This window comes from Scyliorhinus canicula, chromosome 1, assembly GCF_902713615.1.
Source record: "Scyliorhinus canicula chromosome 1, sScyCan1.1, whole genome shotgun sequence".
NCBI classification, from domain to species: domain Eukaryota; kingdom Metazoa; phylum Chordata; class Chondrichthyes; order Carcharhiniformes; family Scyliorhinidae; genus Scyliorhinus; species Scyliorhinus canicula.
Window position 1 is genome coordinate 136397506 of NC_052146.1, and position 144179 is coordinate 136541684.

At 49.2% G+C, this 144179-nt stretch overlaps 2 protein-coding genes across 7 annotated transcripts in view; both read left to right on the top strand.

The window, feature by feature from the left end:
• Window positions 1-9055: 9055 nt before the first annotated feature.
• rhbdl2 (rhomboid, veinlet-like 2 (Drosophila)) lies at window positions 9056-100084 on the top strand. 3 transcript variants are annotated; one of them, XM_038800822.1, is made up of 11 exons: window positions 9056-9281; window positions 13005-13066; window positions 34609-34655; window positions 35571-35824; window positions 57309-57457; window positions 73683-73795; window positions 82696-82796; window positions 90551-90611; window positions 91170-91228; window positions 95878-95890; window positions 99586-100084. In XM_038800822.1, the coding sequence occupies exons 4-11, from the start codon at window positions 35621-35623 to the stop codon at window positions 99657-99659; spliced, it is 774 nt and encodes a 257-aa protein (XP_038656750.1). In that variant the 5' UTR covers window positions 9056-9281; window positions 13005-13066; window positions 34609-34655; window positions 35571-35620; the 3' UTR covers window positions 99660-100084. The 3 variants fall into 3 exon arrangements, with proteins under 3 accessions (XP_038656750.1, XP_038656737.1, XP_038656742.1); XM_038800809.1 differs by lacking the exon at window positions 95878-95890 and having other exon boundaries at window positions 9058-9281; XM_038800814.1 differs by lacking the exons at window positions 13005-13066; window positions 95878-95890 and having other exon boundaries at window positions 9058-9281.
• Window positions 100085-140982: 40898 nt separating this feature from the next.
• The window catches only part of gja9a (gap junction protein alpha 9a), a 17199-nt gene continuing 14002 nt past the window's right edge, over window positions 140983-144179 (top strand). For 2 of the 4 annotated variants that reach the window (XM_038800833.1, XM_038800855.1), the window contains exon 1: window positions 140983-141191. The gene's annotated coding sequence lies outside the window, so the exon portion shown is untranslated. The remainder of the gene's footprint in view (window positions 141192-144179) is intronic. The other 2 variants (XR_005461078.1, XM_038800847.1) reach the window with 1 other exon arrangement.

Genomic DNA, 144179 nt, shown 5'->3' on the forward strand with positions numbered 1-144179 from the left:
CCCACCCCTTTCCCCTTGGCAGTGCCAATGGTGCACTGCCCCTTGGTACCGACATTGCGACAGTGACACCCTAGTCCGGCACATTGGACCCTGGGGGGAGGGGGAGGGGGATTGAGGAGATAAGTCCATTGCATCTGAAATAACCCCCATGGATCCTAACCGCAATGTTTAGAAACACTGGCTTAGAATTGGGAAGCCTGTTTTGACCGGTGAGGCAGGACCGGAGACTTGTAATGGATCTGCTGCCCGGCGCTGATCCCGATTTTGGGCCACACAGGATTCTCTGCGCAATCAGGATTCATGATTTTAGCGGGGGGGGGAGTGAGAATCTCGACACATGGGCGCAATTCTCCATTTCAGAGTCTAATGCTCCCGCTAGTGGAGAATCCGAATTGGTCACCGGTGACACTAGTAGCGGCACCCAGGTGCAAGTCACAGTCTTTTGGCATGCAGAGCAACAAGTTTGACAGATTCCCATCACTCTCTGGCTCAGGCCGCCATTTGGAACCGGCGGCCCAATCCTAAAGTCAAGCGGCAAACTCCCCTACATGCCTGTAGTACAGATTTCAACCCCCCCCCCCCCCCACTGACCAGGTGAGCACCCCCAACTCTCATTAAGGAGGGGCATCCTCACCCACCATGGCAATAATGGGTAACCCCCCCCCACACCATGTATGCATGAGGGTGACCTGACACCCCCCAGCTCTCCCTTCAGTCACTCACCCTTTCATCCACCACAGTCCAGCCCCCGACCCCTTGCATTGCCAATGGTGTACTGCCCACAGCAATGACACCCTAACCTGACATGATGGATCCCAAATGCTCTTATTATAATTGACATTTCCTGACCACTTCAAGAATGCTGAGTGCTTTCTGCAGTTAAAAATCTGGAAGGGAAACCACTGAGCTCTTTTTCACAGCAGAAAGCACTTAGCTGAATTTGATGTGGTGAGGATAGAAAGAGTCTTTATAAACATTGTGCTGAGCATCAAAGTAGTGCAATTAAGATTAATTCTCGGACTTCCGGTGATGGTGATGTGCTGAGCGGATGCACATCGGCTGGCTCTCCTCGAAACCAGAACCAAAAAGGACACTATTAGTTGAATTTTGTTCAGACTTTGAAGACCAAAGTACCTCAACAACGAGAAGAAAACATCAATTCGAGTATGCAGGCAAACGGGAGCTCAAGGGTCCAGAAAGACGGCAGAAGTGGTGGAAAAAGTCATGAGCAGCAGGCGGGTGAGGCGGCGGCACCACAAGGCGAAGGAGCCTTGCCACCCAGGAGAGAGCGAGGCCAACGACCGAGCATCAGTCTCTCCACGCACCCCCACCCCCAACCACCTGGAGACATATAGAAGAACTTCTTCATGAAGGAGCTGACCGCCATGAAGGAGTGGCCCGACCTCATGGTGAGACCGGTGACTACGGCCATTTTGGATGGCCTTGAACAAAGAGAGACCCCAAAGAGATGGCCCAAATGCTGGGCGACTTAGTCGGGAGAAACAACCCCCTAGAGCTCGACAGTATCGCACAGGTTGCTTAGGCCGAAACCCAAAACCACGGAACAGCCAAGGGCAATCATTGCAAAGCTCCACCGATACCAGAACTGTGAAGGGATCTTGCGGTGGGTGCAACAGACGAAAGGGAGCACCTGGGAAGGACATAAAATCCATATCTCGCAGGACATTGGGGCAGACCTAGCAAAGCAAAGTGCTGAGTTCAACCAGGCTAAGTCGGCCCTATACAAGAAAGGGATATGTTTCGGTATGCTGTTTCCGCCCAGGCTCTGGACCACGTACCAGAAGAAAGAACATTACTTTAGCAGATGAATTTGTAAAAAACAACGTCCTGGACAAGGGACAGGTAAAGCAGCCATGAGGGTTACGCAGAGAAAGACTGTGAGAGGGAAAATCAAAGACTCGTTGGACTGTAAGTATGGTTGCGCGGGACTGTGCTGCCTCGCTCAGAAAGGGGAAGACTGGGTCGCAGAAGGAAGCAGGGACCAGGATAGGCAGGTGAGAGGTTAGGCAGGAAAATGGGCAGTCAGCGGGCATAAGGTAGGGGTTAGACCAGCCCCGGGTGGGGAACCACCAACCAGCAGAAATAGCTAGCACAGGAAGATAGAAAGCAAGGGGGACTGCGACGCATCTCCCGGCAAAGAGAGAGCGAGCGCTTGGTCTGGAGGGGGAGGGATGCACAGGGACGGGGAATGGGAAAGCACAGGGGGGGACAGGGAAATGGTGACACAGTAAGAGGGGAGGATGGGGATGCGGGAAAAGAAATAGAACAGGAAGTATGAGTTGGTTTTAGCTTGGGCTTTGGTGGGTGAGGAACGGCTGAGGAAACAAGATGGCGCTGCAAGCAGCAGCATTGGAGGGTCCCTGGGCAAAGAGAAACCCCGGAGTGCAGGGACGCACCCACGGGGAATACACACAGTGCGCGGCCATGTTAGGTGCCCCCTAGACAAAGGGAAACCCTGGAGTGCAGTGGCCTGACCTCATGGTGAGACCGGTGACTATTGACATTTTGGATGGTTCTGAACAAAGAGAGACCCCAGGGTGCAGGGGCGTGTCCACAAGGTAAGTATGGTTGAACCTGCAGGAGCAGGGGGATAGAAACTCCCCACCAGGATTATCACCTAGATAATCCAGAGTCTTTGCCCACCTAAGAAGCTGAAAGCCGACATAGTCTTCCTGCAAGAGACACACCTGAGGGAGAAGGACTGAGTGCAGATAAGAAAGGGCTGGGTCGGACAGATGTACCATTCTTGCTATGGGACGAGGGCCAGGCGGTAGCCATACTGATTAGGAAGAGGACAAGATTCACGGCGGCAAGGGTAGTTATGGACAAGGGGTACGGTACGTCATGGTCAGCGGTGTTGGACAGGGCACCGGTAGTCCTGGTTAATGTATATGTGCCCAACTGGGACGACACAGATTTCATTAAAAAGAACATGGCAGAAATCCCCAATGCTGATACCCACCAACTGATCATGGGGGGGGGGGGTGACTTTAACTGTGTACAAGACCTGCTGACGGACAGATCGAACCCCAGATCGGGGAAAAGGATGGGAATAGCTAGGGAGCTGGTAACATTCATGGAGCAGATGGGGGTTCTTACACCCCGGTGAGAAGGAATTCTCATTCTTTTCACCGGTACACATGAGAATACTTAAGAATAGACTTCTTTGCAGTGGGGAAAGTGATGCTTCCAGGAATAGTAAGAGCGGAATATTCTGCGATAATTATTGCCCACCATGCTCCACACAACATGGACGTGAGGTTGGAGACAGGTCGTGCCCAAAGCTCCATGTGGAGGCTGGACATGGACCTACTGGTCAATAAGGGCTTCTGCCAGAAAATATCACAAGCCATAGGCGCGTACATCACAAATAACCAGAGTGGCGAGGTCTCACCTTCCAATCTCTGGGAGGCAGTGAATTATAGCCTACAAGGCACAAAGAGATAGGGAAGAGAGGGTAGCCAAGCAACAACGGATCAACTCCATTGAGGCCCCGACCGTGGAGCTTCTGACGGAGAGGATTGTACCCTGAAGGTGGCAACGCAGGTTGATAGAGTGGTCAAGAAGGCATACAGCATGCTTGCCTTCATCGGACAGGGTATTGAGTACAAGAGTCGGCAGGTCATGTTACAGTTGTATAGGACTTTGGTTAGGCCACATTTGGAATACTGAGTGCAGTTTTGGTCGCCACATTACCAGAAGGATGTGGATGCTTTGGAGAGGGTACAGAGGAGGTTCACCAGGATGTTGCCTGGTATGGAGGGTGCTAGCTATGAAGAAAGGTTGAGTAGATTAGGATTGTTTTCATTGGAAAGACGGAGGTTGAGGGGGGGACCTGATTGAGGTCTACAAAATTATGAGAGGTATGGACAGGGTGGATAGCAACAAGTTTTTCCCAAGAGTGGGGGTGTCATTTACAAGGGGTCACGATTTCAAGGTGAGAGGGGAAAAGTTTAAGGGAGATGTGCGTGGAACGTTTTTTACGCAGAGGGTGGTGGGTGCCTGGAATGCTTTACCAGCGGAGGTGGTAGAGGCGGGCACGATAGCATCATTTAATAGGCATCTAGACAGGTATATGAATGGGCGGGAACAGAGGGAAGTAGACCTTGGAAAATAGAAGACAGGTTTAGATAAAGGATCTGGATCGGCGCAGGCTGGGAGGGCTGAAGGGCCTGTTCCTGTACGTAATTTTCTTTGTTCTTTGTTCTTTCAAATACCTACAGATGGACTTTAACCTGTTATCCACCAGGAAAGCAGTACACCACCTCTGACAGACACGGGGGGCCTTCTACAAACACGGGGAAAAGACTGGCTGCCTACTGGTTCACCAGCTGAGAACACAGGCAGCCATGAGAGAGGTAGCTCAGGTGAGGAACAGCTGAGGGAGACTGGTAACTGAGCAAAAAGAGAACAAGCGAGCATTCGAGACCTTTTACATAGGGCTGTACACCTTCGATGGGGACACGGGGATTAAATGGTTCCTCGATGGACTGGACATGCCAGTTGTGGGGGATGATAGGCAGGGGGAGCTGGAGATAGTACTGGGAGAGATCATGGAGAGCATCAGCTCCATGCAGACGGGGCGGCACTGGGACCCGGCGGCTTCCCGGCAGACTTCCATATCAATTTTGCACCAGCTCAGGTCCGACACCGATGAGACATGCTCGCAGACTCTCTAGCAAGGGAACCCTGCCTCCTATGCTAACACAGGCCAGAATATCGCTGATACCCAAAAAAGACAAGACCGGTCGGAATGCGGTTCACACAGACCCATTTCTCTGTTCAATGTAGACGCAAAGATACTTGCGAACGTCCTTGCCAAGAGATTGGAGAACTCCGTACCAGAGATGGTCAAAGAAGACCAGGCAGGCTTTGTCAGAGGTAGGCAGCTAGCTGCGAATATCAGGTGACTGCTGAATGAAATAATGACCTAATTCAGGGAGAGAACACCAGAGGTGATCGTCTCCCTGGACACAAAAAAGGCCTTCGACAGAGTCGAATGGGAGTATCTCATAGAGCTACTGGAGGGGTTTTGGTGAGGGACTGGGTTCTCCTCATGGGTGAAACTCCTGTACAACACCCCCAAGGTGAGCATTTGGACCAACACCACCAGCTCTGAATATTCCCAGCTGCACAGAGGTACAAAGCAGGGATGCCCACTATCCCCACTTCTGTTCACTCTGGCAATTGAGCCCCTGGCAATCGTCCTGCGAGATGCGAAAAGCTGGAAGGGCCTCCAAAGAGGGGGTAGAAAGCTTAAGAATATCACTCTATATGGATAACCTGCTCCTCTGTGTCTTTGACCCACAGAATGGCCTGAAAGCAATCATGCAACTGCTGGAAGAGTTTGGAGCCTTTTCAAGTTCCGCTCCCTGGGGATACAGATAGCCCATGACTGGACACGGATTCACAAGTGGAATCTGGTCAGCCTGGCACAGGAAGTTAAAGAGGACCAACAGAGATGGGATGCACTCCCGCTTTCCCTGGCGGGGAGGGTGCAGACAATCAAGGTGAACGTTGTGCCGAAGTTCCCCTTCCTGTTTAGATCCATGCCGACCTTCAACCCCAAGGCCTTTTTCCACGAGGTAGACAAAATGATCATGGCGTTTGTGTGTGTGGGGGTGGGTGGGTAAGAACCCAAGAATCCCTAAGTCAACACTGCAAAGGAGGAAAATATATGGGTGGTCTGGCCCTGCCGAATCTATAATACTACCACTGGGCAGCCACAACCGAGAGGGTTAGGGGGTGGATACGAGAGTCAAACACAGAATGGGTAAGGCTGGAGGCGTCCTCCTGCAAGGGAATGATTCTCCGAGCCTTCACCATGGCAGCGCACCCCCCTCCCCAATAAAGTACACATCCTGCCCAGTGGTGGCGGCCACACTGAAAAAATGGAACTAAATGAGGCAGCATTTTGGATTAACCGGGATGTCCCCCATAGCTCCCATCTGCAGCAACCACAGATTCCCACCAGCCATGCTTAACGCCACATTTCAAAAATGGAGACAGAATGGGGGGATAGTAGCGGTCAGAAACTTTTACATAGGAGACAGACTAGCAACCTTGGGCGAACTGACAGAGAACCTGGACCTGCCGACAGGACATCTCCAAATTAAACACTTTCTCCGCAAGGAGACAGCAAGATAGCCAGGGCCCCAAGAGACACACTACTGGAGGAACTAATAAACACGGACAGTAAGGAGGGGGGAAGCTGCGGGAACATAAACGGACGGTTACTGGATAGAGCAAGACTACCACTGAACGGAGCCAGATGGAATTGCGAGGACAAATTGGTGATGTAAGTGGGTTGGGGACTCCGTGCGAAGCACTGTGTAGGGCCAACTCCACCTCCTCCAGCGCAAGGCTAAGCCTCATGAAGTTAAAAGTGGTGCACAGAGCCCAATTGACTAGAACTCAAATGAACAGGTTCTTCCCAGAGGGGGAGGACAAATGTGAATGGTGCCAGGGAGGCTCGGCCAACCACGCTTTCTGGCCTGCCCCGACCTGTCAGGTTCTGGACAGCTTTCTTCAAGGCGATGTCCAAGGTTGTGTGGGTGAGGATGAAGCTGTGCCTGAGAGCGGCTGTCTTCAGGGTATCAGACCAGCCAGAACTACATATGGGGATGAGGGTGATCCCTCGCTTTTGCTTCCCTAATCACACGCTGGAGAATCCTGCTCGGCTGGCGATCAGCAGCACCTATTCCAAAATCTGCTCAAGGCCAACAGCGACTAGGAAAGAGAGGTGGGGGGGGGGGGGGTGGAGAGAGGGAGGGAGGAAGACAAGGGAAGACACACAAGAGAAAGAGGCGGAGGAGGGGAAAGGGAGAAGGGAACCCAAGGGGGCCACAGAGTGGAACACAGGGGGTAAAAGGAGACGAGGGAGGGACCACACCCCCCCCCCCCCCACCAACGACAAAAAATACTAATGACCCCAACAGAAAGAAATGGAACACAGTGTGTGACGCCAAAGGCAGAAGGCATCACTAAGAGAGAAACTAGGCGACCAACAAAGGATGGGGAGGGGCATGGGGAGAAGAGGGGGGAAACCACATGTAAAAAGCTGTGTAAATAAGAAACAACCTTATTTGTAAGTCTCAGACACACTTGAGCCGTCATTCTGTAATAACTGGAAAATACCAATAAAAACTTATTAAAAAAGATTAATTCAAGCGTGAACGGAAGAATACACAAACAAACTTGGTAAGCAGCTGTATTTGGAGCAATAGAACTGTCAATCGCTGACTAAGGCAATGTATTGCTGTGTGAAACAAATGGAAGATTTGCATTTCAAATGCTGTCAAAAGATTTGAAGCCCTTTGAAGTGTACTTAGCTTCCCAGGAAGCCTCTGACACTTGTGACAGCTGCTGCTTTAAATACTTTGCCTGAAGCAGCGAATATAATAGAATCATTGCAGTGCAGAAGGAGGCCATTTGGCCCATTGAGTCTGCACTAACCCATTGAAAGAGAACCTTACTCCACTCCCCCACCCTATCTCTGCAACATGGTAACCCCACCTAACCTGCACATTCCTCAACACTAAGGGGCAATTTTATCCTAACCTGCACATCTTTGTATTGTGGGAGGAAATTGGAGCACCCAGAGGAAGCCCAGACAGACGCGAGGAGAAAGAGCAAACTGCACATAGTCACCCAAGGCTGGAATTGAATCCGGGTCCCTGGTGCTGTGAGGCAGCAGTGCTAACCACTGTGCCACCCATGGTGCCACCAGATGTTAGGGTAAGTGAAAATGCAGTGATTTTTCACTCTACTGCCTGGACAGCTCTTCAGCTTTCAGACAGGGATGACTGAGGTCTCTGATAGGTGGGTGGGGTGCAATCGGGGTATCGGTGGGCTGGTCTGATGGGGAGATTGGGTCAGGGCCAAATGTGTGAGTGCTTTGGGGGGGGTGACCTGTTATTCCCGTAGGGGAGTGGATGCCCCTACTTGTCAGTGGGAGGGGAGGCATGATTTGTGTTGTGGGGGGAGGGGGGCTTTCCAATGGACATTGGGGACACCCCAGTGATGCACTGACCCCATGACCCCACCTAGGGGTCCGCCGTGTCAGGGCCACGCTTTGGCAAACTTGCACCAAATCGCACCTGGTGGATTTCCCGCTGTGGGAGTTAGTGGGAGGGGGGGGGGGGGGGGCTTCCAGCCTGTCAATCGGATGGAACCGATTTGCATCCTCCCGCGTCGGGGAATTCACACCCACACCTCACTTTGCACTTTGCCCAGGAACTGAGGAAAACTTGGAAAATAATAAGCCCATGATCCCGAGTGGTAATAAAAGCTCCCTTTTCGATCTGCCCTTGTTGGGAGTGTCGAGACAGAACACTGTGAGATTGAAGAGTCTGCTGACGATTATTATCCAGTTTAATTAAGGAAATGCTCATTCGAGTGCAGTGCCAAAGAGCCTCCAGCAACTGTGAAACAGTGGGAGGGAGGGTAAAAGAGGAAACAGTGTTCGGGGGGGTCAAAAAGAGCATGATCTCCTGTTGCTGTTTCCCATTACGTCTGGTATACAGTATCAGATAAATAAAATAAATAAAAGACTTTATATCACTTTTTTCCCGACCTGAGGACAAACCAGTGCACTCTGCAATAAAGCGTCGTCACTGCTGTCATGGAGGAAATTAGTTTCGAACTGATTATGAACACTTAAAAAAACATTTAAAAGTGTATTAAAACAATTGGCAGGAACCTTTCACGGGTCTTCAGTCTCCTAAAGCGGAAACTTCGCTCAGCATATATTTGAAAACATTTGTTGCTTTTAGTATCACTTTGTTTACCAAGCCATGCGAGTTGCCCTGCTAATGACCCACAATTATTCTATACTTCAGTGACAGAGCATCACAAGTGTGTTGTCTTTGGCACTGTATTGTCCTGTGTCCCCTTCTTGTTGAGCAACATTTTGACATCCTTTTCTTGCCCATTTGTGTTCTTTACCAAGTTATTTGTGTTGCAAGCTACTTCCTCTGATGGATCCTAGGCATGAGGCGCTGGGATAATTGACAGCTCAGCCGGCCTCTCCAAGCCCTCCCTGGCTCCCGCCTGCACCAATCAGTTTGGCCGCGGCGGCTGGAAAATTGATCGAAACTTTTCCGAACAAGCTCGGAAAGATTACAAAGGAGTTTGCGGGGCCAGGCACGCAGCAAGCATTCAGTTACCAGATGCCGGGTTCAAAAACACAACGCCAACTCGTTTGAGAGCGTCTGACCCTTAAAGAAAAAACCTTGAAAGGCACCAAGTACCTGAACCAGGTAAACATGTCCTCCACCTGTTTCCTTTCGGGGGTAAACACTTCATGAATTATTCTTCCTCTGGATCATTTATTGTAAATACTGAGCAAAAAAATCTTTTGTGGATCGCGATAATCTTGTTACTTTATTTCGATCAAAAACTCACCTGAAGCCCAAAGTTTAACAAACATTACGGTTGGGAGGCGGTTTACTCAAATGTGCTTCATGTAATTGAATATATTCATCTATACGTTGAAAGGTTATGGATTTTATTTGCAGTTCTAATCGACGGCTCGTTTCCCCTGCCGATTCTGTTACATTGATGATAAGAAAAATTAAAAATAGCAACCTAAGCGTTCACCCCCAGGAAGTGAAGCCAGGGCGAATGCTCGCAAGTTACAGGGGCAGACAAAACACGGTTACATTTCTTGTTTGCGTGTCTGGATTTGAATGGGCTACATGATAACTTGCAGACTAATCACAAGCTACAGTGCCTCAGTCGGTGCTTTTAATTAAGCTGTCCTAAAACATAAATAGAATTAAGTCTTCTTACCTCGTCACCAATTAATAGATCTAAAGCCAATTAGAGGTGTATCATTTTAGTCCAAACGTGGAATAGATAATGACATATTTTAATATCAAAAGCCAATAATAATTGGAGTTATTATTTTTTAAACCCTCTCTCCCATTTTCTTCTTCTCACTAATGTACGGCCTTTCCTCTCCCTTCTTTGATTATTGACCCCTCCCTCTGACGGCGCTGTTTACCTAAATGTCTGTATAGGAGTTGAGGAAGGTTTTAAAGATATCGTGAGAGAGATTCAGAAACAGACAGGTACAAAGAGAGTTCCAGAAAAGACCACCAAAGCAGCTGAAGACATTGTTATCAATGGTGAATTGAAGACTTGGGATGCGGAGGAGGGCGGCGTCAGAAGAATTAAGGAGGGGATATGTAGGGCCGGGGCAGATTAGAGATGGAAGCAAAGTGACGAAGGGATATGTAGACAAGGAACAGTAATTTGAAGTTGTCTGTTTTGGGAATTTGAAGATTGTGTGGGTCAGGAGGACCAGGATTATGGTTGAGCTGGACCTGCTGTGGAATGGGATGCACATCGGAGTCAAGTTCACGTTTCTAGGGGATAAAGGGTGAGATAGTCAAACCTAGAAGTGACAAGACATGCAGGAGGTTTCTTCATTCAGGATTTGAAGCAGAGCCAAAAGTAGACAAGATTGTAGGTGAGGAAGCAAATGGTCTTGGCGTTGGATAATGCTCCATGTGATGTGTAAAATGGCTACACCCATCATCGTTATTTACATAAAATCAGAAGTTACATGAATATGACAAGCCACAGATAACAAAGCTATTTATCCAAACATCTCTTTCTTTAAAAATAAAAATGCACGTGCCATCACTTGCAAGCTACTCAACATATATAGTCCTTGAATAAAATGATCATACATGGACAAAAACTTTGATCTTTCAAGTCTGTTCCAAATTCATCTACACATGCATTGTATGGGACCTGTAAAGCATTCAAATCTGGGGCTGGTTTAGCACAGGGCTGGCTTTGAAAGCAGACCAAGGCAGGCCAGCAGCACAGTTCAATTCCCGTACCAGCCTCCCCAAACAGGCGCTGGAATGTGGTGACTAGGGGCTTTTCAGAGTAACTTAATTTGAAGCCTACTTGTGACAATAAGCGATTTTCATTTCATTTCATTTCAAATCTTCGAGTAATAAAGGTCTACAGCACATAAAAGGCCCTTTGTGTCTGTGCCAGTCAAAAACAACCACCTAACCATTCAAATCCTATTTTCCAACTGTTGGCCTTGTATGTTTTAGCATTGCAAGTGCTAATCATAGATCATAGAATTTACAGTGCAGAAGGAGGCCATTCGGCCCATCAAGTCTGCACTGGCTCTTGGAAAGAGCACCCTACCCAAGGTCAACACCTCCACCTTATCCCCATAACCCAGTAACCCCACCCAACATTAAGGGCAATTTTGGACACTAAGGGCAATTTATCATGGCCAATCCACCTAACCTGCACATCTTTGGACTGTGGGAGGAAACCAGAACACCCGGAGGAAACCCACGCACACACAGGGAGTATGTGCAGACTCCACACAGACAGTGACCCAAGCCGGAATCGAACCTGGGACCCTGGAGCTGTGAAGCAAGTGTGCTATCCACAATGCTACCGTGCTGCCCCAAATCTAAATACTTAAATGTAATGAGGGTCTCTGCCTCCACCACCCATTCAGGCAGTGAGTTCCTCCACCCTCTGAGTGAAAAGGTTTCCCCTCACATCCCCTCTAAAGTTCCTGCCCCTTACCTTAAATCTATGCCCGCTGGTTCATTCCTTCGCCAAGGGGAAACATTTCTTCCTGCCGACTCTATCAATGCCCTTGGTAATATTATACATCTCAATCATGTCCCCCCTCAGTCTCCTCAACTCCAAGGAAAATAACTCCAAACTATCCAATCTCTCTTCATAACTAAAACTCTCCAGCCCAGGCAACATTGTGATGAATCTCCTCTGCACCCTCTCCAGTGCTACAACACCCCTCCTATAATGTGGATACCAGAGCTGCACACAATACTCCAGCTGTAGCATTACCACAGTTTCAGCATAACCTCCCTGCCCTTAATCTCTTTGCCTCAGCTAATAAAGGCAAGTATACCATGTGCTTCCTTGACCAGCTTATTTACCTTCTAATGATACATGTGTAAGTTGTTGTCTGTTTGTGTGGTGTGCACTGGTTCCTGGGATGACATTGCAGCTTTGGAGAATGTTGTTGTCCCGGTGAGAGATGCTGCTCTTATTGTTGCCACAGGCCTGTTGCATTTGTTGGGGAATGGTTTATCTCTGAAACTGATGGTTCAATTCTTTGTTCAGTTAATGAATCAAATCTGCCTCAGATGCCTGGAGCATCATAACCAGCCACTTCCTAACCCTTCCTCAATGGCCATGTAATCAAATATAAGAGGCATAAAAAATATATAAAAGGAATCAGAGTCAGTAAGGGAAAAGTAAATGTTGAAAATTGCTCACTGACTCTCTCAGGCAAGTGAAACTAGTCTAGTATTAAGATTAACCCTGTGTATATTAACTTCACTTCACTTTTGTCTGATGCAAACCCTGCCCCCAAAAAGGAAATGTCTAACTTCTCTTTGAGAGGAAGAGTTAGCATACACTGAGCAAATTGACAACCCATTCTAGAAGCTTGTGACTCTCTGGGAGAAGAAACTGTCTATGATCTTGCCCAATACAACAACAACTGCATTTAAATGGTACCTTCAATATAATAAACATTCCAAAGCGCTTTTCAGGTGCTATCAAGTAAAATTTGTTGCCGGGCTATATAAGGGGATATTAAGCTGAACAACCAAACGTTTGGTCAAATAAATATGCTTTAAGGAGTGTCTTAAAAGAGGAGGGAGAAGTCGAAAGGTGGACCTATTTAGGGAAAGAATTCCAGAGATTAGGGCCTAGGCAGCTGAAAACAAAGCAAAGGGTAGAATGAGGCAGGTAACCAGAAGCGTTGCGATATTCAAATGTAGACGTAGAAAATGGATAAGGGTTTCAGAAGCTATAGGCTGAGGCAAGAGTTCAGGTGGGCAATGTTATGGAATTGGAAATAGATAGTCTGAGTGATGTTGTAGATAGTTGCTACTTCTGTGTAATTTGAATGCATCAATAGGCACAAAACTCAACTCTTTCATTATTTTATATACATTTACCAGGTTGCCTCCAAATCTACACTGCTTTAAAGTATATAGATCCAGCTCCTTAAGCCTGTCTGCAGGTAAGACGGATTCTTTAGCTGAGAATAATTTTCATAGTTATCCTTTGAACCTTTCCAAGCCCAAAAGAAAATATCAGTGGAGAGAAACAAAATTAGGTGTGGTGCTGCAGAACGTTCCAACCACTAATAGTTGTTATTGATTGACTTGCTGTAATCATTCTTGACAAACGAGTTTTGTATCCAGCATGTATAGCCAGTATTTACTTTGTTATGATTTTGTGACTAAGCTCATTACAGGACACAAATTGTAAAGGTTTTACTTGGCATGGACACAATACTTTAAAATAGTATTTCGGACTTTGGCAAAGATAGGGAACTAAAGGTGAATTTTAGTGCGTAGCAAGTTTCATCTGAATTTTTTTCTACATAGTTTGCATATATGCTTTAGACTGTAATTTACTCGTTCAGAGAGAATAGCAGTCTGCACGCATTGGAAACTTGATTCCCATATCTATTGTAATTGCTATGCAGCACAGGAACCCAACTCCAAATACATTTCTATTAAATGAGTTAACTACAGTACTTAAAAAGATACCAAACTCTGTAATTTATCCTGTGGCCTTTAAAACAGAGTAGTAGTTTTGTGTTGATGCATTTTCTTAGAGAATATCAGGGTGGCCCTTTTCTTGCAACGTGGGATTGGCTGGAGGTCCTGACTGAGACTTGGAGTCATTGAATGGTAACTGCAAAATCAAAGAAATGAGGAAAGAAAGAAACATGACAAATAATTGGTTATTTTTAAAGAAGTATAAAGCCATTTCTTGCAAGACTACAGTGACTTGTGACATAACATCCTCAGAGTGACAATCAGGGGCGGATTGGCACTCTGTATCGACTTACCTGCGTTTGAATGAAAAGCAGTTCTCTCACCCAAGCTTCCTGACTCAAGTTGGGTGAGACTGAAGAAGCAAAGTGCGTCCCCGGCTCCAGTGGTGAAGTGCAAAAGGAGCAGAGCGAAGGAGGACATGGCATGTTTTATGGCACTAACAATTGAGTCTAAAGGTCCCATTGAAAGGGAGCAGGTAGGTTTCTCAGATGAGTGAATGGGATGTGGGGATGGGGGTTCAGACATCAACGGGGAGCAGGGTGTGGCCGTTGGCCGGTGACAGAATCCTCTGGGCCCGCCACTGTCAAAAGGGATTTCCCATTGAATCCACCCCCTGCTGTGCTGGCGGGAGCGGAAGATCTCGCTGGCGAGAACGGCCAGAAAATCCTCCCAGAGGTAACACTACTAGTGAGACAAGTTTTTGTCAGATTTGATGTCCATGCAACCATCCATATTGAATCAGCGGATGGCAGGATCCTTATTCATTAGTCAGTGGGCATTGTGGAGTGAAATGCAGAGGGGACAATGATAGCTGGCAGAGTCTGAGTGGACCGTGGTAGATGGAGCAGGTAGGATCCCCACCATTTCCCGACAGGCATGCTTCAATGGGAAAATCAGCAGGAGAAAAGGATAGGGCATTTGAGATTGCAGTTCGTAGGATGGCAGTCACGATAATCTGCATGGACATTTTAAGGTCACAAGAACATATGACATAGAGCAGAATTAGGCCACTCGGCACATCAAATCTGCTGCGCCATTCAATCATGGCTGATATTTTTCTTATCCCCATTCTCCTGCCTTTTCCCCAGAATCCCTGATCCCCATATTAATCAAGAACCTAGCTATCTCTGTCTTAAAGACACTCAGTGATTTGGCCTCCACAGCCTTCTGCGGCAAAGAGTTCCACAGATTCACCACCCTCTGGCTGCAGAAATTCCTCCTCATCTCTGTTTTCAAGGATCATCTGAGATTGTGTCCTCTGGTTCTAGTTTTTCCTACAAGTGGAAACATCCTCTCCATGTGTGTGCGTGGGTTTCCTCCGGGTGCTCCGGTTTCCTCCCACAGTCCAAAGATGTGCGGGTTAGGTGGATTGGCCATGCTAAATTGCCCGTAGTGTCCTTAAAAGTAAGGTTAAGGGGGGGGGGGGGTTGTTGGGTTACGGGTATAGGGTGGATACGTGGGTTTGAGTAGGGTGATCATTGCTCGGCACAACATCGAGGGCCGAAGGGCCTGTTCTGTGCTGTACTGTTCTATGTTCTATGTTCTATGTCCACTCTATCCAGGTTTTGCAGTATTCTGTAAGTTTCAATAAGATCCCCCCTTATCCTTCTAAACTCCAATGAATACAGACCCAGAGTCCTCAACCGTTCCTCATATGACAAGCTCTTCATTCCAGGGATCATTCTTGTGAACCTTGTCTGGACCCTTTCCAAGGCCATTCTGAAAGAGACCCCATTGTCCCCACTCTTTGCCTTCTGCCAGTCAGCCAATCCTCTATCCATGCCAGGATTGTACCTTTAACACCATGGGCTCTTAACTTATTGTCAAAGGCCTTCTGGAAATCTAAATAAATCATGTCCACTGGTTTTTCTTTGTCTAACTTCTTTATTACCTCCTCACAAGAATTCTAACAGATTTGCCAGATATGACCTTTCCGACAAAGCCGTGCTGACTCAGTCCTATTTTATCATGCACTTCCAAATACTCTGTGAAATCATCTTTAATAATGGACTCGAAAATCTTGCAAATTACCAAAGTCAGGCTAATCGGCCTATCATTTGCCATCTTCTGCCTCCCTCCCTTCTTAAACAGTGGTGTTACATTAGCTACTTTCCAGTCCTCTGGGACCCTTCCTGCCTTCAGTGATTCCTGAAAGATCATCACCAATGCCTCCACAATTTCCTTAGCTATCTCCTTTAGAACCCTGGGGTTTCATCCATCCAGTCCAGGTGATTTATCCACCTTCAGATCTTTCAGTTCCCCAGAATCTTCTCCTTAGTGATGGCCACTACACTCACCTGTGCCCCCTGATTCTCCTGGAGCTCTGACATCCCACTGGTGTCTTCCACCATGAAGGCTGATGCTAAGTAACTATTCAGTTCCTCGGTCATTTTTTTGTTTCCTATTATTACTTCCCCAGCCTCATTTTCCAGTGGTCCAATGTCTATTTTTGCCTCTCTCAAATTTTTGTATATCGAAAATGACTCTTCCTTTCTTTTATATTACTAGCTAGCTCATACTCATAGTTCATCTTCTCCCCCCTTATTGTTTTTTTAGTTCTCATCTGCTCGCTTCTAAAGGCTTCCCTATCCTGTGGCTTCCCACTAATCCTCGCCACTTTGTATGCTTTTTCGTTTGCTTTTATGCTGTCCTTGATTTTCCTCATCATCCACGGATGCCTTGTCCTCCCCTCAAAATGTTTCCCCCTCCTTGGGATGAATTTCTGTTGTGCCTCCCGAATAACTCCCCAAAACACCTGCCATTGCTGTCCCATTGTCTTCCCTGCTAGGCTCCCTTTCCAATTAGCTCTGGCCAGCTCTTCCTCATGTCTTTGTAGTTATTTAATTGCAATACCATTACACTGATTCCAGCTTCTCCCTCTCAAACTGCAGGTTAAATTCTATCATATTATGGTCACTGCTCCCGAAGGGTTCCTTCACCTTAAGTTCCCTAATCAAGTCTGCCTCATTACACATCACCAAATCCAGAATTGCCTGTTCCCTAGTCGGCTCTGTGACAAGCTACTCCAAAAAACATCTCTTAGACATTCTACAAATTCCTTTTCTTGGGATCCATTACCGACCTGATTTTCCCAGCCCACCTGCGCATTGAAGTCCCCCATGATTATTGTAATATTGCCCTTTTAAAATGCCTTCTCTATCTCCTCATTTATTTTATGCCCCACATCCTGACTAATGCTAGGGGGCCTGTACAGAACTCCCATCAGGATCTTTTTACCTTTGTGAATACTCAACTCTACCCGCAGAGATTTTATACCTTCTGATCCTATATCGCTCCTGCTATCGATTTAACTTCATTCCTTACTAACAATGCAATCCCGTCTCCTTTGCCCATCTGCCTGTCCTTTCGATAGGACACATATCCTTGTACATTTAGATCCCAGGCCTGATCCCCTTGCAGCCACGTCTCTGTGACACCCACATCGTACCGACTAATTTCAATGTGCGCAACAACCTCATTTACCTTGTTCCATATGGCGTGCATTTAGGTACAACACCCTCAGTCCTACATTGCCACCTCCCTTCTCATACTTGTCACCTTTTTTGCTCTGCCTGAGATTAGATTCCTACCCCTTCTATACTCTCTGTTCATATTACGTGGTCTGGAATCTTTACTGACCTTTTGTGAGTCCTCGGCTCCTTTTACTAGTTGAAAGTTCTCATCATTAACCTGCACTTCTCCTCCTTTAACTTTGATTATCTAATTCTCCATACAACTGAACCCTTCCCCCACTATTTAATTTGAAGCCCTATCTGCAGCCCTAGTTATACAATTTAATAAATTACAAGAGGCATAAAAGGAGCTGTAGGTTTATTCAAGTGGGTTTCAAGCTTAGGATCACATGGAGGAGTAGGAAGGCAGAGAAATAATGATGGATTTAGGCAGCAATTAACTGGAGTAAATTGTTTAAAAGCAGAGAAATGAATGATGGCTTGCCTGTAGGACAGGAATGCCAAGAAGAGAAAGGACTGAGAGGAAACAGGACAAAAATGGGGAGATGGAAGCAATAGGCTTGGCAGCTAAACTGCTCAAGTGGTTGCGAGGGAATTCAGGTCACATAGGTATGGTGAGGATTTGGAGAAATATTTCCTGGTTGTAATTAGTGGACATGGAAGAGATGCTCTGAGAGCATTCAAAGAGCAGGATGGGAACCAACAGGAATAGATAAATCCCAATCAGTGTGGAGTGAACAAATTCCAACAGAGGAACAGAAAATGAGTCCGTAGAAAAAAACCAAGTATTGGAACACATTGGGACAGAGACAGTCTGGCTAAGAATGCAGTAGAAAGGTTCATTTGCAAAAACAATTCAGTTAAGGCAACAATATATTTCTATATGAGCGGCACAGTGGCGCAGTGGTTGGTGCTGCTGCCTCATGGCACTGAGGACCTGGGTTCGATCCCGCCTCCGGATCACTGTCTGTGTGGAGTTTGCACATTCTCCCCCCCCCCCAAAAAAAAATGTGCAGGTTAGGTGGATTGGCCGTGCCGTGTTAAATTTCCCCTTAATTGGAAAAAATAATTGGGTACTTGAAATTTATTTCAAAAAAACAATATATTTCTATGGCATATTTTGATGGACCTGCTCCCTATGGTGCTGTTACTTGGGCAGCAAGTTTCATATTTTCACCAAAGTTACCACAGCAGAGCTGGAATAGCTTCAATAACATTCCTCCCCATTGTCATTTAAAAATGTCACCCTAAATTGTAAATGGAAACTGGTTCTGAGTCGGAGAGAATAATTGAAAGGTGGTTGCATGGCAACGATTTTTTTAACCTTGAAGAGTAGTTAATAAAAACTGTGAGGATGTGCATTGGAGCCCAGACTCCAATTTCGTGGAATTATGAGATGCAAGTACTGCCACTTAGCAAGCCTGTTTATTGTCATGATACCCGGGCTTGTGCGCGGTCAATTCCAGCCCACTTGACCCGGAGTTGCAACGCAAGTGAAATTAGATTTTTTTTAAAAATACCCAAATTCCTTGGTTGAGCCCAATCAACTAGTCACCAGGTCTGTAACTTTAAAACACGAGTAACCTTTTTATTATGTACAGTATTATTATTAAACAGCCAGAAAATGTAATTGACTATCTGCTACCCTTTTCCAATCCCCCACTTCCGAACTCGCCCCACTCACTCTACACACACAGACAACAGCACAGAGAGGAAAGGGTCCTGGAAAGGGAAATAAAATATTAATTAAACTACAAGGATAAGGATCTCTGATGCATTGGGGTTACTTCCAGTCAATGTCTTTCTGAAGTTCAGGTTTTTGTTTTGGGGCATCTTCCTTATAGGCTTGAGATGGTTTTCTCCAGCTAGGTTGTCTACTTTCTCTGCAGACTCAGCATCAATTTTGGGTTAAAAAAAAAGGCTATTCCAGGCACTCACTGCTTTCAGAACATCAGAGCAGGGCCGGGATTCTCCCCTACCCGGCGAGGCGGGGGGTCCCGGCGCACTGGAGTGGCGAGAACCACTCCGGCATCGGGCCTTCCCAAAGGTGTGGAATTCTCCGCACCTTTAAGGGCTAGCCCCGCGCCGGAGTGGCTCCCGCTCCTCTGACCAGCGTCACAGCTGGCCGAAAGGCCTTCACTGGTCGGCGTGAGTCCGCGCATGCGCCAGAGCGTCAGCGGCCGCTGATGTCACCCCGGCACATGCGCGGCGGAGGGTGGTCTCTTCCGCCTCCGCCATTAGGAGGCCGTGATGGTGGCGGAAGAAAAAGAGTGCCTCCACGGCACAGGCCCGCCCGCCGATCGGTGGGCCCTGATCGCGGGCCAGGCCACCGTGGGAGCACCCCCCGGGGTCCGATCGCCTCGCGCCCCCCCCCCCAGGACCCTGGGGCCCACTCGCGCCGCCTGCTCCCGCCGGCTCCAGAGGTGGTTTAAACCACGTCAGCGGGAGAGGCCTGACAGCGGCGGGACTTCGGCCCATCACGGGACGGAGAATCGCCACGGGAGGCCCGCCAACCGGCGCGATTCCTGGCCCTGCCGATTCCCGGGTGGCGGAGAATTCCGGCCACGGCGGGGGCGGGATTTACGCCGGCCCTGGGCGATTCCCCGACCCTGCGGGGGGTCGGTGAATTCCGTCCCAGTTCTTTCACTTCACCAAGCAGGAGAGAGAGAGTTCCTTTCCCTTCCAAGAACTGAACACTTCGACCAATTCTCTCAGAAAGCATCACACATGAACCGATCACTGGCCATTTTCAGGCAGTATACTGTCCTTGGCCAACCCACCGGTAACCAGTTAATCAATCCAACTGACTCCCTCCACAACCGGCTCCTAAGATTCACTCGCTGCCAAGGAGTCTGGCTTCACAAAATCTGGGAACACAGTGTCCCAGCAAGCAGGCTGTTTCAACTTTAAGACTGCAGCTTACAGCCAGATCCCAATTAAGGGTCCACAGACCAAATTAATAAAATAAACAAAATGGGAACAAAGCAAATAAACTAGGCAGGATTCTTTTAAAGTAAACTAATATGCATTCAGGTTTAAATTGGCGTATCCCCATAACTGATAGGAATTAAAAACATATCTTAATAAGAAGCCTGATAATTGCAAATTAGATCAACTTAAAAATGCTGCCATGGACATCTTCATGATTGCAAACTTAAACTTGACTCATGCTGCCTGTTGAAGTAAACAGTGGTTATGAGATAATGCTATTTCCGACTTTGTTATAATACAGGAATCCCCAAAGCACTGATTCAAAAACAATAGCTCATGATGAAGGTCATCTATTGCACCAGGGTGATTTTGAAAGAAGGAAGAGCCTTTTTAAGTCCAATACCAAGCATCACATTAAGGGAAATAATTTATATTGGATCAAGTTTTAACTAAACCTATCTGTGGCATCATGTTCATTTAGTGATGTATTGCAGAGTTGCATAGAGAAATTCCTAAAGGTGAACAGCAATTTTATCTTTTTAAGCAGCTGCTTATGTTCCTTCAGCGGTCTGCAGCTTCCAAAATCTAATGATGAAACATTCAACTGATTTGCAGGAAAAGGAAGGTGGCGAAAGAGAGATACCACCTTCATCAACAAAATAATGGAATGAATTAATTAATTCTTAGGAAGTGGGCAATGTTTGTGAGATCAACATTTATTGCCCAACCCAGTTAGTTACCCTTGTGAAAGTAGCAGTGGCACTTCTTGTCATTAGTGGGTCCGACCCGACATTCTCCCGGCCCTCCGCGATGCTCTGCCCCTAGTGGGTCAAAACCCAATGGCACAGTTCATTTGTGCTTTTAAAAATCGTGAAACAAGCGTTGTGGCTGCTGAGGGAGAAAGAGGGGGTATGGAAAGTGTCCAACATCGCCATAGTTTGCTGACAGTTGTGTCACTGGCCTGGGGGCTTCTGCCAGGGTCGGGGAGAGTAGGGGGGGGTGGGGTGGCGAGGAGGTGGGCTGTGGGGTCACGGTGGACGGGGATGGAACACCATTGCCAAGCTGGCAAGGCAGCCATGCAGCTGCACATGCTGCTTAGTGTAAACTTAGGGCCATGAGTCATAGACATAGAACATACAGTGCAGAAGGAGGCCATTCGGCCCATCTAGTCTGCACCGACCCACTTAAGCCCTCACTGCCACACGATCCCCGTAACCCAATAACCCCTTCTAATCTTTTTGGTCACTAAGGGCAATTTATCATTGCCAATCCACCTAACCTGCACATCTTTGGACTGTGGGAGGAAACCGGAGCACCCGGAGGAAACCCATGGAGACTACGCACAGACAGTGACCCAGCAGGGAATCAAACCTGGGATCCTGGCGCTGTGAAGCCACAGTATTATCCACTTGTGCTACTGTGGTGCCCGTGGTCATATAAGTATCCCCCCACTCCAGCCTCCTAGGTGCCCTCTGGCCCCAGAGGTTCCATCAGCTGTATAGGCACGCTCCAGCACAACTAGTGCCATCTTGTTGGCTGGGATGGTGTGTGTGGGGAGTGAAGTGTGTATATGTGGCAGCAACTTGTCAGCCTCCCAAGTGTCAATCATGGGCTTAGCGAATCCCACACCGTTTTTCCTTGGAATAGATTGTGTTCCACATGGCGTCGGAGTTCACCCCTCCACAGTTGCTGAATCGATCCAAGTTCAGCACCAGTTTTGCTGTCGTGAAAACCCACAAATTCTACGTTGGCTCAACACTTATGACGGGATTCTCCGTTACCCGATGCCAAAATTGTATTCGGCGATCGGGCAAAGAATCTCCATTTGCGACCGAATCGTGGCTGGTGCCATTTTACAGATGCTCCACCCCCTCCAAATCGGATTCATTGAGGCGCGCGCCACACGCCAATGTGATGGCATCCGCGTGCCACATTGAGGCCCTCCCCTAATGTGCCAAGTTCCCGGCCGTGTTGGTTGCACGTGGTCTGAGTTTTTGTAACCCCGGCGATGGCGACTGCGGACTGTGTCCATCGCCACCGTGGTCGGGTGGGAGCCGTGCTGCTGACAGGGGGGTTTTGGCGAGGGCTGGGGGGACTGGTGGGGGGTGTCCTGGGGTTGGCGAGGCCGTGTCAACCTGTGGCCGGTGCCATGTTGTACGGTGTGACTGCTGCAGGTCGTCGCCGTGCGCAGCCACAATTCTCCGGCTGTTTATGTCGGGAACGCAAGACGGGCGGAGCATCGGGGCGGGGGCGCTGACTTTTTCATTGTATAACTAGACACTTCCTCCGGACATAGGGCTCGATTCACTGATTTTGAGGCTATGTCCGGAGGAAGTGTCTAGTCTTATAATGAAAAAGTCGGCAGCGCCCCCGCCCCGATGCTCCACCCGGTGGGGGACTAGCAGCTGCGCCAAGTAAACTGCCCCACATTCCCGACAGAAACCGTCAGAGAATTGCCGGGTCCGTGGCAACGCATGCACACGGCGACGACCTGCAACGGTCGTGCCGTACAACAAGGTGCAGGCAGCGTGCGGACCTGATCTGCTAGGTAGTGTCCCCCTGTAACCCCCCTCGCCACCCCTAGACCACTCCCATACCAGTACCCCCAGCTTCTGCCGAAGCTCCCCGGGGCTGCAGAACCCCCCCCACCCCCCCCCCCCCAAACCGGGGGCGCTGGACACAGTCTGCAGCCGCCATGCGAGGTTGACGGAAACTCAGAGGACAAGTAATTGGGGCATCAGGGGAGGGCATTCAGGTGACGTCCTGAGACAGTCTCAACGGCATGTGGCATACTCACCGATGACGCCGTTTTGGAGGGGGCGAAGCATCCGAAAACAGGCACTGACCCCAATTTTGGCGCAAAAAGGGCTTCTCCGCCTGATCGGCGAACGTGATTTTGGCATCTGCAGGCGGAGAATCCCGCCCATAGGCTCAAAATCGGCGAATCCAGCTCTGAATCTCAGAAACGGACAATCCCATCCAATGGGCTGGACTCTCCTTTTGAGAGACTAAGTCCCCACAGCCGGCGTGAAAACGTTGCTGTTTTATGCCAGGGAAACGGAAGCAAAACGGGCGCAAAACAGCCACCGATTCCCTGTTTTGCTGGGGTTTAACAGGGAGGCCGCGTGGAGCTCGCAGCGCTAGCTACCGATATGACCCTGACCATTTCCTGTACTGTGGCTGCGCACGCGCACGGCGGTGGCGTGCAATGGGCATGCCGTCCTCCATGGCCAACTCAGCCTGCAGACCTGGACTGCGAATGTAGTGCCCCACTTCGGCCGCTCGCGCGCCCCGGACTGCCCGCCCACAGTGCCCCATCCCCGAATAAAGCCCCACTGTCCGCGGATCGGCCCTCCCCTGACTGTGGCAGCGCCGGACTGAGCCTGCAGCTACCAGGCAAGGTTCTCGGACGGTATGAGCACACGTAACCAACGGCGTCAGGAACTCGGCTGGTCGGGAACGGAGCATCGTGGGGCAGGCCTCAGGCAGTGGGCAGAGTACGGTGCTTTTCAGGTGGTGGAGAATCCGAAAACCTGCTCCACCCCGATATTGGCGTCAAAACGGATTCTCCGCCCCATCGCCGACCGCAATTTCTGCGTCGTGGAGCGGTGAAACCAGCCCAATGTGATTTGGCTCGAACAACAAATTCTCCATTCTCACTTGCAGCGAGATGGCAAGGAAGGGGATTGGAGAATTCTGTAGCACATTTTCAGCATTTTTATGAGAAAGATTTACAAATGATTTACAAATAATACAAAGTTAAAAATATACATTTGCTAATTCCTGCCATTATAAGTCAAAGTATAAATATTCAGCCGCTATTGTGAAATGATGTTTAACAGGGGGTACAATTGAGGAAAGAACTTAATTGGGACAAGGTCCTGAATTTCAAAATAATAGGTTGTGGCTAAACGGATGACCTTGGTAAGAGAAAGAAGCAGACAATCCCTTGAAGACAATGGCTGGATTCTCCCCAGCCCCACTCTGACATCGCGACCACGCAGGGTCGGAGAATCCACTTTCAAACCATAATCGGGCCCGGCGCCGGTCCGGCGATTCTACGGGCCCCCGAAATTCAGCGTGACCGCGGAGTACGCCACGTGGCTGGGGGCCCATTGCCAGAGGCCCACCCAGCAAACCTCTGCTCCCGACCGGCTGAGTTCTCAATGACATGGAACTAACCACCTGTTGTCGATCGGGATGCTGGTCGGAATGGGGGCCAGATTAGAGCCGCGGGTTTAGATGCACGGGCACGCGGCCGTTCAGGTGGTCTCATTTCTCGGTGTGGCTCCACGTTCCGAGTCTGCCATGGAGCTCGATGTGGCCGCTGGAGGCCGCCGCCGTGCACATGCGCAGAAGTGCAGGGGCCTGTATCCGCAGCTAAAGCTGCGAGATTTACTCCGGGGCCCTGCTAGCACCCTGCAGGGCATTGAAATAGGTCAACATTTTTATCAGAATTTCGGGAGGAAAGTCCATCGTTTCACGCCGGCATGGGAACATTGTCCCATTTTGGGAGAATCCAGCCCACAATGTTTTCTTTTAATATTGCAAGACATAATTCAGCCCACCATATCCTGTGTTTGTAAACTACGTTTATAGTATGAAGTGCAGTTAAATGCTGCACAAACGGGATTAAAGTTAGGAGTCAACAACACTTACTTGAACTTAATAAGATCCAAATAATTACATTGATTAATTAAAGTCGAGCGAGAAAAGGAAATTGGTTCATCCGAGATTAATTATAACCTTTTGTCTGCAGAAACTTTATTCCATAACATCATGTCTTCCTGACCTTGCCCTGCCTATTGCATCTGCCAGGATTTTAACGGTCACAGTGTTCTCCAGCAGTTTCCAACAAACAGGAAACGAAGGGGGAGCTTCAGTTTCACAGCATTTTATCTTATAACAGCCACAGCTTTTAGTAAATGAAGATGCACCTGCGGATGCAGTTTATCTATTTCATTCATTTTAAAGTACAATATTGAATTGAGTTCACGCACGCCAGGCTGACCGCCCACATTTTACCCTATGTAAGCTTTAAGTCACTCAAAATTCTACAGCCCACGTCCTGACTTTCACAAAGTCCTGTTTGCACATCACCCCCATGCTTTGCTGATCTACTTTGGCATGAACCACTCCAGCGTCGACCTGCCCTAAAGGTGCGGAATCCTCCGCACCTTCAGGGGCTATGCCGGTGCCGGAGTGGTTTACACCCCGCAGGCCGGCTGGAAGGCCTTTGGTGCCACGCCAGCCAGGGCCGATGGGACTCCGCCGGCCGGCGAGAGTCCACGCATGCGCGGGAGCGTCAGCTGGTGCTAACGTCATCCCCGCGCATGCGCAGGGGGGTGGTTCACCTAAGCGTCGGCCATCGCAGAGGCTAACACGGCCGACTTGTAGGAAAAGAGTGCCCCCACGGCACAGGCCTGCCCGTGGATCAGTGGGCCCCGATCGCGGGCCAGGCCACCATGGGGGCACCCCCCGGGGCCAGATTGCCCCGCGCCCCCCCCCAGGACGCCGGAGCCCGCCCGTGCCGCCAGGTCCCGCCGGTAAGGGACCTAGTCTAATCCATGCCGGAGGGACTGGCAAAGAACCCCGGGACTTCGGCCCACAGTGGGCCGGAGAATCGCCGGGGGGGGCTGCTATGAGCGGCCGCCGACTGGTACGATTCCCCCCCCCCCCGAATCTCCAATGCAGGAGAATTCGGCGGCCGGCGGGAGCGGGGTTCACGCCGCCCCCCTGGCGATCTCTGACCCGACGGGGGGGGGTCAGAGAATCCGCCCCTCATGTTTGTTTCCAACTCCCCCATTGGCCTTCCTCTTCCCTCACTCTATAATTTCCTCCAAACCTACACTTTTCTGAGACATCTGAATTCCTACAATTCTGTCCTCTTGAGCATTCTTGATTTTAATTGCTCTGCCATTGGGTGAATGTTCCCTCAGCCACTAAGGCTCTGAACGAAGCAGGGAGGTTTAGTGAAGGAATTTGAGTGTTCAGGAGTCCCTGTACACTAGAATACTTCCCCAACCTCCCTGCCTCTTTACCTGTCTTTTCATTGTCCTTTAAGACCTTCCTTGAGACTAATTTCTTTGATCATTTTCCTTATCACCTCCTTAAGTGACTCACTGCCAAATTTTGCTTCGTAACGTTCCTGTGAAGTGCCTTGAGATGCATTATTGCGTTAGAGGCATCATACAAATATTCCTTACTTCACTAGTTCTTGTTTCTTTCAATAAAGACCTATCCACGGGGCTAGGTTTTTCAGATCAAGCAAACCAAAGTGGAAACAATCAGTCACGGACACTTCCTTTCTGCAGCATGGTCAACACCAGAAGTCGTTTCTATCAACCAATTCCATACAATAGTGTCCACAGACTGTCAAATCCTTGTTGGTCAAATATTAATATCTTGTTTCAATCGCTAAAAAATTGGTTATTTTTATTTGCCCTCATGATTGTGGCTCTGGTGAAATAGTACGTTTTTAAAATATTTTAGAGTACCCAATTATTTTTATCCAATTAAGGGGTAATTTAGTGTGGCCAATCCACCTACCCTGCGTATCTTTGGGGTTTTGTACCCTGCCGGCTTGTCGGTGACTCATCAAAAGCACGAGCTTTACTTTGACTTGCCGGAGGAGGCAATGAACTTTATGAGAGACCATGGACTGGGAGGTGTGTGAGGACACTGAACTTTGGAGAGGAGCTTTGTGTTTAGAGTGAAATATTTGGGGTGGACATTTGGGGTCAGTTTCAACAGGTGAGTGGCAATGCTGAGAGTGCTTTTCGTTCTTCTTTGTTCGTGGTTCTTGGGAGGGGGTGGATTAGAGAGGGATGGGCACATTGGAGGCCTTGGGCAGGGGCCACCATACTAGCTGGGTGCGCTAGTTAACGGATGTGAAGTGAAGGGTTGCCAAGAGGAAGGGGTGGAGGGGGGGTTTGTTCTTTGATTGAGGATGGAGCTTTGCTCACATAGGTGTGGTTGGTGAGTCGCAGTTGGGAAGGAAGAAATGGATGTGAACATCCGAGGGTGGACCTGGAGGTGGTGCATAATGTGGGCTGGGGGCTAGCCCAGGAAGGATTATGGCTGATTGGCAGGTGAGGGGGTCCCCCTCCCCCTGACCAGACTGATCACATGGAATGTGCGAGATTGAATGGGCCAGTTAAACAGTCAAGTGTATTCACACATCTGAGGGTCTGAAGGTGGATGTGGTGTTTCTGCAGGAGATGTACCTGAAGTTGGGGATCAGATGAGGCCGAGGAAGGGATGGGTGGGGCAGGTGTTCCACTCAGGGCTGGACATGAAAACGAGGGGAGTGGCGGTGTTGGTCAATAAGAGGGTGGCGTTTGAGATGGGGAGCATTGTGGCTGATCTGGGGGGTAGGTATGTGGTGGTTAGTGGGAAGCTGGAGGGGATGCTGGTAGTCCTGGTTAATGTTTATGCCCCAAATTGGGATGATGTGGATTTCATGAGATGTTGGGGAAGATTCCGGATTTCGATCGGCACCAGCTGATTATGGTGGGGTGGACTTTGATACGGTCCTGGATCTGAGCCTGGATCAGTCGAACCCAAAGTTGTTGAGGAGGTCCATGGTGGCGGCGCTGCTGAGGGGGTTCATGGAGCATATGGGGCGGCACACCTGTGGAGATTTGGGAGGCTGAGGGCAAAGGAGTTTTCATACTTCTCCCATGGACACCGGGTGTATTCCCGAATCGTTTTTTTTTGTAATGGACAAGGCACTGCTGGTGGGTGTGACTGACTCGGAGTATTCAATGATCGTGGTCTCTGACCATGCGCCGCATTGGGTGGATTTGCGGTTGACTTGGGGGGAGGCCCAGCGGCCGCAGTGGAGGTAGATATGGGACTGTTGATGGATGAGGGAGTGTGCGAGCGGGTGTGCCATTCGGGGCTATGTGGAGGTGAATGATACGGGGGAGGTCACAGCCACCACATCATGGGAGGCTCTTAAGGCTGTAGTTAGGGGGGAGTGTATTTCGATTTGGGAGCATAGGGAGAGGGTGGAGAAGGAGAGAGGGCACGGTTGGTTGATGAGAACTTGAGGATGGATAGGAAGTACTCAGTGGCACTGGAGGAGGGGTTATTGAAGGAGAGACAGAGGCTCCAAATGGAGTTTGGGTTAGTGTCGATGGGGAAGGGGTGGGGCAGTTGTGGAGGGCCAGAGGGGCTGTGTATGAATATGGGGAGAAGGCAAGTACGATGCTGGGTGTGGGTGCGGGGGGAGGGGTGTTTGAGTATAGGGTTTTGTTGTACACAGCTGATCTATTATAGAATTTACAGTGCACAGGAGGCCATTTGGCCCATCGAGTCTGCACCGGCTCTTGGAAAGAGCACCCTACTTTAGCCCACGCCACCACCCTATTCCCGTAACCCAGTAACGCCACCTAATCTTTTTTTTTGGACACTGAGGGCAATTTAGCAATCCACCAATCCACCTAACCTGCAAGTCTTTGGACTGTGGGAGGAAACCGGAGCACCTGGAGGAAACCCACGCAGACACGAGGAGAACGTGCAGACTTCGCACAGGCAGTGACCCAAGCCGGGAATCGAACCTGGGACCCTGGAGCTGTGAAGTAACTGTGCTAACCGCTATGCTACCGCGCTGCCCACTGTTACATATTTCAGACCCATTGGGCTGCATTGTGGGCATCATGTGGATTCTGGGAGAATTTGGACGTTTTTCTGGGGTGTAAGTTGAATATGGGTAGAGGATAGGTGTGGGTGGTGTGCGGGGCGGCTCACGAATCAGGTCCACATGTTTGGGGCGTGACCAAGATTGAGGGGTTCTGGCAGGGGTTCTCGGATGTTATGTCCAAGGTTCTGGGCTTGAGGGTTGCCCTGAGTCGGTAGGTGGGGATATTTGGTGTGTCAGAAGACCTGGAGTACAGGGTGGAGGGGAGAGCGAGGCCGATACTCTCTGATAGCCCTGAGATAGATTTTGTTACGTTGGAGGGACCGGAGCCACTGAAGACAGGGTTTTGGGTGATCGACCTGGCAGAATTCCTGCAGTTAAAAGAAGATCAAGTTTGATGGGGGCTTATGGGGGGAGGGTAAGGGGGGTTAAAAAAGGGGAAGGTGGGACGTGTTTGGGGGTCGGTGCCAGATGGGCTGGAGGATTGGAGTTGAGGTTGCTGGTTGGATTGATGTGACGGTCTTTTGATGCTTTCCGGTTGTTCTTTTGATATTTTGTATATTTATATTTTATTGAAAAGCCTTGATTAAAAATATTTTTAAAAAGAAAGAAAATCAGGGCCATTTTTTAATAAATGCAAGATGTGGAGATGCCGGGGTTGGACTGGGGTGAGCACAGTAAGAAGTCTTACAACACCAGGTTAAAGTCCAACATGTTTGTTTCAAACACTAGCTTTCGGAGCACTGCTCCTTCCTCAGGTGAATGAAGAGGTATGTTCCAGAAACATATATATAGACAAATTCAAAGATGCCAGACAATGCTTAGAATGCGAGCATTTGCAGGTAATTGAGTTTTTACAGATCCAGAGATAAGGCTAACCCCAGATTAAAGAGGTGTGAAACATCTCAAGCCAGGACAGTTGGTAGGATTTCGCAAGCCGAGGCCAGATGGTGAGGGATGAATGTAATTCAACATGAATCCAAGGTCCTAGTTGAGGCCGCACTCATGTGTGCGGAACTTGGCTATAGGTTTCTGCTCAGCAATTCTGCGTTGTCGTGCGTCCTGAAGGCCGCCTTGGAGAACGCTTACCTGGAGATCAGAGGCTGAATGCCCTTGACTGCTGAAGTGTTCCCCGACTGGAAGGGAACATTCCTGCCTGGTGATTGTCGCGCAATGTCCGTTCATTCATTGTCGCAGTGTCTGCATGGTCCTGCCAATGTACCACGCTTCGGGACATCCGTTCCTGCAGCGTATGAGGTAGACAACGTTGGCCGAGTCGCACAAGTATGTACCGCATACCTGGTGGGTGGTGTTCTCACGTGTAATGGTGGTATCCATGTCGATGATCTGGCACGTCTTGCAGAGGTTTCCATGACAGGGTTGTGTGGTGTCGTGGTCGCTGTTCTGAAGGCTGGGTAGTTTGCTGCAAACAATAATTTGTTTGAGGTTGCGTGGTTGTTTGAAGGCAAGTAGTGGGGGTGTGGGGATGACGTTGGCAAGATGTTCATCTTCATCGATGACATGTTGGAGGCTGCAAAGAAGATGTCGTAATTTCTCCGCTCCGGGAAAGTACTGGACGACGAAGGGTACTCTGTTGGTTGTGTCCAGTGTTTGTCTTCTGAGGAGGTCGGTGCGTTTTTTTGCTGTGGCACGTTGGAACTGTCGATCGATAAGTCGAGTGCCATATCCCGTTCGTACGAGGGCATCTTTCAGCGTCTGTAGATGTCTGTTACTCTCCTCCTCGTCTCAGTAGATCCTGTGTATACAGAGGTCTTGTCCATAGGGGATGGCTTCTTTAATGTGTTTAGGGTGGAAGCTGGAGAGGTGGAGCATCGCGAGGTTATCTGTGGGCTTTCGGTAAAGCAAAGTGCTGAGGTGATCGTCCTTGATGGAGACGAGTGTGTCCAAGAATGCAACTGATTTTGGAGAGTAGTCCATGGTGAGTCTGATGTTGGGATGGAACTTATTGATGTCATCGTGTAGTCGTTTCAGTGATTCTTCGCCGTGGGGCCAAAGGTAAAAAATGTAATTGATGTATCTGGTGTATAATGTCGGTTGAAGGTCCTGTGCGGTGAGTAGGTCTTGTTCAAGCTTGTGCATGAAGATGTTGGCGTGTGAATTTGGTCTCCATGGCTGTTCTGTGCGTCTGGATGAAGAACGTGTTGTCAAGGGTGAAGACGTTGTGATCCAGAATGAAGCGGATGAGTTGCAGAATTGCGTCTGGAGATTGGCAGTTGTCGGTGTTGAGTACTGAGGTTGTTGCAGCAATGCCGTTGTCATGGGGGATGCTGGTGTAGAGTGCCGAGACGTCTATTGTGACGAGTAATGTTCCTGGTTCAACTGGTCCATGAGTGGTGAGTTTCTGTAGGAAGTCCGTCGTGTTGCGACATAAGCTGGGCGTACCTTGTACGATGGGTTTCAAGATGCCCTCGATGTAGCCAGAGAGGTTCTCACACAGGGTCCCATTGCCTGAAACGATAGGATGGCCTGGTGTGTGGCCTTGTGTATTTTCTGGAGACAGTTGAGATCTCCAATGCGGGGAATACGTGGGATGAGAGCACGTAGCTCTGAATGTCTGGATCTAAGGTTTTGATCAGTCTGTTGAGTTGGCGGATGTGTTCCTTGGTCGGATCTGCGGGTAACTGTCTGTAATGTTCCTGGTTGTTGAGTTGTCGGTATATTTCTTTGCAGTAGTCAGTATAACGGTGGCCCTTCCTTTGTCTGCTGGTTTGATGACGATGTTGCGGTGATCTTGAGAGTGCGGATGGCATTGAGTTGTGTTTGGGTGACGTTCGGGGCTGTCTTGTGAATGCGACTGATGAATCTGGCATTGATGCGTCTCCTGACGGCTTGAGCATACATGTCGAGTCTAGGCAGCGGCCTTCCGGAGGGGTCCAATTCGACTCTTTCCTCTTTGATTGCCGCACCGCAGATCTCTCGGTCTGCTGTTCCGGTTCATTGATAGCATCCTTGATTTTACAACTCACATCCTTGTTTTCAAATCTCTCCAGGGCCTTGCCCCTCCCTGTTTCTGTAAATTCCTCCAACCCCAGAACCCCCTGAGCTACTGTGCTCCTCTAATTCGGACCTCTTGATCATCCCCAATTTTAATCACTTCACTTTCCAAACAAAACTCTGGAAATCTCTCCCTCCTTTCCATCGTTCTACCTTCCTTCTCTCATCTAAGGCACTGCTGAAAACATATCGGATTTTACCAGTTTACTGGGATCGGCTCACTCAGCTGCTTCTGCAGACTTGATAATAATTAGACAAACTTGTGTGTCATCTGGCTCAACCAGTAACTCACTTGCTTATGAATCAGAAGGTTATGGGATCAAACCCACATCTACATGATGGTGTGGTACTGAGTCAGTGGATGTGAAATGATTTTGGGGTGACTTGAGCACAAAGTGCCATACCAGTGCAGGACGTTTCTATTGTGTGAATGCTGAAATATGTCTTAAGTTCACATATATGTTTTCCAGACGTCTTTGTTGGTATTTTAATTAGAGCATCAAACACAGGAAGTAATCATAGCCCTAAAAATACTGGTCCTGGAGTTTGTAGTGTGGGTCACATACATAACTAACCTCAAACCAGATGGATAAATCTAAAGGATGTTTCTCTTGTCATTAAAAAAATAGCTATGCACTAGGATGGCACCACATCAAGGGTTCAGAATGAACTCTGAAAGCTTCATGTTAATGTTCCAAATATTGCATATTATTAAATAATTGTGCGTAATTTCCTGCCTAAACAGGATTTCCATTTAAAACAAACATCTTTGCATTCTTTCTAGACTGCCAGATCTGATGCACTGTTACAGTCTCCAAATATGTCACCAAGACTGACCAGAATAAATTTACTCTGTCCTGTCCTACTTCAGCTTGCACTGTATTAGTGATTCGAAAACAAATAAAACCTTTGGAATGAGTGGAGAGAGATGTTTTGCATTTGTTTTGCATGTCTGGGTGCTGTAGAGTGAAGTATCCTTTCTGTTGGAACAAGTTTTTAAAATTATTTCATGGGATGTAGGCATTGTTAGTTAGGCCAACATTTATTGCCCATCCCTAATTGCCCTTGGGTAGGATACAAGAGTTGGGACTGTTTTCAGTTCCAGAATGCAGCCTCAGGGGAAAGGACACTTGGGGATTTTCATAGAGTTGCCCCCTTAACTGGTGTGGAGACAGGGCCACTGTTCAATTAAGGGCAGTGGACAGGCTCTTGAAGCTGGAGAGGCAATTAAGGGCTTTCAGCCTAAGAGGAACAGCAACTTGTTACAGAGGGTAAGCAACTGGGAGGGGACTTCAACATTGTAGCACTCCTTTACCATCTCTCTTAAACGTTTAAATAAATAGGTAGTCTTTACGATGGGGAGGACATAGTGTTGAAAACGTCACTCAACATTAAATAGGATGCCGAGATTGCGAACTGTCTGGTTGAGCCTGAGACAATGACCAAGGAGGGCTTGAAGTTGCTGCCTTGGAAATGGAGTTTGTGGTGACAACCAAAGACCTTCCCAATGTTTACTTGGCAATTCTGCTGATCCAATGATGGATGTCATACAAGCAGCCAGCTATCAGGGACGCAATGTAGGAGCCTAGAGATATGGTAGAAAAGCAGGAAGTCATCAGCGTGGACAGGAAAACTGAGACCATGATCTGTGGCTTATAGATGAGAAAAAGGAGAGTACCAAGATAGATCCGAGGGGAACTTTTAGGAAGAGAAGTTACTTCCGGATGTTCTCAGGCTAGGACAGGATGGGTAATGGTGGAACCAGGCGAGGACAAGATAATGGAGGAGAGACACTACTCGCTGTATCTGACTCAAACACATGCTTTGCCCTGCACAACAAAATAGTTTTAAACAGGATGTCCTTCACTGCAAGAAAGAAAGAAATATTTATGTTTATATAGTGCTTTTCATAGCCACAGGAGCCAATTAAGTGTTTATTGAGCACAAAACAGAAAATACTGGGCAATCACAGCAGTTCCGATAGCATCTTTGGAGAGAGAAGGGAGCTAACGTTTTGAGTCTGGATGACTCTTTCTCAAAGCTAGAGAACTGGAAATTGCGTCAGATTTATGTTGTGGAGTGGTGGGACTAGATAGGGGGCCAGTGATAGGTGGAGATTGACAAAGATGCCATGGACAGATAGACAAAAGGAATGTAAAGGGAGATGATTAAGGCTAAGAAGGGTGCTAATATTGGCACAAAAAGTGATTTGAATGTGTGAATGACAAAGGTGAGCAGTGTTTGTTGAAGTTAGTCACCATTGTAATGTAGGAAATGCAGCAGCCAATATTCATTCAGCAAGCTCTCACAAACAGATCATCTGTTTTTTGTGATATTGACCGGGACACCAGGGATAACTCCCCAGCTCTTCCTCCCAATAACTTCATAGGTCTTCTACATTCACTCGAGCAGGTAGGTGGGACCCCAACTTAATGTCTCATCCAAAAGATTGCACATCCAACAGCACTGTGCTCCCTCTGTAATAATAATAATCTTTATTAGTGTCACGATATTGTCACAAGTAGGCTTACATTAATACTGCAATGAGGTTACTGTGGAAAGCACCTAGTTGCCACATTCCGGCGCCTGTTCGGGTACACAGAGGGAATTCAGAATGTCCAATTCACCTAACAAGCATGCCTTTCGGGACTTGTGGGAGGAAACCGGAGCACCCGGACGAAACTCACGCAGACACTTGGAGAATGTGCAGACTCCACACAGACAGTGACCCAAGCCGGGAATCTAACCCAGGTTCCTGGTGCTGTGAATTAATAGTGCTAACCACTGTGTTACCATGCCACCCATAATGCACTGGGGCGTCAGCATTGACTTTGTGTTCAAACCCTGATATTGGTCTTGAACCCAGAACCATGGGGGTTAGAAGCATAAAGGGTATAATATTAACTGAACCACAGCTTCATTAATATTTCAGATCTTAGGAACGGAGGAAAAGAAAAAGTGCTGAATGCTGTGGAATAGGTAAGTGAAAATATCCTTAATCTGTGATCAAATCTATTCATTCAACTCCAGTTGAATGTCCAATAATTAGCTGGTCTGATTTTATAATTGGATAGAAATCAAACAGTATATCACAATGTTTCTTTGCTGTACTATTTTCTGCTGATAAGCCAGGAATAGTGGGCGGAATTCTCCAATAATGGGGCTATGTCCCCACGCCAGTGTGAAAAGCGGCACCAACCACTCCGTCGTCAATGGTCCCCGATAATGGGGAATGCTCCCCTTCTTAGGGGGCTAGGTTGCTGCCAGAGTGGTCCCCGCAGCTCCAGCTGGTGCGGAACAGACCGCGCATGTTCGTGGATGCGCGGAACGGCCGGCGTATTTCGCGCATGCGCGGGGGTTCCCTTCTCCGCGCAGGCCCCAGGCAATATGGCGGAGCTGTACAGGGACCCGGCGCAAAGTAAAATAGGCCCCCACGGAGCCAGCCTGCCTGCCGATCGGGAGACCCCTATCGTGGGCCAAGCCACTGTGGTGGCCCCCACCTGGGGTCGGATCCCCTTGCCTCCCCCCCTCCAGGATAGCCCCCGCACACTCACCTTCCAGGTCACCCCGTGTGGGACCTGAGTAACCCACGCCGGCGGGACTCGGCCGAACCCGTCGGTCACTCGGCCTATCGGGGCCCAGAGCATCGCCGGGGGGGGGGAAGGGATGGCGCTTTCAATGACCCCCGACCGTCGCAGCGGGAATCCCGCGGGCGCCCGACAATCGAGAATGGGGAAGCCGGCGGCGGGCGCGATTCTCAGGTCCACCCGGGGATTCTCCAACCCGGCGCCTGGTCAGAGAATCCCGGCCAGTATGCCTCTGATCTTGGTTTGCATATTTCTGAACTGATGGATTTTGGTGTCTTGGTAACTGTTTATGTTGTGACCTATTTAGAGAAAAAAATATCAGATACCACTGAATTAGGATTTACTGAGGTCCTAAACATGGAGATGAAGCCAACAGAAGCAGAAACTGAAAATCTGAATGAAGGGGCGAATAGAGAATCGGCACAATGCTGTTCATGGTGTCAAAAGGTTCACACAACGGTATCGAATTGGATGCTTCCTGAAGACACGAGAAGTCGCTACATGGAAAGAGCAAATTGTCTTCCTCCACCGATCTTCATTATCTCCATAAGTTTGGTTGAGGTACAATCCACATTTATGCTAAAATAATACAACACTTGGTGCATAACTTGAATTGGTAAATATATATTGGAGATCAATGCGTTTCTTTGCCATTGTAAATAAGATGGTTTTCTAAGAGTTCACATTACAGATCCATATTGGGAAAAACCAGATGGACCAAAATTACATTTTACAGTCTTTTAATTCTTGTCGTCATATATTCAGAGATGCAACGTCATAGCTTTATACCCAATGATATCCTTCTTTATTCATTAGTAATCAGAATTATCAAAAGGAGCAGTAGTAACCATCAAACATGTTAAAACTCTCCATGATATGAATAATAGCTATTAGAGGATACGTGGTAGAAATTCAACTTCAGTATTCATTTCATGAACATGCATAAAAAGAGAAAATGCTGGAAATATTCAACCGGTCTGGTAGCATCCTGGTGAGAGAACAAAGTTAAAATTTCAAGTCAATATCCAACCATCACAGATGGAGATGTGGCTAGACAGTGCGTTTTGATGGATACCTGATCAAACATGAGGAGGAAAATAGAAAGTTATGAAGGTGTACAAGGAAATTCGAAAGAAAAACAGGAAGCATTCTGCAGATCTGACAGCATCTGTGGAGAGAGAAACAGAGTTAATGTTTCAGGTCAATGTCCTTTCATCTATTATTACAGATTTCCAGAATCTACAAAATTGTTACGACCCCCTGGGCTAGTGCATGGTCAATTCCAGCCCCATTTGACATGGAGTTGTAACATAATAGAAATTAATAAATATTTATTAGAAAACCACTCAAAGTCTGGCCCTTCAACTGCCCAATACTACAGACAGGAGGTTTGTAAATTCAAACACAATTAATAACAATAACTACAATTAAATATGCATCAACTACAACAGGTTAACTATTATCCAATTCCAAATCCCTCATTTAAATTCATCCCACCCTCTATACACACACCACCGGTAAACACAGAGGGGAGAAGAGGAGGAAATAATAAGTAAAAGCGATAAAAATCTTTGTTTCAGTTTGTTGTCTTATAGCATACCCTCCTTCTATCTAGGCTTTCTGTTCGAGATTTTCACTGTAGATTCAGATTCTGTGTACAGCTATGCAGCTTTTCTGGAGAAAATACAAGGGAGAGAGAGAGCGGCATCTTTCCTCTGAGCACCAGAACTCCAACAGTCCTTCCCTTGGCTCTTTGAAAATCATCCCACTCAGGCAGGACCCAATCATTGCCTGTTACCGGGCAGAATATGACCTTGTGGCCACTTCATTGGCTTCCAACCAACCAGTTGAACCGAGCCCCATCGATCTCTCAGGTGCCGAAAAGTTTGGTTTCTGCTGTCCGAAAACGAAGACAGTATTCTCTTTTCTAACTTTTGTATTCCTCACTTCCCCTGTTCGAATTAAAGATATATGTCCATCAAGCATCCATGGTGGGCGGCGAATGTGGACAAGGTTGGCGGTGGCGGGAAGGAGAAGGAGTAGAGTGGGTTAGGATGGAGGAGGAATCTTGTAAGGGGTCTAGTTTGAGGGCTATGGTGACAGCAGCATTGCCAATGGCTCCGAGTAGGTATTCAGGGAGCCCAGTGGTGCAGTCCACGGTGAAGATATGGAATCAGCTGAGGAGGCATTTTAAGGTGGAAGGGATGTCGGTGCGAACTCCGCTGTGCGAGAGCATGGGTTTGAGCAGGGAGGGATGGATAATGTGTACAGGAAGTGGAGGGAAGTGGGGCTGGTCAAGGTGAGGATTTGTATTTGGAGGAAAGGTTCGCCAGTCTGGAGGAGCTAATGGAGAGGGTAGAGCTGCCGAGGGGTAGTGAGTTCAGGTATCTACAGATTAGGGACTTTGCACGAAAGGTCAAGAAGGGGTTCCCTAGATTGCCGGGATACTCCCTGCTGGAGCGACTGCTGCTTCCGGATGTGGAAGGGGAGGGAAAAATTGGGGATATATATAAGTGGCTGGGGGAGCAGGGAGGCGAGCAGGTAGTGAAGATCAAGGAGAAGCGGAGTTAGGAATAGAGATCAATTGGGGAGGATGGAGTGAGGCACTGTGAAGGGTAAACGGGACCTCCTCTTGTGCAAGGATGAGCCTGATACAGTTTAAGGTGGTGCACAGGGTGCATATCATAGATATCATAGAATTTACAGTGCAGAAGGAGGCCATTCGGCCATCGAGTCTGCACCGGCTCTTGGAAAGAGCACCCTACCCAAGGTCAACACCTCCACCTTATCCCCATAACCCAGTAACCCCACTCAACACAAAGGGCAATTTTGGACACTAAGGGCAATTTATCATGGCCAATCCACCTAACCTGCACATCTTTGGCGCGAGAATGAGTGGGTTTTTTCAGGAGGTAGCAGATGAGTGTGAGAGGTGCGGGCGGGAGCCAGCAAATCATGCGCACGTGTTTTGGGGTTGTGAAAAATTGGGAAGATTCTGGGCAGGAGTGTTCGCAGTCTTAGCCAGGATAGTGGAGGAGGAGGTGGACCCGGACCCTTTGGTGGCGATATTTGGGGTTTCAGAGACACCAGAGCTCATGGAGAGGAGGAAGGCCGATGTTTTGGCCTTCGCCTCTCTGATTGCACGGCGACAAATTTTGCTGGAGTGGCGGTCGGCATCGCCACCGGGGGTAGCAGCATGGTTGGGTGACCTGTATGACTTCCTGCGGTTAGAGAAGATAAAGTATGAGTTAAGGAGCTCAGCAGGGCAGTGCGAGGAAAGGTGGGGATGTTTGTGACCGTGTTTGAGGGGCTGATCGTCGCCGGAGGGGGGGGGGGGGGGGGGGGGGGGGGGGGGTGATGGGGAGTGGGGGGTGAAAAAGGAGGAAAATCTGTACAAACTGTATAGTTGATTGTTGGGAAGAATGTTTCCCGGGGTGTTTATTTGCTGTTACCTACTTTGATACAAGTTTGAATTAAATGCATTAAAATAATATCAAGCACCGTGGATCAAATTAATAACTGCAAAGATAAAGAAAGGAGAAATAAGGAAATCAACAGGAAGGGCCCTTAAAATATTTAATTTTTGTGTAAGCATTTCAAGCCTTTCTCTTTGGAATGTTATCAGAAATACTTCATCTAAATTACCTCCACCGAATCAATTTTTTCCCAAGACAGGATCGTCGCCCTGGAGGCAGAAGTCTAAAGGTTGGTGGCGGCCCATGGGGAGCTTGAAGGGGAAAGTTTAGGACCAAGTGACGAGGTCCTCAGGGCAGAACATTCGAATAGTGGGCCTGCCAGAGGGGTGGAAGGTGGGGACCCGATGGGCTATGTTGCCCAAATTCTGGGCAAACTAGTCGAGAGCGACAGCTTCCCCAACGCCCCCAGAGATAGACAGAGTGCACACATCACTTTGGCTACAACCCAAGGTGGGGAAACAACCGAGGGTGAACATCGTGACAGACCAAAGTGAGTACCCGGGAAGGACACAGAATCCAGTGGCTGGATTCTCCAATAATGGGGCTATGTCCCCACGGCAGCGTAACAACGCTGACGTTTCACACTGGACTTTCCTTAAGAAAGTCCTGAGTGATTCTCCCATCTGCAGGGGCCTGGCAGGACCCCGGAGTGGTTCTTGCAGCTCTGGCTGCCGATACGGGGCACTGCACATCCGGACGGGAGTCCGTGCATGTGGACGGCGGCAGCTGCCCCGTGCAACATGGCGGACTCGCACCGCGGACTGTAATGGAAGAAGTAGGTGCCCCCCTCCGAAATCACGCGCGCCAGTGGATTGGTGCTGCCTGATCATTTGTCTGGCCGTCCATGAGCCCCCCCCCCCCCCCCCCCCCCCCCCCCCCGCCAGTGAACGATCCTCCCTCCCCCCATAAGGGCGGCAGCGAACTGAGTCTGCAGTCGTCACCCAACGTTCCAGACGGCCGATAGGTGGTTAGAACCATGCCGTCGGGAACTAGGCCAGTTGCGCGTGGAGAAGGGGCAGGCGAGGCAGCGATGAAGTTGAATCAGAGGAGGAAAGAGAGAGAAAATAAATCTAATGGACACAGGATATGCTTGTGCGGGACTGCGCTGCCTCGCTTTGATCAGGAAGACCGGGTCACAGAAAAGGGCGAGAGCAGCGGAACGCAGGTGAGGGTGAGGCATGGGTAGATGGAGCGGACAGTTAGTGCGCATAATATAGCGGTAAGATCAGCCCCGGAGCGAGGCCACCACACTAGCAGGGATAGCTGGCACAGGATGTACGATTGCAAGGGGGCGCGGCGCACCTCCGGGTAGAGAGGGAGCGTCCGGCTGGGAGGGAGCACAGGGACAGGGAACTGAACGTTAAGGGGAGAAGGGGAGTCGACACAGGGAAGGGGGGATGGTAGGGTGGATGGGGGTGGAAGGAATACAAAGTGAATACGAAGGGAAGAATACGCAGGGGCCAGACGTAATGGTGAGAACGGTGACCATGGCCATTTTGGATGGCCCCCCAACAAAGGGAAACCCCGGAGTGCAGGGGCGCGTCCAACAGGTAAGTATGGTTGATCCAGCAGGAAGGGTGGGGGACAAAACCCCCACCAGGATTATCGCCTGGAATGTCAGGGGACTTAATGGCCCAGTGAAAAGATCCAGAGTCTTCACCTACTTAAGAAGTTTGAAAGCCAACATAGTCTTCTTGCAAGAGACACACCTGAGGGCGAAGGACCCACTGCGTTTAAGAAAGGGATGGGAGGGACAGATGTTTTACTCATGTTACGGGACGAGGTTTAAGGGATTAGCCATTCTGATTAGCTAGAGGACGGTGTTTACCACCACAATGATGGTTATGGACCCAGGGGACAGTACATCATGGTCACTGGTGTCCTAGACGGGGCCCCAGTAGTTCTGGTAAACGTGTACGCTCCCAACTGAGATGACTAGGGACTTCATAAAAAGGACCATGACGGAAATCTTCAACATCAAAAGACACCAACTGATCATGGGGGGGTGGCGACTTCAACTGTGAACAGGACCCATTGACAGACCCGTCGAACCCCAGATTGGGGAAAAGGAAGGGCATGGCCAGGGAGCTGGCAACATTCATGGAGCAGCTGGACCAATGGCAGTTCCTACACCCTGGTGAGAAGGAATTCTCATTCTTTTCATTGGTGCACAAAGTATACACACGTATTAACTTCTTTGCAGTGGGGAAATCAGTGCTTCCAGAAATAGTCAGAACGGAATACTCTGCAATAGTCGTCTCCGACCACGTTTCATGGATGTGAGGTTGGAGACGGGTCGGGCCCAACCCCCCACTTGGAGGTTGGACATGGATCTTTTGGCCGACAAGATCTTCTGACAGAAAATATCACTGGCCATAGGCGAGTATGTTACTAACAACCAGAACGGGGAAGTCTCACCTTATACGTGCTGAGAGGCACTGAAGGCGGTAATTAGGGGAGAGATTATAATCTAGAAGACATGTAGAGACAGGGAAGAGAGGGCGGCTAGGTAGCAACTGACCAACTCCATCGAGGCCCCCGACCGTAGAGATCCTGGCGGAGAGGAAAAAGCTACAAATGGACTTTAATGTACTATCCACCAGGAAAGCAGTGTACCAACTCCACCAGACATGGGGGTCCTTCTACGAACGTGGAGAGAAGGCTGGCCGCCTGCTGGCTTACCAGCTGAGAAAGCAGGCAGCCATGAGGGAGATAGCACAGGTGAAACATAGCAGGGGCGGACTGGTAACTGAACCAAAAAAGGTCAACAAAGTATTTGAGGCCTTCTACCGGGGACTGTATACCTCTGAGCCCCCTGATGGGGATGCAGGGATGAAACGGTTCCTCGATGGACTGGGCATGCCAGTCGTGCGGGACGATAAGCGAGGAGAGCTGGAAGCACAAATAGGACTGGGATAGATCATGGAGAGTGCAGGCAGGGAATGCGTCGGAACCCAAAGGCTTCCCAGCGGACTTCTACAAATAATTCGCACCAGCCCTGGCCCCACACTTACGGGAAATGTTTGCGGATTCATCTCCAACACTAACACAGGCCACAATATCGCTGATACCCAAAAAAGACAAAGACCCAACAGAATGCAGATCATATAGACCCATTTCGCTTCTCAACGTGGATGCAAAAAAATTCTTGCAAAATCCGAGCTAAGAGGCTGGAGGACTGCGTTCCAGAGGTGGTCGCAGAGGACCAGGCGGATTTGTCAAGGGTAGACAGCCAACATGGAACATCAGGCACATGCTGGACATGATCATGACCCCATCCGCGGAGAGAGCACTAGAGGTGATCGTCTCCCTGAACGCAGGAAAGGCCTTCGACAGAGTCGAATGGAAGTACCTCGTGGGTGAAACTCCTATACAACGTTCCCAAGATGAGCATTTGGACCAACACAACAGCTCAGAATACATCCAGCTGCACAGGGGCACCTGGCAGGGATGCCCGTTGTCCATGCTCCTGTTCGCCCTGGCAATCGAACCCCTGGCGATCGCTCTGCTAGATGTGAAAGATTGGAAGGGCATCTGAAGAGGAGGCAGAGAGCACAGAGTCTCCTTCTCTGCGGATGACCTGCTTCATCCTATCTCGGACCCACAGAACGGCCTGAAAGTAATCATGAAGCTCCTGGAAGAGTATGTGGCCTTCACAGGCTGCAAATCCAACCTGGGCAAGAGCGAGGTATTCCCGAGGTGAATCCGAATGGGGGAGGGACAGAGCTGGGGGACTACCATTCAAACTAGCCCAAAACAAATTCCGCTCCCTGGGGATCCAGATTGCCCACGACTGGACACGGATCTATAAATGGAACCTGACCAGTCTGGCGGAAGAAGTTCAAAAGGTTCCTAAAGATGGGATATGATTTTTTATCTGTGTTGGTCTAACATCGACTGAAACTGGATGCAGTAAAACGTGAAACAGGCTTCTGACACAGGAGATGGTCCAACACTGTTTTATTGAACCTGTTGATTGCTGTACGTAGTCTGCTGTGGGTTGACACTATTAACCTAACTGATAACCTCCTACTGGCTTGACCAGACTAGCTCTCTATCACATGGTGATGATGTTCATTGGCCTGTGCACTGCGACTATCTCCCTAGCCGTGTCCTGTGAGAGAGGGAGAGCCTTAATGCCCTGTGGGCTTTATAGTGGCGGTATCCTGTCTGGTGATTGGTTGTTCTGTGTCGTGTGTGTTCATTGGTTATCCTGTGTGTCAATCACTGCCTGTCTGCATCTCATGTACATGAGTGGATATTATGACAGGATACACTCCCGTTTTCCCTGGCGGGGAGGGTGCAGATGATCAAGTTGAACGTGTTACTGAGGTTCGTCTTCCTTTTGAGATCCATACCAATCTTCATTCCCAAGACTTTTTTCCAAGGGATAGACAAAATGATCAGGGTATGTGTGTGGGGGGAAAGATCCAAAGAATCCCCAAGTCTACACTGCAAAGGAGGAAATGCATGGGCGGCCAGGCCCCCCCGAATCTGCAATGCTACTACTGGGCAGCCACAGTCAAGAGGGTGAGGGGATGGATAGGAGAACCGAACACGGAATGGGTGAGGCAGGAAGAGTCCTCCTGCAAGGGAATGACCTTCTGGGCCTTCACCGCGGCAACGCTGCCATCACCCCTGGCAAAATACATACCCCGCCGAGTGGTGGTAGCCACATTGAGGACATGGGACCAAATGAGGCAGCATTTTGGCCAAACCGAGATGTCCTCCATGGCCCCCATCTGCGGTAATCACAAACTCCTGCCAGCCATGCTGGACACCACCTTTAAAAATGGAGGCAGGACGGGGGATGCTGGCAGTCAGGGACATTTACATGGGGACAGACTTGCGGCCCTTGACGAACCAACGTAAGAACTGGATCTACTGAAAGTACAAGAGATCCAGCACCTTCAAATCAAACACTTTCACCGCAAGGAGATGACGAGGTACCCTAGGGCCCCGAGAGACACTTCACTGGAGGAAATACTAAATACAGACAGTAAGGAGAGGGGGAACTGTGGGGACATCTCTAGATGATTGCTGGAAAAGACAAGAACACCATTGGATGAAGCTGAACAGAAATGGGAAGACGAACCCGGGACGGAAATGGGTTAGGGACTCTGGAGCGAAGCACTAAGTAGGGCCAACTCCACTGCCTCCTGCGCAATGCTAAGCTTCATGCAGTTTAAAGTGGTGCACAGAGCTCACCTAACTAGAACCTGAATGAACAAATTCTTCCTAGAGGTGGAGGGGAAATGCGAACGGTGCCAGGGAGGCCTGGACAACCATGCCCACAAGTTCTGGGCCTGCCCCTGACTTGTCGGGTTCTGAGCAGGCTTCTTCGAGGCGATGTCCAAGGTTGCAGGGTTGAGGGTGGAGGCTTGCCCGAAAGTGGCAGTCTTCGGGGTATTGGACCAGCCAGAACTACAAATGGGGAAGAGGGCCAACGCTCTGGCTTTTGTTTCCTTAATCGGACACCAGAGAATCCTGCTCGGCTGACCATCAGCAACGCTACCCACAGCTTCAGACTGTCAGAATTTCTCCATCTGCAGAAGATCAAGTACACCATCCAAGGGTCAGACCAGGGCTTCCACAAAGTGTGGAGGCCATTCATCAGCCTGTTCCAAGACCTCTTCGAATCCAATACTGGTTAGGAAATAAGGCGGGGGTGGGGGGGCACTGGGGAGGGTAGACAGGAGCACACAAAGCGGAGAGGAGTGGGGTGGTGGAGGGGAGGAGCGAAGACAAGAAAGGAACCCAGGAGAGTAGCAGAGAGATTGATGGCAAAAGAAGGAGGGAGGGATCTGGGTGCCCCCCCCCCCCCTCCCTCCCCCCCACCTCCCACCAGCGAACCCACAAAGACAACAATAGGAACTGCATAAGAAAAGAGTGCAGTACAGCAATATGATGCCCAGGGCGAAAGAGGGTGCCAGGAAGGATGAATGTGTGTAAAATTTGTATATGGGAAACATCATATCTTGTAATTATCATGCGCTTTATATGTTAAACTGTTATACTGTAAAAATTGGAAATTCCAAAAAAGAAATTGTGGGCGCGATTGTCCGCTCCCCACGCCGGGTGGGAGAATAGCGGGAGGGCCTCCCGACATTTTTCATGCCCTCCCGGTATTCTCCCCCACGCCTGCCCCATGCCACGAATCGGTGCTCGATTCTCTGAGGCCGATGGGCCGAGCGGCCAGGCCTTCACGCCCGTTTCAACACGGCAGCAAACACACCTGCTTGCTGCCATCGTGAAATGGGCGCCAGATGCCCGTTTGCCGTACCACGGCCTTGCGTCTGTAACGGACGCACTGTTTACCCTCCGCCGCCCCGCAAGATCAAGCTACCACATCTTGCGGGGCGGCTGAGGGAAAAGACGGCAACTGCGCATGCGCGGGTTGGCGTTGCCCAACCTGCGCATGCGTGGCTGACATCACCGTGCGCGTCAGCCGGCGTGACGCTTGGCGTGCGGCCATGACGACCGTCGTCAAGGCAGCACCGGCGTGACTCCCGGGGCCCCGCTCCTAGCTCCGCCCGTGGGGGAGAATCGGGTCCCGGAAGTGGGCGCGGAGGCTGCCATGGGTAACGGCCTGTCCCACGGCAGCCGAATCTCGCCCACAGTCTTGTCTGACTGATCAATGACTAAAAGATAGATAAGTCAAAGTGACGTATAAGACGGGCATGATCTTCTGGCGGAAAAAGTAATGTCTTATACATCAACAAAAACAGTAGACACCTGGGAAAACCCCAGTTTGAAAATCTATGCTCCAGAGTCTGTCATCTGAACACAACTGAACCTTGTCAACTTTTCAGTTCTGAAGAAGTCACATTGGACTCAAAACATTAACTTATCTCTCCACAGATGTTGTCAGTCCTGCTGTCTCTGTTTTAATAATAATAATAATTATTATTATTATATTTTATTGTCACAAGTATGAAGTTACTGCGACAATAAAAGATTATTATTATAGCTTTTATTTCAGATTTCCAGTAACTGCAGTATTTTACTGTTACATTATGCAAAAAAAAATTTGAAAAGATATTTTAAAAACATATAATAAAGTGTTTTCAGAAAAACAATTTGTGTGGGAAACGTAATTTAACTTTTTATTCATTCATGGGATGTGGATATCGCTGGCTAGACCAGCATTTATTGCCCATCCCTGAGGGCATTTAAGAGTCAACCACATTGCTGTGGATCTGAAGTCATATGTAGGCCAGACCAGGCAAGGACGACCGATTTCCTTCCCTAAAGGACATTAGTGAACTAGATGGGATTATACAACAATCGACAATGGTTTCATGGTCATCGTTAGACTTCTAATTCCAGATTTTCTTTTTTTATGAATTCAAACTTCACCATCTGCTACGGTGTGATTTGAACGTGGCTCCCCAGTGAATGACTCTGGGGGCGCAATTCTCCGCCCCCCATGCCGGGTGGGAGAATAGCGGGAGGGCCTCACGACATTTTTCACGCCCTCCCACTATTCACCACCCCCCCCATGCCCGTCCCATGCCACGAATCGCCGCTCGCTGTTTTTTACGGCTGTGCTCGGGAGGGGACAGGCCCGCGATCGGTGCCCACCGATCGACGGGCCAGCGTCCAAAACAGACGCACTCTTTCCCCTCCGCTGCCCGGCAAGATCAAGCCGCCACGTCTTGCCGGGCGGCTGAGAAGAAAGACGCCAACTGCGCATGCGCGGGTTGGCGTTGTCCAACCTGCGCATGCGCGGCTGACGTCATCGGCCGCGTCAAACGCCGTGACGCTTGACGTGCGGCCTTGACGACCGTCGTCAAGGCCGCGCTGCCGTGACGCACGGGGCTGCGCTCCTAGCCCTGCCCGGGGGGGAGAATCAGCCCCGGAAGTGGCCGTGAAGGCTGCCGTGGGTCACGGCCTGTCCCACGGCAGCTTTTACGATTCTCCGCATTTGCGGAGAATCTCGCCCGTGGTTTCTGGATTACTAGCTCAGCGACAATACCACTACGTATACTGCCTCCGCATAATTTATTTGAGTTGTGCAGAACAATTACTGTAGGTCAACATTTTTCCTTTCACTTTGAAAGTTGCTGAATGAAACATAAAAAGTTAGAGCATTCTTGATTTATTTGTTTAGGGTGGTCTGATTTGATTGGGATGTTTTATGAATTGCGCAGTTCTAAAACTATACCAGTGAAAATTCTATTTCTATGCATTAAGATGGAACAATAGTGCAATTTATTCTTGGGCTTATCCTCGTTCCATATGTTAAAAATAGTAATTTCTCATGATTTAAGAAGGTCATCACTCACTTTTTGAGAATAAAGCAAACAATAAACACAGACTTTAACAATGTTAAAGTTATTCACAATACTGGTTGGTAGACTTGATATAGAAGTCAAATGCATGTTGAATTAACTCACAAATACTTGCAAATTGCACATTTTTCAACCTTAAGAGTGGTCTATGCTTCAAAACATGGAGAGGTTTAAATGCAAGAGCAAACACTAAGCATGAATTTCAGCTATATCATTGCACATTGAGAGGGCTTCAGCTTCTTCCTAATTTGCCAGTTGTGGTGTGAGAGTCCTGGGGTAGGATTGTCGAATTCTGAGATGGGCGTGGGAACAGTGGCCTTTTACGATCGAAAAAAAAGTGCAAAATGGCCACCGATCCCCCATCTGGTGGGGTTAGCAGGCACGCAGCATAGAGCACCTGGCCCTAGCTGCCGATACAGCCGGAGAATTGCCGGGTCTGTGGCCGCACAGCACGGCGCCAGCCACGCATGGCCCCGGCCTGCCAAAGCGTGATCCCCTTTGGCCAGGCTCGCCACCCCCCAGCAGTGTCCCCAGTCCCTGCTTAAGCCCCCCACTGCAGATCGGCTCTACCCCGACTGGCGGTGTAAAACGCCATTGTTCCCAAGCCGGCTTAGTCTGCAAATCGGAGAATCCAGCCCCAGATCTCTGTATGGTACTGTGGTGAATGTCACTCAGTAATTCACACTGTATTTATTATTGTACTATTGTAAGCGCAGCAGCGTTATCCGACCACTAGGGGGAGTAGCTCTGGGAATGCTCAGGAGTTTGTACAGGGCTCCACCCTTGGCTCCGCCCATGACTCCTCCCCCTAGACTGCTGTATAAATAACCGTGTCCCAGAGCCAGCCTGAGTTCATCGAGAGTTCAATGGGTAACAGGCTGGCTCTGAAGTAAGTAGATTAAAACCACTGCGGAAATTGCTACCACGATGGAGGCCTCTTTCCGCAGCCTCACCTCGTTCCCCGCGGACTCCACGACCCAATTATGGGCACCCGACCAGCGACTCCCCCAGGCCTGTGCCACGCGGCCGCCCAGCCACCATGCTGCCCCAGCCAGCCACTATACTGCTCCAGCCAGTCACTATGCTGCCCCAACCTGCCATTTCTGCTGCCAGAATCAGCATCCACGGTAGCACTGCCCGGCCCGCAACGCGACCTGCAGCAGCTGCGGGCGGAAAGGCCACTATGCGAGAGTGTGTCTCGCAAAAAGGGCCCCAGCTTCCAACTCCCCAGCGGCACGAAGTAATCGCTCCCCACACCCGCAAGCCCGCGGGGCCCGAAACGCTGCGGCCTATGCCCCGACTCTGCCCCCTCCCGCCACGTGCGATCCATGGGGGCAGCCATCTTGGAAAACCTCCACCACACGGCCGGCCACGTGCGACCCATGGGGGCCGCCATCTTGGACACCATCTTCCTCGCCGCCATCACGTGCGATCCATGGGCCCGACCTACATCTCCACGCTCGGACAACTCATCGGAAGAGTACGACTACGAACTCAGAGGGCAGTCATCACGGGGCCACTCCAGCACAGCTGATCGAGCCACCGACTACCCACAACTCAGCGCAGTTACCCTGGACCAATCGCGCCCGAAGCATCTGCGAAACTCGATGGCAGAGGTACAAATCAACGGGGACAGCACGCCATGCCTTTTCGACTCCGGGAGTACTGAGAGCTTCATACGCCCAGATCTGGCAAGACGCTGTTCGCTCCCCGTTTTCCCCGTGCGGCAAACTATCTCTCTCCCTTCAGACTCCCACTCTGTCCAGATCCAGGGGCGCACCGCCACGACACTCACAATCCGAGGCGCAAGCTATGCAAAATTTCAACTCTACGTCTTGCCCGAACTCTGCGCGCCACTCTTATTAGGCCTAGACTTCCAATGTAATCTTAAGAGCCTCACCCTCGGCTTCGGCGGACCCCTGCCCCCACTCACTATGATGTGGAGATGCCGGCGTTGGACTGGGGTGAGCACAGTAAGAAGTCTTACAACACCAGGTTAAAGTCCAACAGGTTTGTTTCAAACACGAGTTTTCGGAGCACGGCTCCTTCTTCAGGTGAAGAAGGAGCCGTGCTCCGAAAGCTCGTGTTTGAAACAAACCTGTTGGACTTTAACCTGGTGTTGTAAGACTTCTTACTGTGCCCACTCACTATGTGCAGCCTCGCCACGCTGCGAATCTCCCCCCCCATCTCTCTTCACCAATCTCACAAAGGACTGTAAACCCGTAGCCACTTGTAGCAGGCGGTATAGCCTGCAGGAGAGGATATTTATCAGAACAGAGGTCCGAAGGCTTCTCAGTGAGGGGATTATAGAGGCCAGCAATAGTCCCTGGAGAGCCCAGGTGGTGGTCGTTAAGACCGGGGAAAAATTCCGCATGGTTGTCAACTATAGTCAGACCATAAATAGATTAACGCTCCTCGACGCATATCCCCTCCCCAGGATTGCAGACGTGGTAAATCAGATTGCCCAGTATCGGCTCTTTTCCACGGTGGATCTGAAGTCTGCATACCACCAGCTCCCAATCCGCCCGGAGGGCCGCCACTACATGGCATTCGAGGCCGATGGCCGCCTCTTCCATTTCCTCCAGGTCCCCTTCGGCGTCACTAATGGGGTCTCGGTGTTCCAAAGAGCAATGGACCGAATGGTGGACCAGTATGGGCTGCGGGCCACGTTTCCATACTTGGACAATGTCACCATCTGCGGCTATGACCAGCAGGACCACGACACCAACCTCCACCGTTTTTTCCAGACGGCACAGAAATTAAACATCACCTACAACAAAAAGAAATGCGTTTTCCGCACAGAGTGGCCATCCTCGGCTACGTTGTGGAAAACGGAGTCCTGGGCCCAGACCCGGACCGTAAGCGCCCCCTCTTAGAACTCCCCCTCCCCCATTGCCCCAAGGCCCTCAAACGGTGCTTGGGCTTCTTCTACTACGCCCAGTGGGTCCCTCAATATGCGGACAAAGCCCGCCCACTCTTTAAGGCCACACGATTTCCCCTGTCAGCTGAGGCACGCCAGGCCTTCAACTACAACAAGGAGGACATCGCCAAAGTGGCCATGCGGGCGGTGGATGAATCCACTCCATTCCAGGTTGAGAGCGACGCCTCAGAGGTAGCTCTAGCAGCCACACTAAATCAGGCAGGGAGACCAGTTGCATTTTTCTCCCGTACCCTCTCCGCTTCAGAACTCCGACACTCCTCAGTCGAGAAAGAAGCACAAGCCATTGTGGAGGCTATTGGTTACTGGAGGCACTACCTCGCAGGTAGGAGGTTCACCCTCATCACCGACCAACGATCGGTTGCCTTTATGTTTGATAACTTGCAAAGGGGCAAAATAAAAAATGATAAAATTCTTCGGTGGAGGATCGAACTCTCCACCTATAATTACGATATTAAGTATCGACCCGGGAAGCTCAACGAGCCTCCGGATGCCCTATCCCGCGGGACATGCGCCAGTGTGCAGATTGACCGACTGAAAGTCATCCACAATTGTTAAGTAATGGGTTAAGAGACATTGCAATTAGTTGTCTCATTTATGTTAAGTGTTCAATGATTGTCTCATTTATGTTAAGTGTTCAATGATTGACACTGATATGTAAAGGGGCTTCAGATGGACTCTGGAGCTTGTGATGATCTGTAGAGTTCTGTGCAGAGTGAGTTTGAACCATTAAAAGTGTGTTGGTGAAAAAGGAGCTGAACTCTTGCCTCTTCATACCACAGCATCTAGTACATGTTAACAATGGTAGCAGAGGATGGTTGCTGTGTAAATGTGAAGGCTTGGAAAATACAATTTATCCAGATCAAACCAAGGAGTGAATAAAAAAAGGGAAACATGGCTGAACCCAGGACAAAGATGGCTGGTTATGATTATCCTCCCCTATTTTCTGAAAGGGAATCATACGACCAATGGAGAAGTGCAGTAGTTATATGGACTAAGGTGATTGCTTTAGGAAAGAGAAAACAAGGTATGGCATTGGCTCTTTCTTTACCATATGGCAGTAAAATCCAAAACAAAGTGCTTTCTGAGCTGGAGTTGGAAGAGTTAGACTCAGAAGAAGGTCTGGTGACTTTATTACTTTATATGGACAAGATTTATAAGAAAGATGACTTGTTAAGTGCGTATGAAGCATGGTCGGATTTTGATAAGTTCCAGAAAATGGAGGATTTATCTATGGGAGACTATATAATGGAATTTGGCAGACTATATAAAAAGCTTCAGAAACACAGGCTGGAATTTCCACAGTCTGTGTTGGCCTTTAAATTACTTGACTGTGCTAGAGTGAGCAACATGGATAGGCTCCTGATTTTGACGGATAACGATACCTTATTCGAACAGATGACAGCAGCTTTAAAAAAAATTTGGGGGGGAAACATTCGATTCCAATGGCTCTGATGACCCAAATAGGCAGAATATGGAAGATACACTACTAACAGGATGGCAAAATCATATGGTTACGAACAGGCCTCAAGACTATAAAAGACCGAGACAAGGAAATTATGAAGACAGAAACCCAGTTAGAACCTACAATAGGAGGATGAACCCCAGAAATGCACGGGGCATGATTAATCGATGTTTTTGATGTGACTCTCAGTACCATTATGCTTTCAACTGTCCAACTCGTTATGATAGAATATTTGAAGTGACACGTGACACGGAAGAGTCAGAAGAGGAAAAAGATAGTGACCAGAAAGAAGGCATTGTCCTATTAACAAGCTGTTTTACGCCGGTAATGAGGGTGTTTGTTGCAGAATCTTTTAACTGTGCTGTATTGGACAGTGGCTGCACATCTACTGTGTCTGGGATTGACTGGTTAAAATGTTATCTGGACTCATTGGATGCTGAAAATCGTAACAAGGTTAAGGAATTTAAAAGTTCCACAAGTTTCAGGTTTGGGAATGATAATACTCTGAAGTCGCTGAAAAGAGTGGTGATCCCTTGCAATATTGCTGCAGTGAATCATTTTATTAGCACGGATGTTGTATCAAGTGAGATACCTTTGCTTCTGAGCAGACTGTCGATGAAGAAAGCACACATGAAGCTGGATATGGAACAGGATAAGGCAACAGTTTTTGGAAAGACGGTGGACTTACAATTTTCAGTCGGGACATTATTGTATTCCATTAGTGACAAATAATGTTTCAAGTAGAGTGGTTAAGGATGTATTAATGACAGTTGATAATGCGACTTTAGCTGGTTAAAAAGCTTATTGTAGTAAAACTGCATAGGCAATTTGCACATCCGTCTCTTCGGAGGCTGAAAAATTTATTAAAGGATGCAGGGGTAAGGGATGATGACAATTCTAAGCTGATAGAACAGGTTAGTGATCGCTGTGAAGTTTGCAGGAAGTGCAGAAGGACACCAGCGCAACCGATAGTAACCCTACCTTTGGCCAGGGATTTTAATGACATTGTGGCCATGGACCTTAAGATCTTGGATAAAGCAAATAATATATTTATTTTGCATTTTGTAGATTTAGCTACCAGATTTAGTCAATCAACGATTGTACGAAGTAAAGAAAAGAGAGTAATTTTGGACAAAATTGTGGAAAAATGGATCAGGACAGGAATGGGTCCACCAGCAAAATTCTTTATGGACAATGGGGGAGAATTTGCTAATGATGAGTTTAGGGATATGTGTGAAAACATGAATATCAGAGTTATGAACACGGCTGCCGAAAGCCCATTTAGTAATGGTGTCTGCAAAAGAAATCATGCTGTTATCGATGACATGCTTCGGAAAATTTTGGGAGATCGACCAAACTGCACGCTAAATTCAGCTTTCGCATTGGGCGGTACATGCAAAGAATTCATTGCAGATGGTTGGGGGCTATAGTCCTTATCAATTAGTGTTTGATAGAAATCCTAAAATTCCCTCCATTTTGGATGACCAGCCTCCAGCTTGGGAAGGGACTACAATTAGCTCAGGTTTTGCTGAACATTTAAACGCGTTACATAGCAGGAGAAAAGCTTTTTTGGAAGCAGAAGTCTCTGAAAGAATTCGCAGAGCTTTAAGACATAATGTACAGCCATCAGATGCCGTTTTTCAACAAGGAGAAATGGTATACTATAAGAGAGACAATTCTAATGAATGGAAAGGCCTAGGGAAGATCATAGGCATAGATGGCAAAACATTTATTTTGCAACATGGTAATCAAACTGTTAGGGTACATTCATCAAGGATAATGGGTACCGATTACAAATTTTCAAATTTAGACAGAGCAGACAGACAAGACGAGGAACCAGAGTCATCTGGTACGCATGTGTTACAGAACTATGAGGACCAGTTAACTGATATAGACAGGGTTTCTGTAGAGGAACACGGCACTTCTGATAAATTAGATCAGGCTATTTTTCCGAAAGGGCAACTGCCAAAGGTTGGTACAAAAGTGACATACTTGCCTGAAGGGTCTAGTCAATGGAAGGATGCAACTGTTATTAGTAGAGCAGGGAAGGCCACTGGAAAGTATAAACATTGGTTGAATGTACAGCATTCAGGGGAGGAAGTTAAGACAATAGATTGGGAAAACGAAGTTCAAAAATGGAGGGCACAGAAACGCAGTGCTAGTTCAGACAGTACATCGGATAGTGAACAGGTTTGCAGGAAAAGGTCGAGAACTATTGAAAGGACATCCCGCTACAGAAGAGAAAGATCAAGCAGTAGCAGTACAGAACGAGATACCAGGCAGGAAAGGGGACGTAGTTTATCAAGATCTCGGAACAGGAGTAAGACTACGAATACTAATAGAAGTAGAAGCCCACATGCACGTGAGATTTTGGTGGCTTCAAATAAATTAGATGAAAAAGTTATCTAAGATGCTAAACAGCAAGAATTGCATAGTTGGAGTGAATTTGGGGTATACACGGAAGTACCGGATAGGGGACAAAAAGCTCTATCCCACAGATGGATTTGTACAGAAAAGGTTCTTCCAGATGGAACTTATAAGGCAAAGGCCAGGCTTGTGGCAAGGGGATTTGAAGAAAACTTAGACGATCAGGACTTAAGGGTAGATTCACCTACAGCAGGAAAGGTTATTTTAAAGATCTTCTTGGCTCTATTTGCCACAAAGGCATGGGACTGCAAATCTATAGATATAAAAGCTGCCTTTTTGCAGAGGCATCAGCTCCAGAGAGACATTTTTCCCCGTCCTCCTAAAGAAGTGGGCTAACACAGAAGGGAAGTTGAACAAATGTGTATATGGATTAAATGATGCATCTAGAGTGTGGTACTTTTCAGTGAGGTCAGTCTTGTTAAAGCTAGGCTGTTGCCAGTTGAAAGCAGATCCGGCAATGTTTTACTGGCACTATAAAGGAAATCTTGCTGGCATCTTCATGATGCATGTCGATGATTTTTTGTGGAGTGGGACTAGTGATTTTGAAGCTATTGTAATCTCTGGTTTGAGGAAAGGATTCAGGGTTGGAAGTCAGGCTTCCGGTGCATTTAAATATATTGGTTTGGAAATCGGACAGACTCAGTTCGGGGCAACTTTACGTGAGCAATCTTACTTGGAAAGCATCAGTCCAATAGCAATTAGTCGTGGCTGGGTTTCACAAAACGACGCAATGGTTTTGAAGATAGAAAAAGAGCAACTGCAAAGTTTAATTGGGCAACTGAACTGGTTAGGAAGACAGACTAGACCGGACGTGAGTTTTGAAGTTTTAAGGTTTGAGTACAAAGGTGAATGATCCCAAAGTGGAAGACATAATAAGAGCAAATAAAGTGTTGGCCAAACTAAAAATGCAGGAGTGTGTTTTGAAGTTCCCTGTTTTAGGTGATCCTACGCATTTGAAACTCATAGTTTATAGTGATGCATCCTATGCAAATTTATGTGATGGAGTTTCAAGCGCAGGAGGTTTTATAATTTTTCTTTTGGGGAACAATGGTAAATGTTGCCCTCTTGTGTGGGAAACAAAGAAAATAAGGAGAGTGGTCAAAAGTACTTTGGCTGCTGAGACATTAAGCTTAGTGGAAGCGGTGGATATGGCCTTTTATATAAGACAGATATTGACAGAAATTTTGGGATTAGAGGATTTAGGTAATATACCTATTGACTGTCACATTGACAATAAATCTCTGTGGGAAAATGTGCACTCTACAAAAAGTGTCAATGAGAAGAGGTTACGGATAGACATCGCAAGTTTAAAGCAGATTTTGGACAGAGGGGAAATAACAAAAATTAAATGGGTTGACAGTAGCTATCAACTGTCAGACTGTTTCACGAAAAGAGGGGCTAGTTCACAGAAACATTTAGATATCGTGAATGAAGGGCGCCTGTTTCTGTGAATGTTGTTTTTTCTTCTACTTAAAAAAAACTGGGAATCAGGTGTGTGTTTTAGTTCCTTGAAATTTTAGTTTCTTGAAATTTTGTTTTTATCTAATTGTTTTTTTTTCTCCAAGGAAGGGGAGAATGTTAAGTAATGGGTTAAGAGAGATTGCAATTAGTTGTCTTATTTATGTTAAGTGTTCAATGATTGTCTCATTTATGTTAAGTGTTCAATGATTGACACTGATATGTAAAGGGGCTTCAGGTGGACTCTGGAGCTTGTGATGATCTGTAGAGTTCTGTGCAGAGTGAGTTTGAACCATTAAAGGTGTGTTGGTGAAAAAGGAGCTGAATTCTTGCCTCTTCATACCACAGCATCTAGTACATGTTAACAACAATGACCTCTGCCACCCGGGGGTCACCCGGCCCGCCCACTACATCAGAGCCCGGAACCTGCCTTTCTCCAACGAGGAGGTAAAAGCGGTCACCAGGGACTGCCCGATCTGTGCGGAGTGCAAACCGCACTTCTATAGACCAGACAGGGCCCACCTGGTCAAGGCTTCTAGGCCCTTTGAACGCCTCACGATTGATTTCAAATGGCCACTCCCCTCAACTAACAAGAATGTTTACTTTCTATACGTCGTAGATGAGTTCTCCCGTTTCCCATTTGCTATCCCGTGCCCCGACATGACCACCCACACAGTCATTAGGGCCCTGCATAGTATCTTCACCCTGTTTGGTTTCCCCAGCTACGTACACAGTGACCGGGGTTCTTCCTTCATGAGCGACGAGCTGCGTCAGTACCTGCTCGACAAGGGAATTGCCTCGAGCAGGACTACCAGCTACAACCCCAGGGGAACGGGCAGGTGGAGAGGGAGAACGCGACTGACTCACCGGTCTAGAAATCTCCAAGTCTCCCAGTGGCAGGAAGTCCTCCCAGACGCGCTCCACGCTATTAGGTCCCTCCTATGCACAGCGACCAATCAGACCCCTCACGAGAGGCTCTTCATTTTTTCCAGGGGCACTACCACTGGGGTCTCACTTCCGGCATGGCTGAGGACACCGGGCCCGGTACTCCTGAGGAAACACATCAGGGCACACAAAACCGACCCCCTTGTTGAGAAGGTGCGCCTGCTCCACACCAACCCCCAGTACGCATTCGTCGAGTTCCCTGACGGCCATCAGGACACAGTACCCCTCCGGGATCTGGCACCCGCCGGATCCAGCACCCCCTCTACCCCCACAGAAGGTCCACTCACCCTACACCCCATGCTGCCGCCCCCTCACGCTCCCGAGCCCACGATCTCGCTCCACCAGTTCCGTGCACCCGCGCCGGCCAGCCCCCAGCGTCCCCAGTCCCCGGCCGAACCAGACGAGTATGAAGCTCGGACAGAACCCTCCCTGGAGTCCGCCATCGTACCCCAGCACACAACACCCATCCAGCCACCGCAAGAGGCTGCAAACCCGGTGCTTCGCAGATCACAGCGGACAGTTCGACCGCCGGACAGACTTACTTTGTAGACCACCACCCCCGCCGGACTTGATGTTTTTGCAGGGGGTGAATGTGGTGAATGTCACTCAGTAATTCACACTATATTTATTATTGTACTATTGTAAGCGCAGTAGCATTATCCGACCACTAGGGGGAGTAGCTCTGGGAATGCTCAGGAGTTTGTACAGGGCTCCACCCTTGGCTCCACCCATGACTCCTCCCCCTAGACTGCTGTATAAATAACCGTGTCCAGAGCCAGCCTGAGTTCATCGAGAGTTCAACGGGTAACAGGCTGACTCTGAAGTAAGTAGATTAAAACCACTGTTCATATCTGAAAGTACGTGTCTCGTGAATTGATGGTTCCATCAAGTACAATAAGCCAAATCACCCCACTTACCATTTTCTGAAAATTCATAACTCCCACAAAGTGCAGCAATTTTAATCTTTAGTTGGTTAAATTATTTACTTCTGGAGAATTTTTGTTTGAATATGCCATATTAAAATTATCATTTTATTTTTCAGCTGGCTATTTTTATTTACTATGCAGTCTTGATGCCTCAGAAACAGTGGATTACCTTGGACGTAGGGATGTGGGAAAGTCCATTTATATATAGGCCTGAAAAAAGGCAGGAAGCCTGGAGATTTGTTTCTTACATGTTTGTGCATGCCGGGTAAGTGGCTCTCACAGAAATATTGTTTCATTTCTAAAAAGATTAGCTTGTACAGATGTGGGTCCATTACAAGTGGGGCATTACATGTTGGAGAACAGGGAAATGGCAGAGAAACTAAACAGTTACTTTGTTTCTGTCTTGACAGAAGAAGACACACAAAATCTCCCAGAAATATTAGGTGACCAAGGGACTTGTGAAATTGAAGAACTGAAAGAAATTAGTACGTGTGAAGAAGTAGTACTTGAAATGTTAACTGGATTGAGGGGTGATAAATCCCCTGGATCAGATGAGCTACATCCCAGAGTGTTGAAGGAGGTGGCTAGAGTGATAATGGGTACATTGGTGGTTATTTTTCAAAATACAATAGATTCAGGAAAGGTTCCTGAGGACTGGAAGGTAGCAAATGGAACCCCATTATTGAAGAAGGGAGAAAGATAGTGAATGGAAAATTATGGACCTGATAGCTTGACATCAGTAGGAGGGAAACTTTCAGATTCTATTATAAAAGATGTGATCGATGGACATTGAAAAAGGAATTGTAAAATTGGACCGAATCAACATGGATTGATGAAAGGTAAATCATATTTGACAAAATTACTGGAATTTTTTGAGGTTAGTACTTGCAGCATTAACAAATTAGAACCTGTGGATGTGGTGTATTTGGATTTTTAGAAAGCTTTTGATATTGTCCCACACAGGTTAGTAAATAAAATTAGAGTGTATGGGATTTGGGAAATAGTAATAATAATCTTTATTGTTGTCACAAGTAGGCTTACATTAACACTGCAATGAAGTTACTGTGAAAATACCCTAGTCGCCACATTCCGGCACCTGTTCAGGTACACAGAGGGAGAATTCAGAATGTCTAATTCATCTAAGTACGTCTTTCAGGACTTGTGAGAGGAAACCGGATCACACGGAGGAAACCCCCGCAGACACGGGGAGAATGTGGAGACTCCACACAGACAGTGACCCAAGTAGGAATCTAACCCGTGACCCTGGTGTGAAGCAACAGTGTTAACCACTATGTTATCGTGTCGCCCATAGTACCAGTATGGATTGAGAATTGGTTAATAAATATAAAGCAGGTAGTAGGGATAAGCAGATCTTTCTCAGGATCACAGGCTGTTACAAGTAGGGTACCGAAAGGGTCAGTGCTAGGCCCACAACTGTTCGCAATATATATAAATGATTTGGATGTGGGGATCAAATGTGATATTTCCAAATTTGCTGATGGCACCAAACTGGGTGTGAATGGAAGTTATGAGGAAAATGCAAGTCAACAGCACTTGGATGGTTAAGTGAAATGGCAAGAACATGGCAGATGGAATAGAATGTGAAATTTACAGTTTGGCAGAAAAGCAGAACTTTTCTTAAATGGTGAGAGGTTGGGAAATCTAGGTGTCCAAAGTGTCCTGGTGTCCTTGTTCATGAGTCACCGAAAGCTAACATGCAGATGCAGCAAGTAATTAGGAAGGCAAATGGTTTGTTGGCCTTCATCACAAGGGGATTTGAGTACAGTAGCAAGGATGTCTTGCTGCAGTTATCTGGAACCTGTAGCACAGTTTTGGCCCTTTACCTCAGGGAGGATATATTTACGATTGAGGGAGTGCAATGGAGGTTTACCAGGTGGAATGGCGGGATGGTCTTATGAGGAGAGATTGGAGAGACTGGGTCTGTAGTTCTAAGAGTTTTGAAGAATGAGGGGTGGCCACATTGAAGCTTACAGAATTCTTGCAGGGTTTGGCAGAGTAGTTGTTTCCCCTGGCTGGTGAGTCAAAAGCCAGGACACTAAGGGCGCGATTCTCCATTTCAGACACTATGGGCGGGATTCTCTGTTGGCTGACTCTGAAATTGCGGAACTTGATTGGACGGAGAATCGGTTCTGATGCCAAAATCACAGCAGGTGCTGATTTGACGTCAAATCGCAATTCTCCGTCACCTCGACAGCACAGTCAATGCATACTGGAACGCACGTACGGTAAATACCATTTGCATATCATTAGCAGGCCTAACACGGTATTCTCCGGGGCCTCCGCTATGCTCTGCCTACGATGGGACGGTTCATTTGTGCTTTTAAAAATTGTGAAACCGCCATTGTGGCTGCTGAGGGGGAGAGAGAGGAGATAGGAAACAGAGAGGCCAGGGCCAGGGAAGGGGAGGGTGATGGGGGACAGGCCAGGTGCCGGGGTGACCCCCTACAGGACTGGAGCAATGCCCAGGCACAGAATGACATTACCATGGAATGCGATGCAGCCATCTTGCTGCGCATCCCACTGACTACCCAACTTGGCCCCTGGTTCTACAGAGTGACACCAACCTTATGGGTGCACCCACCCCCCATTCCACAACCCCCCCCCTCCACCCACCCGGCCACCACCCACCAGCAGCCCACCCAGGGCAACACCCACAGTAGCCCCTTTGGAGGCCGCGGTGCATACTCTTGGTGAGGGCAGTGCCAGGCGACGATACCTCTGGCATCAGGGATGGGTGCCAGTGGTGAGCAGATCGGGGACAGAGTCCGCAGTGCCAACCATGCAGCCTGTTGTACTTGGTTGGGCACGGGCGTATGAACCATGCTAACATGTCAGCCTTTCACCCCCTGCAGACACTGGATATTGGAATTCATGCAGCAATGGTGGCCTTTCCGCTGGTCACCGCAGCCCTGGGGGATGCCCTGCGGGTGCTTGAAGAGGAGGAAGCTGTAGCAGTGGAGCCAGCCGCATGAGGACAGGTGGCAACTGCCCAGGATGGGGAGCAGGCCGAGGAGGAGGTGCCTCATGAGGCCTCGTGTGTACCGGCACCGCCTATCATTTGAGGATCTGCCGGACCGGGCATGCCGTCGAAGACCCTAGCTGAGCAAAGGAACAGTGCGACATATCTGGCAGATCATGGCTCACCTGGCACCGCGGGGCTGAAGGGGTGGACACCCTCTCCCGTGGACCGTCAAGTTTACCCTTAATTTTTACGTGATGGGGTTCTTCCAGGCGCCGAGTGGGCACCTGTCCCGGATCTCACAGACCTCAGTGCACAGGGACCACACATGCCCAGGCGGCTCAATACATCCATTTCAATGTGGACCAAGCCCACCAGGCTGCCCGGGTGGCTGCCATTGCCGGGATGGCCCAGGTCCAGGGGGTGATCGACGGGATGCATGTCCCCCTTCGAGCACCTGCAGATGACAAGCCGCTGTACACAAACCGAAAGGGGTTTCATTCGATGAACAAGCAGCTGATATGTGACCATTAGCTGCGCATCATACACGTCTGCGCCCCATACCCGGGCAGTGTGCACGACGCCTTCATCCTGGCACACCGCCAATTCCTGATATGTTCGAGATGCCAGCCGGCTGGTGGCTTGGCTCCTAGGTGACGGGGGTTATCCACTGTGGTCCTGGCCACAGACCAACGTGGTGATCTGCTACAACGATACCCAATCAGCGACCAGGTCCGTGATCGAGCAGTGCTTCGGCCTCTTGAGGATGCGGTTCTGGTGCCTGGACCGCTCTGGACCAGGATGACGCTGGGAGGGTCGCCCACATTGTGGCGGCCTGCTGCATCCTCCAAAACTTTGGATAGCAAAGGGGCAACGTGCTGGAGGAGGAGGAGGAATGCCAGGCCTCGTCTGACGAGGTGGATGTGGAGGAGGGCGAGGATGGGCAGGACATGGGACCCAGGAAAGTGCGGTAAGCCACACGATGTGTGCGTGTTGAAGAAATTATAAGTCAGCACTTCGAGTTTTTTGCCAAAGGTCCTTTATTTAACACGATGTTCGTGGGGGGACTGGAGAGACCACAATCATTCCAAATGTCCCCGCTTTACAGAAGTAAGGCAAGCAATTTATATGATACAGTAAGCAATATCTAGGACAAAAGGCATTCTTTAGATTAGCAAAAAGTCAGAAAAGTGAGCAGGCCAGAGTTAGAGTTTAATAACAGGCCTTGAGTTCCTTGCCTAAGAAAAATAATAATTGCTGTCAGCAAAACAATGTGCAGCTCTATGCTTGTTTACATTGTATGACCTTCTGACTGTTTCATACAGAACTTCTTGACTAAAAATAAGGCTAAATATCCATCATGCTTTGCCAAGTACCTATTTCCATGAAATATAGTCAAGCAGCCGGTTAAAATGAATATTAAGGCAACTAAACCGCCATCCAAAGTCCCTTCTACAATTCCCTACTTGGTGATCTTATGATCAACACATTGTTCATGCATTACAGTGTCCTCAGCAGCAAAGGGTGGGTTATAATGTAAGGGGAATGGATGTATTTTGGATGTATGATAGGCACCTGATTGTTAAGTGGCTGGGACCACGGAGGCAATGCTGACATACGCGTCCCCATGTCCTGACAACATCCCGAGCAACAGTAACCATACGACAATCAGGATCATAACAATGATCATAATCCAAATCACAATCCTCTGTCCTAATATTCCCAACCACCCAAAGCCATAGGCCCATCCCCCATCCACATGCAATCGTGCTACCTCTCTACGAATGTGATCCACCAGGTTATCAATTTTCTCTTGAGTTATCAGGGATGTATGTGCAGCAGTCACGGCCAATCAGGGCACAAGTACCTCCCTTTTCAGCTAACAAGAAATCAAGGGCCATTCTATTCTGTAGGGCAACCACTCTTATAGCAACCATCTCAGTTTCTATCTGCTTAACAGCTTCCGCAGTGTCATTAGCAACCTGCTCAAGGATTCTCGTAATTCGCGTAGGTCATATGCATTAATGGCTATTCCTAATGGAGGTATCATGTTTCCCAGCATTTGTGCCCATGTCATAACACTTTATGTCGTCCTGTGATGGGGATGGTCCTGCAGTTGCTGGACGTGATGTACATAAGGGACTACATATCCCAAAGAGAAGGAGCTCTCCCAATTTCCTGGTAACCACAGGCATGCCTTACGTCCACAGATAAATATGACTGTCTTGCTTTTAGCAAGAATACATGCTTTAGTAAGGGCAAACTATTCAGCCGTTTGAGCAGACGTTCCCGAAGGTAGAGCAAAAGCTTCCTCTATCTTGAATGGAGTTACTATTTCATAGTCGGCCAGGAGGGTCATATCATTTGGTCCGTTTGCTGACCCATCGGTTAAAAAGATGATGTCTGGATATTCTAGTGGGTGACTCAATAAATCAGGGCACCGGGTTGTGGTGGCTTCAACCAATTGTACACAGTCATGAAACAAATGCTCTTCTTCCGAGGGTGCGGGCAAGAGTGTAGAAGGGTTGATAGCTGGTGCTCGCTTGTAGGTAAAGTTGGTTTTAGAGAGGATTACTTCGTACCCAGTGTGTCGAGCCACAGTAAAATGCTGCGTTTTGGATGAATTAAGCAGCAGCAAAACAGAGTGAGGAACCAATACTGTACATGGGTGGCCGAGTCCATGGGATACTGATTTTTCTACTATGGCGGCCGTGGTTGTGACTGCTCTTAAGCAATTTAGCATACCCTTTACCACAGCACATAGAGCCACCGAGTAATAGCCAAGGGTCTTTTCCCTCCCCAATGCTTTTGCACCAGGACCCCTGTTGCAAATCACCCTGCTTCGTTCGCATAAAGAGTAAAGGGCTTGGTGAAATTAGGAAGTCCCAAGGCAGGGGCGCTAATCATGGCTTGTTTTAAGTTACAAAATGCTTGCTCCTTCTCTGGCGTCTAGGTAACAACTGAAGGGGTGGCCTGTAGGGTAGCCTTGCGCAGTACTGCGTCCATCTCTCTATAGTCCGGTATCCACTGCCTGCAATAGCCCACCATGCCGAGGAAGGTAAAGGTTTCCTTTTCCGTGCGCAGAGTTGGAACTTTTGCTACAGCCTGTACGCTTTCAGGCCCAAGCCTCCGCTGTCCTTGCTGCAGCTGAAATCCCAAATACTGAACTGTCTCCTGACAGAATTGCAGTTTGTCCATTGAGACCCTATGCCCTCTTGCTGCCAGATGTGACAATAACAAAAGGGTATTCTGTTGACAAACTAGCCCTCCTTCTGAGGCTATCAATAAATCATCGTCATATTGAGGGAATGTTGAGCCTGCACAACTGGCACTCGTCCAAGTCTTTTTTAATACTGTTAATACCGATATGTAAAGGCAAATGGATATTGACTTTCCGGGTGTAATGGTATGGAGAAAAAGGCTGAGAAAGTATCCGTTGTTGGTAGTATAGAAGACAAAATTACATTTGTGTCCGGCACCAATGGAGCAATAGTGATAACAATTTTATTGGTCAGCAAATCAAATTTAGCCTGCAGGCTGCGCCTCTCCCCCAACAGTCCCTCCTCTGGTGCCTCTGCATACCTCCTGTCCACCTCCAGCATCTTTCCCACCAGTCTATCCCTCTCACTCCTCTCGCTCCTCTCCCTGTGTGCCCGGATGGATATCAGCTCCCCACGAATTACTGCCTTCAGGGCTTCCCAGACCATCCCCACCTGAACCTCCCCCGTATCATTCACCTCAAGGTACCCCTCAATACTTGCCCGGACCCTCCTACACACCTCCTCCTCCGCCAACAACCCCACATCCAACCGCCACAACGGACGTTGGTCTCGCACCTCTCCCATCTCCAACTCTATCCAATGTGGAGCGTGGTCGGAGATTGCAATGGCCGAATACTCGGCCTCCTCCACTCTCGGAATCAGTCCCCTACTCACCACGAAGAAATCTATCCGAGAGTAGACCCTATGTACGTGGGAGAAGAAAGAGTACTCGCGTGCCCTCGGCCTTACAAACCTCCATGGATCCACCCCACCCATCTGGTCCATAAACCCTCTCAGTACCTTGGCCGCCGCCGGCCTCCTACCCGTCCTAGAGCTGGACCGATCCAGTGAAGGATCCAACACCGTATTAAAGTCCCCCCCCCTATGATCAGACCTCCCGCCTCCAGATCCGGGATCCGTCCCAACATACGCCTCATAAAGCCCGCATCGTCCCAATTTGGGGCATACACACTAGCCAGTACCACCTTCTCTCCTTGTAGCCTGCCCCTAACCATCACATACCTACCCCCCTTATCCGCCACCACCTCCGATGCCTCAAACAACACATTTTTCCCCACCAGAATCGCCACTCCCCGGTTCCTCACATCCGACCCCGAGTGGAAAACCTGCCCCACCCATCCCTTCCTCAGGCGGACCTGGTCCGCCACCCTCAGGTGGGTCTCCTGAAGCATTGCCACATCCGCCTTTAGCCCCTTCAGGTGAGCCAGTACCCTCGACCGCTTCACCGGCCCATTCAACCCTCTCACATTCCAGGTGACCAACCGGATCAGAGGGCGTCCCGCCCCCCTCCCCCGTCGGCTAGCCATAGCCCGTTGACTGCCCGCCCCAGGCCAGCACCCCCTGCTCGACCCCGTCCCCATAGCGACAACCCCTCACCTCTGTCCCCCCAGCCCCCACCAGCTCCTTCTTGACCCGACCAGCAGCAACCCGGTATTCCCCTTTCCCCCCCTCCCTTCCCCCCCAGGCTAGGAACCCTCCCAGCCGCGAACCGTCCTCCATTGTACTTCCGTGGGTCAGCTAACTTCTGCTGACCCCGGAAACTCCCGCCAATAGTCCGACCCCTCCCGAAGTGGGATCATCCCCCAATCTATCCCTCCTCCTGGCACCGCTCCAGCGCGGGGAAGAACCAGTTAAGGCCCCGCCTCCCCCATCACCATCTCCACCCCCCAGCCCCGCAGCGCGGGAAACCAGAGGAAAGCCCGCGCTTTTGCACTGCCCCACCACACCCTTCTGACGCAGCTCCCAAATATCAGCCCCACTCCATACCCCCACTCCGGCATAGAATACAACATACCCCCCCGACCCTCCCCTCAAGATACACAGCCCAGACAATGTCCCACAGCACAAAAACAAAAACATAGCAGAACAACCCCTCCGTAAATAACCATATCAAAATTGCAAAAGTACTAAAACAAGAAGAAAACAACAGAAGAAAAAGAGAACACAGCAACAGCAGAATCCAGCACTAATATCTTACAGCCGACCTCGCAACCCCCAACCCCTAGTTCAAGTCCAGTTTCTCCGTCTGCACGAAGGCCCACGCCTCCTCCGGGGAATCGAAATAATGGTGCCGGTCCAGATAAGTTACCCACAGGCGCGCGGGCGGCAACATTCTGAACTTTATCTTTTTTCTATAAAGCACCTCTTTCGTCCGATTAAATTCGGACCGCCGCTTAGCCACCTCCGCACTCCAGTCCTGGTAGATCCGCACTACCCCATTCTCCCAATTGCTGCTCTTCACCTTCTTGGCCCAGCGCAGCACGCACTCCCGATCACTGAACCGGTGGAACCTCACCAGCACCGCACGCGGGGGTTCATCTTCCTTGGGCCTCCTGGCCAGCACCCTGTGCGCTCCCTCCAGCTCCAAGGGCAGATGGAGAGATCCGGCCCCCACTAGCGAATTCAGCATTACAGCCACATAGGCTGTCAGGTCCGATCCCTCCAGCCCCTCTGCAAGGCCCAAGATCCGCAGGTTTTTCCGCCTCATGCAGTGATCCAGCTCCTCAAAGCGTTCCTGCCACTTCTTGTGGAGTGCTTCGTGCCCCTCCACCTTACTCACAAGGACAACGGCCTCCTCCTCTCGTTCAATGGCCTGCGTCTGCAACTTCTTGATGGCAGCACCCTGGGTGGACTGAATCTCTGACAGCCTTCTGTTCGTTTCCTGCAGAGAGCTCAGTACTTCATCCTTGAATTCTTTAAAGCAGCGCAGGAGATCAGTTTGTTGTTCCTGGGCCCAGAGTCTCCATTCCTCTGGAGCTCTGTCGGCGGCCATCTTGGATCCCTTCCCCCGTTTTTTCTGAGGAGCTGCTGCTGTTTTTTCCCCCTTTCCACTCCGAGTTCGAGTCATGGACTGCAGGGAAAGTCGTTCAGCACACCTTCCCCCACCGGGAGACGTCGAAAAATTTCCGTTTTGGGCTCTCAAAAGAGCCGAAAAATCTCTTTAAAACGGGAGCTCCCAAATGTGTGGCTTACTGATCCATCACAGCCACCGGAAGTCTGATAACAATTTTATTGATAGCTCAGAGATCTTGCACAAACCACCACTAGTTGGGTCTTCCTACCTTTGGAATGGGAAGTATGGGGTGTTACAGGGGCTTTGTGTTCTCTTCAGCACCCCTTGCTGTAATAGTGCATTGATCACTCCCTCTATCCCTTTTGCTGCTTCCAGTGCCAACCAGTATAGTTTTAAGCAGGGCAGGGCAACGTTCTTCTGTAACTGCACCCTATGTGCTGAGGCAGAATGTACTTTTCCAACATGATTTTTATGTTGGGCCCATAGATGTGCCAGTACCTGGGCCAGGACTGAAGGGAGTAAATGATGGCTCTCTCAGGGAGGTTGTTGACTTTCAAATATAGAGGGCCATTGCTCCTCTTTCCAGGTCACTCTGCCCTCCTGTTTGCCATAAAACTCTATCAGGCAATTTTGTCCGTCGATTTCAACATCAATGATGTACTACTTTTTTTTCTCTGGCCTCTTTGATCACTTCTCAGCATTGCTTTGCCTCAGCATCCCGTCTTATGGCCAATGTTAAATGGGGTTCTGAAGTTAAACCCATCCTAAAGAGTATCGGTCAACTGTACTAACATTCCTAATCGCACAACACCGGAAAATAAAAGGGAGTGAAATGCAATGAAGTCTGCTTTCCTAGGTGACATTGCGCTTGTAAATTATATGCGGGCTCATCCTTACGAGCATACCAAGCCGTGCAGTGGGTCACGATGTTCTCTCGTCTGGACTCCTATCAGGTGTTTTAATAGTTATGCCCAAGGTTCATTAACCTTTTGTAAGACTTCCTGCAGTTCTTTTTTGAATTTTTTTAACTACTCTAAGGGTTAACATTCAGCTGTCAGCATACAACACAGACACAGAGCGATCTGGCTCTTGGTCAGAAGCTATTAAATTCAACAACTGATGAGCGCGTATCTGAGGCAAGTTCCATGAACATGCCATTGTTAATGCAATGTATTATTGCCCCCAATTTGCAGAGTGTCTGTCTGCCAAGCAGAGGGAGGGGTGTAGTTTTTGAAATAATCATAGTATCGACCAGGGGGATATCAATTTCCAGGTTAGTCAGGTGTGATACATGCTCCATTGTGGGAATACCGGCTACTCCCACAGTGACAATGGAGGACTCACCAGGGTTAGTTCCACGGAGGGGGTCACGGACAACATAGTAGCGCCGGTATCGACCAGAAGGTCCACATGATGATCTCCTATTTTAACCGTTGTCATAGGTTCGTCTCTTACTGAGTTGGACAGTCTGATCATGGTCGCCTGTACCACATTTTCTCCGTGGCACCCCTATTGGTTTTGATTGAGGTTCGGGTCAGAGTACGTAAATGGAAGCGGGGGAGGGGGCATGTCTCCAAGTGGGGCGTATCCTTCCTGGGGGTTAAAGTTACATTCACGAGCCCAATGTCCCTTTGCCCCGCATCTTCTATATTGATCCTGGGATCTATCCCTCCTTTGCCACTACCCTCTGCTAACCTGCTGACCTCGACCCTGCACTTTCTTTCCTTGATAGAATTGCCCTGCGACTCTAGGCTTTTGATCCTTGGGGGCTATGAACAGTCCTTCTCGGTTTACCAAGGAAGTAACCACTGCCATCCATGGCTGTGTTTGCCAGGTGAGATTAATCAATTTGTAACTTTGTGCATGCTCTGGTAGCATGCAATTCAACAATGTCTGCATCGCTAAAGGTCCATTGTCTTCCAATGCAACACCGGCATGTTCCTCCCAACAGTTCTTAAATCTGGCCACAAATTCAGGCAGCCTCTCACCCTGTTTCTGCAAACGCGGTGTCACCTCGCCTATGTCACTACGCTTCTTAGCCCCTTGCATGTTAGCCTCATTCCCCCTATTTGCTAACCAGTGTTCAAGGGACTCATTTCTTTCATTTAAATGATCATCATTGTGAGCCTAATCCCCGTTTATGCCGGGTGGGACTGCAATCCCATCCTTCAAAGCTGGCCAAGATGCACCATAAGAGTATTTTCGAAGCAGCAAAACATCCCCTGGGAGGAGGCTATAAACACCACACATTTAAGTCAATTTCCAATGATTGATTTTGTAGGCATTAGCTATTCTTAGAGACGTATATTTTACTTTGTCAATTCAGAAAAGGTCAACTGTCTGCTGAAATGGCTAATGTTTCCTGCAGAACAGAAGGTGGCGGAGAACTTGGAATGATGCCAGTTATGTCTTTTCACGTAATCTAAAAACATATTCATATTCAATTACTTTTATTCGCAAAGGCACTTTCTTTTAAACTGATTTGATTTGATTTGATTTATTATTGTCACATGTATTAGTATACAATGAAAAGTCTTGTTTCTTGCATGCTGTACAAACAATGAATACCGTACATAAGGAAGGAAGGAGAGACTGCAGAATATAATGTTACAGTTATAGCAAGGTGAAGAGAAAAGATCAACTTAATACGAGGTAGGTCCATTCAAAAGTCTGATGGCAGTAGGCAAGAAGCTGTTCTTGAGTCGGTTGGTACGTGACCTCAAACTTTGGTATCTTTTTGCTGACGGAAGGAGGTGGAAGAGAGTATGTCCGGGGTGCGTGGGGTCCTTAATTATGCTGGCTGCCTTTCTGAGGCAGCGGGAATTATAGATAGAGTCAATGGATGGGAGAGTGGTTTGCGTGCTGTACAGGGCTACATTCATGACCTTTTGTAGTTTCCTGCGGTCTTGGGCAGAGCAGGCTCCATACCAAGCTGTGATACAACCAGAAAGAATGCTTTCTATGGTGCATCTGTAGAAGTTGGTGAGGGTCACAGCTGACATGCCAAATTTCCTCAATCGTCTGAGAAAGTAGAGTCGTTGGTGGGCTTTCTTAACTATAGTGTCGGCATGAGGGGACCAAGACAGGCTGTTGGTGATCTGTACACCTAAAAACTTGAAGCTCTTAACCCTTACTACTTTGTTCCCATTGATGTAGACAGGGGCATGTTCTCCACTACGCTTCCTAAAGTCGATGATAATCTCCTTCATTTTATTGACATTGAGGGAGAGATTATTGTTGTCGCACCAGTTCACCAGATTCTCTATCTCATTCCTATACTCTGTCTCGTCATTGTTTGAAATCCGACCCACTACGGTGGTGTCATCTGCAAATTTGAAAATCGAATTGGAGGGGAATTTGGCCACACAGTCATAGGTGTATAAGGAGTATAGTAGGGGGCTGAGGATACAGCCTTGTGGGGCACCGGGTGTGTTGAGGATGATCGTAGAGGAGGTGTTGTTGCGTATCTTTACTGACTGTGGCCTGTGGGTTAGAAAGTTCAGGATCCAGTCGCAGAGGGAGCAGCCGAGGCCAAGGCCACGGAGTTTGGAGATGAGTTTCGTAGGAATGATGGTGTTGAAGGCTGAGCTGTCGTCGATAAATAGGAGTCTGACATAGGTGTCTTTGTTATCTATGTGTTCCAGGGTTGAGTGCAGGGCCATGGAGATGGTGTCTGCTGTGGACCTGTTGCAGCAGTAGGCGAAATGTAGTGGATCAAGGCAATCCGGGAGGCTGGAGTTGATTTGTACCATGACTAACCTTTCGAAGCACTTCATGATGGTGGATGCCAGAGCAACTGGACGATAGTCATTAAGGCACGCTGCTTGACTTTTTTTTGGTACAGGGATGATGGTTGTCTTCTTGAAGCAGATAAAGACCTCAGATTTTTGTAAAGAAGTTGAAGATGTCTGCGAATACCCCTGCCAGCTGATCCGCGCAAGACCTGAGTGCTCGTTCGGGTACCTCATCCGGGCCAATGGCTTTCTGTGGGTTGACCTTCGAGAAGGCTTCTCTGTCATCTGCAATGGTGACCTCAGATACAAGTTCATCCGAGGCTTCTGGGGTGGAGGGCTCGCTCTCGCTGACCTCTTGCTCAAAGCGGGCATAGAGTGCGTTGAGCTCATCAGGGAGAGGTGCGTTGGAGCCGATGATTTTACATGCATTCATCTTGTAGCCTGTTATGTCTTGCTAGGCCTTGCCATAGACGGCGGGGATCCGTGTGGCTCGCCTGGGACTCCAGTTTGGTCCGGTACTGTCTTTTGGCATCTTTGATGGATTTCTTTAGATCATATCTGGCTTTCTTGTAGAGGTCAGGGTCGCCTGACGTGAACGCCTCAGACCGAGACTTCAGCAAGCAGTGGATATCCCTGTTCATCCAGGGTTTTCGGTTGGGAAACACGTGGATTTGCTTCTTTGGCAAACAGTCTTCTACACACTTACTAATGAAGTCAGTTACCGTAGTGGCGTTCTCGTTCAGGCAGGTCGCAGAATTTTAAATACTGACCAGTCCACTGACTCTAAGCAGTCCCGGAGGAGATCATCCGATTCCTCAGACCAACAATGTACAACTTTCTTCGACGGATTCTCCCGCTTCAGTTTTTGCCCTTAAGCAGGGAGCAGGAGCACAGCCTTGTGGTCAGATTTGCCAAAGTATGGGTGGGCGAAAGAGCGGTAGGCATGTTTGATATTTGTGTAGCAGTACTCCAGGATGTTTGGGCCTCTAGTGGAATAGGTGATGTGTTGGTGGTAACTTGGTAGTTTGCTCTTGAGCTTGGCCTGATTGAAGTCCCCAACTACAATGAACAAGGCCTCGGGATGTTTCGTTTCAAGGCTATTTGTGGTGGTGAATATTTTGTCCAGTGCGATTTTCACATTCACATGGGGTGGGATGTAAACTACCATCAGGATAACGGAGCTGAACTCCCACGGAAGGTAGTAGGGACAGCATTTTAGCATCAGGTATTCCAGGTCCGTGGAGCAGAAACTCGCCAGTGTTGCTACATCTAGGCACCAGGAGGTGTTGATTAGAAGGCAGACCCCACCTCCCCTAGCCTTGCCTGAGACCGCCGTACGGTCCATTTGGTGGATTGAGAAGCCCTCTGGTTGTAGGGCACAGTCCGGTGAAACAGGAGTGAGCCATGTCTCCCTGAAGCAAAGCACACAGCAGTCCCTTAGTTCTCTTTGAAAAGTGAGTCTGGCTTTAAATTCGTCTAGCTTGTTTTCTAGAGATTGGACATTAGCCAGGAGTAAGCTAGGCAGAGGGGCTTTGGGGCCGCGTTGTTTTACTCTCACCTGGAGATTCAGAGCATCGGGATTGGGTCGACATCCAGTGCCGATCCCGATTTTGCCCTGATGACTGATTCTCCGTCCCATCAGGGAATGCAATCTGAACATCCCGGGACGGAGAATCCCACCCATAATCTCAGAATCAGGGATAGGTCTTTTAAGATTGCGATGAGGAGGAATGTCTTCACTCAGGGTGGTGAATCATTGGCATTCACTACCCCAGAGGACCATGGAAGCTCAATTATTGAGCATGTTCAAGACAGAAATCAATAGATTTCTAGATATTAAAGATAGCAAGGATATGGGGATAGTGCGAGAAAATGGCATTGAGGTAGATGATCAGCCAAGATCAAATTAAATAGTGGAGCAGGCTTGAAGGGCTGAATGGCCTTTTCCTGTTCCTATGTTCCTATTCCTATTTTATGTAAGAAATATCTGGAAATACACATCTTTAATAATTAGATTTTAGTGTAACCTTTTGAAAAAAACAACTGGGTATCACAGTGATAAAGGATAAAAAAACATATGATGCACTGCATTTTCGTTCCTCTGCTGGGCGTGTTTTTAGTAGGACGTTACATAAACAGGTCAGGTTCCCAGCCCACCACGTTCCCACCCATCCCCAAGATCACACCCACAATACAGGCATGGGCAAGCACTAAAATTGGCAACCCACCCACCATAAATAAATCAATAATCAAGGGTAAATTAGGTTTGTTACCAGGCGGATTGACCCCAGTAATATGTTGGCCATACCATTAAATAGTGCATGCACAGCTGACGGGAGCAGGCAACCCTACCCTCCTCCCTAACCTGCCAAACCCTTCCTTGCCCAAGACCTTGGATTAACCTTTTTCTGGAGATCCATTGAGGCTTCTGAGGCTTCTCATTGCAGTCCCGGCATTGCCCACTAATAGATTCATGGCACTGCTGGGACTGTTTGGCTGGCAGCTCCCAAGAGCGCGACCTCCTTCCCCAGGAGGACCAGAAATCCCACACTGGCCCTGTTTAGCCTGCCCACAGTTTTCACCAGCAAACTACCCTATCCCTATTGAATCTGATGCAGAGGACCAGTGCCTTGCAAATAATGGAACACTGTCCTCCAATCCTCAGGAAAACCTGCCAGGGGAAGTCCTGAAATGTTAAACATATGAAACTCAATCTACACTCACACAGCTATGAGCTCTATCACAGAGAAACTGCTACTGTTACGGGGGCCTTTTATCCCACCCTTAGATGAGGAAATGAAAAAAAATTAATGAGAGCCCACCCATTGTGTCCATGTGACGAGCTAAAAATCACATGGGAAACATAAATTCCTGCAGATTGGACTTTTAAGGGTCTTAATTGGCCCTTTAATTGTCGACAGACGTGCGTCCGATTTGCACACGTGTCCACCAACCTCAATCACGTGCGTGCGCGATGATGTCGGGAAATATTCCTTACACCTTCTCATAAGATTGTACGTGCTTCTGGTTCGGACGCATGTCCGCTTAGACATGTAGAATTCTGGCTGTGCATGTGGTTAGTTTCGATTTCAACCTCGGTTGACTGTGTGAAGTTTACTCATTCTGCCCATATTTGCGTGGGTTTCCTCCGGGTGTTCTGGTTTCTTCCCACAGTCCAAAGATGTGCAGATAAAGTGGATTGGCCATGCTAAATTTCCCCCAAGTGTCCAAAGGTTAAGCGGTTACGGAGATAGGACGGGGAATTGGGCCGAGGCAAGGTGCACTTTCCGAGCGTCGGTGCAAATCTGATGGGCTGATCTGCACCGTAGGGATTCTATGCAATCAAATCACTTTAACATAGGAATAAGAGTCCTGAACATCTACCAAATCAGACCAAGCAGGTCTTTATCTAGAACAGCATCTCTGCAAAATGCATAAAATGTGCTTTATTGAAGGGTGACTATGCTGTCTGGAATCCTTCATTGCCTGTGGTCTGCCAGGACACTTATTGCAGTGAGAATCAAAGAATGCGTATTCTTAGTCGTTAGGACCATACATTTCTTGTGATATCAGAATGAGTAGGACCACTATAATCCTCATTCCAACCTTTGGTCAAGAAAACGATCTTGAGGGTGATGCTTTTTGTAAAATGTACACTTGCAAATAACCAGAAATGAACTCTCCTCCTTTTATACCTACAGTGTCCAGCACATAATAGGGAACCTAGTTATGCAACTTGTTCTAGGAATTCCATTAGAGTTGGTTCACAAAGGCCTTCGGGTTGGCCTGGTCTACCTTGCAGGTGTACTTGGAGGTAAGTTAATTTTACCGTTTCACGATCTTTTACATGCTATTCCGAATCATGGTGTTTAGGTGATGAGGAATGATTTAGTTTTATGATGGGGGTGTGGGCAGGAGGAAAAATATACCTTGGGAGGAACATTAAGGTGAAAGGCGATCAGGGATATGCATGTCTGTGCTCACAAACATAATTCATGATGTATGCGTGAGAGCAGTGCTGTGCACTCTCCTTTTGTAATGCTATTTATATATAGATAACTCTACATTCCACATCATTCCAAACGTGTTTGAACATTTTCAAATCTGACCTGGAAAAGCTAGTTTGGAGCAACATAATGCCTTAATGCTGGAGTGTAACTTTCACCAACCCCTCCACAGTCCAAGAGACACTACACGTCGTAACTTGAAAGACCCACCTTCACTCGTTTTTTGGGAGCAAAGTATGTTTCTGTCTCATGTACCACATGTAAAAGACATCAGATTCTATATTAACCTACTGCACATGCAGCCACTGTTGTTTGCAGTGGACGTGGACATTGAGATGTCCCAATATCGCTCCTGGGCAATCCATGATTAATATATTTAAATCAGAGTCTTAAATTATTGCTATCCTAATTTGGAAGATATTTTTGAAATCTTCCAGAAATATAGGGCGAGATTCTCCGGACTCACGACGGGTCGGAGAATAGCGGGCGTCGGAAATTTTTACGGCGACGCTGTTCCGACGCCCTCCCGCTATTCTCCGAACCCCGCAAATTGTCGGAGTCGCGTTTCCCGACAAACGCCTCCTTCCCGCCCCTGACACGACCAGAATCGCCACTGAGAGCCCCCCCGCTATTCACCGGCCCGGATGGGCCGAAGTCCCGACGTCATGGCGCCCTGTTTGGACGTCGTGAAACACACCTGCTTTTTAAATTCGTCAACCAGTCGGCCTGGCTGACGACTGCTTGGAGGAGGTCAGGGCACCACTCTGCGCACCGCTCAGCGCACCGTTCAGCGCACCGCTCGAGTCTGGCCACAACGGGGAAGGCATCCCTGGGAACGGGATGGGGTCCAGAGCGGGGGCAGTGGGGGGGAGATGGGGGAGGCAGTGGGGGAGACGGAGGGGGCAGTGGGGGAGACGGAGGGGGCAGTGGGGGAGACGGAGGTGGCAGTGGGGGAGACGGAGGGGGCAGTGGGGGAGACGGAGGGGGCAGTGGGGGAGACGGAGGGGGCAGTGGGGGAGACGGAGGTGGCAGTGGGGGAGACGGAGGGGGCAGTGGGGGAGACGGAGGTGGCAGTGGGGGAGACGGAGGGGGCAGTGGGGGAGACGGAGGGGGCAGTGGGGGAGACGGAGGGGGCAGTGGGGGAAGACGGGGGAGGCAGTGGGGGAGACGGAGGGGGCAGTGGGGGAGACGGAGGGGGCAGTGGGGGGCGACGGAGGGGGGGGTTAGGTAGAGAGTGAGCCGTCCAACCCCGTAACAAAATGTCTGCCACCATGCCATGGTGTGCAGGTGACGAGGACACGGCCGCTGGTTCCCCTGTGGCTTCCGGCCACAGGCCACTGACGCACCCGTGAGGAGGCCATAGTTTACTGGCCGTTGGATGCAGAAAGTGACCAGGGGTTAGGCTGACCGCGTGTCAGCAGCGCGACCAGGCCACCGGGACACACTGGTATCCCATGGCTGGCGGCTGCCGAGGTGTCGACTAACGTCCGTCTAACATGTCCCGTTTCTCTGCCCCCCACCACCCTTCTGTAGGTTAGCACGATGCATGGGAACAGAACGGCTATGTTCTGCGCAGTGGTTGGGGCAGCTCTACTGGATTTGGAGATGCAGCAGCATCCACACCCACAACCCGCAGTGGCTGCAGGGCCAGCTGCAGCAGCAGAGGGAAGGGCCGAGGAGTTGCCAGTCGTCGAGCAGCATGGGGGGGGGGGAGGAGGAGGAGGAGGAGGAGGAGGAGGAAGAGGAAGAGGAAGAGGAGAGAGTAAGGGTGCAGCCACGGCGTCAGAGGCGACGACCAAAGCCGAGGGTGTACCGTGTCCGGGTCTCTTTCCTAACAATGCCGGACATCACCTGCAGGAGAAGACTCCGGCTGAGTAGGCAGACGGTGATACATATCTGCGAACTCCTGTCGCACCTCGCCCCACGTGGAACGGGGGAGGACACGCGATCCCGGTAGCCACGAAGGTGACGGTCGCTCTGAACTTCTATGCTACCGGCTCCTTCCAGTCTCCGAGCGGGGACGTCTCTGGGATCTCCCAGTCATCGGTGCACAGGTGCATCCGGGATGTGACCGACGCCCTCTATGCCATCGCCGATCGCTACATCACCTTTCCCGAGGACCGAGCAAGTCAAGACTCACGAGTCCGTGGATTTGCCAGTGTGGCCGGGATACCGAGGGTTCAGGGGTCAATCGACTGTGTTCACGTCCCCATGCGCCCGCCTGCTGTGGACAGGGACGTGTTCACAAACAGGAGGGGGACATACTCCATTAATGTCCAGGTGGTATGCGACCCCCACATGAGGTTCATGAACGTCTGTGCAAGGTTCCCAGGGAGTGTGCATGACTCCTACATACTAGCGCAGTCGTTCATCCCTGCGATGTTTGAGGGACGTCCCCCCCGGCTGAGGGGCTGGTTGCTAGGTGACAGGGGTTATCCGCTGAGGTCTTGGCTGATGACGCCTATACGGAGGCCTCAGACCAATGCGGAAACACGATACAACGAGGCCCATGCAGCAACCAGGGGTGTGGTGGAGCGCTGCCTTGGCCTCCTGAAGATGAGATTCAGGTGCCTGGACCGCTCCGGAGGGGCCCTGCAGTACCAGGCCGACAGGGTCGCTCGCATTGTAGTGGTCTGCTGTGCGCTGCACAACATCGCGATGCAGAGGGGAGATGACCTGTTTCAGGAGGCGGAGGGAGAAGCTAGTGGCAGTGGTGCCAGCACAGAGGAGGAGGAGGAGGAGGAGGAGGAGGAGGAGGAGGACGCTGGCGGAGTGGCGGGCGCAGCACGCAGACACGACCCAGGTGCTGGTGATGTCCAGGAGGCGGCACGACGGACCCGGCAAGGATGGCGGGCACGGGACGCCATGGTGGCAGCACGGTTCACGCATCGCATGTGACGTCCCCGATGAACACCAAACCACCACCTGCATCGCTAGTCATGCAGAGGGTCACCACACAACTGCCACCACCACAACCCCCCCCTCTCAGTGTACACTGCTCCACTTCGACATGACGCTTATCACTGGGTCCAGACCGAATGGCACAACATTGATGGCTGTGTCAGCGGGTGTGATCAGTGCCATGTGGAATGATGACAGCCCGCTCTGCGAAGAGCTGTGAGCTCAGAATCGTTAGAGAGAGTCTGACCCATGGCAATAGCTGAACCATCCACCTTGGTGGACGCTGAGTTCGTCACTGACACTCCATCACGTGCCCGCGTGGGCTAGCTGTGGGAGGGGGGTAGGGGCAGGGACTGCACACCCGGCACCGAGGTTTCACCACCCGTCACCCCCAGCGACACTCGGTCACCATCACGATTCCTGTGGCTGTGGAACAATCACACGGTATTACAAGTAAGGTGGAACAGTGCGTTTAATATTAACAATTATTTACAGGTGCCCTAGCCCCTACAACTAAACTGTGCCCTTCACCCGTGCCAACTTACTCAGTGTCTATCTTAGTTGCCTTACGGGCCCTACCACTACGTCTAAGTGAATCCCCAGATGATACAGCAGGAGTGGAGGAGGATTGCTGCGAATCGCCCCCCTCGACTCGTTTCTCCTTGGCCAAGCGTTTCCTGGGGCGACCCGGCCTTGATGGGCCAGGCTGCTCTGCGGGCGTCTCGGGTGACATTGTGCCACCCTGCTCTGCCTGCTGCCCACCCGATGCACCAGGGATGGGACGGGGGGAGGCCGAGAATTCCGGGACGTCCCGTGATGGAGTTAATGGGACGGGCCCCGAAAACTCCTCCTCCCTCGGGGAGCCCAGTGGCCCCCGGGCCTCACTTTGGGACAGAGGTGCGAGCGGGGAGGTTCCCCGTCGCACCACCGACACCTGGCGCTGCCAGTCCTGGAGGCCTGCAACGGTATCCACCAGGATCCGAAGGTTTGCAGAGACGGAGTCCAGGGAGTTAGACATTCCCGCCAGGGACTGTGCGATCTCAACCTGAATGTGCATGACGCCATCCAGCACATGTGTCAGGCGGTTGATGCTCTCGGCGACTGACTGCTGCGACTGGCCAATGACCTGCTGAGACTCGGCCATGGCCCGCAGGGCGCCGGCAATGTCGGTTTGGCTCTGGCACATTGCTGCCTGTGAGAGGGCAACCCTGTCCAGGGCCGAGGATGACGCGTGCACATTAACCCCAACGTCTTGCTTAACCTGACCCATTGCCTCCACCGCGGATGCCACCCGTGCGGTGTCGGACTGGGTCTCTGCCATGAGCGGCACCACTCCCTGCTCTTGGACGCGGTTCGACTCCTCTAACAGCGTCTGCAGAGTCTGGAAGGAAGCCCTCATCCCGTCATTGTTTCCCTGGGTTTCCTGAGGCATCGGCTGTGCGGGTGGGTTGAGAAACTCCAGGAACTCCGAAAACGTCTGGGAGCCAGCTGCATCCTGGGCCTGGTCTGGCCTCCGCGAGTCCGGGCCCTCTGTTGCTCCGACCTCCACCTGCTGTACCTGCTCATCTGTGATGTGCCAACCAGACTGTGCCCCAGGAGACTCATCACTAAATAGGCCCGCCGGGGTGTGTATCTCTGGGATGATGGATGTGGTGGGAGAAAGCAGTGCCGCAAGCCCGACGCTCTCAATGGTTAGGTCCTCGTCCATGGTGTGGGGCTGCTCAGCGACAGGAGGGTTGTCCCTGGCCATTTCTGGTGGTGGTGGTGGACTTCGAACCCTCTGTGCGTCCTGGTCCGCATATTGGGTTGGGGCGGATAGGGCTGCCCGCTGATCGGGCACCCTCTGTTGTGAGGCCCCGGGTGAGGTGGCGGCAGATTCCTGTCTCCGTCTGCAGCCAGACGGCCCTGGTCGTTCGGCATCACGTCCTAGGGAAGAGAATGAGACGGGTTATTTCGATTTGCTTGGCAGGCCGCTGGACGGTCCCAGTGGGCAGGGTGTGTGAAGGGACAGAGGATGGGGAGGTGTCCCAGTGGGCAGGGTGTGTGAAGGGACAGAGGATGGGGAGGTGTCCCAGTGGGCAGGGTGTGTGAAGGGACAGAGGATGGGGAGGTGTCCCAGTGGGCAGGGTGTGTGAAGGGACAGAGGATGGGGAGGTGTCCCAGTGGGCAGGGTGTGTGAAGGGACAGAGGATGGGGAGGTGTCCCAGTGGGCAGGGTGTGTGAAGGGACAGAGGATGGGGAGGTGTCCCAGTGGGCAGGGTGTGTGAAGGGACAGAGGATGGGGAGGTGTCCCAGTGGGCAGGGTGTGTGAAGGGACAGAGGATGGGGGGGGGGGGGGGGGGGGGGTGTTTGTCAGGGAGGGTTGTCTCACTTGCTGCAGTTCCGCCAACCTCGCATTGCGCGATATCGCGGGTGGCAGACCCCCCAACAAGGTCCAGTGCCCTCTGTTCAAAGGTGCTGAGGGGGTGCATGTTGGGCGAACCCCCTCCAGTCTTGTGCCGCTCACGGTGGTTATGACCGGCCTTGGCCTGTTGGGGGAGGGAACATAGGTAGATCATTACAAAACGGTAGGTATCAGAAGTCCGTTCTGATACTGGCACAGTTTGGGGGGGGCAAGTTGTCATCAGATGATTGCATCTCTCCTCGGGGCCAGAGCGCTGGGTCTGTGACAACTTTGTGAACCACCCTCAAATAACTCTGCCCCAATCCCTCTCCCCCCCCCCCCCCCTCCCCCCCGGGCAGTTAAGGGGGAGGGATGGTTGTGACTAGGGGGCACCCTCATGGCACTTACCCTGGCAGACCTGGTGAGGTCGTGTAGCTTCTTTCGGCACTGCTCTGCTGAGCGAGGGGTGTGCCCCACAGCACTGACGGCAGCAGCCACGTCACGCCAGGCCTGGCGTACCGTGCTGGCAGGTTGGCGATGCCCTCTCCGCGGGCGGATGATGCCCCTCCTCTGCTCCACGGCATCGAGCAGCGCCTCGACGTCTGCATCAATAAAGCGAGGAGCAGCTCGCCTAGGCTCCGACATCCTGCCCGACAGATTCTGTGGTCGCCCGCGCCTTTTTACGGCGTCGGGCGGCGTCACATGGGCGGGTTCGTGTCGTCGTCGCGTTCCGTCGTCATCACGCACGTAATTGACGCGGCCGCGCTGCTAGCCCATTTCCAGGAAGTGAATCGGTCGGGAAATGAAGCCTTCGCGACCGTCGTAAAACGGTCCCGATTTTTACGACCGTTTGCCGACTTTCCGCGGGTGCGGAGAATTTCGCCCATACTTTATTCATTAATTTTGAGACAATACTTTACATAACAGTTCAAATTAATAATCTTTATTATTGACACAAGTAGGCTTACATTAACACGGCAATGAAATTACTGTGAAAATCCCCTAGTCGCCACATTCCGGCACCTGTTCGGGTACACAGAGAGAGAATTCAGAATGTCCAATTCACCTAACAGCACGTCTTCGGGACTTGGAGGAAACCAGATCACCTGGAGGAAACCCACACAGACATGGGTAGAATGTGCAGACTCTGCACAGCCTCAAGCTGGAATTGTACACAAGGATCCTGGCATTGTGAAGCAACAGTGCTAACCACGGTGCTACCGTGCTGCCCCTATTCGACTTTACATCAAGTGCAATATGTTTCAAGTTCTTTTGATACTGTATGTGACACTCTGAGGTGCCTCACAACACCTCCGATTTGGAGGTTATATTTACAATAAGTGGAGATATTGGAAGTGAACTTCACAAGAGAGTAGGCTGTGGTTGCCTTTGATTGGACATTGGACAAGGAAGAGAATCAACATCATCATCAGCAGGATGTCATTGTGTGGAGGAAGCTGCAGGTGGACGGAAGAGTAGGCAAGAACAGAGGGGTCGAGATTTTCTGGAGACTCTACCTACCTCACAATGCTAAACAGATGATGGAGAGTCCAGTGCCAGACCAGCCAATCACATTGCTGCTCAAGGTGCCAGGGTTGCCTTAATAACAGGAAAGAAAGCCAGTTCTTCACACTGGACCACAAGACACGCGTCAATCAGGGACAAAGAAATGAAAGTCGAGTTGGCACCCATCAGAGTGGGGAACTGTCGCGTGATGCAAAATAGTATATTTAAAGTGATAATAAATTAAATAAATTAACAAATCCCCCATGGCACATCTCTGTGGGACAGCCCCTGCGACTCTAGCAAGGATAGTGTGACAGACTGATGAATGTCCGTGTGGCATGTGTGCATCTGATGGATGCCATGCATTCAGTGAGGGTAACTATCAGAAAGGTACATCGTAAGTAGAAAAGGCATGCATGTGGGGAAAGTATTGAAAATGCCACTTGAAGATGTATGCCAAGAATCAGAGGAGCTGACTGACATGTCCGAATACATGAAGATTGGGGTGAGTAGTAGTGGTTGACAGAGGAAGGGGAAGGGGAAGAGGTGCACTGAAATTACTTACTTCTTGGGCCACCTCCAACCACACCTTCTTTGTTATGACTACAGGCATTTTCCCCCTATTGCAGAGAAAAAAATCTCCTGCCTTGCACTTACCGCACCTAGCAATGCATCCATGGATATCTTGTTGTACTTGGATGCTTGGATCCCGTTATTCTGCTTCTACTTGACTCAGATCAATGCACAAATCTCTAATTCTCCCCTTCCACTGCATCTGTGAACTGAGTCTTTAAATAGTCGCATTGTGTAAGTTTGCATTACACCTGCTTACACACAATGGAAAATCCAAAGGTGAAATGATAATAAGGTGTCCCAGTTGATAAAGGACATTAGCATGCATGCTACAATGTTATGCATTTCTCACACTACCTCTTCCCCATCTCCATTGCCCCCTAATAACCACCAGAGCGCTCCCTGCACCTAAGCCCCATTATGTGCTTTGTTGGTCATATTTTGCAAGCATGTGACCAGCATAACCCGCGCCTCAGAGAGTGTAGGAGAAACTAGTATATTATTTTTAACCACGGTATCTGGGAGCTAATAGCAACTATATATTCCATCTGAATGCTCCACGTTCCTCAAATTGGAGACTTCCATTTCAGCACTACATCAGATGTGATGAGATGGATAATTTAGGAACAATGGTCTAGATTCTTGGCAGAAATGAGTAGGGTGGAACCACACAGTATATGTCAGCCTAAATATAGGCCTATTCAAACATTATCTAAATATGTTTTGATGATTTTCCTGTCATCTAACTTTGCAATGCTGGAATGTTGCAATCTCTGGTGTACAGCTGTGCTATTGATTATGGGGTAGCTGAATGTACTTTTTAAATTGGTTAAGTGACAAATACAATCTATTGCATGGGAGTTGGTGCCAGTTGAAAAAAAATTAAACCATGTTATATTGTAGCATGCCACTGATGTTTGTTACAGCCAATCACCAGGTGCCTTCTTTCACCACATGGAGGCAAATGATCATCAGGCCAGGATATCAGCTAAGCTCAAGGGGTCATCTCTGTAACTTACAAATCTGACCACAATGCAAGTCTATTGGTTGAACAGTCAAGCTGAGAATCCAAGCACATATGTATCTCTTACAGTTAGAAACAGGTATTTCATACTCTTCAGTGGGCTGTGTGGACGTGCACACGAGACCAGGGGAGGTGGAAGAGTTGGATTAACTAAGAGAATGTGTTTTAGTTTTGTGATCAGACTAGAAATTGTGTAAACAAACTGTCTGCTCTGGTGGGTTGCGCTGTACTCAGTAGAATCAGCCAATGGTCTAGACTTGCAACTTGGAGTGGGACAAGAGCAGTTATGTCCTTTATCCTTTGCCATTATTCTGTTGCAGGCTCATTGGCTAGCTCAATATTTGACCCAATGCTTGCACTAGTTGGAGCTTCTGGTGGAGGCTACGCTCTAATGGGAGGCTACTTTATGAATGTACTAGTGGTAAGTGGTCAGAATTAATTCATATTTCATTCATGTTGTTGTATACATTGGAGTGAGAGACGGTGCATGTGATTGGTAAACAAAAAGGTTTTGAATGCCCTGTTTTTGATATTGGAGGGTTCACAGCACTGGAGCGATGGTACACCATGATCAGCACTTTTAAGAGAATTTAGGAGAAAACGGGAAGAATGAAAATCTTGTAAACGTCAATATATAATTTCAGTCTCTACCCAACAGTTACTTTTAATGTTAAAAATACTAGGCTGACCTTATTACCATGCAATCCAAACTCCAGGGGCTGGATTCTCCCAAAATGGGACTATGTTCCCACGCTGGCGTAACAACGCTGGTGTTTTACCCTGGAGATTCCTGCAAAAAAGATCAGCTAATTCAATGCCCTGCAGGAGGCTTGCAGGGACCCAGAGTAATTCACACAGCTTTAGCTGCATATACGGACCCCCGCACTTCCAGTTTTGAGTCCGCGCATGCTCACAGCGGTGGCCTCCAGCGGCTGCGCCGAGTGCCATGGCCGACTCGGATCACGGAGGCAGATTGAAAACGTAGACCACCCCCCCACCCCCCGATCGGCCGCGTGTCCAAGGATCTGACCGCGCGGATATTAACCCCGGCCACATTTAAGGCCCCCCACCCCCCCTGCCCCCAGTGTCCGATCCCCCCCCCCCCCGCCTGTCTCCCACCAGGGCAGACGCCGTGCGAGCATCCCAACCGGCAATAGCAGGTTAGTTTCACGCAGTCAGGAACTCGGCCGGTCGGGAGCGGAAGATCGCTGGGCGGGCCTCTGGCAATGGGCCCCCAGCGCACGGACTACACCTCAATCTTGTCGATTCTGGGGTCCTGGAGAATTGCCGGACCGGCGTTAGGCCCGATTTCGGCTTGAAATTGGATTCTCCGTCCCCATGCTGAACGCTATTTTGGTGCGGGGCTGTGGAGAATCCAGCCTCAGATATCTTGTAGGTATCTTAATAAGTTGCATCAGAATCTTTTTTACCAGCTTACATTTTTTCTTTTTTCATTTCTTTTCTTTTTGTGGTTGTGAGGAGGAAGGAATGAGTAACTGGCGAAGATAGATAAAGTAACCTGGCGCTAAGCCAAAAAGGCAAAGGAAAAGTGTGAGTTCAGAGAAATTCCTGAAAAACACATTGGTGCTGAAATGACACTGTGGGAAACTTGTTTCTGAATACATAGAGATGAATTTTACTGCTTTTTGCTGGCATATTTTAAGCATGGAGGAGGGGCGGTGGTGGGGGGCTCACAAGATAAAAAAGGCTGGCCTTTCCACCACATTGTTGCCCATCAACGACCCGTTTCCCATATTACAGTGGGTTGGTGTCGGGCAGGCCCCCTACCTTGTGCCTATTGGATGCTTAATTAATGGGAGATACAATCTTGTGGGGGAGTGTGCCCTACATGGGCATAATGGGTCCCCCACCAATGAAGATACCCTCTCCCTTTCTGTCTGACAGCTGCCAACAAAGTGAAAACCACAGATTGCAAAATTGCGGCAAATTGTGGCCTTTAAATGACCTTTAATTGACCACTTAAGGGCCTCAGTGTGAGTAAGGGTGAGCAGGCTGCCTGACACTTTTCCAACAATAGAATTAATAGTCACTTGGGCTAAATACTGGTTAATTAAGAAAAGTCAGCACGAATTTGTTGAAGAATCGTGTTTGAGTTAATTGCCCAAGTTTTTTGATGAGGTAACGGAGATGGTTAATGAGTGTAATGCCATCAGGTGTAAATGAACTTCCAAAAGGCATTTGATTAAGTCCCACACAACAGACTGAGCAATGTTAAAGCTCTTGGAATAAAAGGGACAGTAGCAACATGAACACCAAATTGGCTGTATGACAAGAAACAGAGAACAGTGGTGAACGGCTCCTTTTCAGGCAAGAGGAAGGTTGAAAGTGAATTCCCCAGGGCCAGTGTTAGGACCCCTGCACTTCCTGATGCATATTAATCACCGAGAGCTTTGTGTGCTGGCACAATTTCATAATGAGTCAATGACATGAAAATTGGAAGTACTGTGAACCATGAGTGGGAAACTGTTAACTTCAATAGACAGGTTGGTGGAATGGGCAGATAAGTGGCAGATGACACTTAACACAGAAAAGTGTGGTGATTCATTTTGGTCGAAAGAATGTGAAGGGACAATTCCAAAGGGGTTGCAGAAGTAGGGGGAACTGGGTACATCTGTGCACAAATCATTGAAGGTGGCAGGACAGGTTGAGGGAGCAGTTATTAAAGAGGAGAGAATCCTGGGATTTATAAATAGGGGCATGGAGTTCAAAAACACTGGTTCAACCTCAACTGGAACATTGCATCCAGTTGTGGCCACCATGATGGAAAGGCATTAGAGAGGGCTCAGAAAAAATTCATGTGAGTGGCTTCAGGGATGAGGAACTCCAGTTACAAGGATAGTTTGGAGAAGCTGGGAAGATTCTCCTCAGTGAGGAGAAGGTTGAGTAGAAATTTGCTGGAGGTGTTCATGAGGGAATTGGACAGGTCGATGCTTATTCATCTTGTGCACTATTGACAGAGCGTTAAGGAATCACCTTTCACATGAAACATTGAATAGGGGCCCCATGCACCCTCTTGTGCGGAAATAAGGAATTCCCGCCAGCAAGTGGGGCTGGAATATCCTGCCCACAGTTGTTGGTATTTGTATTAGTCAATATTTGAAAATGGTACAATTTTAAGTGGCTTAATGAAGTGTTCCTGAGCAAGGAAGGGTAAACCTATGGTCAGATTTATGCTGGACAAAGACATTTGTAAATGTCGGGGTTTTGGCTTCGGTGTTTACTTGGCATCTATTGGGATCTACAGCGTGAAGAGTACATAAAAGCTAGCAGAAGCATTAAGTCATTGCTTAACAACTGGGGGCCCTTTTAAGGTAGGAAGGGCCTCACGGTAGCATGGGGGGCCTCACGGTAGCATGGTGGTTAGCATCAATGCTTCACAGCTCCAGGGTCCCAGGTTCGATTCCCGGCTGGGTCACTGTCTGTGTGGAGTCTGCACGTCCTCCCTGTGTGTGCGTGGGTTTCCTCCGGGTGCTCCGGTTTCCTCCCACAGTCCAAAGATGTGCGGGTTAGGTGGATTGGCCATGCTAAATTGCCCGTAGTGTAAGGTTAATGGGGGGATTGTTGGGTTACGGGTATACGGGTTACGTGGGTTTAAGTAGGGTGATCATTGCTCGGCACAACATCGAGGGCCGAAGGGCCTGTTCTGTGCTGTACTGTTCTATGTTCTATGTTCTATTCCCATTGGAGGAAGGATTGAGAACCAGTGGGCACAGATTTAAGATAATCAGCAAAATAAGCAATGGGGACATGAGGAAAACCTACCTGACACAGTGAGTGGTTAGAATCTGAACAGCAAAATGGGTGAGGTTGCTGTACGAGGCCCCGATGGCGAGTGTAACGACAAATGGGAGGAGGTCTGAGTACTTCAGGCTCTACCGTGGGACGCGGCAGCGGTGCCCCCTGTCCCCCTTGCTTTTTGCGCTGGCAATTGATCCTCTGGCCATGGCGCTCAGGGAGTCGGGGAGGTGGAGGGGTCTGGTGCGGGGTGGGGAGGAGCACCGAGTGTCGCTTTATGCAGATGAATTGCTGTTGTATGTAGCAGACCCGGTGGAGGGAATGCCGGAGGTGATGGAGATTCTTGCTGAGTTTGGGAGTTTCTCGGGCTACAAGTTGAACCTGGGCAAGAGCGAGCTGTTTGTTGTACACCCGGGAGATCAGGAGGAGGGGATTGGTAGGCTCCTGCTAAAGAGGGCAGTGAGGAGTTTTAGGTACCTGGGGGTTCAGGTGGTTAGGAGTTGGGGGACTTTGCATAAGCTTAATTTTACTAGGTTGGTGGAGCAGATGGAGGAGGAATTTAAAAGGTGGGACATGCTGCCGCTGTCGTTGGCGGGTAGAGTACAGTCTGTTAAAATGACGGTGCTCCCGAGGTTTTTGTTTTTGTTCCAGTGCCTCCCCATTTTTATTCCGAGGGCCTTTTTTAGGAGGGTGAACAGCAGCATTCTGGGATTTGTTTGGGCGCACGGGACTCCGAGGGTGAGGAGGGTGGTCTTTTTGGAGCGGGGCAGGGATAGAGGGGGGCTGGCGCTGCCCAACCTCTCTGGGTACTATTGGGCGACTAATGTCTCGATGGTACGCAAGTGAGTAATGGATGGGGAGGGGGCAGCATGGAAACAGATGGAGATGGCGTCCTGTGGAGGCACGAGCCTGAAGGCACTGGTAACGGCGCCGTTGCCGCTCCCTCCAATGAGGTACACTACGAGCCCGGTGGTGGCGGCTACCCTCCAAGATTTGGGGGCAGTGGAGGCGACACAGGGGAGAAGTGGGGGGCTCGGTGGAGGCCCCGCTGCGGGGGAACCACCGGTTTGTCCCAGGAAACATTGATGGCGGGTTCCTGGGGTGGCACAGGGCGGGCATAAGGAAGTTGGGAGACCTGTTCATTGACGGGAGGTTTGCGAGCCTGGGTGAGCTGGAGGAGAAGTTTGAGCTCCCCCCGGGGAATATGTTCAGGTACCTTCAGGTCAAGGCGTTTGCTGGGCGGCAGGTGGAGGGGTTCCCTTTGCTGCCCCTGCGGGGGGTAAGGGATAGGGTGCTTTCGGGGGTGTGGGTCGGGGATGGGAAGGTGTCTGACATCTACCAGGTAATGCAAGAGGTGGAGGAGGCATCGGTAGAGGAGCTGAAGGCTAAGTGGGAAGTGGAGCTGGGGGAGCAGATTGAGGAGGGGACATGGGCGAACGCCCTGGAGAGGGTGAACTCCTCCTCTTCATGTGTGAGGCTTAGCTTCATCCAGTTCATGGTACTGTACAGGGCTCATATGTCCGGGACGAGGATGAGCAGGTTTTTTGGGGGTGAGGACAGGTGCATTAGGTGTTCGGGGAGCCCAGCGAACCATGCCCATATGTTTTGGGCATGCCCGGCACTGGGGGAATTCTGGCAGGGGGTGGCGAGGACGGTGTCGAGGGTGGTAAGGTCCAGGGTCAAGCCAGGCTGGGGACTCGCGATATTTGGGGTTGGGGTGGAGCCGGGAGTGCAGGAGGCGAAAGAGGCCGGTGTTTTGGCCTTTGCGTCCCTAGTAGCCCGGCGGAGGATCTTGTTGCAATGGAAAGATGCGAGACCCCCAAGCGTGGAGACCTGGATCAATGACATGGCGGGATTCATTAAGCTGGAGAAGGTCAAATTCGCCCTGACGGGGTCGGTACAAGGGTTCTTTAGGCGGTGGCAGCCTTTCCTCGACTTTCTGGCTCATCAATAGGGAACTAGGACAGCAGCAGCAGCAACCCGGGGGGGGGGGGGGGCGGGGGGGGGCGGGGGGGGGGGTGGTGGGAGTTTCAGGGGGGCATTGTTTATGTTAATTTAAGTTATTTTAAATTTATTTTGTTGTTCATTGGGGTGGGGGGGGGTTCGTGATATGCGTTGTTACGGGTCTGGGGGGTGTTTATTATTGTTATTATTATTGTTTTGTTGTTATACATTTTTCAAAAAATTTCAATCAAAATTTTTTTTTTTGTAAAAAAGAATCTGAACTGCATTACCAGAGAGTGTGATGGAGTTATGTTGAATCACAGTATTCAACAAGGAATTGGATCATTGTCTGATAAGGAAATCACTACAGGGTCTCGGGGTAAAGACAGGGGAGTGGCACAGGGCGAATTGCTCCTTGAGACAGCCAACACCAACCCGACAGGTTAAATGACCTCCTTCTGTGCTGTAACCATTCTATAACTCTGTGATTTAAACCAAATTTCCATTGACGCAGAGTGAGCTAATTTATGCCTTCTGCTACTTCATCCTTTATAATAATTTTTGCCATTTAGTTTGGCTTCTCCAGGGGACTTGAAGATCAATAACCCTTACGTTAATATTGGAACCATTGATCATGTTAGTTCTGTTCTGCCACAACTGTTAAAATCTGCTCAGATTCATGAAATATTAAATTGCCTTGCTACATATTTTGTATTCCAAAAATATTAAATATCGCATAGGGCAAAGCGAACTGAACATTGGTGGGGAAACACACGTGTGCATTCATGTGACTAAAATTTGTACTCGGAAAATTAACTTTCTTCTTAATGACTGTGAATTCCTGAGCAGTTTTAGCATTCCTGAAAGCTAACAACGACGATAAACAAATTGAGATCTTGCCTTTTAAGGAGAAACAACATGAACACAAAGAATAATTTCTGTTCATTTCCTACATTAGTACCAAATGTCTGCATCTCAATGAATCAAGAAACTATCTACATTTTTGTGTACTTCAACTATGTTCTTGTTTAATCTATTAAATGCTCTTGCATTCCATTCACTTCAGTCTGGAAAAGCAGCAGTTTTAATGAACTAAGTAGTCAGCTGTAACATATTTCCATTGCACTGCTTTGACCAAGTCACCAACATCAAGTGCTAGTTAAAGAAGGTAGAGAACATTTATCGGCAGTTTAATAAGGAAATGGGGGGCGGGATTCTCCGTACCCAGGGGGGCGGGGGGTCCTGGCGGGACAGAGTGGCGTGAACCATTCCGGCGTCGGCCCGCCCCAAAGGTGCGGAATCCTGCGCATCTTCAGGGGCTAGGCCGGCGCCAGAGCGGTTTTCACCCCATCGGCTGGCTTGGAAAGCCTTTGGCGCCGCACCAGCTAGGGCCGAAGGGACTCCGCCGGCCGGCGCATGTCCGCACATGTGTGGGAACATCAGCGGCTGCTGACGTCATCCCCGTGCATGCGCAGTTCACCTACGCGTCGTCCATCGCGTCGTGACATGGCCGGCGCGTCGGAAAAGAGTGCCCCCACGGCACAGGCCCACCCACGGATCGGTGGGCCCCAATCACGGGCCAGGCCACCGTGCGTGCACCCCCCCCGGGGCCAGATCGCCCCCCCCCCCCCAGGACCTCGGAGATCGCCCACGCCGCCAGGTACCGCAGGTAAGGGACCTAGTCTAATCTATGCTGGCGGAACTGGCAAAAAACGGGCGGGACTTCGGCCCATTGTGGGCCAGAGAACTCAGGCAGCCCCGGGGTCCATTGAGTCGTGCTGGTCCCTGCTATTCTCCAAGGCGGGCAGTGCGATTCACGGCGGGCCGATTTTTTGGGGTGGCGGAGAATTTGGAGGACGGCGGGGGCGGGATTCACGCCGACCCCCGGCGATTCTCCAACCCTGCGGGGGGTCGGAGAACCCCACCCGGGGAGTCCACTCCAAGTAAAGAAGTAGATTTATTTACAATACGGTATATACAGCACCCAATAGCTCCCTCCCGGGTTCCTCTCTGGTTGATGCCTTTCTGGCCAACCTTTTATACGTTGGTTTACTAGAATTCTTTCGCCCCTAGCGGGAGAGCTCGTACTTTGTGAGGACCAAGGGTAAGATGATCATTCCCACACCGCAAGTCCCGTGCGGGACATTACAGCCAGCAAAACTCTGCAAGATTTTGTCAAACATCCATAGACTTAGATATCAGATCAAAGGTGACCTGTGGGTCTAATGAATGAAAATCACTTATTGTCACAAGTAGGCTTCAAATGAAGTTACTGTGAAAAGCCCCTAGTCGCCACATTCCGGCACCTGTTCGGGGAGGCTGGTACGGGAATTGAACCGTGCTGCTGGCTTGCCTTGGTTTGCTTTCAAAACTAGAGGTTTAGCCCTGTGCTAAACAGCTCATGTCTCTGTGGCAGAACTAAACATAGTTAAAATAAACTGTTGCTCCATAACATTTCTATTTATTTGCTTGCAGAATTTTAGACAGATGGTGCCACTGTTTGGTGTTTTCAGATTGGCTTTCATTTTAATTATAGGTAAGTTTTTGAAAATAAAATTATATTGTTGCTTCATAATTGTCCCCTCCTCTAATTTCTTTCTTGATCATTTGACTTCATAGAGCTGTTGTGTTGTGGGATGAAGGGGAAATATTGAACTACAGGGGTGTAGCCAACAGCTGCTCTATAGTTAGACAATATCGGTGGAAAAAGCCTTCTTTGGAGTTTTCAGTAACACTATACTAATGTGTGGGAGAGGATTAATTGACATATCAAATCTGGAGTACCCAATTAATTGTTCTTAATCATGTATGAATAAGTAGCATTCACTTGAACAGTATAGTGGAATTTAATCTCATTGCATGCAATTCTCCCAATATTCAATTTTAAACAAACAATCCCATGTGCTTGACAGGCATCATTTATTTAAATATTTTTGGCATGAATAATTTCAGCTCAAGTTTTTGTATTGATGATGTTCAGGGAATCTGACACGGACATATGTTAAAATTAGTTTATTGGGGTCATTGGTCTATATTTTTGGATTATTCAATGATACGTTTTCAATTAATCATTTTCACATATATATATTTACAGTTGGCACAGATGTGGGGTTTGCCTTATACAGAAGATTCGTCGAAGGGGCTGTTTTACGTGTAAGTACCATAGACGTCTGTTCTAACCTCTCACTACCGATATGTTCTAGCACAATGTCTTAACTTAAGAATTAAACCAAATGATTGTTAACAGAGAGCAAACTGGTGCTTGATAACAATGATGTGTCCAGCCTTGGATTAATGGTAACATTCTCACCTCTGGTTTAGATGTTTCTGGGTTCAGGTTCCGCTCCAGAGACTTAACATAATCGAGATTTATTCTTCAGAGCACTACAGGTATCCAGGGGTGTTACGTTGTTGAAGGGACAATTTTTCAACTGAAATATTGAACATATTGGTGGAATAAGCAGACACGGGGCAGATGAAATTTAATGTAGAAAAGTCTGAAGGGATACATTTTGGTCAGAAGGACGAAGAGAGGTGACATAAAGTAGTGTATGATTCTAATGGAAATGCAGAAGCAGAGGAACCTGAGTGTATATGTACATAAATCATTGAAGGAGGCAAGACAGGTTGAGAAAGCAGTTAATAAGATATACTGAAACCTGAATTTTATACATAGGGACACAGAATACAAAAGCAAGCAAGTTATGAACCTTAGAATCAGAGAATTTACAGTGCCGAAGGAGGTCATTTGGCCCATCGAGTTTGCACCGGCCCTTGGAAAAAGCACCCTACTTCAGGCCACGCCTCCACCCTATCCCTTACCTAACCTTTTAGACACTAAGGGGAAGGGGCAATTTAGCATAGCTAATCCACCTAATCTGCATATCTTTGGACTGTGGGAGGGAATCGGATCACCCGGAGGAAATCCACACAGACATGGGAGAAAGTGCAAACTCTTCACATTCGCCCTAGGCTGGAATTGAACCCAGGTCCCTGGAGCTGTGAGGCAGCAGTACTAACCACTGTACCACCGTGCTGCCCTTAATAGGGAAAACGCCGTAGAATCTATAGAATCCCTACGGTGCAGAAGGCGGCCATTCAGCCCATCGCGCTTCACCCTTCAAAAGACCATCCTCCCTGTTCATGCAACCCCACCCTAAGGGACAATTTAGCATGAGCAATCCACTGTACCTGCACATCTTTGGGCGTGGGAGGAAACTGGTGTACCCAGAGGAAACCCATGCAGACATGGGGAGAAAGTGCAAACTCCACACAGTCACCCGAGATGGGAATCGAACCCAGGTCCCTGGAGTTGTGATCATCTGTGCTAACCACTGTGCCATTGTGCCAACCTTCATAAACACTGGTTCAGTCTCCAAGGGAAGGATGTGAAGGTTTTAGAAAGGGTTTAGAAAAGATTTACGAGAATGGCTCCAAGCGAGAGCCTTCAGTTATGTGGATAGATTGGTGAACTGTGGTTGTTCTCCTTCGAGAAGAGAAGATTGAGAGGAGATTTGAGAGACCTGTTCAAAATGATGAGGGGTCTACGAGAGCATAAATGGGGAGAAATTGTCCCTTTCGGTAGATGGCCAAGAACCCCAAAGTAATTAACAAAATAACCAGAGAGGACAAGAAAAAACTTCTTAATGCAACCAGTGGTTTGGATCTGGAATGCACTGCCAGAGCATTTGGTGGGGACGGGTTCAACTGCAGTTTTCAAAACGGAACTGGATAATTATCTGAAGAGAAAATATTTTACAGAACTACAAGAAAAAGGTGGGGGTGTGAGACTAGCTGAGTTGTTGCAGGAAATTGACATAGAGACAAGATGCTGAATGGCCTGCTTCTGTGCTGTAACTATTCTATGATTCTAGTACAGATAGTTTCAATGAAGTTGATAAACACATGAAGAAGAAAGAAGCTGAACGTTACCAGTTGTGTGATCAAGAAAGGTGAAATGAGATTGTGTGGAACATAAACACCAACACAGATGGGGTAGGCCAAATGGCTTGTTTCTGTCAATACCACATATAGCCAGGGCCGGCTCAAGGTACCGGCAACTCGGGCAGTCGCCCGGGGCGCCATGTGCTAGGGGGCGCCATCAAGGAGTGCGTGACCGGCGTCAGAGACCCGGCGCCGCGTAAAAGACTCGGGTCCCATGCATGCGCAGTTGGGCAACCAGCGCATGCGTGGTGGCCGCCCTCCCCCAGGCCGCCCCGCACAAACATGGCGGATGGATCCAGGCTTGCCGGTGGAAGAAAGGAGGCCTGCCGACAGAGAGACCGGCCCGCCGATCGGTGGGTCCCGATCATGTACCAGGTGACTCCGCCCCCCCCCCGGTGAACGGAGCTCCCCCCCCCCCCCACCGAAGGGCGCCGAAGTTCAGCTTGCCCGGGGCGTCAGCAACCCTAGGGCCGGCGCTGCGTATAGCAGCTCACAAGGAAGACAAACACCATACTGTATCTCAAATCTTCAGGCCATCTCGGCCAGACAATTAACGTGAATCACTCTTCTGCCCACTATCTCTCCCACATCACACTATCTCTCCCCCATCACACTCTTTCTCCTGTATTCCCTCAAGCTCTCTCCCCCCCTTCCGTCCCCTCATATTCTCTCTCCTCCCCTTTCTCTCACATGCTCTCTTCCCCCACCCCGTCATACTGTCTCTCTCCCACCCTATCTTGCACACTGTCTCCCCCATTCCGTCACACTCTCTCTCCCCTATTCCCTCACACTCTCTCTTCCCCATTCCTTCACAGTCTCTCCCCCCCCATTCCCTCACAGTCTCTCTCCCCCCATTCCTTCACAGTCTCTCTTCCCCTTTCCCTCACACTCTCTCTCCCCCTTCCCTCACACTCTCTCTCCCCCTTTCCCTCACAGTCTCTCTCCCCCCTTTCCCTCACACTCTCTCTTCCCCTTTCCCTCACACTCTCTCTTCCCCTTTCCCTCACACTCTCTCCCCCCCCATTCCCTCACAGTCTCTCTTCCCTTTCCCTCACACTCTCTCTTCCCCTTTCCCTCACAGTCTCTCTCCCCCCTTTCCCTCACTCTCTCTTCCCCTTTCCCTCACACTCTTTCTTCCCCTTTCCCTCACACTCTCTCTTCCCCTTTCCCTCACACTCTCTCTTCCCCTTTCCCTCACACTCTCTCTTCCCCTTTCCCTCAGTCTCTCCCCCCCCTTTCCCTCACTCTCTCTTCCCCTTTCCCTCACACTCTCTCTCCCCCCCTTTCCCTCACACTCTCTCTTCCCCTTTCCCTCACACTCTCTCTTCCCCATTCCCTCACAGTCTCCCCCCCCCCATTCCCTCACAGTCTCTCTCCCCCTTTCCCTCACACTCTCTCTTCCCCTTTCCCTCACACTCTCTCTCCCCCTTCCCCTCACAGTCTCTCTTCCCCTTTCCCTCACACTCTCTCTTCCCCTTTCCCTCACAGTCTCTCTCCCCCCTTTCCCTCACTCTCTCTTCCCCTTTCCCTCACACTCCCTCTTCCCCTTTCCCTCACACTCTCTCTTCCCCTTTCCCTCACACTCTCTCTTCCCCTTTCCCTCACACTCTCTCTTCCCCTTTCCCTCAGTCTCTCCCCCCCCCCTTTCCCTCACTCTCTCTTCCCCTTTCCCTCACACTCTCTCTCCCCCCTTTCCCTCACACTCTCTCTTCCCCTTTCCCTCACACTCTCTCTTCCCCTTTCCCTCAGTCTCTCCCCCCCCCCCATTCCCTCACAGTCTCTCTCCCCCCTTTCCCTCACACTCTCTCTTCCCCTTTCCCTCACACTCTCTCTTCCCCATTCCCTCACACTTTCCCCCTTTCTCCCATGCAGTCTTTCTCACTCATTTAATCAGATGCCAATGGGTTCCACTGCTCCAGCTGCCTCATCTGGGCCCCACATCGCCACTCTGGCTCGGCTCTGCTTGTATCGAGTTTACAAGTCTGCTTGAAATCAAAGGTGCCAGATTGGCACGCCAGTGCACCCCCGCAGCACTACACCACTGAGTCAAAGGTTATGGAGGATAGCCAGCAAAGTGGAGTTGATACCATATTCAGATCAACCATGATCACATTGAATGGTGGAGCAGGCCCAATGGGCCAAAGTCTCTACTCCTATTTCATATGACTTTTTAAAGTGTTAAACAGATGACTGGCTGGTAGTGCCAGTTTCACACCATGGTCAAGAGTCAACTTCACCCTAAATGTCATTGGTGAGCTTCAATAGCATCTAATTCCCCAAGTTGTCATTTCCATCACTTATGCTTTCTAATGAATAATGTATTGCTTCCTGACACGATGAGGACAACAAAACATGTGGTAATATCTGACTAGAGCAAAACCAGTTGTTCCTGCAGGCTTCACGGCTCAGATTTTTAAAACAAATTCCAATTGAGAGACAATTTAGCGTGGCCAATCCACCTACTCTGCACATATTTGGGTTCTGTGGATGAAACCCACGCAGACAAAGGGAGAATGTGCAAACTCCACATTGACAGTGACCCGGGACAGGGGTCAAACCTGGGTCCTGGGCGTGTGAGGCAGCAGTGCTAACCATTGCGCCACCGTGCCGTACGGCTCAGATTGTTAAGAAGAAATAAACATGAATGGCTTGGTAATTTTTTTTGTTCGGAAATGTCCTGGTGGTTACAGCAGATTGTATCTATCTATTTCCTTTCTTTCCTCCCCTGATTCTGCCTTTCTTGTTTTCCTGTTTTGTTTGAAATAAAACATTTTATCTGATTTTCCTTCCTTGCTGCTTTGATTTCCTTCTGCTGAGAATTTCTTTATTAACTCCCACTTTGAAAAATTGAATCGCAGATGTATACGCAAGGTAAGGGGAAATTTATTCAAGTACAAGTTGTGATAAGAGACTGCAATGAATGGCAGAGGATATATGCAATACTGTGACTCAAAAGAGCTTTAAGTCTGTATCTCATTTTGAGTATGAGGCATAATCTAAAGTGGTGTAGTGGCATTGTCACTGGACTAGTAATCCAGAGTCCCAAGGCAAGATCAGCAGATTGCGGTTCAATCCCATCATGGCAGTTTTTTTAAAAACCTGGAAATGCAAGTTTAATGATGACCCTGAAGCCATTATGGACAAAAACCCCTCAGCGAAGGAAATCTGCTATCCTTACATGTGACTCCAATTCCAAATGCCCTCTGGACGGTAGTTAGGGATGGGCAATAAATGATGCCACATTGTGTGAATTAAAAAATTATGGTTTTCTTATTTGTCTTCAGGCCTTTCGTTCGCTGTATACAAATTGAAGTACGAGTGTGAGAATATTACATTTACCACAACATGAGCTAAATTCATTTAACATGACAAAGAGTTGCATATTGCCTCATGGTAAGAGGTGAAGAAAGATACGGAACTAAATGTTTCAGTTTAGAAATAAACTAATTGTAATTCCAAAATCATTGAGTTCCAGCAATCAGCAACGACACTGGATAATGGAAACAACATAAAATTCTTATTGGGATTCTGATTTGTTGCACTCCATAAAACATAAAAACTGAAAATTATAACTGTGAACTTTATCAAGTTATTTATTTTTTTGAAACCACAGCCAGTATATGTCTGTGGATTTCTCCTCAAATTTCCCCCAGATGATTCTTATACCATGAGCCACTCTCACTACCTATCTTCAACTGCAATCAAATAAGCTAAATGAAAACGTAAAAGCTTCTCTACCTTACAAGACCCAGTTACTAAGCGACTGTTGCTGGTTAATTTATTCTTTACAATGTAGCCCTCTCTAAGCACAATAGTATCACAGTTGGAATTGAAACCAACCCCCACACGTACAAGCACTTTTTTCCAGCACAAATCTAACTTATCGGTTTTATCCTCTCAGCACGAAAACATTACATTAAACCCACTTAAACCTATATCTTATTTCTAATGTTAACCAATACCATTATGGGCAGCACGGTAGCACAATGGTTAGCACAGTTGCTTACAGCTTCAGGTTCAATTCCCGGCTTGGGTCACTGTCTGTGTAAAGTCTGCATGTTCTCCCCAAGTCTGCATGGGTTTCCTCCGGGTGCTCCGTTTCCTCCCACAGTCCATAGATGTGCAGGTTAGGTGGATTGACCATGCTAAATTTCCCTTAATGTCCAAAAAGGTGAGGTGGGGTTCCTGTGTTAAGGGGATAGGATTGAGGTGTGGGCTTAAGTAGGGTGCTCTTTCCAAGAGCCAGTGCAGACTCGATGGGCCGAATTCTGCACTGTAAATCCTATGATTCTATGGAAATACATATATAAATCCCTTAAAATTATCTTTGCTTTACTAACAATAGCTGAATTGAATACTAAACGGTTATGTTTTTAAATGGCAGCACTGAATAATGATTTTCCCACACGCTATACTGCTGATGCTGTATTGCAGCGCACTGAACAAGCTATTTACCTTGCATTAGGAGCTGGACCATTTCTAATAGCCCCGGCTGGCAGTCTAATTGTTGGAGAAACTGGTGCTAAAGGAGCCACCTCAATATCCTTTTGCTGCAGTTTCACTGTGTGTCCCCAATTTTCTCTTCCCTTCGATTCTGAAGGCAGTAATGTTGTTCTGGGATATTAACGAACTCATTCCAGAAGTTTGTTGGTGCATCATTTAATTGCTCATTCTTCAATTTTTGTTAGGCTGTTCATCTAAGGAAAGCATCAAAGCTGAACCCATTTTATATCCTCCGAAATGGACTTTTCAGCAAAGGTTACCAGAATGTAATCAGTAAAAATGCTGGCTGAATTCATAACATGAGGTCAATTGCTCGATCATCACTTTTACCTTTTTTGTTGAGGTCAATTGGTGAAGGCAGGACGCATTTATGATCTATCTGATCTTTGTGGTCTGTATCACACCATTTGCTGCACTAGCATTTTTTAAAAAAGATCCCAGATGGTATAACTGCAGAGAAGAAATAAAAAGGGTGAAAAATTGTCTACAAGCAACATTACAACATCTTTTTGGAACAATGTGGTGATGGTATTTTGAAAGGTCAAAGTAGAAAATGAATGTAAACACTTTTATTTGTGGTGCGGCAAATAATAATTGCTTTCACACATGTTTTTCTTCATTCACCAATGTGTGAAAAAAACTTTTTTTTACTCACATCAACTTTTTCACTAAGTTAGGAAATGGAGGAAAAAGATGACTCAAGCTGTCTTATTAATTACATTGTTACAGCTTGTTAATGTCAATTACATGCTAATAGAATATATAGATAGAATTTACAGTGCCGAAGGAGGCCATTCGGCCCATCGAGTCTGCACCGGCTCTTGGAAAGAGCACCCTACCCGAGGTCAACACCTCCACCCTATCCCCATAACCCAGTAACCCCACCCAACACTAAGGGCAATCTTCAACACTAAGGGCAATTTATCATGGCCAATCCACCTAACCTGCATATTTTTAGACTGTGGGAGGAAATCGGAGCACCCAGAGGAAACCCACGCAGACATGGGGAGGATGTGCAGACTCCGTGCAGGCAGTGACCCAAGCCGGAATCGAACCCGGGACCCTGGAGCTGTGAAGCAGTTGTGCTATCCACAATGCTACCGTGCTGCCCGTAATGTTAAGAGAAATAGATGATCAGCATTAATAGGGCTGGTTTACCTCAGTGGGCTAGACAGCTGGTTTGTAAGGCAGAACAAGGCCAGTAGCGCGGGTTCAATTCCTGTACCAGCTAACCAGAACAGGCGCCGGAATGTGGCAATTAGAGGCTTTTCACAGCAACTTCATACTTGTGACAATAAAACATTATTATTATTATATCAATTGTCTTTGAGCACATATATAAATTGGGGATGTCTGGGACACTGGGTTGAGTGAGAAGATAACTGTGAGGCTGAAAAAAGTCAATGAACTCTCTGTATGAAGAAAGAGTCTGTTTCTTGGTTTCTGCTTCACTAACCATTTGGATCCCATTAACACTTTCTAAAATCCAGCTGTCCGAAAACCGGACATTTTTAATATTTAGTTAAATCCTTCGATTTCACAAATACAGCCATCCTTGGGCAGATCCCAAATAATGGAATCAGCAGAAATTGTGCTCACGTAGGCCCTGAGTCCATGCAACACTTTTAAATCTGCCTTCCTCCTCACCTCCAGCCCCTGCACCACACCTTCCCGCCACTCCCCAACAATCTCCCTATTTCCTGGACACAAAGCTGTCCATTCCACCAAGAGGATAGAGTTGGGGATTCTCTCCATACTTCTGATTGCATCAATCCTGGCTGTTTTCAGATCCAATGTCCAAAATTGAGGGAAATACAAAACCGAGCATGATCACCTTCCTGAAGGTGCGGGACTTTGGACATGGGACTTGTAAATCAGCAAATTAGTCTACCTTTTACACAGTAAATGTAAAAGTTAATTAGAAGAAGTGCTGACATCAACAGATTGGTTTTCAGGACGTAAATTGAGTTACTATATGATTTTATTCTTCCGGCATATTATTGTGACATTAAAAATAATCATTTTGATTGTTTGTTCTAAGATTGTGCTTCTATTCCTTATAGGTTTCCTTTGTGGCCCACATTGCAGGCGGCCTGGCTGGAATGACCATCGGCTATGTGGTTTTCAGCTGCTATGACAAGAATCTCTTAAAGGATCCCAGATTTTGGGCTTCAATTTTGGCATATTTGGCCTGTGTCCTGTTTGCTGTCATATTTAACGTCTTCCTGTCTCCTGCTCCTTAAACAATGGGAATGGAGAACCGATTGGTCATAATATTTTTTTTAACGCACACAAAGGCTGACAGAGTATTCATCAAGCACTGATGACAAGAAGCACGTCACAGCTCCTGAAGGGTAGTTGGAACAATCATTTCCCACAAACTCCTCAAAATTTTAATGATTCCTGTAATCTATCTTTGACATTTTGTCGCTGGAATTGTTTGTCGAGTAAATTTTTATTAACCATAGATTTTTTTACATAGAATTTACAGGGCAGAAGGAGGCCATTCAGCCTATTGAGTCTGCACCGACCCTTGGAAAGAGCACCCTACTTAAGCCCACACCTCCATCCTATCCCAGTAACCTCACCTAAATCAGTTTGGACATTAAGGGCAATTTAGAATGGCCAATCCACCTGACCTGCACAGCTTTTTATTGTGGGAGGATACCGGAGCTCCCAGAGGAAACCCACCCAGACACAGGGCGAACGTGCAGACTCAGCACAGACAGTGACCAAAGCTGGGAATTGAACCTGGGACCCTGTGAAGCAACAGTGCTAAGCATTGTGCTACCATGTCGTCCATATCATCACATAACATAGCAACTTCTGCTTTGACTTGAATTTGCAGAAAAAGAAGAATGAATAGAGAATTGACTTGTTTTTCGTTGATATTTTGAATGGTGCTTAATATGGGATCTTCCCTCAGTTTGTCCTATTTTTGTTATGTTGAGGTGTTGGACGACATTATTGATTGCAGTACTTAAATTAAAATCTCCAGTTTACTCAAATAGTTCCACTTTTGCAGGGATGAGCAGTAGACTGAACTATACACCTGGTGTAACTAGATTGGACAATTGGGTTTAGTCCAATAAATATCCTATTTGGCCATATTCTGTCTTTAAAACATCAGCCACATTTTCAGGATAGACTGCATTGTTAAACCTGTGCAGCATCATTTCCCAAACTATCACTGTGGTGCAGTTATTTTTTTCTCTTCTCTTCCTGTATTATGCTTTCTTGTATTCTCAGTACACTCTTGGTCCATATTACACCTGTTCTAATAATCTAGTGTGTAGTCATCTTCTGATATCTGGTGGTCTAGTTGGGGGGGCTTGGTTCTCTGACAGTCTGATCCAGAATTTGTGTCTAATTTCCAGGCCTTTGCTCTTGTGGTATCAGCTGTCATGTGAGTTGATGTTCTTTGTGATAACAGCTTGATCAACCTGAGGAGGAGATGCTCCACTTTGAACCAAGTCAATGTACAGATGATGCATAACTCGCTATTTGCTGGTTATGATAGAATGTAGTAGGAAGATATGTCCATGTCGCTTGGTTACATGCAGGGCGGGATTCTCCGAGCCCCGCGCCAGGCCGGAGAATCACCGCAACTGCACCACGTCGCCCCGATGCCGGCACGCGATTTTCCGAGGAGCGGAGAATCGGCTCCATTTGCGCGGCGCGTTTGGTACGGCATCGGTCGCGGGCCGCTGTCTGCGGCCGGGCCGCAGATTCTCCGGCCTTGATGGGCCGCGCGGCCGCGCGGAAAAGGCAGAGTCCAGCCGGCGCCGTCCACACCTGTCGCAGCCGGCTGGAACTCTGCGCGCAGGGTGGGGGCTCTTTCACCGGGGGGGGGGGGTCGCCGATGGGGTCTGGCCCGCGATCGGGGCCCAACAATCGGTGGGCCGGCCTCTCCAACCCCGGCCCTATTTTGTTACTCGGCCAGCCCCTAAACCCCCACACTATGTAGCATCGGGGCCGGCGCATAGAGGAAGTCCTCCGCACCTTCAGAGGCTAGGCCAGCGCCGGAGTGGTTTGCGCCGCGCCGGCCGGCGCGGAAGGGGCTTGGCGCCATGCAAACTGGCACCGAAGGGCCGGCACGGGTTTGCGCATGCGCGGGAGCGCCAGCGTGTGCTGCCGTCATCCCAGCGCATGTGCAGGGGGGATTCATCTCCACGCCGGCCATCGCGGACTGTTACATTGGCTGGCACGGAGTGGTGCCCCAATGGCACATGCCCGCCCGCTGATCAGTGGGCTCCAGGTGTGGTTGCCGCCGGCGTGAACAGGTCGGGAACGGCAGGCCGCTCGGCCCATCAAGGCCGGAGAATCGCGGGTCGCCGTGAAAAATGGCGGCCCGCGATTCTCCGAGCGGCGTGTCGCATTTGCGACACGCCATTTTGGGGGGGTGGGAGAATCGCGGGGGGTGCCATAGCGACCCTCCCGCGATTCTCCCACCCGGCGTGGGGGCGGAGAATCGCGCCCACAGTTTTTATATAGCTAGTCCAGTTCAGTTTCTGGTCAATGTGACCCCAAGAATGTTAATAGTGATTTCTTTATTGTGACACAGTTTGGGATAGATTTCAGTGTATGGCTGGTGGTAAAACATTAAATTGAACATTGCCGGAGGAATCCTTACTCCTTGCCTAAATAATGTATCCTGGAAGTGTTAATATTATTGTGGACTGATCTATTTGTGTCTGATTTATAAATTTTATCTAAACCGTATAGCAACTCTTAAATTTTCAACTAGAGAATCACATGTAGCCTGAAGAAATGGCTGTAAAAAAAATCATGGTGTTTTTCTAAAATACAATTTCTGTGCCAAGAGGGGAATGTAGAATTCTCATACTTGAAACATAGCAATGGGCGGCGTCAATCCCGCCCCTGCCGTGTCCCGAATTCTCCGCTCCCTGAGATTCGGCAGGGGCGGGAATCGCGCCGCTCTGGTCGGCGGGCCCCCCGCGCCGATCGGCGGGCCCCCCACAGCAATTCTCCGGCCCGCGATGGGCCAAAGTCCTGCCGCTGACAGGCCTCACCTGCCGGCGTGGATTAAACCACCTAACTGACTGGCGGGATTGGCGGTGCGGGCGGGCTCCGGGGTCCTGGGGGGGGGGGGGGGGGGGCGTGGGGCGATCTGACCCCGGGGGGTGCCCCACGGCGGCCTGGCCCGCGATCGGGGCCCACCGATCAGCAGGCGGACCTGTACCGTGGGGCACTCTTTTTCTTCCGCCTTCGTCATGGTCTTCACCATGGCAGAGGCGGAAGAGACCCCCTCCCCTGCGCATGCGCCTGTATGACGTCAGCAGCCGCTGACGCTCCGGCGCATGCACGGACTTACGCCGGCCGGCGAAGTCCTTTCGGCCCCGGCTGGCGTGGCGCCAAAAGCCGTCCACGCCAGCCGGCGGAGTGGGAACCACTCCGGCGCGGGCCGAGCCCCTCAATCTGAGGGCTTGGCCCCTTCCGCATCTTTGGAGCGGACCAACGCCGGAGTGGTTCACGCCACTCTGACACGCCGGGACCCCCCCCCCCCCCCGCCCCGCCGGGTAGGGGAGAATCCCGGCCAATGAGTGTATGTTTACTGCACTTGCTGGATATAATTCTGCAGCTACTGCATTAATAGACCTGACACTGATTAAACATTATTCACCAGTGTTGTGTAGAATTCATCAACAGACAATTCTTGAGAAGAATTTATTATGATTGTGGGTCTTACCTTCTTTGATAGCCAGTAATGAGACATGTGTAGGAGGTTTACTTGCCTAATGCCGTTTAGACTGAGTCAGTGACAGTAATTTTACTAAATTGCTTTTCTGGAAAGGACCTTTGGTGGCTGCGCACATATACAGGAATTTGGGCATATGCTCCCCACTATGTTACAAAGTATTATTTTCTGTCTGTGAATTGGAATGGACTAAAAATTTTGGGGCATGCGCTCCACAATCCTGGGAATGTGTTCGCTATGGACAAAGCTCAGACTAGATATGCAGATTTGTAAAATTATTACAATGTGACTTACGCATTCTCTTATTCACAGTGATGTTATAGGGTGTGTTATGAATTGTAAAAGATAGAGATCAAAGGTATGTTAAATATTAACAGCTTTAAATGACCTCAAAGGTTATAGCAAAGTTTATTTAGGGTGACCTTCCTATGTTAACGCAATAGAAAGTTTTATTTCATACAGTAAGGAGTTGCGGCCTTTGAAATTCACCAACATGTTTTCATAGAATCCCTCCAATTGAGAAGGAGGCCATTCTGCCCATCAACTCTGCACCGACCCTCTGAAAGAGCTTACTTACCTGCCCTATCCCAATAGTCCTTTATCCTAACCTACACATCCCTAGACACTAAGGGGAAATTTATCATGGCTAATCCACCTAACCTGCACATCTTTGAACTGTGGGAGGAAACCGGAGCACCCGGAGTAAACCCACGCAGACACGAGGAGAATGTACAGACTCCGCACAGTCACCCAAGGCCAGAATTGAACCCGGGTCCCTGGTGCTCTGAAGTAGCAGTGCTAACCATTGCTAGTTCTAGTGCTAACCAAACCTGTTTAAATTTTTGCAATGAGAATAAATCCATTCCAAAAGCAACAGAGCACAATGTGCTTCATGGCCTCCAACTATCCTACATTTCACACAGGACACTTTTAACATAAGGGAAATATCTAAACTGTTATATTTGGTGACGCCCTGGTAACATGCCAGTTATGATCATTTATGTGGGTAGAGAGTTCAATTGCTTGTTTAGCAAGAGTTGTTGCAGTGGAAGGAAGCCAATATTTTGTTCTGCATTAAGATAAAAAATGATGAAGAGATGTGTGTTTTAATTTTATTACAGTAAGATTACTTGGCAACCCTTGGTAAAAATGTCTTAAAGATCCCCTCCATATGGTAATCTTTACATCTGTTTAAAAAATATATCAATGAATCATAATTGAATAATATTTAAATCTGTATTATGATGCCATCTGCTTACAAAGACGGATCAAAGTATAGTCATTCCTGACAAGTTTCACTGCTCTGACATCAAAAGTATCAGGCAGCCTCTTTTGAATTATGTGGAATTATTATAATGCAATGTAGATATATGGGGCGGGATTCCCCGCTCCCCAAACCACACGTTTCTCGGCGGCACACCGTTCGCTGGCTGCGGGATTCTCTACTCTCGCCACTTGTCAATGTGATTTCCCATTTTAGCCACTCCACACCAACGGGAAACCCATGGGTCGGGGTATGCTGCCAGCAAGAACACAGAATCGCAACAGCCAGAGAATTCTGGCCATAATGAACCAGTGATACTCAGTATCTACCATACTAGTCTATGGTAGAATGCTAAACACAAAGCAAATTGCAGATGTTCTCACATGTGCTGATGTAAATCAGAAACAGCTGCCTCTTGTCACACGACCTCATTTACTTTTGTCCTGCCATTATTGTCATTTAATATCAGACAGAATATTGGCTGGGATTCCACCCTCTCCCCCTTGGCAGGCATCCTGGCGGCAGCGGCGGCTTGCTGTTGGCCAGATCGTCCAGTCCCACTGAAGTCAAAGACTACTTGCAGTGCTCCCCCACACCACAGCCAGGGAAATCATCACAGGGGATCATGTTTAGCAGGACTGGATGATTCTGTGGTGGGAAGGGTCTGACCCCCCCCCCCCCCTCCCCCATTGTATTATTGACCCAACTTCTGCATCTGGATGAACTGTGGTGAGGGGCAGCTATGTGCCAAGGAAAGAGAAAGAAAGATGCAAAATTCCAGAATTGAGATTATAGAAAAAAATGGCCTGAACCCCTAAATTCCAGGATATGCTGTCAACTAGTTTTTACATATTAATCTTTAACATATTTCAAGCAACATAATCTTGAAAATTGCTTTGGATATATCTTTATCATTCTCATATCTGCCAAGAACTTTAATTTAAAATATGTTGCTGCAGTTTTAAAGGATTTTTCTGTCTTTTTATTGTTGAACATTTAGCAGTGAAATGGCTTGTTTTTTAGCCAATTGGGACCTTGTAATTTACCCAGTCTTAACCTGCCATTTTGTACTTACTACAATTTCACCAAATGCGCCTAGGTTCCCATCAATTACCTGGGCTAAATTTGTGACACAGTTTTTCATCAGTCGTTCTTTTATCTGTCAGAATGAATCGAGCGACTTTTTGGCTTCTGACAGCCTCGTCTGCTCCAGTCCTATTCAGATACTCTTTTAACATTCTGGACTGTACCTTCTACATCTGATATATTTTGTAATTTTTTGACGCTGTTTTTGTGTATTTACATGTGAAAAATAGTCAAATAACTGATTAGCCTGTTCGTATTTTGTAAGGTAATAAATCTAATAAATGACAATTTCCTCTAAATGATGAATGAGTGGTGTATTTTGTAGTACACAAATGTTGTGTTTTTTATCTAGCCCCGGATCCACTCTATTGTCCAAATACTATAGCTGAATTAGCTTTAGGTTAATTGCTTTTCAAAAATATATTTTATTACCTTTACCTTGTTAAAACATATAACACAGTGGGTGTGCTGCTGGACTGGTAATCCAGAACAAAGAACAAAGAAAAGTACAGCGCAGGAACAGGCCCTTCGGCCCTCCAAGCCCGTGCCGACCATGCTGCCCGTCTAAACTAAAATCGTCGACACTTCCTGGGTCCGTATCCCTCTATTCCCATTTTATTCATGTATTTGTCAAGATGCCCCTTAAATGTCACTATTGTCCCTGCTTCCACCACCTCCTCCGGCAGCGAGTTCCAGGCACCCACTACCCTCTGTGTAAAAAACTTGCCTCATACATCTCCTCTAAACCTTGCCCCTCGCACCTTAAACCTATGCCCCCTAGTAATTGACCCCTCTACCCTGGGGAAAAGCCTCTGACTATCCACTCTGTCTATGTCCCTCACCTGGAGGCTTGAGTTCCAATGCCATCACAGCAGCTTGGTTATTTAAATTTAATTAATTAAATAAATCTGGAACAATAACCGTAATGGTGACCTCGAAATTCCAGATTATCTGGACAAACTAATCATGCCGTTCGTATTGGGGGGGGTAAAAATGCTAGGATCCCAAAGAAGGTCCTACAAAAAACAAAATCCAGGGGGGGGGGGTCGCCCTCCCAAACCTACAATTCTACCACTGGGCGGCAACAGCCGAGCGAGTAAGGGGATGGATCCAGGAGCTAGAGGCCGAGTGGGTGCGTGCAGAGGAGGCCTCCTGCATGGGGCCCCCGCCACGGCAGCACTCCCATCCCCACCCAAAAAACACTCCAGCAGCCCAATGGTGACAGCCACCCTCCAATCCTGGAACCAACTGCGGCAGCAATTTGGCCTGACCAAAATGTAGGACAAGGCTCCCATCTGCAACAACCATAGGTTCAAACCAGCACTGACTGACGCCACCTTCAAAAGGTGGAGGCAGGACGGAGGGACACTGACAGTCAGGGACCTATATACGGATGGCAGGATCGCAACACTGGACGAACTGACAGAGAAATTTAGGCTAGCCAGGGGGAACGAGCTACGGTATCTGCAGCTCAAAAACTTCTTACGGAAGGAGACAAGGACATGCCCACACCCGCCACGACAGACACTACTGGAAGACCTACTGGACGCAAGTATCCTAGAGAAAGGGAACTGTAGCAACATGTATGACCGACTGGTAGAAGGGGACCACACCGTACTGGATGCAACAAGAAAGAAATGGGAGGAGGACCTTGGGATTGAGATAGGGTGGGGACCCTGGAGCGAAGCACTGCATAGGGTCAATTCTACCTCCACGTGTGCAAGGTTCAGCCTGACGCAACTAAAAGTGGTACATAGAACCCACTTAACAAGAAACCGTATGAGTAGGTTCTTCCCGGAGGTGGAGGACAGATGTGAATGGTGCCAAAGAGGCCCGGCCAACCACGCCCACATGTTCTGGTTTTGCCCCAGACTTGTGGCGTACTGGACAGCCTTCTTCGAGGTTATGTCCAAAGTGGTGAGGGTGGAGCCATGCCCGATAGTGGCGGTCTTCGGGGTTTCAGACCAGCCAGATCTATTCCTGGGGAGGAGGGCGGACGCCCTTGCCTTTTCCTCCCTGATCACCCGCCGTAGAATCCTGTTTGGCTGGCGGTCAGCAGCACCACCCAGAGCTGCAGACTGGCTGTCCGACCTCTCAGAATCTCTCCAAATGGAGAAAATCAAATTCGCCATCCGAGGGTCAGACGACGGCTTCCACAGAACGTGGGAGCCATTCATGCAACTGTTCCGGGACCTGTTTGTGGCCAACGAACAAGAGGAAGAATAGTCGGGTGGCCAAGAATCAGGGGAAAATGGACGGGAATCGGGGGAAGGTAGCCGGTGGGGGGGGGGGGGGGGGGGGGGCTACGGGTTCGTTACGGGGGTTTGTTCTCATGGTTTTACGCTTATTTCTTTTTCTTGTTAATTTATTGTTTTTGTATTGGAGGGGAGGGGTTACTGTTTTTCTCTATTGTGATAAAATTTGTTGTTGAAAACTTGAATAAAAATTATTCAAAAAAAAAACGGAAGGACAAAGCAGCAAGCGACAGTCTGATGGCAAGCTAAGGCCCAAAACCAAATTGTAAATAAATGCCTATAAACATGTGCCTCGGCCATATTGGGGAATGTAAAATATGTATGCTGGCTAAAGGGGGCGGCCACAATTGTTGTTATGAAGATGCTTACCTGTAAATATACATGTTAATTTTTGCGTGTTTTTTTTCTAATAATTTGTAATTTGTTGGATATAAAATATGAAAACTCAATAAAAAACAATTCCAAAAAAGGAAATTCCAGATTATTGTAAACACCCACTTGGTTCACTAACGGCCTTTAGGTAATGAAGTTTGACATCCTTCAGGCTCACAGCAATGTGGGTGACTCTTAAACTGCCCTCTGAAATGTCCGTGCGAGTTGCTCAGCTGTAACCCAGAAGGTTCCTCACCAACTTCTTAAAGGCAATTAGGTAGGGGCAATAAATGCTCATAGTCAAATAATTGCCAGCAATACCCACATCCTGTGAATTGAGAAAAAAAAGTTATTAACTGGTATTTACATGGACATATATGTACTTTGTCAGTGGCAAAATAAGATGAAGCTTGAATGAGACAGTGAATTCTTGCAAATGTTTGCATTGTTGCAAAGTACATGTAAATATACAGTTGTTTGTAAGTATGTGTGTTTGACCACTGCAATCGCCACAATTCTAATTCATAAAATCACTACAGTGCAGAAGGAGGCCACTCGGCCCATCGAGTCTGCACCAACCTTTTGAAAGAGCACTCTATCCATGTTCACTCCCCATCCACTCCGCCCTATCCCTGTAACCCCATAACCTAACCTGCACATCCTGGACACTAAGGGCAAGTTGCACGGCCAATCCACTTCACGTGTTCCTGGTGCTGTGAGACAGTGGTGGCAACTCATCTTCAGCGGTTTAAAATGATGGATGTTGTTATTGATCTCAGTTGTTCCACTTGACCAGGAAATTCAGACCCGACTCTTGTGACATGAGAACATGTCCTCTGCCTTTTACTTTGGTTTATAATCCACTAATACTCATGAAAACTGTACAGTTGAGAAAAAGAAACTTTTCTTGCCCAATGGCACTTGTGAATTGAAATACTTCTCTAGTACAACATTATTCCTCTCATAAGGAAGCAGCTTTTTTACATCTTAGTATATTCTTGTTAATAACTCCAGTGTTGTTAAATGCAAGAGTATTATATAACTCTATGAGCTAAATCCAGCAGATAGTTACCACACACAGGTATTTGCCAAGTTCAGGAAAACTGGGCAGGATTCTCCATTCAGCGATGCTGGAATCACGAAACGCAATTGGGCAGAGAATCGCGCTTGAGCCGAAAATCATAGCCGTGGGCGAGCGCCCGATGGAATGCCATGCTCCGGTGCCTTGACAGCGGCGTCAATGTATTCTACTCTGCATGTACAGTAAACGCCGTTGGCCTATCATTAATGGGCCCAGCCCAGTATTATCCAGTGACGCTCCGCCTCCAACGGAGGGAGTTACCCATGGAAAGTTTCACCTGTGATTTTAAAAATAGGGAAACAGGTGCCGTGGCTGCTGAGGGAGAGGGATGAGGTAGGACATGTTCCCAGAGGCCCAACTGTGGGCTGCCAGTTCAGCCGCTGGCATGGTTGGCTGGGTGGGGGGGTAGGGCATCAGGGCTGGGGGGAGTAGTGGGCGGTGACCAGGGGATGGGATGGGTCATGATCCCCCGGACCGGGGCAGTTTCCAGACATGGACCGTTATTTCTGCGGCCTGCAAGGTAGCCATCTTGCTGTGCACTCCACTGACCGCCCACCATGGCCCGTGGTTGCGCAGAATGACATGGGGCCACACCCCCAACCCTCCTTCCACTCCACCCCACTAACTCCCCCCACGCAACCACTCCCTCTACCACACTAAACCCCCTCCCTACCCACAAATGGATGCCATCCTCCAGCAGGGCATCACACAGCCCACCCAAGCACAATGCCCACAGTAACTCCAAAAGGAGGGCCCCGGATGGGGGGCCGCAGAGTGAACCACTGGAATGGATAGCAGCAGCCACCAGTACCCCTGCTGGCAGGGACGGGTGCCAATGCCAGATTCCCCCATACTGCCGGGCACAGGTTGGACACAGGGGGGGGGTATGCACTTTCTAACATGTCTGCCATTCATCCCCTGCAAACAATGGACTTTGGAATCCAACCAGGAATGGTTGCCATCATCCTGGCTGCCACAGCCCTGGGGGATGCACTGAGGCTGTACGAGCAGGAGCTGCTTGGGGAGGAACCTGCAGCAGTGAGCCTGCCCTAGAGGAACAGGAGGCAGCCGGTGGGGATGGTGATCTGGCCCCCCAAAAGGCTGAAGAGGAGGTGGAAAGGAGGCTCCGCATCAGGCTCCACTTCAGGCCTCATGTGTACTGGGAACGCCTGTCATTCGGGGACCTGCCGCATGTGGTCGAAGACTCTGGCTGGGCGAGAGGGAGGGTTAGGGGCAGGGTACCAGGGCGTTGTGTAGGATCCGTGCTAGGGCTCTGGCCCATGCCCAACTCCAGCCCCCGCCAGAGCCCCCTCTGCAGCCAGCTCCGCCCAGCCCAGCCCACCCCTCACACCCTGCTGACAGAGCACAAAGGCAGTTTGGAACTTTGTGCAGGGGTGTTTAGGTGCACCTTTGTGCACAGCTGTCCCCATAAAGGTATGAGCCCGAGCCCCTAACGCTATACTGTGTGCTGCAGCCATGACATCCTAACTGTTGTCTATATTTCTGGCCTAACGGGCCCTAACGCTAGATCTAGGTGGATCCCCGGTACATCAGGGGTGGAGGCGGCCTGCTACAATTCCCGCCCTGTGACTTAGGTCCTTTGGCAGCCGTCTTCTGGAGCGACCAGGCCTGGATGGGACCGGCTGTCGCTCGGATGTCCAAGTGGCGTGGTGCCACCCTGTTTTGCCTGCTCCCGATCAGAGGGGCCAGGGACAGGAGGGGATGGGGCGGGATCCGAGGTGCTGTGATGTTCCAGTCCCTCCCCTGCAGGAGTCAATGTCACGGGCCCCATCATCTCTTCCTCCCTCGGGGTGCCCGATGGCCCCCGGTCTACTCCGTGGGATGGGTGACCTGAGTGAACACCTGCTCTCCACCCGCCTCCCCCCACCAGGAAGCGGGTGTCCCCCCCATACCACCGCGGTTCCAGATGCACTGTAATCCAGCAGACATGTTGCATTGTCCCCCTGCACAGCCGGAGTCTTCAACAACATGCCCAGTCCAGCAGGTCCTCGAATGACAGGTGCTTCCGGTGAACAGGAGGCCTGATGCAGCGACTCATTCCCACCTCCTCCTCGGCCTGCAGAGCACAGGGATTGGGCCACCTCCCTCTGGGACTGTGCCACATCACTCAGTGACTGTGCCACCTCCCTCCGGGACTGGCGCAGGGCAGCCAGTGCCACGGCAATGCCAACGACGCCTTCAGCCATGACCCATTGTGACTGGCCCAAGCTCTGGAGCGCCGCTGCAATGTCCAGGTGGCCCTGTCCTGTGTCTCAGCCACCCAGAGTGCCCCAGGCCTTGGACATCCTGACCCATGGCCGATATCTTCGCCCCCAAGGCCCACCGTGGATGCCACCTATGCAGTGTCGGCCTGGTTAATAAGCATGGTCAGCACCACATCCTGCCCCTGCAGGCAGTTGGACTCCTCCAACTGCACCTGTAGATACTGAATGGCTGCTGACAGCCCTTCGTGTAGTGCCCCTGTATCTCCATTATCGATGGGACCGCCCTTTCCAGAAGCCCAAGACTCGTCTGGAGAGCAGCTAGTCCCTGGGCTCCGGCCGCACTCCAACTGTCTGTCCCCTCAGGGGTTCCTACATCCACCTGCTGTACCGCAGTATGTGTGTGTTGTGCACCAAATAGTGACCAGGAGCCTCATCACTAACATGCCCAACCGAAGTGAGTGTCTCTGGGATGGTGGAGGGAGACAGCTGTCACAGGAAGTCAGTGTCATTGCCAGACTGGTGCTCCGAGGTGTCTTGGGCTGGCTTTTGGGGGCTCTCTTCTCTATCCATCACCCCCTCATTGCTGGAATCTGCTTGAGCTGGGGTCGTGGTCGGGGGACACCAGAAGGGCCCACCTCATCGGCAGGTGATCCTACAAGGTACAAGACATGACACATGATTAGATTGCGGATTGGAGGGATGGGTGGTGGTGAGGGGGTCATATGGGGGGGAGGGGTCATGATACGCATGCCATGGGAAACCGCAATGCAGCGGGGTCACACTTGGTTGCCTAATGCCGACCTCTGCCTCAGCGACTGCCATCTCTCTGGGCTCATCGACCAGGTCCAATGCCCGCCACTCTGCCGCAATGTGTGGTTGACTCTTAACTGCCCCTTCAAGGACAATTAGGGATGGGCAATGAATGCTGACCCAAACTGCGACATCCACGTCCCATGAACGAATAAAAAGAAAATGAGGGTTGCAGGTCCGGCGGACCCCATCCGGCCTTCTCTCTCATGATGATTATGGGCCACCTTCCCCTGGGGGGTGGGGGGGGGGGGCAGACAGTGCACAGTGTGACACTCGGATGCGGGCAGCACAGGGGGTGGGAAACTGGTGCCTTCGTGGCCAGGGCACCAGGCCATGGTGGCCGCTATTAGTGCCGGCATGTGTTGCAGGGTGGGGATCGAACATACTGCCTGTGGGTGGGGTTTGTTCGCTCTCCGGATGGAGGGGGGGGGGGGGGGGGGTTATTGGTGTGTGGGTTGGGGGTTGGTGTCAGTTTTTCCAAATTCTTAACAATTCTGCAGCACTTCCAACACTTTTAGTACCACAGTATTTTGAATGGTAAGCTGTTTTACCTCTTGAAAATAATCAATGATGACAGCAAGCACTAGAATATGTAAGGTCTTTGGTACTAATATTGGATTCAGTTAACTGAAAACTTGCCTGCTAAATTGCTGGCTAGTTCAGCTGCAATAATCTGGATGGGTGCTCAACAACAGTACAGTGTGGGCCAGCTTGCATTTTATCTGGTCAGGTGAATGAGCAGATACCTCATTCCTCAGAGTTGACCAATATTACTGTGGGGGATGCAAAACCAGCAGATGGCATTTCATTGCACAGTTTTCACTTTTTTGTGGAAACCACGAAGCATCTGATGTGACTTCCCCCGGATCATGCTGTCAAGCTGGAGGAGGTTGACTACTTTCAATGTAAGTGACTGTAATGATAGGCCTGGTCTAGCCAGTGATCAAAACATCAAAGGCATTAAGCTAAACGCTGCATGATTGAATTTTAACTTTTTTTGCACATCGAGTTTTCATTACTTTGAGGACATAACATGAGTTGTTTGTGTAGCTGGGTAAGATTTTGCTGGTTCAGCGTCTGAACTTTAAGGAACAATGATGTGACAACCGTGTCACATAATTCAAAAATGTTGAAAACACTCCTATTTTTACTTTTCTATCACTTTTGAAATTGAGACAAAGGTGCCCTAACTAGGCCCATTTTGAGGTGTAAACTCTAAGCCATTTCAGGTACCTTTGACCTAAATGCAGATTTTGTTCGTTATCCCTGCCTGTTTTGCTTGTGACTGACCTTGACCAGAATCATTCTACCTGTGAGTGTGCAGTTTTCATCAAACACTGGGAAGACAATTTTGCATTTACTTGTGTAATTTGACATTCCGAATTCTCCCTCTGTGTTCCTGAACAGGCGCCGGAATGTGGCGACTAGGGGCTTTTCACAGTAACTTCATTGCAGTGTGAATGTAAGCCTACTTGTCACAATAAAAGTTTATTATTATTATTATTAATTTATTACTATCTGTGTGTAGTGGAAAGTTGGTTGCATTTATGTAAATAAGACAGTTTAAATTAAAATCACTCGCAGTGGTGTCATGGATCCCAATGCTGTAAATGCAAGGAAATTACATAGAAAATCATTATATATAATAATGATAATAATAATCGCTTATTGTCACAAGTAGGCTTCAATGAAATTACTGTGAAAAGCCCCTAGTTGCCACATTGCGGGGCCTGTTCGGGGAGGCTGGTAAGGGAATTGAACCCACGCTGCTGGCCTTGTTCTGCATTACAAGCCAGCTATTTAACTCACTGTGCTGATGCGTGAATAATTCATAGCCTAGTTAATTGATTTATTGGTAGTTAAGAGGAAGTTATTGGCTCAAGAAAGAAATTGCTGCCAGCTACTGAACATGAATATCTGGCCCGAACTAACCCCAAAATAAAATGACAGAGATTTAAATTAGGAGGTGCTGATTGAGATAAACAGATTTTTTTTCAAAATAGTGCCATATATAAAATAAGTCGAATAATTCTATGAAGTGAGAAAACCATGAAGACGGGGCACAAGAAAAAGTCCTGTTGGCTATTGTCAAGAATAGCATCCTCAAGAAGTAGAAAGATTACATTCACCAATCCCTTGAATTCTGGTGAGTCAGTTTTAGGCATTGCAAGTGATATCCCAATACAAACATGGATGAAGAAAGTTCATTGGGCACGATTCTCCGAGGCTGCGCCGCATCGAGGTAGCCGTCGTGAACTCTGTCGAGTTCAACGATGGCGCGAAACGGCCCCGATCGCGACCTATTCTGGCCCCGGGAATGGCCAAGCATCGGGGCCGCGCGGAACACGAGGGGACGTGACGTAGAACGCGCATCGTCAGCGCGCGACACCCGTATGACGCCGCTCCGCGTCCTAAAAGGGCGCGATCCACAGAAAGAAAGGAGGGCGGGAAATGTCGGAGCCACGGATGGCCGCCCCGAGGTTCCGTGATACGGACCTGGAGACCCTCCTCGATGAGGTGGAGCAGCGCAGGGGCATCCTCTGCCCAAGACGAGGGCATCGTCACCCTTCCAGCGCCGTGCGACGGGCCTGGCGTGAGGTGGGCATAGCAGTCAGTGCTGTGGGGCAGACCCCACGGTCCGGGGAGCAGTGTCGAAAGAAGCTCCACGACCTCACCAGGGCTGCCAGGGTGAGTGCCACGAGGGTGCCCCCAGGTCACAACCATCCCCCACCATGTCCCTCATCATCCCCCCCCCCCCACCCCCCCCGCAGGCACGAGGGGCAGGGGGGCGAGAGTGAGTGGAGGGTGGTTAACAACGTTGTCACGGGGACAGCATGGTGGCACAGTGGGGGAGCCCTGCAGCCTCACGGTGCCGAGGTCTCAGGTTCAATCCCGGCTCTGGGTCACTGTCCGTGCGGAGTTTGCACATTCTCCCCGTGTTTGCGTGGGTTTCACCCCCACAACCCAAAGATGTGCAGGTTAGGTGGATTGGCCACGCTAAATTGCCCCTTAATTGGAAAAAATAAATTTAAACCCACATGAGCGCTGCAACCCCCTGGAGAGATGCCATGGTGTGGCTGCAACTTTCCCCCCACGCTACATTAATGTAGCCTATATCTGAACGCCCTGATGTTCCCTGCCTAATTGTGATGCTCTATCTATGCCCCCCCCAACAGGACAAGACTGCTCGCAACAGCCGGGAGCGCAACAGAACCGGAGGGGGTTCTCCCGTGCTGCACCCCCTAACAGTGTTTGAGCAGAGGGCACTGGACCTCGCTGGGGGACCTGCCACCCGGGAGGTCGCGCAATGCAAGGTTGGAGGCGCAGAAGCAAGTGAGACAACCCTGCATGATAAACCCCCCCCCACCCATCCTCTGTCCCCTCACACTCTGCCCACTGGACCCCCCATCCTCTGTCCCCTCACACTCTGCTCACTGGACCTCCCATCCTCTCTCCCCTCACACTCTGCCCACTGGACCATCCTACACCCGGCCGAGCGTGTCTAACTAACCCCGTATCATTCTGTTCCCCAGGGCCAGTTGACGAACGTCCAGGGCCGTCTGGTGCCACACACAGGCGAACATCCGCGACGACCACCGCACCCAGGCTCGCACGCCAGAGGGTGGCAGGAGGTCGGCCAGGAGGCCCATCCTCCAAATCCGGGACTTACAGCGGGACGTACAGAGGACGGACAGTGACGACTTTCATGGCTGTGCGTTGCCCGAAGGTCGGGCCATGAGACAGGACAGGACAGGGTCAGTGGACCCAGACGCACAGAGGACGGCGATGCGGTCAACGGACTCACCTGATGCTGAACCGTACATGGGCCGCGTGCGCCCTGCGCTGGGATAGGACTGGGACCAGGACCATCCTGAATTTCTGACGGACGAGGACCTAGAGCTTGCGGCACTGCTGTCTCCCACACTATCCACCATCCCAGAGACACTCACCTCGGTTGGCCAATTAAGTGATGAGGCTCCTGGGTCACGGTCTGGTGTGCACCACACAGCTGAGCCAGTACAGCAGGTGGAGGTCGGAGCAGCCGAGTGGCCGGACGGTCGGAGGGCAACCCAGGCCCAGCATCCAGCTGCCGCCCAGACAGTTCCCGGGTTCCTGGATTTACTCCACCCACCTGGACGGCCGATGCATTTTGAAACCCAGGGACACAATGACGGGATGAGGGCCGTCTTCCAGCAGCTGCAGACGCAGTTAGAGGAGTCAATTCGCGTCCAGGAGCAGGGAGTGGTGCCGCTCATGGCAGCCACCCAGGCCGACACCGCACGGGTGGCGTCCGTGGTCGAGGAAATGGGTGAAACGGTTTCGGCCATGGGTCAGGTTCTGCAAGGCATTGGGCTTCATGTGCACGCATCATCCATGGCCCAGGAGAGGGCTGCCCTCTCACAGGCAGCATTGCGCCAGAGCCAACATGACATTGCCGGCGCACTACGGGCCCTGGCCGAGTCTCACCAGGTCATGGCACAGTCCCAGCAGTCAATCGCGAAGTATCGACCGCCTGACGCATGTGCTGGATGGCGTCACGCACTCACAGGTTGAGGTCGCACAGTCCCTGGTGGGAATGTCTCACTCCCTGGACTCCGTCTCAGCGAATGTTCGGACCCTGGTCGATACCGTTGCAGGCCTCCAGGACTGGCAGCGCCTGGTGTCGGTGGGGCGACGGGGCACCTCCCCGCTCGCATCTCTGTCCCACAGTGAGGCCCGGGGGCCACCGGGCTCCCCGTGGGAGGAGGAGGTTCTGGGGGCCGTCCCATTAACTCCATCACGGGACATCCCTGAACGCTCGGCCTACCCCCGTCCCATCCCTGGTGCATCGGGTGGGCAACGGGCAGAGCAGGGTGGCACAACGTCATCCGAAACGCCCGCGGATCAGCCTGACCCGTCAAGGCCGGGTCGCCCCAGGAAACGAGTGCCGACGGGGAGCCATGCCGTGGGGCGTGATTCTCAGCAGTCCGCCTCCACTCCTGCTGTACCATCTGGGGATTCACTTAGACATAGTGGTAGGGCCCGTAAGGCAATGAAGAGGGACACAGAGTAAGTTGGCACGGGTGAAGGGCACAATTTAGTTGTAGGGGCTAGGGCATCTGTGCATAATATTCACCATTAAACTCACTGTTGCACCTAACTTGTAAGACTGTGTGATTTTCCCGTTTCCACGGGGATTGTGATGGTGACCGAGTGTCGCTGGGGTTGACGAGCGGTGAAACTTCGGTGCCGGGTGTGCAGTCCTATCGCCCCCCACAGTCGGACACCGTAGTCCTCGGCACTCCGACGCCAGCTACCCCACGCGGGCACGTGATGGAGTGTCCCTGACGAACTCAGCGACCACTGAGATGGATGGTTCAGCTATTGCCATGAGTCAGACTTTGTCTAACGATTCTGAGCTCTCAGCTCATCGCAGATCGGGCTGTCATCATTCAACATGTCACTGATCACACCCGCTGACACAGCCATCAATGTCGTGCCATACCGTTGTGCCGCAGTGGTAAGGGTGATCTCGAAGTGGAGCAGTGTACGCAGAGTGGGAGTGCGGGGGGGGGTTTGGTGGGAGTTGTGTGCTGTCCGTCTGCACGACTGGCGATGCAGGTGGTAGTGGTAGTGTTCAGCGATGCCGTTGCACGCGATGTGTGAATCTTGCAGCCACCAACGCGTCGCGTGCCCGCTGTCCTTGCCGGTGCCGTCGTGCAGCCTCCTGGACATTACTAGCACCCAGGTTGTGTCTGTGTGCTGCGCCCGACGCACCACCCTGCTGCACGCCAACCTCCTCCACCTCCTCCTCCTCCTCCTCCGTGTTGGCACCACTGCCAGTGGCTTCTCCCTCTGACTCCTCCAACAGGGCATCTCCCCTCTGCATTGTGATGTTGTGCAGCGCACAGCAGACCACGACAATGCGAGCGACCCTCTCGGGCTGGTACTGCAGGGCCCCTCCGGAGCGGTCCAGGCACCTGAATCTCATTTTCAGCAGGCCCAAGCAGCGCTCCACTACACCCCTGGTTGCTGCATGAGCCTCATTGTAAAGGGTCTCCGCGTTGGTCTGAGGCCTCCATATAGGCGTCATCAGCCAAGACCTCAGCGGATAACCCCCGTCGCCCAGCAACCAGCCCCTCAGCTGGGGGGGGGCGTCCGTCAAACATAGAGGGGATGAACGACTGCGCAAGAATGTATGCATCATGCACACTCCCTGGGAATATTGCGCACACGTGCATGATCCTCATGTGGGGGTCGCATACCACCTGGATGTTAATGGAGTATGTCCTCTTCCTGTTAGTGAACACTTCCCTGTTGCCTGCAGGCGGGCGCATGGGGACGTGAACACCATCGATCACTCCCTGGACCATCGGTATCCCGGCCACCTTGGCAAATCCACAAGCTCGTGCTTCTTGATTTGCTCGGTCCTCAGGAAAGGTGATGTAGCGGTCCGCGATGGCGAACAGGACGTCGGTCACGTCCCGGATGCACCTGTGGACCGATGCCTGCGATATCCCGGATAGGTCCCCGCTCGGAGACTGGAAGGAACCGGTAGCATAAAAGTTAAGTGCCACCGTCATCTTGACGACAACCGGTATCGCGTGTCCTCCTCCCGTTCCACCTGGGGCAAGGTGCGCCGCGAGGTGGCAGATATGTGCAACCGTCTCCCTGCTGAACCGGACTCTCCTCCTGCAGGTGATGTCTGGCAGTGTCTCGAAAGAGATCCGGTCACGGTACACCCTAGGCCTCGATTGCCGCCTGTGGCGCCCTGGCTCCACCATCAATGCCTCCTCCTCCTCCTCCCCCCCATGCTGCTCGACATCAGTACCCGCTTCCTGTGCCTTCCTCAGTGTTTGGGGGGGTCAATGTTCCCCTCGGCATCCCCCTGGACATACCGGCCATGAGCGCCTGCGGCCTGTACGGCGACGACGGGCCACTCCGCGGCCATTCCCTCTGCTGCTGCAGCTGCCCCTGCATCCACTGTGGGATGTCACTGTGGACGCTGCTGGATGTCCAACTGCAGTGCAGCGGCCCCAACCACTGCGTTGAACATCGCCGTTTGGTTCGAATACATGGTCACCAACAGAAGGGTGGTGGGGGCAGAGAAACGACATGTTAGACGGAGGTTATTCGACACCTCAGCAGCCGCCTGCCACGGGATACCTGTGTGTCCCGGTGGCCTGGTCGCGCTGCTGACAAGCGGCCAGCCTAACCCCAGGTCACTTTCTGCGTCCAACGGTCAGTTAAGAACATGTCCTCCTCACCGGTGCGTCAGTGGGCTGTGCCCATCAGCCACAGGGCAACCAGCGGCCGTGTCCTCGTCACCATCCTGCCATGGCAGGGCAGCTGAGATGTTGCATCCGGGGGCGGACGACCCACTCCACGCACTCCCTCTCCCCCCCACTACTCAGTCCCTCTCCCCCCCCACTAGTCACTCCCTCTCCCCCCCACTACTCAGTCCCTCTCCCCCCCCCACTAGTCACTCCCTCTCCCCCCCACTACTCAGTCCCTCTCCCCCCCCACTAGTCACTCCCTCTCCCCCCCACTACTCAGTCCCTCTCCCCCCCCACTACTCACTCCCTCTCCCCCTCCCACTACTCCCTGTCCCCCCTCACACTACTCCCTCTCCCCTCCCCCTCCCACTACACACTCCCTCTCCCCCCTCCCACTACTCCCTCTCCCCCCCTCACACTACTCCCTCTCCCCTCCCCTCCCACTACACGCTCCCTCTCCCCCCCTCCCACTACTCCCTCTCCCCTCACCATCCCACTACACCCCCTCCCCCCCTCTCCCCCCCCCCCCCCCCCCCCCCCCCCCCCCCAGCCGCTGCGTTCTCGGGAAAGCCATCCCCAGTCTGCGGAGACTCCGGGACAGTCCGCCCACCTCCTCACTGCTCACTTTAAAAAGGAGGTGTGGATGGCGACGGCGTGAACTGGGGTCATGCCATTGGGACTTCGGCCCATCCGGGCCGGAGAATAGCGGGGGTGCCGGGTAATGGCCATTTTGGGTGCCTCGGGCGATTCTCCAGATTTTTCCGCGCGGAACACGATAGAACCGATTTCGCCGTTTGGGAGCATCACGGGAGCGCGTCGGACCGGCAGCGCGTGAAAAACTGGCGCGGCCCGCTATTCTCCCAACCGGCGCGACATCGGAGAATCGCGCCCACATGTTGTGATGAATGTAAGAATTTCAGATATATTGGGGGGGGCGATTCTCCAAGCCCCGCGCCGGCCGGAGAATCACTGCAACCGCGCCACGATGCCCCAACATCCGAGTTGCGGAGAATCGGGCGCCATTTGCGCCAGCGCGTTTGGCGCGGCGTCGGCCGCAATTTGGTGGGGCCACCAATTCTCTGGCCCGGATGGGTCGAGTGGCCAGGCCGATACGACAGAGTACCGCCGGCGCCATTCACTCCTGATAGTTGCCGGCAGGAAATCTGCGGGAGTGGTCGGGGGGGGCGGCCTGTGGGAGGGGGGGGGGGGGGGCTCCTTCACCGGGGAGTGCCTCCAATGGGATTTGGCCCGCGATCGGGGCCCACCGATCGGCAGACCGGCCTCTCCCCCCCCCCCCCCCCCCCCCCCCCCGGGCCTAATTTCTGGCACAGTCAGCCCCTGAACACCGACTGCATGTTGGGTCGGGGCCGGCGGACGTAAGAACTTCCCCGCGCATGCGCAGGATTGAGCTGACCCAACTGTGCATACTCGGGTTGGCACGGCACCAAATGGGCACCGCGAAAGGAGGCTGGAGCAGCGTGAACCGCTCCAGTGCCGTGCTGGCCCCCTGTGGGGGCCAGAATCGTATAATCGTATAATCGTTCACGACGGCGCAAATTCTTGGGCCCAATATTGGAGAATTGCCCCCATTATATTATATGTATTTGGTGTAATAAGGGTTAAAAGTACCATGTAACTGCTGCAGTCCTGTTTTTAATAATCCTAGTTTGCAAGGCAGCTAGACCTTTTGGAGACAGAGGTTCAATAAAATAGTTTGGTCTAAAGGACTTTTGTTTATATCAGGTGCGTTCCCTGGGGAGTAGATAATTAGAGACATGTGTTCAGCTTAGTGGGGGGAGCTGAGGTTTGAAGCAGTTTCTACAGTTTGCAAAGTTTAGTTTCAGATTGGGATGCGAATAGAAGACAAGCAGTTGCTCCCATGAGAGTTCAGTTAAAGGTCTGTCTGTAGGCAGGCTAGCGGTTTCTTTTCAAACAGTTCAGTTAAAGATTTGACTGGGGGCAGGCCGGAAGCAGTTGATCTCAAGGCAGTGAGTTAAAGATTTGCCTGTGAACAAGATGGGTAGTTTAAAAAGTAAGTTGAGACAGGCACGAATCTGCAGCTGGTTCCTGAATGATCTTTCTTAAAGTGGTTTATCAAAGACATCTCTTTACAGCAAGTATTTCTAAGTCTGCTAACTATATTTGGTTTGAGATGGGTTTTGTTTGAATGGAAGTAAAGATAGCAGTTCAGAATGTTTTGTCATTATATTGATAAGCATTGCTTAACTGGTACTTGAAAGCTATTTGTATTTATAAGGTTAAAGTTATCAATACTGGCCCATAACTTCCAGCTGGGGCGGGAAGCCCAGGGCTGCCGATTTTGATCAGGAAATATAGAATATAGAATAGAACAGTACAGCACAGAACAGGCCCTTCGGCCCTCAATGTTGTGCCGAGCCATGATCACCCTACTCAAACCCACGTATCCACCCTATACCCGTAACCCAACAACCCCCCCCCCTTAACCTTACTTTTATTAGGACACTACGGGCAATTTATCATGGCCAATCCACCTAACCCGCACATCTTTGGACTGTGGGAGGAAACCGGAGCACCCGGAGGAAACCCACGCACACACGGGGAGGACGTGCAGACTCCACACAGACAGTGACCCAGCCGGGAATCGAACCTGGGACCCTGGAGCTGTGAAGCATTTATGCTAACCACCATGCTACCCTGCTGCCCACTTACCTGCACTCGGATGGTACGTCCAACCTTCCTTCCTCTACAGCAGCCACGGGCCTTCAGTGCCCCGGTCTGCACAGGCTCCAGTGCAGCACAGGAGTGCAGCCCCACCCCCTTATGATGCGGCCAGCTTGGGAACACGCATTGAGGGCAAGCATTTAAACAGTAGATTTAGGTAGAAAATAACAGGCAACTATTTTAAAGTGTTTTAAAGGTATGTAGAAGTTTTTTAGCAGGATTTTTTGCTCTTCCTTCGAAACAGACCTTACTGTTGTTTTTTTTATTCTTTTAAAATAAATTTTAATTTTATTCTTTTATGATTAAAGATGATTATTTATAAGTGAACATAGGTTGGTTATTTGTTTTAAATCTTTGAAATGATTAAAATCTGCACTGTATAATATAATTTTACATGTGGCATGCTTTAAAATGTTTGTATGTTTAATTTAGATTATGGTCATAATATTTTAAAAGCACCCTAAGGATTTTTGCTGTCACTGTCTTGTAATATCTGATTTTTTTTTGTTGAATAGTGTTTATAGAATCGCTGCAGTGAAGAAGAAAGCATTTGGTCCATTGAGTCTGCACCGACACTCTGAAAGAGCACCCTACCCAGGCCCACCCCGCTGCCCATAACTCCATCTAACATTTGAACACTAAATGGAAGATACACGGAAGGGACTCACCAAGGTTCCTGAGGCAGCACCTTCAAAACATACAGCCACTGCCATCTAGAACGACAAGAGCAGCAGATACCTGGGAACCCCACCACCTCCAAGTCACTTACTACACCCACTTGGCAATATACCACCGTTCCTTCACTGTTGCTGGATCATAATCCTAGAATTCCCTCCCTAACAGCACTGTGGATGTACCTACACCTCAGGGACTGCAGCGGTTCAAGACGGCAACTCACCACCACCTGCTGAAGGGCAACTAGAGATTGCCAATAAATACTGGCCTAACCAACGATGCAAACATCCCGTAAATGAATTTTTAAAAATGGACCATGCAATGTTAGGGTATTGCTTTTGGAACATGCACTGAGAGTGTGGGTTATGGAACATGCACTGTGAGGGGGTGGATTATGGACAATGCACTATGAGAGTGTGGGTTATGGACAATGCACTGTGAGAGTGTGGTTTATGGACAATGTATTATGAGGTGTGGTTTATGGACCATGCACTGAGGATCTGGATTATGAACCATGCATTGCAGGGTGTGCGCTATGAACTATGCACTGTGAGGGTGTGGGTTATGAACCATGTACTGTGAGAGTGTGGGTTATAGACCATGCACTGTGAGTATGTGGGTTATCGGCCAGGCACTGTGAGGGTGTGGGTGATCGGCCACGCACTGTGTGAGTTATGGAGAATGTACTGTGAGATGTGTTATCTGGACCATGCACTGTGAGGGTGTGGGTTATGGAGAATGTACTGTGAGGTGTGTTATATGGACCATGCACTGTGGGGGTGTGGGTTATGGACCGAGCACTGTGAAGGTTTGGTTGATCGACCATGCACTGTGAGTATGTGGGTTATCGGCCAGGCACTGTGAGGGTGTGGGTGATCGGCCACGCACTGTGTGAGTTATGGAGAATGTACTGTGAGATGTGTTATCTGGACCATGCACTGTGAGGGTGTGGGTTATGGACCGGGCACTGTGAAGGTTTGGTTGATCGACCATGCACTGTGAGTATGTGGGTTATCGGCCAGGCACTGTGAGGGTGTGGGTGATCGGCCACGCACTGTGTGAGTTATGGAGAATGTACTGTGAGATGTGTTATCTGGACCATGCACTGTGAGGGTGTGGGTTATGGACCAGGCACTGTGAGGGTGTGGGTTATGGACCAGGCACTGTGAGGGTGTGGGTTATGGAGAATGCACTGGGAGGTGTGTTTTATGGACCATGCACTGTGAGGGTGTGGGTTATGGAGAATGCACTGGGAGGTGTGTTTTATGGACCATGCACTGTGAGGGTGTGGGTTATGGACCATGCACTGGGAGGGTGTGGGTTATGGACCAGGCACTGTGAGGATGTGGGTTATGGAGAATGCACTGTGAGGGTGTGGGTTATGGAGAATGCACTGTGAGGGTGTGGGTTATGGAGAATGCACTGTGAGGGTGTGGGTTATGGAGAATGCACTGGGAAGTTGTTTTATGGGCCATGCACTGTGAGGGTGTGGGTTATGGACCATGCACTGTGAGGGTGCGGGTTATGGACCAGGCACTGTGAGGATGTGGGTTATGGAGAATGCACTGGGAGGTGTGTTTTATGGACCAGGCACTGTGAGGGTGTGGGTTATGGACCAGGCACTGTGAGGGTGTGGGCTATGGACCATGCACTGTGAGGGTGTGGGTTATGGACCATGCACTGTGAGGGTGTGGGTTATGGAGAATGCACTGGGAGGTGCGTTTTATGGACCATGCACTGTGAGGGTGTGGGCTATGGACCATGCACTGTGAGGGTGTGGGTTATGGACCATGCACTGTGAGGGTGTGGGTTATGGACCAGGCACTGTGAGGGTGTGGGTTATGGACCAGGCACTGTGAGGGTGTGGGTTATGGAGAATGCACTGTGAGGGTGTGGGTTATGGACCAGGCACTGTGAGGGTGTGGGTTATGGACCATGCACTGTGTGGGTGTGGGTTATGGACCAGGCACTGTGAGGGTGTGGGTGATCGACCATGCACTGTGAGGGTGTGGGTTATGGAGAATGCACTGGAAGGTGCGTTTTATGGACCATGCACTGTGAGGGTGTGGGTTATGGACCACGCACTGTGAGGGTGTGGGTTATGGACCATGCACTGTGAGGGTGTGGGTTATGGACCAGGCACTGTGAGGGTGTAGGTTATGGACCATGCACTGTGAGGGTGTGGGTTATGGACCATGCACTGTGAGGGTGTGGGTTATGGACCAGGCACTGTGAGGGTGTGGGTTATGGACCATGCACTGTGAGGGTGTGGGTTATGGACCATGCACTGTGAGGGTGTGGGTTATGGACCAGGCACTGTGAGGGTGTGGGTTATGGACCAGGCACTGTGAGGGTGTGGGTTATGGACCATGCACTGTGTGGGTTATGGACCAGGCACTGTGAGGGTGTGGGTTATGGACCATGCACTGTGAGGGTGTGGGTTATGGACCAGGCACTGTGAGGGTGTGGGTTATGGACCATGCACTGTGAGGGTGTGGGTTATGGACCATGCACTGTGTGGGTTATGGACCAGGCACTGTGAGGGTGTGGGTTATAGACCATGCACTGTGAGGGTGTGGGTTATGGACCATGCACTGTGTGGGTTATGGACCAGGCACTGTGAGGGTGTGTGTTATGGAGAATGCACTGGGAGATGTGTTTTATGGACCAGGCACTGTGAGGGTGTGGGTTATGGACCAGGCACTGTGAGGGTGTGGTTCATGGACTTTTCAGTGTTTGCTCTGTTTTGGGTTGTAACTGTGCAGTGTTTGCTCCTGAAAAGCACCTTGGAACATTTTATCTTGTTGAAAGTGCTTTTTAAATGAAAGCTTTTGTTGAATTACATGGATATATTTGAGTGGAATCTAGATGGGTACATCGAGGAAAAGGAGTCGAAGAATATGCAGATAAGGTCAGATGAAGTAGAGTAGGAGGAAACAAGTGGAGGATTAACACCAGCAGAAGAGTTCAGTTTGTTGCACGTTTTACTTGAGTGTATTACGCGTTTTATTGGAGTGTATTAACACGCCTCCATTTAAAGGTTGTGTGCTTAACACTACTACAGCTCTGTGTATGTAATTCTGCTCGGAGTCGCCAGGTGCCGTATTTAGACACCTCACAAGTATATCAAGGTCAGGTTCAAAGTAATAAATCTGTACACCGATTAGTAAGTTCAAACGATTGATATTTATTATAACAAATATAATAAATACACATGCATACGCTAAAGAGACTAAGTTACTTCTAAACTAAACTAAAATACTTATCTAAACAGGAACAGGCAAGGTCAGGGAGCGAGGCCTTCGTCCCGTTCTTGGTCTGCAACTCTCAAAGTGTTAAAGTCGTCAGGGTCTAGCAAGTCTGGCTCACGTAGCGATCGTTGTGGTGAAACTTACAGTTCGATGGCTGGTGGCTCAATGGCTGGTGATGGAACTGGAGTCAGGATGCGATGTATCAGCAAAGCGATGAAGACAGCAGAGAGCCGGAGCCAAGACAACAGACCGGACCATGTGCGGGGTCTACTTTTATAGGTCCCCCCCAAAGTCCGTGCCTCTTCGGGGCGGTCTCTACCTGCTGTATATCGATTGGGTCTTCTCCCAATCGATATTTTCCAAACCCCCCAATTTGAAGGTCGCTTCTCGATGGGTGGGGCGGTCTCTATGGTGCTTTGTGATGGATACTTATGGTGCCGTTTCGTCTGGGCGTCTACTCAAAGTATCCATTCAAACCTAAATGTTTCTATTGTGTGGGCCTAGATCTGGATCACCTCATTACTATGTAAATCGTTGTTGCCATTTACACCTTTAGCTGAGATTCTGCACCTGGCCATAAACTGGTTTCTGTACGTGCAGAATGCTAATTAGCCTTCTGCAAACTGCTTGTCTTTGCTAAGACTGTTTTCTCCCTGCAGCCTTACCAGTTCTCCATTTTGTAGCCCAGTGTCCATCTTAGGTGGCTACAATTTATATGAACGATAGTTTGTCTGTTGAAGACAGGCTGGACAGGCTAGGTTTGTATCTGCTGGAGTTCAGAAGAGTAAGAGGCGACATGATTGAAACATAAGATCCTGTGGGACCTTGACATGGTGAGTGTGGAGAGGATGTTTCCTGTTGTGTGGAATTTAAAACTACGGGCCACTGTTTAAAAATAATGGTCGTCCATTGAGAATAGAGATTAGTAAAATAAATTTCTCACAGAAGGTTGTGAGGCTTTGGACTTCTCTTCCTCAAAAGATGAATGAGGCAGAGAGCTGGGGCTGGATTCTTCGCTGGCGGGATGTTCCATTTTGCTGGCAGCCTGAGAGTTTCCCGATGGCATGGGGCTGCCCCACAATGGCAACCCCATTAACCGGCCGGCATAACGGAGCATCCCGGCGGCAGGGTGAAAGTGAAATTTGGTGCGACGGGGTAGAGAATCCAGCCCCAGGATTCTCCCGCCCCGCCTGCCGCAAGGATGCCACGGGCAAGCTGCGTACAATGGAGAACTCCATTGACCTTGGGTGGGATTCTCCGGTCGGCAGGAGAACGTGGCTGGGGAATCGCACCCAGAGTCTTTGAAGTTCTTTAAGGCACAGGAGTGGACAGATTCTTCAGAAGTAAGGGAGTGAGTAGTTATCGGGGGGGGGGGGGGGGGGGGGGGGGGGGCAGGAACGTAAAATAGCTGACATACAGTTGGCGGCATTTTGCTGATCGGCCGCACACCAGGGTAGCTCCTGCACAAAGGTTTTGGTATGGGTCTGTTTTTTGGATCATGTCTGTCAGTGGAGCAACTGATGAGGAACTACGGGAGCATAGGTGAGACATGCAGGAAGATGGGTCAAAGGCAATCGAAGGAGCGGTTGCTCCTCTTCGAGGAATGTGAAACAGTCCCGGTTTTATTGATTGGTGGAGCTGGCTCGACCTATTTCTATGCTGTAAATTGTCGATAATGACACTCAGACTGATTCTCATGTGTAGACTGACGGTGTTGTTAAGATGGAAATTAAGCCTGAACCTGATATCATCCCCTGATCTAACATTGTAAGCAGATAAAATGATTTTCTGGAAAGGTTTCCCTCAGAGCCAGTTCACACCTTGACATTTGATTTACAAGTAAGTTTAACAGTAGCAAGCAGCTGTGGACAGCTAAACTTCTGGCATGAGAATGTACAGTAAGTCTATTGACATTTGCTATGATCTCTGTTCCTGTCAATAGCTGAAAGATATGGCAAGCTTTCACACTTTGAAACCTTTACTGAAATTAATCACTTAAAATAAATCACTATTGGCTAAACCCAATTTTTTCTTTGTCGGTAACTTGAAACTACAGAAAGGAATGTTTATCTTTTATACTGACCTCACATCGCACTCTCCATGGAATTACAGTGCTTATAGCAAACAATCCACAGTTACGCTCAGCTTCCAACGTGTTCACATTTCCCCATTCCACCAAGTAGTAACTTAAAGTCACCAATGCTAGGCATTTCCCATTGTTTTCCGAGAATTTCCTAAATCCAATACGAGCAGTAAAGCTTGTCCAGATGATTCTTCCCTGCTACCTATGCCAGGACAATTCATTCAGAATCTTTGGATGAGTGCAGGATGCATCTCTTCGACTAGGGACTATCTCCGTCCCATTTCCGGCTGTGCTAGGTCACAAAGGTGAGCTGCTTCTGCTGACCACGTAAAAACAACAGTCAGCAATATTCATTGATTTGTAGGGAAGTCTGTAACCTGATCTCAAAATATGGCTTCCTTTGTAGTCGTCCCCATGACAATGGGAAACACATTGGGTGGGATTCTCCTTCCTGCCGCACCAGATTTCTAGTGTGACGGACCCTGGGATTCTCCATGTTGCCAGCTGGCCAATGGGGTTTCCCATTGTGGGCAGCCCCACGCTGTCAGGAATTCCCCGGGCTGCTGATGAAAATGAGAATCCCGACAGTGGAGAATCCAACCCATTATCCTTGCATTGAGGCAGAAATGCTGATGAGCTATTCTTGACCCAAACCTCTTTCACCGTAGCAGTAAGTATACAGTTTCTAGTACAATTATTTACAGCCCAATACTTTCAACACCCTTCTGGGACCTCTTGAAACTACAAGTCCCCCTTTCGTTAACTCAGAAACTGCTATGATTGCCTCAAATTCTTAACACTTTACAGCATCACCCCAGTAATACAATTTGGTCCTCCTTTTGATCTTTAACCACTCCAGTTCGGTGGTCAAACAGACATCAGAACAGATCACCCCTCAATTCACCTTAAATTAAAGACATATTAGCAAACCATACCAATCTTATAATTGTAACACATTAGTCATCCCTTATCAATCCAACTGGTGGTGAGTGAAAGTGTTTTATATTCAGTGGATTAGACTTTAAATTTAAATCACACAATTTTAGTTAAATTATATCTTACAAATTTGGTGTTGACCAAGGAAATCCTTCACAATCGGTTTGGACAGATGCAAGAAAACACACACTGTAATTCTATTTTATTTTATTTCAATCTTCAAAATCCAACACACAGAGCACGACACAGACTCATAGCTGAACTGTAGGTATTACCCAACATAGTGAAGGAGGATGGCCAGGCTACGATCACCCGGTGTGGATATATTCTTCTCTGAGCTCCGGGCTCAGGGCTCCTGTTCTGTGATGGTTGCTCCTGGGGGTTCCCAGGTTGTTGCTGATTATGTGTTCCAATGTTGCTTCTTTTATCCAGATTCTGCCAGCACTGAGTCATGAGGAGCGTTCGTTTCTGTGCACACAAACTCGATTCATTCCATGTTTGAATTTTGCTGTGAAAGATTGTTCAGGGAAAACAAAAGGCGAATGAATAAATCTAAGGAAAATTTCAAGAGTACAAAATAAAAATGCATGCACCATCTCCGCAGATCCTTGTTGTGTGGTAGTGGACCTGTCTGCATAGTGACGCCATTAATGTTCATTTGTTCACCAGTGTAGCAAGATGAAAGTGGCTGTTTCAGAATCAGGGTTTCTGCTTTGTTTGACAAATGCAGGGCCTCGTTTAGTAAATTGTTGCCCCAGAATACACGCCTCATTACCACGTTTTGAACATCACAGTTTAGCAGTGCTTGAGCAATGTAACACATTCCTCTACGCAGCGATAAGAGGTTTTAAGGTATTAATGTATGGAAATAACAGAAAAGCTGAAATGCGACAGAAAAGTTTTTCAAAAATATTTTTTAAAGTTATGAATTCTCAAAAGTTCACACTCGGCACAGTGGTTAGCACTGTCGCCTCTCAGCTCCAGGGTCCCGGTTTCAATTCCGGCCTCGGGTAATTGACTGTGTCCAGTTTGTACCTTCTCCCCGTGTCTACATGGGTTTTCTCTGGGTGCTCCAGTTTCCTCCCACAGTTCAGGCTGGAATTGATATTGGCCTTTTGACAGAGCACTCAAGTCAACACAGAAACTCATTATCGCTTCATGGAACTCTGTGATTACCCCCTTACAGAAATTATCATGGTTACACAAAAGGACAAAATACCATGCTATGAAAATGTAATTTCGAGACATTAATGATCAACTTTGCAGCAGGACGAATGATGAGCAAAGAGGCCATCAGACACCATAATGGACTAGTAGCTGGTGAGACAAGAGTATTTCAGAGCACAACAGATATTGATTGAATCACCTTGGCTGAACCGGAGTATCCTGTTTATTTCTATTAATGAGTTTAAGTCTTGATGGGACCATTAAACTCAGACCAAGTGTGTTTGTGTGTGTGTATCATATTATCATACAGTACAGAAGGTGGCTATTCGGCCCATTGAGTCTGCACCGGTCCTTGGAAAGAACACTCTACTTAAGCTCATGCCCCACCCTATTCCCGAAACCCAGCGCCCTACTAAGGGGCAATTTATCATGGCCAATCCACCAAACCTGCACATCTTTAGACTGTGGGAGGAAACCGGAGCCCCCAGAGGAAACCCATGCAGACACGAGGAGAAAGTACAAACTCCACACAGACAGTAACCAGAGGCCGGAATTGAACCCAGGTCCCCGGCGCTGTGTGGCAGCAGTGCTAATCACTGTGCCACCATGCTGCTCCAACAAGGGAATGATGGCAAAACAACCATTTGAACTTGTAATCATGCCATAGAAGAATTTTAGAAATAGGAGCAAGAGTAGGCCATATGACCCATTCAATACTACCAGGGCTGATCTTGGGCCTCAACTCCATTTTCCCACCTACTCCTCATATCCTCTAATTGTCTGAAAGATCCAAAATCTGCCGATTGCGGGATTAAATGTATTAAACGATGGAGCATCCACAACCCTCTGGGGTAGAGAATTCTAAAGATTCACAATCCTTTAAGTGACGTAATTTCTCCCCATCTCAGTCCTAAATGATCGGCTCCTTATCCAGAGACTGTGCCCCTATGTTTCAGGCTCCACAACCAGCAGAAACAATCTCTCCACATCCACCATATCAAACCTTTCAGAATTTTACAGATATCAATGAGATTGTCTCTCATTCTTCCAAAGTCTAGAGAATAGAGACCCAATTTACATCATAGGACAACTCCCTCTTTCCAGGGACCAACCTAGTTAATGTCTCCAATGCAAATATATATTTTCTTAAATGTGAAGGCCAAAACTGCACACGCTATTCTAGATGTGGTCACACATTTTAGCAAGACTTCTTTATTCTTGCACTCGAGCCCACTTGTAATGAAGGCCAACATGCCATTTGCCTTCCAATTTCTTGCGGCACTTGCATATTAACTTTCTGCATTCCTTGTAAAAGCACAGCCAAGTCACCTTGAACATCAACACTTACAAGTTTCACACCTTTCAAAACAAATAGTCTGCTTTTCTATTCTTACGACCAAAGTGAATAACTTCACACTTCTCCACATTATACTCCATTTGCCATCTTGTTAACCTGGTTATATATCTTGGCAGGCTCTCTGTGTCCTCCCCACAGTTTTCCTTCCCATCTAGCTTGTTATCGTCAGCAAATTTTGATACATTACTCTCTGTCTCTTCATCCAAGTCATTAATAAAGATTGTAAATAGCTCAGGCCCCAACACTGATTCTCGTGGATTCCACTCTGCACTGCCTGCCAACTTGATAAAGCCCCATTTAGGTTCACTCTCTGCTTTCTATCTGTTAAACAATCCTCTACCAATACTATAATATTACCTGCAATTCCATGTGCCCTTACCTTGCCTTTTAATCTTTTGTGTGGCACATTATTGAATGCCTTTTGGAACTCCAAGCATACTTCATCTTCTGGCTCCCTTTTATCTGCCCTAACAGTTACAGCTTCAAAATACTCGAATAAATTTGTCAAACAGAATTTCCCTTCAGACTGGGCAGTAGTGAACCACATGGATTTTTATATCAACCAACATTAGAGTTTGAATTCACAGTCAAATTTCACTATCTTCCATGGTAAGGTTCGAACAATGATCCCCAGAGCATTACCCTGCAACACTGGATTACCAATCCAGTGAAAATACCACTATGCCACTGCCTCCCCTGGTGTCACGGATGAGGAATAAATATTCCAGGGTACACATTATTTGGGAAAGACAGGCAAAAATCAATATAGCCGTGATAGTAAAAGATGGCTTGCGGACATGAGTGAGAAAGGATCTAGCCTCAGAAGATGAAGGAGAATCAGTGTGGGTGGAAATTAGAAACAGCAAGAGTCAAAATATACTAGTGGCAGTAATTTATAGGTCACCGAACTGTAGTTATATGGGCAAAGTATTAATCATGAAATTATTGGAGCTTGTAACAAAGGAAATGTAATAATTGTGAGAGACTTTAATCTTAATATAGACTGGGACATTCAAACTAGCCAGCATAACCTAGAGATGGGTTTGTAGAATGTTTTTGTGATAATTTCTTGGAGTAATACATTTGAAGCCGACTAGCAATAAAGCTATCTTAGATCTAGTATTGTGTAATGAAGCAGGGTTAATTAATAATGTCATAGTTAAAAATCCACTGAGAAATGGAATTCAATGGTAGGACGGTCACTATTCCCCTAGTAACATACTCCAATAGCAAACAAGAGTCTTAAACTTAAACAAAACCAATTACATAAGTATGAGGGGAGGGCTGGCTAAGGTTAAATGGATAAATAAGCTAAAAGGCATGGAGGTAAATGAACAACAGGAAAGATTTAAAGAAACAATTGGGCATCGCACGCCAGAGTGGCGTTGATTACACCGCACGGCGTCAAGTGAAACAGCGCGTCCACAGCGGGTGACGCCGTCGCGAATGGTGTCACGCCGCTCCATACAGCTACAACACTGATATCTAATGGGCAATGTGGAAATTTGCCCACGTATGTCCTGTACACAAACAGCAGGACAAATCCAACCCAGGCAATTATCACTCCAACTGTCTAGCCTCAGTCATCAATAACATGATGTAAGGGGTCATCGACTTTGCTATAAAGCGGCACTTACTTCGCAATAACCTTCTCACAGAGGCTCAGTTTGGGTTCCTCCAGGGTCACTCAGCTCCTGACCTCATTATAGCCTTGGTTAAAACATGGACAAAAGAGCTGAACTCCAGAGGTGAGATGAGAATGACTGCCCTTGACATCCAGGCAGCATTTGATTGAGTATGACATCAAGGAGTTCGAGACAAATTGGAGTCCACAGGAATCGGGGGGGAACTCTCTGCTGGTCGAAGTTATACCTAGCAAAAGGAAGATGATTGAGGTTGTTGGAGGGCAATCACCTCAGTTGCAGGATATCCTCAGGATAGGTTCCCAGGTCCAATCATCTTCAACCGTTCTACCAATGACGTTCATTCCATTAAAAGGTCAAAAGTATGGATGTTCGCTGATTATTGTAGGGATGTTCGCTGATTATTGTAGGGATGTTCGCTGATTATTGTAGGGATGTTAGCTGACTATTGTAGGGATGTTAGCTGATTATTGCACAACGTTCAGCAGCATACGCAACTCCTCAGATACTGAAGCAGTCCATGTCCAAATGCATCAAGACCTGGACAATATTCAGGCTTGGGCTGACAAGTGGCAAGTAACATTCACACCACACAATTGCCAAGCAATGACCATCTCCTACAAGAGAGAATCTAATCAACTTGACATTCATTTGTATTACTATCGTTGAATCCTCCACTATCAACATCCTGGGGGGTTATCATTGGCAAGAAATTGAACTGGGCTAGCCGTATAAATACTATGACTACGAGAGCAGGTCAGAGGCTAGGAATCCTACAGTGATTAGCTCACCACCTGACTCCCCAAAGCCTGTACACCATTTACAGGGTATAAGTCAGGAGTGTAATGGAATACTCTTCACTTGCCTGGGTGAGTACAGCTCCAAAACTCAAGGGCCGGGATTCTCCGCTATCCAGCAAGGCGGGCCATACCGGCACCGAGGAGTGAACCACTCCACCATCGGGTCGCCCGGAAGGTACGGAATCCTCCGCACCTTCAGGGACTAGGCCGGCACCAGCGGTGTTGGCGCCGCGCCAACCGGGGCCGAAGGGCCTCCGCCGGCCGGCGCGAGTTGGTGCATTCGCGGGAGCGCCAGCGTGTTCTGGCGTGATCCCAGCGCATGCGCAGGGGGGTTCTTCTCCACGCCGGCAATGGCGGACCGTTACAGCAGCCGGCGCAGAGGGAAAGAGTGCCCCCACGGCATGGGCCTGCCCGCAGATCGGTGGGCCCTGATCGCAGGACAGGCCACTGTGGGGGCCCCCCCCCGGGCCAGATCCCCCCGCGCTCCTCCCCCCCGAGGACAGAGGCCGCCCGCAGTGCCAGGTCCCGCCGGTAAGGACCTTGTTTGATTTACATTGGCAGGACTGGTCGAAAACGGGCGGCCACTCGGCCCATCGCGGAGCAGAGGATGGCCGGGGGTGGAGGGGGTGGCCACTGGCAACAGCCCTGACCGGCGCGACGCGAATCCTGCCCCCGCCGAAAAACTGCCGCCAGAGAATCTGGCAGCCGACGTCGAGGCGGGATTCATGCCGCCCCCCAGCGATTCTCCGGCCAGCGGGGGTCAGAGAATCCCGCTCAAGAAGTTTGACACCATCCAGCAAAAAGCAGCCTGCTTGATTGCAACCCCTTCCACAAACATTCACTCCTTCCACCACCGATGTACAGTGGCAGCAGTGTGTACCATTTGCAAGATACACTGCAGGAAGTCACCAAGGATCTTTCAACCTTCCAAACTCTTGACTACTACATCTAGGACAAGGGCAGCAGATGCATGGGGACACCACCTTGAAGCTCCCCTCCAAGCCACACACCAGTTTGACTTGGTGTCCCCATGGTCACTCTCCCAGGGTCAAAACCTTGGAACTCCCTTCCTTACCCCACGTGGACAACAGTGGTTCAAGAAAGCAGCTCACCACCACCTTCTCAAGAGCAATTAGGGATGGGTGACAAGTGCTGGCCGAGCCAGCGAAGCCCACATCCCTTGAATGAATAAAAAAAGTCTCGCCAAATTCAAATAGATGCAAATAATTTACCCACATTTGGCCACTAGTTCATCTATCTCATTGCAGTTGCTTTATGCATTCAGGGAAATTAATTTAAATTTTTTACTGTATCAGTTCTTGAAAATGTGTATATGGGAATCACCTTAAGATGCGAATGACTTGTGGTAATTGCTCTAGTTTGATTGGTGCTTGGATTGCCAGATGCCATAGGAATAGGAGACACCATCATCAGTCCATCAATCCTATTCCACCATTCAGTGAGAACCCTTACTCCAGATGTGGTCTGACAAGGGTTTTGACTTGCTACAGCAAAACCTCCAAAGGCTAAAATTTCATGTGACTTTTTGATTATATTTTTGTACCTGACCTCCAAGTTTTACTGACCTGAGTACATTAATCTTTGAGAGCACCACTGTTCCTGGCCTTTCACCATGCAAAATGTACTCTTTTTTGATCCAAAATGATCACAATCGTCTGCACTGAAATTAATCTGCCACTTAGTCTCTCTTTGCAATTGTCAGGTACAAAATATAATCAAAAAGTCACATGAAATTTTAGCCTTTGGAGGTTTTGCTGGAGCAAGTCAAAACCCTTAATCCCTCTTTGTAATTTTATGGCATCACTTAAACTACTTACAATGCTACCAGTCTTTATGTCAATGACAAACTTTGGTATATGAATCTCTATTATGTAATCTATAAATAGATTGAATTCTTGAGGCTGCAGCACAGCCTTTGGACCACCACTTGTCACTTCGTTCCAATCCAAGTCCACAGCAATCCTCTCTACTCTGTTGTCTACTGCCTCAGTAATCTCAATAATACATCTTCTATTCCATGAGCTTTAATTCTGGCTAATAATTTCTCATGTGGAACCTTGTTAAATACATATTAATACATATTAATTACATTGGAGAAATTCCCCTGTTTACTACTTTAATTACTGCCTCAGCAAATTAATTTAGGTTTAATTTGGGAGCACTAGGTGAATCAAGGGATTCCAAGATAGGAAGGGAAAGTGGATTTGAGTTCGAAGATCAGTCACAAACATAAAATGCAGAATTTTCCATTCTAGAGACTAAATCCGGTGGTGGGCAGGAACGTTTTTTTTATTTTATAAATTTAGAGTACGCAATTATTTTTTTTCCAATTAAGGGGCAATTTAGTATGGCCAATCCACCTAACCTGCACATCTTTGGGTTGTGGGGGTGAAACCCACACAGACACGGGGAGAATGTGCAACCTCCACATGGACAGTGACCCAGGGCTGGGATTTGAACCCGGGTCCAGCACCGTAGGCCACAGTGTTAACCACTGGGCCGCGTGCCGGGTGGGCGGGAAAGTTGCCATGATTCCTGTTGGGTGACAGGACAGATGAACACACATGACCTTTCACCGGTCTGCTCATTAATTGTGCATCTATGAGGAGCTCGGCGAATTACATGGCGGGGAGGGCAGGAGGTCACACATCCTGACATTACCTCATGAGGGTCAAAGATCCTGACGTGATATTTAAAGGGCATCCGGACAGACATTCACTCGTTGCAGGAGTTCCACTTCACTCCTCAGAGTCCTTGCAGCTGCAGCGGGTCATGGAAAAGCACACAGATGTGAACAACTGGGACATATGGAGGTGCCTCTGGCATTGCCTTTTCCTCATCTCTAGATAATAGCACCACTGGCGATATATCCAGTACCAGGCCATTGCTGAGGTCCATGCCCACCAGCATCTTGGCCTTTTGAGGCCTCACTGCCTGTTGCTGCTCAGGGTCTTGCTCCTCAGGGCCCTGATCCAATTGATGACGAACCTCCTTCTCTCCATCTGCATGAGAGCCATAACCATGACAGGGTTGCCAGCTGCATGTATAATCGATACCTCTGTGGACGTGTGAAGAAATTGACGTGATATTTAGTGGGCATGTCCTTTACAGATTTTCCTCCATCATAAAGCTAGCAGGCCAGTGCTAAGCCCTTTGCCTGACCACTGTCTTGACATGGCATTTCCACCCCACCCCTTCCAGGTTAAGACATCCTGGGGGCCCAGTGATGGATGTTCCTCCCGTTCATGTCAGACATTGCTCTTTTCACCAGGGTGTTGCGAGCCATGGGCACTATTTGTGTCTCACTACCATCTAGACTCTATAGCAGGGTTTTTCAAAGTGTGGGTCGTGACCCGCGGGTGGGTCGTTGGCAGCTGTCAGAAGGATCGCAGAGCCATGTGTCATGTGATTGGATGGGGGTGGAGGATAGAATGAAATTGTCTTTGTGTATTTGGAGGTATTAACATGCGATCATTTGCATCCTCCCAACAGGGCTCACAGAAACATTGGTTTCTCATCTCCTCAAAGATATGTCACATTGAACAGCGCAGCACTCCCCCAGCACCAGCATGGTGACAATCAAACTATTTCTTGTTTTGATTTAACTAATGTCACTATCTCAGTGTTTGAATGTATCACTGTGAAGGAGCACAACTGATGTCTCACGGTCAAGACAATGGAAAACAAATCACTTCCCAGACATTGTTTTTTTTTTAAATTTAGTGTGCCCAATTCATTTTTTCCAATTAAGGGGCAATTTAGTGTGGCCAATTCACCTACCCTGCACATTTTTAGGTTGTGGGGGCGAAACCCACACAAACACGGGGAGAATGTGCAAACTCCACGCGGACAGTGACCCAGAGCTGGGATTGGACCTGGGACCTCGACACCGTGAGGCGGCAGTGCTAACCACTGCGCCACCATGCTGCCCACTTCCAGTCATAGTTGGCATTGAATGCAGAAACCAAGCTATCAGGAAATTATATCACCAGCAAAATAGCTTCACTGGAAGTCTCGCTTAAAAGTACCATTGTGTTATATTTTGTGGAAACACACTCACATCTGTAGCAGCCAGCCAGGTAACAATTATCAATGGCTGCACAAACTGTATGGTCTTCGATAAAACTTTCCTCAGTGATGGAGGATGTTAGCAATTAAAAGCTACAAGCTTGCACACAAAGGGAGTGTAATCGTTCTATAGTTTTAGTGATGTGTCTCAGTTTTGCAGAAACTGCACATGTAGAATGGGCTTCCAAGTAGCAGGAGGGAATTTTGAGGATTATATTGGCAGCAAAAGGAAAGAAATAAATAAAATGCCGTCAATTAACTGCAGAATTTTGCAGCTGGTGGAAATGACGGAATATGTGACCATCTTAAGTTTAAGTTGAGAATTTGATAGTGGCTCCCAAATGTCCGTTCATATCAAGCACTGCAAAAAAATGAGAGGCAAAAGGATTATTTTCCAAGTCTCACAACGGGTCGCTTTTTTGTGGAAGGAGAAAATCAATGATTACAATTGACATTGAATAGGCGTCTACTTACCCATTCAGCAGTTACAACAATTGGCAAAGAAAGTGTTCAAACTGAATTGTTGTGTTTACTTGGAAAAACTGAACAACCTTTTGTTTTGTTGCTTGGAGATTCGAGAGACTGGGCAGAACTCAAGTAAAATATTAAGGGTTAAATTGTAAATTTTATGCTCGGAAACGGCAAGGTTATGAGCGTGCAAAATCATTACTCAGGAAAATTGAATGAGAGTTCTGGCATCTACACATATGGCATCAAAGGTAGATTGGTCGTGTTAAACTTTTATCGTTTAACTGATAGCCTAAGCACAATATTAAATTTTGTACACAATTTTTCATTGTAGGAAGGACATTTAAGTGAAATCAATGTGCACCTTACACAAAATTGCAACATGAGGTTACTGAAATTTTGTTTTGACAAAGGTCACACAGAGCAGGGCTTGACCTCCTGCTGAGAGTTCTTCTCCGACTTCTTGACCTCCTCCCTCTTCTAACAGTTTGTCCTGCTCTGTGTGACCTCTGTTCATTCTCCCAATCATGCTGTGGTCAAAGGAGAATGGATACTGGTGCACCCATGTCTCGAAACTCCTGGGCTGGATTCTCTGATTCTGGGGCTATGTCCGGAGCATCCGTGACGTTTTATGTGAGAAAAATCAGCGAGGCCCCAGCACTGATCCTGTGACCACTGAGGGGCTAGCAGACGCACCAAGTAAAGCACATGGCCTTCCTTGTATAAACGCCTGGAGAATTGCTGGGTCCGTGGCCGCAAATGCGCACGGTGACGACCTGCAGCAGTTACGCCGTACAACATGGCGCCAGCCGTGTGTGGACCAGACCTGCCCCCCTGGAAGCTATCTCGCCATCCCCGGGCCACCCGCCACCTGTCCCCCCCTAGCCCTCGCTGAAGCCCCTCTGGCCAGCAGCATGGCTCCTGCCCACCTGTTGGTGGCACTGGACAGTGTCCATGCTGGGTTCCTGAGCACTGAGACCACACGTCAATCGCGCTGTCAGGAACTGGCCCATCGGGGGCGGAGCATTGGGGGAGGGCCTTCAGGTAATGCCCTGAGGCCGTCCCAACAGCGCGCGCTGTGCCCCTCAAGGATGCCATTTTGGAGGGCGTTGCATCTGAAAACGGGCGCCGTATATGATTCTATTGTAAAAAGCGATTCTCCACCCGATCCCGATTACAAAATCGATGCTGGGAAACAGAGAATCCCGCCCCTGGTCTGTGCAGAAGCCAGCAAAAATTCCTTCAATACTGAGTACACACATCCGGAAGACATTTGTAAATTGAAGAAACTGTAGAAAGCACTGAACACTTGTGGAATTGTAGAAACAGCAAAGAAGAAATCAACTAACAACTAAACTGTATGTTCCTGATGATCTCTTTAAATAGCACTCGTAACGGAGGGCTCCCCTGCTGCTGAATGTCTATTCAGCTGTGCTAGTTGAACAGAGGATGTTAGTTGGAGCACTGATGTCCAAAATGGCATCGTTGACATGAAATCAGCATTGAATGCTGGCCGACACTATGACCTGTATACCATAGGTCATTCACCACGTGCATATAAACACCGCCACCAGTATGGCACCAAACACAGTTAGCCCCTAAAAAGAGTGTGCAAGTGCTGCAGAAAACAGTTTGGAGCTCCAAGGGCACTTGTAGTGCACAATCAGCTTAATTTCTCACCCAGCTAATGTCGTCCCACTTAACACTACTGGATCTGATGGCAGCATTCATTCTTGCACAGGAGATAATCACTGGACCATCAAACAAACCTGCTGCCTGCACAGCCAATTTAAAAGTTGTCGTAAACATATTAAAGAAAGCCCACCCCTCCCCTCAACCTTCATAGCTGGGCAGAAGCAGTTTTTAAAAAGTGGAACAAGAGATGATTCAGTTAACTGTGAAATGGGACATGACCGATTGATTGGTTCCTGTCTGTAAAACAAAATTATTGATCAGCTGTTTGCACCCTCTGGAACCACATAACATGGTCCTCACAAAACAGGCTTAATCCTCCACACGATTCAGTTACAAATGCCTAATTTAACCTTGAAGTCTGCACGTTATATTGGTTTTATAGAAATACAAGTTCTTTCTGCTTATTCTATTTGTTAAAATGTTTAAATTAATTTAATTTTGTATCCGGCAAGACTGTATATCCTCCGGGTATCTCTGCTGCTCAGTACAAGGATGTTGATTGAGGTTATTCTCCTTGCAGCCACAATGCAATCCGCTGCAAATTGATTTCGCTCTTGCTATAAAACGTTACACTGGCAGCAGCCAGAGATCAGTGGCAAGACAAGCACTATTTGGAATTTGGTTCAACATGACCATCCCAGCTTGACAATGGACGATTGAAGTGAAAGGCACAAATTCAAAACCTGCATGTGGTAAGATTCTACAGCTCGGGTGCTGCAATGGATTTAACACAGGTCAGTTCTTCCCTGTCTCGTGCGCTCTTAAACTGTACGCCTGTCACACACTGAAAATTGCAATCAGCGTAAATTTCAAGAGTGTTCGCAATAATGTGGCAGCCATACAGAAATGTTTCAAATTTCTGTTTTTGGTACCGATTCATTTAAATTGGCTAAAATGGCAATTTAGAAAAAAAGCAAATAAAACAAGGGATAGCTGATTATAATGTTTAGAAATTTGAACAATGCAAATTTAATTGTGTTTAGATTGGAGAATGCAATTTTTAGACATAATAGAAGGTTCTCAAACTTTAACAATGTTGGTCATCTGATTACCGAGAAGAAAAGGTGCCAAAGGTCATCAGTGGGATTCTCCGTCGGCCGAATCCTCAGGTTCGCCAGCAGCGCACCCATGCCCGCGGGTTTCCCGACGGCGTGGGGGGGGGGTCTACAATGGGAAACCCTATTGGCAGGCTGCGGGAAAGGAGAATCCCGCTGCCGGCTGGGGCACACCGTGTCAAAAACGGGGCTGGCAGGGTGGAGAATCCCGCCCCATACTTTTGAGCGTGCAATATAAAGCATAGAATTACCATAGAGCTCATAATATATTTTCAATTGCTTTTGTTGCTTTTGAAATTAATCTTCCTGGGCCACATAGTAACTGTCGACAAAAGAGCCACTTCAAAGTCCAGGTCGGCACTTGATGCTCTGAAACAGCAAATTGGGTTGAACAATGGCCAGCTGTGATACTACCCCTGACCATTCTCAATATAGCCACGGCTGATTCCCTTCCCAAACACTGTGCCCAATCTTGCTTCTCTCCCCATTAATGTGCCTGTGCCCATTAAAGATATTCCCGTCGATCCTTCCGGTGCCCATTACAGATTTATTTCCCAACCCTCCCTGTGCCCATGGCTGATTCTCCCATCTATTCGCCCTATGCCTAATCTTTACTTAGTTTCCTGGTGATTCTCTCCCCATCACTCCTGAGGAAAAGCTTCAGGGGCAGCACAGTGGAACAGTGGTTAGCACTGCTGCCTCATTGCACCAGGGCTCCGGGTTCGAGTCCAACCTTGGCTGACCGTCTGTGAGTTACTGTGAAAAGCTCAAATGAGGTTACTGTGAAAAGCCCCTAGTCACCACATTCCAGCGCCTGTTTGGGGAGGCTGCTACGGGAATTGAACCATGCCACTGACCTGCCTTGGTCTGCTTTCAAAGTTCTCCCAGTGTCTGCGTGGGCTCCGGTTTCCTATCACAGTCCAAAGATGTGCAGGTTCGGAGAATTTGCCATGCTAAATTGTCTTAGTGTCCAAAGATGTGCAGGTGGAGTTATGGGGATAGGGCAGGGGAGTGGGCCTAGGCAAGGTGCTCTTTCCGAAGGTCGATGCAGACTCGATGGGCCAAATGGCCTCCTTCAACACTGTAGGAATTCTATGGAATTAAATGGCTGAACACAGGAAATCCTGACTCAGTAACGATAATGTTCACAGTGTGTGTCAAAGCACTGCCATTTCACATCCTCTTTTAAAATGTTTTCCTTTAACAAGGCCACATCTTTCAAATCTGGTTGACACCATTATGGCAACAATGCTCCATCTGGCAGAGCTGTAACTAGTTGTTGAGTCTGTTCCTAGCAGGTGCTGCAGAATGTGTCTGGAAGCTCTGGGATTCCAAACAGACACAAGTAACTATAGATCTACATAAACCTACATTGCAAAATTCTAAAAGCAAAATACTGTGGATGCCGGAAATCTGAAATAAAAACAGAAAATGCTGGAAGTACTCAGCAGGTCTGGCAGCACCTGTGAAGGGAGAAACAGAGGGTACACTTTACTGGCCTTGTCGCATTTGATTTGGCGATGCGATGAGGCAAGTGAATCTCGCGAGATTCGCAACACTTGAGACGTCTCGCAAGATTCATCTGAACCTCGTGGGATGTCGCGATCTGGATCTCTCCCTCGCTAGGCCAGATCCAATTATATACATTTAAATGAGCCACACGGGACCAGGAATCACAGCACCTGGGGTTCTCCCAAGCCATTGGAGACCCCTGAATGGTAAGGGGCAGGACAGGGTAGCACTCTGGCACCCAAGCACCTTGGCACTGCCAGACTGGCATCTTGGCACAGCCACCTTGGCACTGACAAGGTGCCCAGGTGGCACTGCCAGGCTGGCAGGGGGATTACCAGGGTGGCAATGCAAGGGTACCAGAGTGGCACTGTCAAGGGTCAGGCCTGAGGTGGCCATGCTCATGAAAAGAGGGTTTGAGGAGTGGGGGGGGGATGGATTGATATGAATGGGTGCCTGAAAGTTTGGGGGGTGAAGATAGTGAAGATAGTGGGGGAGTGGAAAGGCATGAAAAGGAGGGCCCTCAATGACCACATCGCTTCCTCAATGTCCTCACTTGGGGATATGGGGTAATGCCATGTGTGAATGACATTACAGTGGGGAGAGTATGGGATCCCTGAAGCTCACTTACAGATCGGGCACCCTTTCAAAATGGTGGCCCAATCTTTGAAGAGCCAGACTGGCCAGAAAGCTCAGCTCCCCAGTGATGAAAACAATTAGAAGTGTGGGCTAGCCCAGAGAGAAACACTCCAGGGCCCAAAATAGTAACTAAGTGTGGATAGATAGTGGTGGGAAACTCGCTGTCAGAGCCCGGGAGTAATTCACACCCTAACCCATCTGAAATTACACTGAGAAACTTTTCTGTTAGATTGCGCCCAATATTTCAGGTTTTCTGAACTTTCATCAGATCTGAGAAAAGTTAGAAATATAAGATTTTGAACTGTGCATAGGAGAGAGGGTGTGAAGAAGAAAGTGCAAGAACAAAGGAAATGGTAATGGTACAAGTGAAGGATCAAAAGATGTACCGACAGGCGGTGTGAATGGCAGGATTCTGAATAGCTGCCACCCGAAAGCAAAGTAAATTCTATAAATGAGACAAAAGAAAACATACCAGGAAAGAAACACAAAATTAAAGGGGCAGAGATTATGACTGAAAAC

Excerpts from the sequence above, each read along its gene's own strand:
- rhbdl2 (XM_038800809.1), top strand. The coding sequence starts at position 35,621 with ATGGAGATGAAGCCAACAGAAGCAGAAACTGAAAATCTGAATGAAGGG. Across the intron at positions 35,825-57,308 it reads TCTCCATAAGTTTGGTTGAG|CTGGCTATTTTTATTTACTA; the intron begins GTACAATCCACA and ends TTTATTTTTCAG. Across the intron at positions 82,797-90,550 it reads ACTTTATGAATGTACTAGTG|AATTTTAGACAGATGGTGCC; the intron begins GTAAGTGGTCAG and ends ATTTGCTTGCAG.